This window comes from Panthera pardus, unplaced genomic scaffold, assembly GCF_024362965.1.
Source record: "Panthera pardus isolate Hobbes unplaced genomic scaffold, ASM2436296v1 HiC_scaffold_20, whole genome shotgun sequence".
NCBI lineage: Eukaryota > Metazoa > Chordata > Mammalia > Carnivora > Felidae > Panthera > Panthera pardus.
Genome location: NW_026526766.1, coordinates 43,557,981 through 43,701,251, shown reverse-complemented (window position 1 = coordinate 43,701,251; position 143,271 = coordinate 43,557,981). Strand labels below are relative to the sequence as shown.

At 39.7% G+C, this 143,271-nt stretch overlaps 3 protein-coding genes, 2 long non-coding RNA genes, 1 other non-coding gene and 1 pseudogene across 7 annotated transcripts; 5 read left to right on the top strand and 2 right to left on the bottom strand.

The window, feature by feature from the left end:
* The first annotated feature begins 50,733 nt into the window (after window positions 1–50,733).
* Window positions 50,734–65,319, top strand: LOC128778684 (uncharacterized). Its single transcript, XR_008424420.1, has 2 exons — window positions 50,734–50,901; window positions 65,117–65,319. It is a non-coding gene; the product is annotated as an uncharacterized LOC128778684 (long non-coding RNA).
* Window positions 65,320–74,764: 9,445 nt separating this feature from the next.
* On the top strand, window positions 74,765–90,900 carry PLIN2 (perilipin 2). 2 transcript variants are annotated; one of them, XM_019415404.2, is made up of 9 exons: window positions 74,765–74,854; window positions 76,318–76,369; window positions 76,454–76,649; window positions 78,695–78,777; window positions 79,607–79,892; window positions 80,399–80,580; window positions 81,703–81,837; window positions 82,526–82,816; window positions 90,494–90,900. In XM_019415404.2, exons 2-9 carry the CDS (start codon window positions 76,340–76,342, stop codon window positions 90,632–90,634), a joined length of 1,344 nt encoding a protein of 447 aa, XP_019270949.1. In that variant the 5' UTR covers window positions 74,765–74,854; window positions 76,318–76,339; the 3' UTR covers window positions 90,635–90,900. The 2 variants fall into 2 exon arrangements, with proteins under 2 accessions (XP_019270949.1, XP_019270950.1); XM_019415405.2 differs by lacking the exon at window positions 90,494–90,900 and having other exon boundaries at window positions 74,766–74,854; window positions 82,526–82,944.
* Window positions 90,901–95,055: 4,155 nt separating this feature from the next.
* On the top strand, window positions 95,056–129,185 carry HAUS6 (HAUS augmin like complex subunit 6). Its single transcript, XM_053907975.1, has 16 exons — window positions 95,056–95,514; window positions 99,873–99,968; window positions 101,631–101,709; window positions 102,241–102,373; window positions 105,909–106,056; window positions 108,879–108,944; window positions 109,478–109,526; window positions 112,589–112,759; window positions 114,806–114,999; window positions 115,616–115,742; window positions 116,216–116,318; window positions 118,055–118,136; window positions 124,664–124,730; window positions 124,944–125,129; window positions 126,493–126,628; window positions 128,025–129,185. The coding sequence occupies exons 1-16, from the start codon at window positions 95,387–95,389 to the stop codon at window positions 129,083–129,085; spliced, it is 2,826 nt and encodes a 941-aa protein (XP_053763950.1). The 5' UTR covers window positions 95,056–95,386; the 3' UTR covers window positions 129,086–129,185.
* On the bottom strand, window positions 98,353–99,283 carry LOC109247111 (gamma-glutamylcyclotransferase-like; annotated as a pseudogene).
* LOC128778732 (small Cajal body-specific RNA 8) lies at window positions 124,452–124,582 on the top strand. Its single transcript, XR_008424458.1, has one exon. It is a non-coding gene; the product is annotated as a small Cajal body-specific RNA 8 (non-coding RNA).
* A 38-nt stretch (window positions 129,186–129,223) lies between the features above and the next one.
* On the top strand, window positions 129,224–133,883 carry LOC128778584 (uncharacterized). Its single transcript, XR_008424209.1, has 2 exons — window positions 129,224–131,929; window positions 132,153–133,883. It is a non-coding gene; the product is annotated as an uncharacterized LOC128778584 (long non-coding RNA).
* Window positions 133,884–135,541: 1,658 nt separating this feature from the next.
* Window positions 135,542–137,171, bottom strand: RRAGA (Ras related GTP binding A). The gene has a single exon (XM_019415406.2). It carries the CDS (start codon window positions 136,890–136,892, stop codon window positions 135,951–135,953), a length of 942 nt encoding a protein of 313 aa, XP_019270951.1. The 5' UTR covers window positions 136,893–137,171; the 3' UTR covers window positions 135,542–135,950.
* Window positions 137,172–143,271: the final 6,100 nt, after the last annotated feature.

Sequence of the window (143,271 nt, the reverse complement as noted above, 5' to 3'; positions counted from 1 at the left end):
GTTTACTTCTGAAGTTTATTGTATATACGAATGGTTTGAGTTTTGCAGCCAATAGCAGAAACTGTTTTTTTTTTTTTTTTTTTAATGTTTATTCTTGAGGGAGAAAGAGACTGTGAGTGGGGGAGGGGCAGAGAGAGAGAGACAGACAGACAGAATCCAAAGCAGGCTCCAGGCTCTGAGCTGTCAGCACAGAGCCCCACGCGGGGCTGGAACTCAGCATCCCTGAGATCATGACCTGAGTTGAAGTCAGAGGCTTAACCAACTGAGCCACCCAGGTGCTCCATTATATGATAGACTTTCAAAAAGTATTTGATGAATGACTGACATAAATCATGGTTCCCTCACTTTCTTCCACTTCTCTGGCAAGTTACTTAATTTTCCTTATGTGTAAAGTGGGTAAAATAATATTCACAAGAAGATCATTTATTAATTTACAATAAGCTATAATGTCAAACAGACCAGTCTAGTAATCAATACTTAGCGCATGTGATAGACAGCCTTTCATTGTACCTTACAATGATCTCTGCCTCCTGCGTTATGCCCTTGTGTAATCTCCTTACATTGGGTGTGGGGTGGGCTTATTGACTAGCTTCTAACACACAGAATACATCAGGAGTGATGAGATGTCTCTAACAACATGAGGCTATTAAAAAAACCTGTGGCTTCACTCTTGGATTCTTTCTGTCTTATCCTCCTGAATTGCTTACTCTAGGGGAAGCCAGCTACCATGTCATCAGGCAGCTCTGTGAAGGAGTTCAGAAGTGTATCCTTGCAAGTTGAGCCTTGAGAGGACTGTGGCCACAGCCAACACCTCTATTTTAGCCTCCTGACAGACCCCGAGCCAGAATCACCCAACTAAGCTGCTTCTGCTTTCTTTACTCACAGAAACTGTGAGATAAATATTTCTTGCGGGGTGTCTGGGTGGCTCAGTCGGTTGAGTATCCGACTCTTGATTTCGGCTCAGGTCATGATGTCACAGTTCGGTTTGTGAGTTCAAGCCTAGCATCAGACTCTGCACTGGCAAGATCAGCTTTGGTGATTTCATAATTGAGTATGGAGGAGAAACTCGTAAATTCTTAGCTCTTTATTTTCCCAGTCAAAATAAATTAACTCTCGATTCTCTAGGATAGCCTCCACAGCATGCAAATCTGATCCTGATCTCTACTTTCCGATGTATAATCCACATGTTCTACACTGGCGAGTTATTTGGGTCCAGCCCCTTACTCTTCATTTCATTTTTGAAAACATAGGATTTGAAGGCCTGTTGATTCATGCCCACAGGAACTCTGATATACTTCTGGAAAGGGTTTTAAGTAAGAATGATATCAACAAACACAAGATCTGCATTATTCATATGATATCTAAATGACCCAGTGTGTCCTACTCTCCACAGGGAGCATTAGCACACTCTCTTTGTGCCCCCCTCCAGTATCTTTATCTGGCTGTGGACTCTGTATCATCATTCACAGAATGGCCTCATCGAGAGTCTTTTGGAGTTACTCAGCATATTCTTCATCCAATTCTCTTTACTAGGCCTACGGGCCAAACATAGCTGGACTAGCAGTGTGAAGGACGGGCACAAGGCTCTTGGTCTTGAGTCAAAGAGGAGTAAACGATCCTGAGAACAATGTCCTAACATCATAAAGAAGAGTAGGGATTAACAAAGGGAGAAAAACAGAGAAAGAAATAATGGGTAGAGAGGTTGACAGGAAGACACCTTATATGAATATCTGAGACACAAGACCAGCTGTCCATGGCTGGATTTCATGGGCTCCCTACAGGATTTTAAGTCGAGAGCATAGTCCTCTACCCTCAGGCTTTCCCCACTCCTGGGGAACAGTGTCTGGGCTCACTTGAACACCACTCTAGCACCCAACACCTCCAAATATGGTTAGTCTCCCTAACTAACATATGTCTACATTCATCCATCCAGGTATATTCCTAGTTTCCCACTTTTACTGTTGCCTATCCTGACTAGAGTGCAACTCTAACCTGCTTACCTTTTTTTGAGCCTTAATTCTTTTATTCCTCACATCATAGCAAATCATCCTGACCATAGGTCAAGAAATATATGTATTCTGTATTTCAAAGATTAATTTTTAAAAAAAACTTTTATTAAGAAGAAAAACAGGGGTGCCTGCGTGGCTCAGTGAGTTAAGCATCTGACTTCGGTTCAGGTCATGATCTCATGGGTTCGAGCCCCACATTGGGCTCTGCACTGACAATGTGAAGCCTGCCTGAGATTCTGTCTCTCCCTCTCTGTCTGCCCCTCCCCCACCTATTCGCTCTCTCTGTCTCTCTGTCTCAAAATAAACTTTAAAACAAAAGAAAATTAAAAAAAAATAAATACAAACATAAACAAAACTAATAGTATGATGAACTCTTCTGTGTTTGTCACCCAGCTTCAACTCATAGTTAGTCTTGGTTTCATGTATCCCCTTCCTCACATCCCTCTCCTCACCAAGTATTTTGAAGCAAATACTTGACATTTCATTTCATCTGTAAATACTTCAGCAGGTAGCTCTAAAAAATAAGGACTTTTTTGGGGTGTCAGGGTGGCTCCATCAGTTAAGTGGCCGACTCTTGATTTCTGCTTAGGTCATGATCTCACAGTTGTGGGATTGAGCCCTTTATCAGGTTCTGTGCTGGGCGTGGGGCCTACTTGAGATTCTCTCTCCCCTCTTCCTCTACCCCTTCCCTATTTGCATGCACACAGACTCTCTCTCTAAAAAAAAAAATAAGAAAAAAAGATAAGGACTTTTTAAAAAACATAAGCACAAGGCCATTCTCATCACTAGAAATTATTTTAATTAATATTTTACTTTATTATGGGGCACCTGGGTGGCTCAGTCAGTTGAGCGTCGGACTCTTGATTTCCTCCCAGGTCATGATCCCATAGTCGTGGGATCAAGCCCCAGGCCAGGCTCTGCACTGAGCATGAAGCCTGCTTAAGATTCTCTCCCTCTGCCCCTACCCACCCCCCACCGTGCTCTCTCTCTCTCTCTCCCTCTAAAATAATATATATATATATTATATTATATTATATTATTAAATATTTGGGGGGTTTTTTTGAGAGAGAAAGAGAATGTGCATGTAAGTGGGGGAGGGGCAGAAAGTGGAAGAGCAAGTAGCCAAAGCAGACTCAGCACAGAACCCGAGTAGGGGCTTGAACTCACAAACCATGAGATCATGACACACGCCAAAGTCTGATGCTTAACTGACTGATCCACCCAGGGGCCCAAGGGTTGTTTTTTTTTTTTAATGACAAAAAAGCTGCAAAGTATTAATATTGCATACTCTCTTACCCCTTTCCACTCTTCATGGATGTATACAACTCCTCCCTGGAGGGTTTGAGTTTGCATTACACCTCTGATTGGTAAACTAGAATGTTGCTACCCAGATTCCTCCATGATTCAGATAATATAGGGTAGGGACTCTTTCCTTTGAAATTTGCCCACTTAAAGATGTTTCACTATTCAGGGGCACCTGGGTGGATCAGTCTGTTCAACATTTGACTCTTGATTTCCTCTCAGGTCATGATCTTGTGGTTTTGCGAGTTTGAGCCCTGCATTGGCTCTGTGCTGACAGTGCAGAGCCTGCTTGGGATTCTCTCTCTCTCTATCTCTCTGCCCCACCCCTGCTTGTTCTCTCTCTCAAAACAAACTTTAAAAAAAATTATTAAGGATGTTTCACTATTCAGATCAAAGACCCCATAATACATAACAATCAGAGACTGCCTAAAAAATCTCAAAATTAATAGCCAATTTCTAGCTTATATTTAATGTGAGTTTAATAAGCACAGTATTGTTTTACATGCCCTGGAAAAAAAATAATTGGGATCTGGTGCTGATACCCTTTACCTACTCAAATTTTCCCCTACTTTCATGGCTCCTTTCACACAGAAAAGGAGAAAATGACCTGAATACTAGAAGCTATCACTAAACCAGAATAACTTCAACCTCTTTTTGTTGTTCTCCCAACTCTAGTTCTCTAGCCCAATTTCTCTGAGCTATGTACTTAGCCATCAAACTACCTCCAGTGTCTAAATGATATCTAACATTTTACATGTTCAAAGCACAACTCTTATTTCCCTCCCTGCATGGCATCTCCCCCCAAATATTCCTTTTTAAGCTACCTCATTTCATTATATGGCACCACAATCTATCTATTTTGCCAAATGATGTCCTCTTCAACCCCCAGATCCAAAGATGGATCACTTGAACTAGGGGTTAGGGAAGATGTCATTTGGCAAAATAGAGAAGAAATGGAGCTGGCCTCAGCATTGGGAGAACTGTCCAGCACTCTCAGAGGCCAGTACTGGGGGAGCCACAAAAGGACCATTGCCTACAGACCATTGGTTGCCATTTAGTGGTACACAACAGGCAGTTATGTGACATCAAATGAAGCAGTCACCTCAGCTGTGTGTCTGACCATTGAGGCATGTGGTCTTTCCATTGGCATCAGCCTGCATATAGCCGTGACTTTTTTTTTTTTTTTTTTTTTTTTTTTAAGGGCTTGAACTCACAACCTTGAGATCTGGACCTGGGCTGAGATTAAGAGCCGGACATCTAACTGAACCACCCAAGCACCCCTGTGACTCTTGACTAAAAGAATATAAGCCTGTATCCTGAGATTTGAACACCTAACCACATTGTGCATGTAAACAACAGCTTTTTTTAGTTTTCCAGGATCAGGTCAGAGGGACTCGACACCCAGAAAGACAGTAATGGTATAGAAGGGGAAGCTTTGGGAGGGACTGGGCAGAGGTAAAACCATCACCTTACAGAGAAAATATGTGTTAGATAAGCTGTATTCAGTCATGACTTACAGTGCTTTTGACCACGAGTTCAATGTTAATAAATCAATGATATATATTAAATAAGGTTTCTTTAAACAGAAACACACATAAAATGAGGTTATATGTTGATTGGTTGAAGCAAATGTGAGCAAGGTCTCTCAGGGAAATATTTCTGGTAGGAACAATGGTTAGCATTTGCTAATTCAGTGTTCCCTGCCTACCCTATTTAAAACAACAGTCACATTATATCATCTTGCCCTGTTTTACGTTTTCCCCATACTCTGGTCACTGACATTTACTGGATATTTATGTGTTTACTATCATATCAGCATATAAGTTCCATAGGACAGGAACTTTATTTTATTCACTAATGTATCCCAGGCTAGAAAAGCAGTAATAATCCATAAATATTGTTGGTGAATCAATCAAATAATTTAACAGCCCTTAAGGCGTCTGTTCTCATCACCAATTTTCAGCCTTCATGTTTATGGTCATTGTTCCATTCGTGGTTTTACTGAAACCCTAGTCCAGGTAAACCCCATCTGGCTACCTCCATCTCTCTGATCCTGCATATGCCTCTGGGACTCTTATCCTATTTCTTCCCTGTGCAGTCTAAGTAAGAAAGTTCTTTGAGTGGGTCCAGAGCATTAAAAATAGTTGTGCATAACTCTATGGTAGCAGTAGTCATTAGCTGACAATGCCTAAAAAGAGAACAACAGCAAGTTAGCAGACCCTGTCTTAACAGATTGGAATGGCATGTTAATTCTCAACCTAATGATTTATTTACTGATGCCTGCTGCCTTCATTAAGAATTATTAGAGCATTTTCTTTTGAGCTTATCAAAGGGAAAATTGTATTTGTGTTTACTTTAGTCACTAAGGTTAATTGCCATTTTAATACTCTTTTGATGTGCTAATAGCTCTTAATGAGGATCATTAATTAGAAAACTAAAAGGAGAAGGCAGGTTTTTGCAGAAAATTTGAATCTATTCCCACTACTCCCCTAAACTCCATTTCTGGGACTTAACTACTCATTTCACCTAGATTTCTACAGTTAAATCAAATTGAGGCCAATTATAGTCATTGGGGAAGACTAGAGCAGACAGACTTTTGGATGCTTGCTTACTCCATGAGCAAGTTATTTAATGTCCCTGAGCCTCTTGCCTCATGCAGAGAATATTTATCTTGCAGAGTCATTTAAGATTAATTATTATCATATGCAGCAACCATTCATCAAGCACCTTCTTTATTTTTTTTTTTAATGTTTATTTATTTTTGAGACAGAGAGAGACAGAGCATGAGCAGGGGAGGGGCAGAGAGAGAGGGAGACACAGAATCCAAAGCAGGCTCCAGGCTCTGATCTGTCAGCACAGAGCCAGACCTGGGGTTGGAACTCACAGACTAGACCATGAGATCATGATCTGAGCCAAAGTCAGACGCTTAGCCGACTAAGCCACCCAAGCGCCCCTATCAATCCAGTCCCTAAGCTAGGTACTCAACCTTCATTGTCTACCACTCTGCCCCTATAGGGAAATTGTCATTATAGTTTCCCCTGAGATAATATATGTAAAGCCTCTGTCATAGTGAACAGCACATACTTGGACAGCAGTTAGCATACTACAGCCCCTCGGCCAAATCTACCCTGATGCCTGTTTTTGTAAATTAGGTTTTATTGGAACACAGCCATGCCCATTTGTTAACTGTTGTCTATGGCTACCTTTGCACTAAAATGGCAGAATTGAAGAGTTATGACAGAGACAATATGGCCCACAAAAACAAAAATATTTGCTCTTTGATCCTTTATAGAAAAAGTTTGCCAACTCATATGCTAGGAGACCAACAATAGTTAGTCTGATTTACTTATGCATCCAAACAGGAGGGCAAGAAAAAAAAAAAAGCAGATCTAGAGAGGGGGTCGCAAATGACTAGAGTCCCAAGGGATCAAAGATTCTTACCAAAAAAGGGGGGAAAATCGAAGTGAATAGAAATCCTAATTTGTGACTTCCAGATACATTGCCTACTGCAGAATGAGCAGCCTCCCAAAGCAAAGTGGGAAGCAATGTGCTCATGGAAGAGTTAGAATTCAGTTATGAGTGCTCAGGAGAGAGCCAGGTGAAAGTGCTCAGTGAATAGGTTAAGGATGTAGGGGAGAAATCTGTTTATCACGGAAAAGCTCAGGAAGCAGAGGGGAAAGGTTTGTAGAGGAAGAGTAAAAGCAGTGGTAGCTGCAGAATGTCTATAACAAAGGGACTTCGGAGTCTCGCTGGTTGAAAAAATGTCACTTATCCATTCCAAGAATGGATGAAGTGAGATCCATTGGGAGAAGGAGATCTTGGGAGATCTGCATCTGCTCTCTAATGCCCCATAGACACTTTCTATCAGTGGCAGGTAAAGAATGGGAAAAGGAAGAAAAAGCATAAGCAGCACAAAAAGGCATGACAAAAAGTGCTTATATTTTGAACAGTGACTAAAGACGATAACAAGCGTGATAAACATCGTGGAATATTCTGGCTTCACGATTTCCAAAGGATTCATATTATACACTTGCTTTACCTTGGGTGGAAGCCCAGGTCCTGGTAGAATCAGTGGCCTGTGGAAGTTGATGGTCTGACCTGTAAATTTTGTAGGCCAGAAGTGAACAGGTCTTAAACATCAGTGCTTTAATTGTAGGTATTCAGCAATTCTGTCAATGAAGTTGTTTCCATTCTTTAAACCTATTGGAATTATGGCAATCAATAGGCCATAACACAGAAAGGTATTTGGAAATAATGGCTAAAAAGAAAAAAAAAAAAAAGAAAAGAAAGTGAAACCATACTGTCAGAAGTTCTTAGTCATGTTTTTTGATATGCTTTTGCTTTCTTGGTTGTTTTGGGTTTTTTTTTTCCCCGAGATAGCAATTTCTTTTAAAATATTTTTGTAGTTGTAGGAAAGTCATATAAATGGACCATGATTTCTGGAAAGTTAAAAACAAACAAACGAAACAAGCAACCACCTCTAGTGTTGTTTCAGGGGAGTTCTGACTCTTTAGCGCATATTCTCCTTTTCACTTCTTTTTTTTGTCATTCATTGCTCACGAGCCTTTTTTACTGTGTACTTTGCAAGTCATGGCATCTCCAGAATTTTTAAGGAGAGTCCTAACTTGTTTAATATCCATAGAGTCAGTATCTCAGGATGACTTTTCTGAAGATTCCATCCTACTGGGGACAAAACTCAGAAGCATTTTTAAGTTTACCTGTTTGGATTCAGTCCAGTTTGCCTTGATCCTAATATTCTTCAGCTCTTTCATTTTTTAAATATATGAAAGTTATTTAAAAAAATTTTAATGTTTATTTATTATTGAAAGACAGAGAGAGTCAGAGCATGAGCAGGGGAGGAGCAGAGGGAGAGGGAGACACAGAATCTGAAGCAGGCTCCAGGCTCTGACCTGTCAGCATAGAGCCTGACACGGGGCTTGAACTCACAAACTGCAAGATCGTGACCTGAGCCGAAGTCAGACACTTAACCGACTGAGCCACCCAGGTGCCCCTGTGAAAGTTATTTTAGAGCTGGACTTATAAACTAGTTTTCTCAGAAGGCAGCTAAAATCAAAGTGCTATTAGTGATGTTGTCCTGATGTGCTGAAAATAAGTTTTTTTAAGTTTACTTATTTTGAGAAGGGGAGGAGCAGAGAGGGGGACAGATAAAATCCCAACCAGATTCCGTGCCCAGCACATGGCTTGATCCCACAACCATGGAATCATGACCTGAGCTGAAATCAAGAGTCAGATGCTTAACCGACTGAGCCACCTGGGCACCCCTGGAAATAATATTTTGAGCTGATATGTTATAAAGCATTTTAGTTTCAGAGAAAGGCCACAACTATTTATATAATTCAGCCAGAAAACATGCCTAAATTACAATTCATATTAAGTAAAGGAAAGACAAAGGACCGATAATTTTTCACTCATTCAGTAAGTATTTATTGAATATCTACTAGGTGTCTACACTGTTCTCAGCCATCTAGGGTTGGAGCAAGAACAAAACAGATGAAAACTCCTGCCTTTGGGAAGCTTATATTCTAGTGAGGGAAAACAGACAATAAAAAAGATAAATAGGAAAAATATATAATATGGTAAAAAGTTGTAAATATAAGACAAAAATTGTACTGGTAAGGGGAGAGGGGGCTTTTGCCAATGAGCTATTTGTAATTCTTAGTAGGGACTCCAGTCAGCTTTGAATGCTCTTGATTTTTTCAAAATGCTTTGGAGTGTAGGGGCGCCTGGGTGACTCAGTGAGTTGAGCGTCCAACTTCTGCTCAGGTCATGATCTCACGTTCCTGAATTTGAGCCCTGCGTTGGGCTCTCGGCTGTCAGTGTGGAGCCCGCTCAGGATCCTCTGTCCCCCTCTCTCTCTGGCCTTCCACCTTTAGTACTCTCTCTCAACAATAAATAAACCTTAAAAAAATGCTTTGAAGCTTACAAGATACTTAACTAGAAGCTTGACGAGGCTTCCAAGAGACAGGAGTTGGGACTGGTGGTAGCTTGCCCAGTTATCTGATTACTTAAGACCTTATGCATAGACAGAACATTATTCCATACCCAGCCTTCCCTATCTCCACCACCCTTTGGCCCTATCAGTTGCTTTTTATCTACTCAATTAAAGTAAAAAGGGCGGGGAGAGCACTAAAAGTATTTTTGCTTGTATTTTGAGTCTGATGCATTTTCGGGGCTTTTTAATTAATGAAATATATTGAAATTATAAATTTTTTTATCTATCTATCTATCTATCTATCTATCTATCTATTTATTTTTACCAAACAAGGTGATTTTATCAAACCACAGGGATAGGACCTATGGACAGAAAGAACTGCCATAAATGTTTTTAAATTAACATACACTGTTATAATAGTTTCAGGTGTACAACATAGTGATCCAATGATTCTATGCATTACTCAGTGCTCATCAAGACAAGTGTACTCTTCAGGGCACTTGGGTGATGCGGTTGGTTAAGCGTCTGACTCTTGATCTTGGCTTAGGTCGTGATCTCACAGTTTGTGAGTTTGAGCCCTGTATCAGGCTCTGTCCGGACAGCACAGTGCCTGCTTGGGATTCTGTCTCTCCTTCTCTCTGCCCCCTCCCCAGCTTGTTCTCTCTGTGTCACTCTCCAAATAAATAAATAAACTTCAAAAAAAAATTAAAAAAAAAAAGATAAGTGTACTTTTCACCTATTTCACCCATCCTTCCACCCCCCCCCCCCCCCGGCATCACTTTGTTCTCTACAGTTAAGAGTATGTTGTTTGGGGGGGTGCCCGGGTGGCTCAGTCGGTTAAATGTCCAGCTCTTGATTTCAACTCAAGTCATGGTCTCAGGGTTCATGGGTTTGAGCCCCTAATGAGATTTTGTACTGACAGTGGGGATCCTGCTTGGAATTCTCTCTCTCCCTCTCTCTCTGCCACTCCCCTGCTTGCGCTCTCTCTCTCTTTCTCTCTCTCTCTCAAAATAAATAAAATATCAAAACAAAAAATATTCTCTCTCTCTCTTTCTGCCCCTCCCCCACACATGCATATACTCACACACACTCTCTCTCTCAAAAAGACAAAAAAGAGGAGAGTCTGGTTTTTTTGTTTCTTTTTTTCTTTGTTTGCTTGGTTTCTTAAATTCTACATATGAGTGAAATCATTTGGTATTTGCCTTTCTCTGATTTATTTCACTTAGCATTGTACCCTCTAGATCCAATAATGTTGTGGCAAATGACAAGATTTTATTACTTTTTTATGGCTGAGTAATATCCCAGTGTGTGTGTGTGTGTGTACACATCTTTTTTTTTTTTTTTAGATTTATCTATTTATTTTGAGAGAGAGAGAGTGAGCATGCCTGATGCAGGCCTCCAACTCACGAACCACGAGATCATGACCTGAGCCAAAATCAAGAGTTGGAAGTGTAACCGGCTGAGCCACTCAGGCACCCCAATATATCATATCTTCTTTATCCATTCATCTATTGATGGACACTAAGGCAACTTCCATAATTTGGCTATTATAAATAATGCTGCAATAAACATAGGGGTGCATATATCTTTTTGAATAAATGTTTTAATATTCTTTAAGTAAATACCCAGTAGTAGAATTACTAGATCATATGGTAATTCCATTTTTAATTATTTGAGGAACCTCCATACTGTTCTCCAGAGTGGCTGTACCAGTTTGCATTTCCACCAACAGTGCACGAGGGTTCCTTTTTCTCTTCATCATCACCAGCATTGTTTATTCTTGTGTTGCTGATTTTACCCATTCTGACAGATATCTCATGGGTGATATCTCACGGTTTTGACATCACCCAGATATCAAGGTGATATCTCATGCTTTTGATTTGCATTTCCCTGATGATGAGTGACATTGAACATCTTTTCATGTGTCTATTGGCTGTGTGTCTCCTTTGGAGAAATATGTCTTCTAACCATTTTAAAATTGGATTGTTTGTTTTCATGCTGTTGATTTATAGAAGTTCTTTGTATATTTTGGATACTAACCCTTTATTGTAGATATCATTTGCAAATATCTTCTCCCATTCAGTAGGTTGTCTTTTAGTTTTGTTGGTGGTTTCCTTTGCTGTGCCAAAGCTTTTTATTTTGATGCAGTCCTAATAGTTTATTTTTGCTTTTGTTTCCCTTACCTCAGGAAACATATCTAGAAAAATGTTGCCACAGCCAATGTCAGAGGAATTACTGCCTGTGCTCTCTTCTAGGATTTTTATGGCTTCAGATCTCATATTTAACTCTTTAATCCATTTTGAGTTTACTGCTGTGTATGGTATAAGAAAGTGGTCCAGTTTCATTCTTTTGCATGTAGTTGTCCAAGTCGGATGCATTTTTTAATGTTTATTTATTTGTTTTTGAAAGAGAGAGAGTTCAATAGGGAAGGGGCAGAGAGAGAGGGAGACAGAGAGTCTGAAGCAGGCTCCACACTGTCAGAACAGAGCTCAATTTGGGGTTCGAACTCACAAACCACAAGATTATGACCTGAGCCAAAATTGGACACTTAACCAACTGAGCCACCCAGGTGCCCCACATTTTTTTAAAAAATGTAAATTCTAAAAAAAATTAAAACTCGGAGCACCTGGATGGCTCAGTCAGTTAAGCATCTGACTTCGGCTCAGGTCATGATCTCATACAGTTCACGGGTTCGAGTCCCATGTCAGGCTCTGTGCTGACAGCTCAGAGCCTGGAGCCTGCTTGGGATTCTGTGTCTCCTTCTCTCTCTGTTCCTCCCCTGCTCACACTCTGTCTCTCTTTCTCTCTCCCAAAACTAAATAAAGATTAAAAAAATTATTTTAATAATAAAATAAAATGAAATAAATTAAAACTAAACAACTTTTTAAAATGTAAATTCTAATGAGTTCTGGAAATGGAATCCACGTGAAAGCAAATTCCCATAGTTTTTGCTATTGCAGACAAACTGATGATTGAATCTGCCTTAGAATTTCTTTCCATTTGAGATTAGCACAGTATCCTGGAAAGAACTGAGTAAGAATTTTGGGTTTGGAGAACTACACAAGCCACTGCCTACCTATGCAATCTGAATCGGTCATTTAGCTTTCTTGGCTTCCTATTATCATCTGGAAAACTCAGAAATGCTGTGATTCTTCTTTGTAATCAGTTCAAGTCATTAATTACATAAGCCTATGTGAAATGAAGCTTCCCCTTTTTTTCAGGAAGTAAATATATGTGGCAAGATTATTAGCTGGGTTTTGTGTATAACTTAAGCAAAATATGGGTCTTATGACTGATTTACATGACTCTTTGATCCCCGTGAATGTTTGTTATTAGGAATATGTATCAAATTCTTTGCATATATTTATATTTTACATCCAAGCAGATTTTAAAATACAGAAAAGATCAAAGTAATTTGCATAAGTGAATGTCAACTTTGATTAAAATTTGAATGGCTTTAAAAAACTAGATTATATTAAGATCAATTAGAGCAACTATTTTTGGAACATGGCATTGTGTTGCTTTATATGTGAATAAAAACTTGATAAATAATAATTTATAATAGCTGCCAGAAGGTTTGATAAGGGCATTTTATATATTAACTCAGTTGAGAGTTATAAGAACCCCCATAGGTAGATACTATTATCTCCCCCCTTTGACAGATAAATGATCTGGAATTCAGAGATTCAATACTTGGCTTTAAGTCCACAGAGAACTTGAACCTAAATTTGAGCCCGGGTCTATCTGATTCAGGAGGCTTGGTTCGTTATCAGTGTTGCTCTCTTAAGGAAGAACATTTTCATATGAAATGACTAAAGACTGGTGGAAGATAGTGCCAAGAGAAGATTAGGGTAGAGTTTAGTGCATTTTTGTGTGAAAGCCGATATTTTGAGCAGATGACTTCCAGTGACCCTCATTTACCCAAAGTTTGCACACCTAGAGTTGCCGTTCCCTACCTGAATTAAAAATATTTATTGTAATTTCTCTAACAAATGAATGTTCATTAATCCTGACAAATATGTTTTTACACACAAGAGAATTCTTAATATGTCATTCTGATCACAGAAAATATTTGGTCATAAGCCTATTCAAATAGAACATGCAGAGTGCTATCAAAAAAACCTAAAACTTAACCACATTTAACAGAGATCTTTGCCTTTACAATATTATCCAAGAGTGTTATACCTAAATCACCTTTGATATCACTATTCTAATCTATTTCATTTTGAGTTGTGTATCACTCAGTGTTTTGGTATATAAAGATATTTATCTTTTCTCTTGTAGGTCATTATTAAACAGCAGTTTGTAGGGCACCTGGCTGGCTCAATCAGTGGAGCATGCAACTCTTGATCTCGGGGTTGCGAGTTTGAGGCCCATGTTGGGTGTAGAGATTACTTAAAAATCAAATCTTAGGGGTAAGCCTGGGTGGCACAGTTGGTTAGGTGTCTGACTCTTGATCTCAGCTCAGGTCATGATCTTGCGGCCCATGAGTTTGAGACCCACAGCAGTCTCTGCAATGATGGTGTGGAGCCTGTTTATGAATCTTTCTCCCCTTCTCTCTGCCCCTCCCCTGCTGGTTCTCTCTCTCTCTCTCTCAAATAAATAAACATAAAAAAAATTTTTTTTAATCAAATCTTAAAAGAGTGCTTGGATGGCTCAGTCAGGTGAGTTTCTGATTCTTGATTTTGGCTCAGGTAGTGATCCCAGAGTCATGGGATCAAGCCCCATGTCAGGCTCCAAGCGTGGAACCTGCTTAAGATTTTCTCTCTCTCTCTCTCTCTCTCTCTTTCTCTCTCTTTCTCCCCCTTTTCTCCTCTCCCTTGTTCGTGCTCTCTCTCTCGCAAATAAATAAGTAAACAAAAATAGAAATAAATCAAATCTTTAAAAATAGCAGTTTATTAGCTCCATTATTGAATATAGACAAACATTATAACAATTAATGAATTATTCTATAATTAATTTTTTAACTAAATTGGTTTCAGTTAGCCTAAGAAGTTTTCCCTCCCTCCCCCCTCATGAATTTCAAGTAATACACTGAATAAATTTCATTTAATAGTAACTTGGAATTCAAAATTATAGTATGTTGGCTAATATTAATTGATATGCCCTTAACTTGGACCTTTAGGTAAGGAAATATTATTTGGACATAGATCACAATATATGAAAGGAAATTGTCAATAAATATACCTGCTTTCTTGATGTCAGTAGATCACATTAGTGTAATTTAGCCATAGAAATGAAGCTGTTATAAAAATGTTACAGTAAAATAAAGCAGCTCTATCATGAAACCAGGCCATAATCAGCCTTTTCTCTAGACTTCCAAAACAGGTAAGCCACAGTGAGAAATTATTTCTGCATACAAGAGAATTCTCACAAAAATTTGTCATGAAAAAAGAGCTGTGTCCTAAGTTAAAGTGCCCAAGATTTAAGAATTCTACAGAAAAGTAACTCAAAACAGGGATGGAAGGGCTACCTATTTCTCACCAGAGAGTAATTCATGTCCAAATCATCATCACAAACCATTAACCCTAGACACAGTTCTTGACCCATATTTAAGCAAATCACCTAAATTGGCACAGTTGGACTGAAGGCAAGGGTTTGGGGGGAGAGGTTTGGGAGGAAACAATCTCTACTGGCTGCTGGAAGCCATCCTGCCATTCATTTGTCTGAAGACAAAGCCAATTCACATGGGAGAAGAGTGGAGAAAATCACAGGGAATGAATCCAGAATATAGCTGAACTGAACCTAAAGCCCCACTCATCTCTGGACTTCCATATGTCTGAGCCAGTAAAATGCCTTTTTTCTTAATGTTTATTTATTTTTGAGAGAGAGAGAGAGAGAGTGCATGCAAGGGGGAGAGGGGCAGAGAGAAAGCGACAGAGGATCCAAAGCTGGCTCTGCGGTGACAGCAGCAAGCCTGATGGGGGCTTAAACCCATGAACTGCAAGATCATGACCTGAGCCAAAGTCAGACACTCAACCAACTGAGCCACCCAGATGCCCCTAAAATGCCTTATTTATAAAGCTGTTTTAGGCAAGTTTCTGGTACTTGCTACTAAAAGCATCTTAAAGGAATTCTTTTTTTTTTTTTTTTTTTTTTTTTTTTTTTAGTGTTTTGGGTGTTTTGCTTTGTTTTTGAGAGGGAGAGGGAGAGAGAGAGAGAGAGAGAGAGAGAGAGAGACAGAGCGCGAGCAGGGGAGGGACAGAGAGAGAGGGAAACACAGAATCTGAAGCTGGCTCCAGGGTCTGAGCTGTCAGCACAGAGCCCAACACTGGACTTGAATCCATGAACTGGGAGATCGTGACCTGAGCCAAAGTCAGACCCTTAACTAACTGAGCCACCCAGGTGCTCCAAAGGAATTCTTGACATACTAGAGATCTTTACTACTTTTCCATTATACATTTTGCAAATATTTTCCCTTCAGATCACCTATTGTCTTTAGTTTCTCTATCAGATATTAACCTGCATTTTAAGTTATAAAGATCAAAACAGGTGTGGTATCAGTGTACAACTGAAAAGATATATCAGTAGAACAGAATATTTAACTCAAAGATGGATTCAAGGAGACAAAATAATTTACAATAAGAATTGGGGAAAGATGGATTTCGATTAGTGTTGCTTTGTGACTCATACCACAGCAAAATAAATTATGATTGATTAAAGGTGCGAATGACAAAAAGTAAAGCTATAAAAATGTTACAGTAAAAATTTTTTCAATAATTATGTAATCTTTACACAAGAAGATTTTTCTAGACATGATGCCAAAGATAAAAACCAAACATACCTGAAAAGATATGGTTACACAAAAATTAAAATGTGTTCCATTTTTCTTGATTAGCATTTTTCTTTTCCTTTTTCTTTTTCTTTTTCTTTTTCTTTTTCTTTTTTTCTTTTTCTAAGTAAGCTCCATGCCCAACCTGAGGCTTAAACTCATGACCCCAAGAGGAGATTGAGAGTCAGATGCGGGGCACCTGGGTGACTTAGTCAGTCAAGCGTGAGATGTCAGCTCACGTCATGATCTCACAGTTTGAGTTTGAGTCCTCTATCTAGCTCTCGACTGTCAGTGGAGAGCCCACATGGGATCCTCTGTCTCCCTCTCTTTCTGCCCCTCCCCCGCGTGTGCTCTCTCTCTCAAAAATAAATAAACATTAAAAAAAAGAGAGAGAGAGATGCTTTCCTTGTCAGCACACATAGAGCTACTTTAACATCTGCCTTGTCTATTCTATTACATTAATGAATGTTAATGTATTGAATTAATCACTGATTAAAGTATATTCTGGATTTTTCCAGTTTGGGAGATTTTATTACAGAGAAAGTTGTAATAAATATATGAAGTTTTGCCATTATTAGTATATTATAATACAATATAATATATTAATATATTATAAATAGCTCTTTCAAGTCAATAGTAAAAACACAACAACCCATTTACATAAGAAATGACATAAAATAAGATACATGGGAAAAATGGACAAAAACAAGAAGGACAATTCAGATAAAATACAAATGGCAAACAAATATAAGTAAGTATCTGGCAAATAAATATTTGCATTTACTAGTCATAGGGAATAAAACAAATTACAACAGTGAGATACTGCCTTTCATCCAGCAGATGAGCAAGGAGAGGGGAAGAAAAAGAATGTAAAAAAGAGGAAGTGTTGGTGTTGGGGAAAAAACATTGTTATAAACTAAGATGTGTTCATTCATATGTACTTTTGCCAGGGTAGTTTGACTATGTTTATTTAATGGCTTAAAACTCTGTATAGTTTTTTATCCAGTGAGTCCATTTGCAGAAATTTTAACTAGAAAATAACTGAGGCTACATCTTAATTGAATTTTAGTTAAGGCCATTACAGAAATGTTTAAATCCTATAGTGAAACATAGTTTAAAATAGCAAATATTCAACAACTAAATTGTGGAATATCGATGAGATGGACTGTAATGCATCATATTAAGAATGATGTTTGGGGCGCCTGGGTGGCTCAGCCAGCTAAGCATCCAACTCTTGATTTCAGCTCAGGTCACGATATCACTGTTTGTGAGTTCGAGCCTCATGTTGGGCTCTGTGCTAACAGCACAGAGCCTGCTTGGGGTTCTCTCTCTCCCTTTCTCTCGGCCCCTCTCCCAAGCACACTCTCCCTCTCTCAAAATAAGTAAACATTAAAAAAAATAAGGTCAAAAATATATTTTTATATGGAAAAGTGCTGACTAAAAAACAATATGTACAGATGATTCCTTTGTAAATCACTGTGGATATCCACATGATAGAAGAAACACTACCGCTAAGAAAAACACTACCGCTAAGATTGGTGAGGCCGCAGAGAATTTGTTTCCTTCAATTTGCTGTGTTTCCAATCAACACATATTACAATCATTTAATAAAAACTATAAAATGTTTTAATGAAAATTGTGCTTTGGTATAAGTTAAAATATAAGACCTTCAATGAGAAGTCAACCATGAAGGAAACAAAAGCAAACCAAACAGCTGGATTGCTACTGGTTAAGGGAGGTTTGCTCCCGTTTTGAGAGAATAGCAAATGACTCCCTGCGGATTTGGAGTTTACTCTGTCAGTATAAGGATGTGTCTTTGTGACTATCATCTCTTTATTCTTAAGCCAAGCGGAAAGAGAACAAAGCAGTCAGAAGAAACTGACAAAGACCTTAAACAGATCTGGGGGTAGGGGCAACTAAGAAAACCAAACCTCAATTAACTCTTAAAGTAATTTTGTGTAGCAAGAAAATAGTCTGGACTCCATTAAGCTGGAGAAAAATCTCATTGAGCTCTTGTTACCAGAGGAATTTTGAGACTAGATTGGCATAAGGTGTGGGGACTATCTTGGTGGGAGACTTTTTAAAAGAGTTACAGTCAGGGTCAGTTAGACAGAAGCCTTCCTACTCCATCTGGGAATAAAATCAAAATGTGATATATTTTGAAAGATGGTGAAAGTATTATATTTAGCCTGTGTCTATGTTTTCAATAAAATCTTGCTTGATGGAGGTATCATCATCTAAATATAGTATTAAGCTATAGCCCTACAGGTATTTTGTATTAGACAGAAGAGGAACGTAGAAATGTGTATTAATCTACCTCTCAACCATTACTACTCCTTAAGTCCAGTTGCTTGGACAACAAAACATTAGTCAAGATAACACTAAGCATAATTTATAGCTATGAAACCCAAATGAACAAAAATGACAAGAACGCTGAATTTGAAACCTAAAGCCATAGTAGGAACAACAAACCCAGCAAAGCTATTAAGCACATGATTAACAGGCAAGTGGCTTTTATAAGACTGGGCTATTAGTTTTAGGTTTTTGGCAATAGCTTGCTAGGGCTTACAAATCTGCGAGTGATGACCTCTTTTAAGTGAGTCACACAATCTTTTCTATCTGCAAGTATCACAACCGAAAATTAGTTCTGAGGAACTTCTCAATATAACAGTTTAAACAAATGTGAGGGATACTAATTTATTTGCTTAATATTATTTGCTAAATACTTATGCCGTCTGATTTAATCCATAACGTGCCATATAATCAGGTATCAAGGTTGGCTGCTAGATACGAACTTCTGGCCTTACGATCTCATCTTCCTCCAAGCTCACCAGATCTGCTCATGTAGACAACTGTTTACATTTTTAGCCCTCTTTAGAAAAATGTACAGAGGCTTATTATTTGGCACCAGTCTTCCTCTACTTTCCTTGTCTTCTGAATTTTACTGTTGGCCTTTTCTACCTTGACGCTGTAATTTGTGAGTTTGGCTTTGGACTCCGATTTCCGTTTATTTGGTTTCTCATACTTTGGATCCTACCTTTGGCCTGTTTTTTTCACTTTTGTTGCATCCTGAGCTTGTATCTCAATTCAGATTCCTGAACCTGACACCCCCCAGCTCCACCTACACACATCTTAAACTGAGATCGTTTCCCTAAGTCCCAGAGACTAAAACTAACAGGGAAATATTAGCTCACCTAGAAAAGCATCTTTTTTAGTCTCTAGATAGGATCTCTTCTTAGGTGGAGGGTCCTCACATAAAAACCAAAATCTGTTAATCCAAAAAACCTTGTGCAAGAGTTACCTGTTTGCACAGGCTTTTACCCAAGGGGACAAGAAGAACCTGCTAGACTAGTTGCCATCACTCAGTTAGAAAAGACATTCATGTGATACACACTTGAAACTGTCTTTCATCTCCTCATTTAAACCCCAGATGCAGACACACTTGCCTGCCCAGTTTGGTCTGGTTCATGGATAGTTTACTAGGAGGAACTAAGGTTTCCTGGCACCTTAGTTCTGTTCTGTTATCATTTCACTGTTAAAACTCTTCTGATTCTGCCTCCACCCGTCAGTCTGGGTAAATTTATATCTGTGAACATGTGAATGCATGAGGCATCAGGCATATACTTCCTTTGCATGAATTTAGCTTAATACTCTTATCTTATTGTGAGTACATGAACGTGATGCCCGTTTGTTTCAATTACTAACGCCCATCTCATGCACCTAGAGCTGTTCGGGTTACCTAATAACTGTGTATCTGAGGAGTATCACCGTAATGCTATCTTTTTGTAAATGCAAATGTTTTATTCGGTATAATTGGAGAAAACCTTAATCCCAGATAAGTTTCCCACCAGCCTGTCACAATGCCTGAAATTCCGCTGTTAGAGACTCATATCATTATGTCTTGAAAGGAACACAAGACACCTAATAGTGTATTCTTATGTGAGTGTGTGTCTATGTGTGTGCCCACATATTTCAAAATGCTAACAATTATCCGGAGATAGTGGGATTATTATTTTAATTTTCTTCACACGTTTCTCTATTTTCAAAGATTTCTACAATGAATACATACACTTTTATTATGAGAAAAAAATGCTATAAAATTTTTATACACAAGAATGGTAAAAATCTAAAGCAATTCTTAGCAAGTACTACCTTATTGAATATATATTTCTGAGACTTTTTACTTTAATGCCACATAGCTAGAAGCCAGAATCCTTCCAAAATAGATATAAGATCCCCAAAGGAAGTATATCCTATGTTGATAATGTTCTTGTTCTTAAGCAAAACACATATTCACAAATTTATTAACACATATTCTTTTGTACATATTAATTATTACACTAAATTTTTTTAATGTTTTATTTATTTTGAGAGAGAGAGAGAAGGAGGGACAGACAGGGAGAAAGAATACCAAGCAGGCTCTGCACTCTCAGTGCAGAGCCCCATGGGAGGCTCGATCTCACAAACCACAAGATCATGAACTGAGCTGAAACCATGAGTCCAACGTTTAACCAACTGAGCCACCCAGGTGCTCCTAAAATGTTTTTTTAGTGTAAAAAAGAAAATGCTGAAAGGGCCAAAGATAAAATTCTATTTTCCCAGTATTTACTAGGCCCTGCCACGGTGAGATTCATGCAGGGAAACTTCTTTTATAGATAATGCTGCTATATAAGTAGCGTTTCTAAAAATATTTTAGAAAACTAGAATGTGTAAGAAAGACTCGTATTACCCATATTAGGCTTAGACCCATAATAGATTAAAGTTTATCCCCATTTTATGGTAAAGTTTGTTGATTAAAAAAATTTTTTTTTCTCTGCCTGCCCCTGGTGAAGTTTAAACCATTGAAATTCTACTGAAAATAATTAAATTATGATGGTATGCATCATGTGATATCTACTCACATAGTATTCATTCTCCTTTTCAAGGTCAGGTAAATTTGGTTTTGATTTCATGGGAATCCCTGGACTAAAGAAAGGTAGATTCTCCAACAGTAGCTAATTTTCTATTTCATTATCAGAGATGTTCATGGAGAATTGACCGGTCTTCCATTCACTTATTCATCTATTCCTTTACTCAAATATTTCTTCAGCAATGTGGTAGGGGTATGCTAAATCTGTGCCAGGGATGTTGTGGTTAACAGACCAGACATGCACCCTGCCCTCATAGAGCTTAGAGTCTGGTATGTTCCTGGCATGCCACCCTTACCAATTATCTCTTGTTTTTTTGTTTTGTTTCATTTTCGAGATACAATTCACCTACCATGATAGTTACCCTTTAAAGTACCAATGGTATCTTCATTTATTTTTGCAAATACGTGTTGAGTGTTGGTTATTTGTAAGGCAATGTGTTAGGTAAATGAAATACATATAGATCCAACCCAAATCTTATAGGAGATTTACTAGACAGTAAAAATACTACAATTCAGCTTCTTTATTTCCATTGATTAATTTTTCCCCAGTTTTATTAAGAAATAATTGACATACATTAGTATATAAATTTAAGGTGTACAGCAGAATGGTTCAACTTACATATCTTGTGAAATGATTATCGAAATAAATTCTATCATCTCATACAGATACAATGAAAAGAGGAGGCAAAAGAAGAAAAAAAGAATTTTTTTCTGGTGATGAGAATTCTTAGGATTGTTTAATCTTAGATCATCTTTACTTATCACATTCAGGATTAATTAGAGTTAATCTGGGGCGCCTGGGCGGCTCAGTTGGTTATGCGACCGACTTCCACTCGGGCCATGATCTTGCAGTTTGTGAGTTCGAGCCCCGTGTCAGGCTCTGTGCTGACAGCTCAGAGCCTGGAGCCTACTTCAGATTCTGTGTCTCCCCCTTTCTCTACTCCTCCCCTGCTCACGCTCTGTGTCTCTCTGTCTCTCAATAATAAATAAACGTTAAAAATTTTTTTTAATTAATTAGAATTAATCTATGCTTATAATGACTTTCCCCAAGACTGAAGGATGATTTTAATCATTTTTAGCAAAAAGTTTTTGTTTGTTTTTTTAAGTAGGCTCCATGCCCAGAGTGGAGTCCAACCCGGGGCTTGAACTTGAGATGCTGAGATCAAATCAAGAGTCGCCACACAAGGCGCCCCAGCACGAAGTTTTTATTTTTAATTTTTAGCTTTTTCTTTATTAAGGTTGATGGAATTCAGATACAATAGTTTGAGTGCTTGAGAGTTTTCCCTATCACTAGGTATAGCAAGCATGGTTGGCTGACGTCTTTGTGAAGCTAGTATACTAGCTACACCCAAACTTTATCTTTTATTTATTTAGTTACTCATTCATTTTTTTCTGAGAGAGAGAGAGAGAGAGAGAGAGAGAGAGCATGCGCACAGGCAACTGAGTGGGGGAGGAGCAGAGAGAGAGGGAGACAGAAAATCTTCAGCGGACGAAAGCCACAATGTGGGCTCCATCTCACGAATCCTGAGATCATGACCTGAGCTGAAATCAAGAGTTGGAAGCTCAACCAACCGAACCACCCAGGCACACCAGCTACTCCCAAACTTGAATTCGTGATCACCAGGAGTCTTGTTAAGATGTGGATTGTGATTTAATAGGTGTGGGTTGGACCAGAGAGTCTGCGTTTCTAATAAACTCACTAGTGTTGCCCATGCTGCTGGTGCACAAACCCTAACTGAAGAGTCGGGACCATTTTTCCAGGAGAAGATCCATTGAGGCTCTTCTATGTGAAAGCTGCCATGTCCTGTCTTCAACGCGGCCTCTGCCTGTCTTGGCCACACGTCAGCCAGCACAAATTTCTGCTCCGCTCACCCCCGCTTCTTTTCAACTAGTTTCTTTTTCTTAAAACTTCAAGTGTTTGCCTGCCCCCAGCCCTCTGACCAGTGGCCAGTTTCCCATCTCAGTAAAGGCCCTTTGCTCTACTTCTCCTTGAAATGTGGCCACCCTCCCTTTGTATTTATGGGCCATTAACTACCTTTATCTAAGAGATAATAAAGATTAATGGAAAACAGCTGCCCTTTGTTCAGACTATTTCATTGACTTTGATATAAACCTTTCCCTGACTTTCTATTCTCATCTAAAGTTTACTGGTTTTAGTATTTTATAGGTTTGGAAAAGGTGGTTATTGTTTTGATCTCTGTTCAAATCCCTTAAGCTCTGGGGTGACTGGTAAAAATTTTGGAAGCCAATAGATACTAGCCTTTGTGTTAGCTGTTATTTAGGGCTACATAATTATAGACTTTGAGAGCAGGAAGAGGCTTTTTAAGAGGTTTTAGTTCAACCCCTTCATCTGACAGATAGGAAACAGAAGCCCATGGGGTGTCTGTCCCTTGCCAAAGACTGGTAGGCTGAGTCCCCACATTGTTTAAACTGTGTTGCATGGAACAGTAAGAAGCTGCTTAGACTTGGCTGTGCTGAGTTGTTTTTGTTTGGAGGACTGGATATGGAGGCAAAGGCTTCCTTCTCCTCAGACCTCAACCAAAGGAGCTCCAGTTATATTTTCATCTGTTCCACATGCTAGACTTCCAACTTAGATCTTATTTGAAGAATGAGTTATATATCTACAAAAAAATTTTTTTTCTTAAGATTTTATTTTGTGTATTTATTTTTATTTCTAGAATATCAAAGCTTACCCAGTACAGATGTTCAGGCCAAGAGTAGAAATATAGAACAAAGCTCAGAAGAAAGACCTGAGTTACATTTGGACATCTTTAGTATTCGAATATAGTTGAAGTTATCAAAACTAATAAGATGGGCCAGGCAGGATGTATAGGATGAGAAAAAGGTTGGGGATAGACCTTTTGGAAAACATCAATCTTCAAAGGACAGAGAGACTAAGAGGAACACTCAGAGCAGTAATTTTTTTAGCTTGGCCATGCTGAATTACCTAGGGAACTTTATAAAAATACAAATTCCCAAGTGCTAGCTCAAGTAATTCTAATGAGGAGGCTTTGGCCTTAGTTCCAACCAGTAATTGGGTTCTCTAGCCCCTTTGATCTGTATCTTTGTTTTCAGTACCCGTTTTGCTTTGAACACCCATTTGTCTTTATCGAGAAGGCAAAAGGCTGACTCTGGAAGAATTACTGAGTTGCGGGTGAAGCATCAACCAGTCAGCCAAGCTACAGACATTTTGGAGGGTGGCCTAATATCTATGTCATCTAATTGGTTACCCGGTCTTGTGAGCCACACTAGGAATATCTCTCAGCCCTGCCTCCTTCTATTTCTCCCACTTCTTTAGTGTTCAACCTCTTGCACCTGGTCTGTAGCATTTGCCTATTTGGTTTCTTTCTTTCCTCTGTAACTGCCTCCTTGCTGCCACCAAAATTATCTTTTATCTGGCACATTCTATTTTTGTTGAAAAACCTTTAAATGCTGCTCCCAGTTTGGCGCAAAAGTTCTTCACTACCTTACGCTAGCACACCTTCCCTGCATCAGCCCCTGCCACCTTTCTCCTTGTTCCCCACAATCTAAATGCATTGCACTTCCAATGCCTTCCTCATTCTTTGCACAATAATCTTTGACATCCTTCAAGATCCAGCTTAGATGTCCTCTTCTATGATGCTGCCTGATGGTCCCCCACTGACTTAATAATTGTTTTTCTGTAGCTATAGCAATGCCAGGGGAATGACCCATGTGATCCTTAATAGATACAGAAGAAAAAAATCAGAACTTTTTTTTCTTGCTCTTCTAAATGTACTATCTCTGTGTGTGTGTCTGTGTGTGTGTGTGTAAGTTTTTTCATCCAAAGGCAGAACACTGGAGTGGATTCTGAAGCTACACTGCCTGGGCTCTCTGCCACTTTCTCTCTCGTTTTGGTTTGGTCAAGTTCCTTAACCATTCAGTGTCTCAGTTTTCTCACCTGTAAAGTAGATATTGTTGCAAATGGACCTAAGACTTGGAGCCTTGATACTTCATTATCTTCCAAAGTTTGGGGGGATAACTGAACTCTGGGTGGTTCTCATTTGGGATCTCTCATAGGGTTGCAGTCATATGTTGACTGGGGCTGGAATTCTCTGTAGGTTTCTTCACTCACGTACCTCATACCTGAGTTAGGAGGGCCTTAACAGCTGGGGCCTTTCGAGTATTTCTCCGGTGTCCAACTTGCTTCTTTGCATGACATCAGACGTCCCCAGAACAAGGCATTTAATAACATAACTTCAGAGGTCCCCAAATGTCACTCTTGCTGCATTCTATTAGCCAAGAAAATCACGGAGTTCACGTCAGCTTCAACAGATGAGGAATTAGACCTCTTGGTGAAAGGCATATCAAAGAATTTGCAACCACTTTTATTTTATTTTATTTTATTTTATTTTATTTTATTTTATTTTATTTTATTTTTAAGTTTATTTATTTTGAGAGAGAGAGAATGAGCAGGGGAGGGCAGAAAGAGAGAGAGAGAGACAGAGGATCTGAAGTGGGCTCTGTGTTGACAGTAGAGAGCCCAATGTGGGGCTCCAACTCATGAACCATGAGATCATGACCTGAGCTGAAGTCAGACGCTTAACCGACTAAGCCACTAAGGCACCCCTGCAGCTATTTTTAAAACACCCTCTATATGGGGCACCTGGGTGGCTCCGTTGGTTAGGCTTTTGACTCTTGATTTCAGCTCAGGTCACGATCTCACAGTTGTGAGATTGAGCCCCACGTTGGACTCTGCATGAAACCTGCTTAAGATCGTCCTCTTCCTCTCTCTCTCTGCACCATGGATATAATAATAGTACTTACTTTGGGTTGTTGTGAGGATTAACTGAGTTACGATTTGTAAAGTGTTTAGAACAATGCTTGGCACTTAGTAGTGCCATATAGTTTTATTATTACTCATTAGCTCTTATTAGGAACATGAGTATAATTTATAGATACAATACATTTGGGTGAATGCTCAATGCTTTTATGATGGCGACACAATTTTAAAGAATTCTCTGCAGTGTCATTTACCAAGTTGTTGTTGTTGTTGTTCAGTGTTAACGTCCTTCTGAAACCACTCCTCTGTGAGTTCCTCAAGGTCAGGGACTTTGTCAGAGTTTTTCTTTATTCTCCAGTGTTTAGTACAGTGCCTGACACATGGTAACTGCTCGGTGATTTTCCTTTTTTTTTTTTTAATGGGTGGAAAGATTGATGGAATAAGGTGGCATTGCCTGGAACCAATGGGGTTCCCAGGACACAAAATTTCAGTGCTAAAACCAAGAAAGTCTCAGGCAAACCAGAGTAAATTGGACACTTTAAGAATAAATGAATGCATGCATTTCCCAAAAGAGACCAAAGTTGAAACATAATGGTGAGGTGAGGTTCCTAAGCCACCCCACTCAATCTTGGTAAACTCATAAACTCATAAATCATAGTAAGACTTTTTTTTTCTAAGGCTCGGAGTCTTGTTTTTATTTTTGTTTCTTCTTCTGTTGCTTCTTCAAATTAAACCTTACTCAAGCACAGTACACTTAAAATTTTTTAAATGTTTATTTATTTTTGAGACAGAGAGAGAGAGAGAGAGGGAGACACAGTGTGAGTGAGGGAGGGGTAGAGACAGAGAGGGAGACACAGAATCTGAAGCAGGCTCCAGGCTCTGAGCTGTCAGCACACAGCCCGATGTGGACTTGAACCCACGGGCCGGGAGATCATGACCTGAGCCCAAGTCAGCTGCTCAACTGACTGAGCCACCCAGGTGCCCCTAGAGATTTTTTTTTTTTTAATTTTTTTTAACGTTTATTTATTTTTTTGAGACAGAGAGAGACAGAGCATGAACAGGGGAGGAGCAGAGAGAGAGGGAGACACAGAATCCGAAACAGGCTCCAGGCTCTGAGCTGTCAGCACAGAGCCCGACGCGGGGCTCGAACTCACGGACCGCGAGATCATGATCTGAGCCGAAGTCAGACTCTCAACCGACCAAGCCGCCCAGGTGCCCCGAGATTTTTTTTTTAATGTTTATTTATTTTTGAGAGAAAGAGAGCATGAGGCGGGACCTGAGGGGAAGTCGGACGCTCAACCAACTGAGCCACCCAGGCTCCTAACACAGTACATTTAAAGAGGCAAACTGGACACTGATCGATGTGAAGGAGGAGGCACCTAGAGCTTTGGCTTTGGCCTTCTCTCTCCTTGTGTTTCTCACTTTAAAAAACTTTTTACTGTTTTATTTATTTTGAGAGAAAGAGACAGAGACAGAGTGCAAGCTGGGGAGGGGCACAGAGAGGGAGACACAATCTGAAGCAGGCTCCAGGCTCTGAGCTGTCAGCACAGAGCCCGACACAGGGCTCGAACTCACGAACCATGAGATCATGACCTGAGCAGAAGTCAGACGCTTAAACGACTGAGCCACCCAGGCACCCCATGTTTCTGCCTTTACAGGCCCATAAAACACCACTGAAAAATCCCAGGGTGTTACCCTTGAAAGCCACTGATATAGTAAATCATAGCCCCAGGGCCTCTTCAAGTCCCTGAAGGTTGACCATTTGGCTCTTCGTAATGTTATATTCTACATCCTGGAGCCTCTGTCTGGCTGGGTGGTAGGAGGTGGGTAGGAGAGGCGGACAGCTCCAGGGCAATAGAGGGATAGAGGGGGAGGTTTCTAACCCAAGAAAGGGAGCTGGGCCAGATCTTTACAGGCTCCCCCAGAAAAAGAAACAGGAACATTTAGGAAAAGGAAGTCTTATCGGCACAAGGAGAGCTCAGGGGCAAGAGGACTGAATCGGAAGCGGCCCCTGGTTTGTCCTTTGCAAGTGAGGAACTGATTGACTTTATAAACATTTTACTGTTCCTACTTTAAGAGAACAAGCTCTTCTGTGTTCTAAGACCCTTATGCATGTCAATAATCTTAGTCACTATAAACCTTCCTCTACGGATGCCTGGGTCAATTGAGCGTCCAACTCTTGATTTCGGCTCAGGTCGTGATCTCACCATCATGGGATTGAGCCTCATGCGGGGCTCCATGCTTGGGATTCTCTCCCTCTCTCTCTCTCTGCCCCTCCTCCTCTCTCTCTCTCTCTCTCTCTCTCTCTCTCTCTCTCTCAAAAATAAATAAACATTAAAAAAATAAATCCACTTCTAATAATTTTCACTAAAGGCATACTCAGAAATATGTGCAAAGATATATACGAGGATATTCACGGCAGTTTTTTAATAGTAAAAATCCCCAGGAAGGCATGACAATTGAGCTGAATGGAAGACAGTGAATAGGAATTAATTAGGCCTATTGGGAATAGAAAGAGGAGAAGCTGTTCCAATTGGTGGGGAGGGAACAGCATGTCCTAAGGTGACAGACTCCAGTGTATTGGGAAACTATAAGAAATTGGGAATTACTAGAGGAGAGGAGACACTGAAGCGGGGAGGGGATGAGGCTAGAAGGGAGGAAAAGGTCAGAGGCAGAGCAAAAGCATAATTCTTTTTGTAAAAATCACAGTGATTCTACTTTTTGAGTGAAAAAAACACATTCTTCAGGTTGGCACGTACACACAGAGATAAGAATTCTAACCCTGTGTGCAGGAAATTCAAACCAAAGGAAGTAGTGAACTATCCTTGAATTTAAATACTATTTGAAACAATAAAATACGGAAGGTTAATGATTATGCTACTTTGATGTTGTACGTAATCCTCTTTATATGTAACACATTGGTCAAAGTTCAAGAACTGGTTATGTTTATAAAAACGTTGCTCTCCTCTTTGCAAGGTCATCACAGCAGTTGAAGAATTACTTGGGTAATAAGTTTTGTTTCTGATGCAAAAAGTTACGACCTCAGCCAACTTGATTATAAAACAAAATTCTCTGTATCCTTAGTGGATTTATGTTCATTTGCGTAATAAAAAATTGCTCCAAATTTGCAGTGAGCACATTACCTGTTGTTGCCCTCACTTGCCTGTTCCGAAACTCCTCTTACAGGGTCCTGTTTATCCACCACGGTCTGCATCTTTTTGCTGCTTCCACTGCTAAAGAATCATTTCAGAGGAAGCTTTTTGTCCTGCCTCTTCCTACTTCATTGTTCTCTGACCACAAAGACCAAGACCAAAGCAGTATATCAACCACCATACCATCTACTGCGTTAATAAACACCGGGTCAATGGCAGTACTTGCTCACAGGTGAAAGGTTGTCAGACTCAACTAATTGATAAATTGAAACAATTGCATCTTAACATGCTCCTCTGTAGGGGCACCTGGGTGGCTCAGTTGGTTAGGCGTTCGACTTGGGCTCAGGTCATCATCTCATAGTTCGTGAGTTCAAGCCCCACATTGGGCTGTGTGCTGACAGCTCAGAGCCTGGATCCTGCTTCAGACTCTGTGTCTCCCTCTCTCCCCAGCCCCCGCCCCCCAACTTGCACACACACACTCTCTTTCTCTCTCTCAAAAATAGATAAACGTTTAAAAAGTTAAAAAAAAAAATAAAATGCCTGTCTGTAGACCTCAAATATTTAAGAGTCTCAGAGGAATGTAATTGGTTCTAAAGGAACAATTCATGGTGGAAGTCTCACAACTTGAAATCATAAGGTGATAAAGCTTTAGAACTGCATATTAGGGTGCATTTCAGAAATTGTCTTATCCAGCTCCTTCCAGATGAAACAACTGAAGCCTAGGAAGACACCATGGTGACTGTGTGACTTTGGGCAATTTGTTTATTTTCCCTCTGCCTTATTTTTCTTCACGATGACATTGATCTTAGCATTACCCATACCTCAGAGGGTTATTGTAAGGAATAAAGGAGATAATGGAAGTAAGGAATGTAGAGTAGTGCCTAGCCCAAATATGTCATTCAATAAATGTTTGTTGCTATGACAGTGGGTACAACAATGGAACCAGGTGTCCTGAATCTGTTATTAATCTGCAGTGAATTCCAAACGTTCCTCTATTCTACCAATCTGTGAAATAGTTCGCAATGGGTTGTGCTGTGGAACGTAGGGCTCCCCTGAAGGACAGCAAGGAGGGTATGGGGAGGCCAGTAGCCAGGCGCTGAGTCGCCACTGTCTGTCAACCAAAGCTATTTAGCTTGCCTCATACTCCTTATATTTTTGTTTGAGTAAGAACTCGGCTAAAAAATAAATAACTGTAATGAGATAGTCTTTAGGGTTCTTTCAGCTCAAGCTTCTGTGGTTTTGCAACAATCACACTGTGCTCCTCTGTTATTCTGGTTTCAAAATAAAGACAAGGGTTTTAAAGTTTTAAAGATAAGATCAGCTTATGACTACAGGCACAGAGCCAGGACCGAACTCTAGGTCTCCTGACATTAAGGAAGAAACATGATAATCTTTTGAGGTTAATGGGGAGGAGATTCTCAAATGATTAGTGCTCCGTAATGGTTATATATATATATATATATATATATATATATATATATATATTTTAGAGAGAGAGAGGGAGAGTGGCAGAGGGAGAGAGAAAATCTTAAGCAGGCTCCACACTCAGCACAGAGCCTAACTCGGGGTTCGATCCCAAGACCCTGGGATCATGATCTGAGCTGAACTCGAGTTGGACACGTAACCAACTGAGCCGCCCAGGAACCCCTGGTGATGGACATTCTTATGTCTTGCTTATAGGAAACAAATCCTGCATTTTTGCTTCTTAGTTTCCCCTTGAATTGTTCAAGGAGTGCATATTCTTTTGGACAGTGGTGATGACTATCTACTCTTTGATTACATTTATTACCTAATCTTTTCCGGGTAAACTGAAAATTCAAGTTTGCTGAATTATGGTTTATTGAGAAAGAGGACCTTACGGGGAGATTTCACCATCACTTCTACTCAGATTATTTTTTAGAAGGTTATAGGGTAGTTATTGTCATACTACTGAAATATCCACGGGAGGATTTGTATATTTCAGATGCAATTCTCTGACACAGTTCTACTTTTCAGTGAACCCGCTTCAGTGTCAAAGCGCTAATCAAAAAAGAGATTTTAGTTGTGTCAAAATATTAAGTGATTGACGTTTGTTGGCACACAATAAGCTCATGGCATATTTTCTACCGGGTTATTACATGTAGTCTTGTTATCCTGCCTTTCAGACTTTTCCAGGATAAAAAATGATTAAGTTTATAAGTACTATATCAGATTCCAGTATATTAATTCCAAGCTGTTCTTCCTGTCTTGCCTTTTCAAGTGTCTCTGAACTAATGGTTCCATTGTATGAAGTAGTTTAAGGGCATTGGCTTTCATCAGATAACAAATGTAACCGCACAAAGTATGCTGTTTTCTACTATTTATTTATTTATTTATTTATTTATTTATTTTAAGATTTTATTTCTAAGTAATCTCTACACCTAATGCAGGGCCCGATTCCACCACCCCAAGATCAAGAGTCACATGCTCTACTGAGCCAGCCAAGTGCCTCTCTACTGTATAATTTTAGTTCTCATGTGGAACACATTTAGTTCAGATTCTGTTGCAAGGCGTTTCAGTCAATATAACAGATCTGATTGTAAATGAAATAACATGCTTCTGCATTTTCATGAAGATTTTATTGAAGCCTAAATTTCATACTAATGATTCTTACACATGCATTTTTTCCCATAAAGTAGAAAGTACTGTACATACAGTTAAAAGAAAATGTTTTGCCTATCCAAGACCCCTATCTCTTAGTTTCTCTACCCAGAGATTAGCACTAGTCCCATTTTCTTATCTATCCTTTCAGATATGTTTTTTTAATGTTTACTTATTTTTGAGAGAGAGACAGACCGTGAGCAGGGGAGGGGCAGAGGGAGAGGGAGACACAGAATCCGAAGCAGGCTCCAGGCTCCGAGCTGTCAGCACACAGCCTGACACGGGGCTTGAACCCACGGGCTGTGAGGTCATGACCTGAGCCCAAGTCAGCAGCTCAACTGACTGAGCTACCCAGGTGCACCCAGAGATTTTTTTTTTTTAATGTTTATTTATTTTTGAGAGAAAGAGAGCATGAGTGGGGGAGGGACAGAGAGAGAGGGGGACAGAGGATCTGAAGTGGGCTCTGTGCTGACAACAGAGAGCTGATGTGGGGCTCAAACTCATGAATCAAACCATGAGATCATGACCTGAGCCAATATTGGACACTTAACTGACTGAGCCACCCAGGCACCCCTATCCTTTCAGAGATCTTTAATGCATTTTTCTTACATAAGAAAGCAATATTTCAAGGGCACCTTTTGGGATGAGCACTGGGTGTTGTATGGAAACCAATTTGACAATAAATTTCATGAAAAAAAAAAAGAAAGCAATATTTCAATATACCTTACTTTTTTAATATGTATTTATTTATTTTTGAGAGAGAGAGAGAGAGAGAGAGAGAGAGAGAGAGAGTATGAGCAGGGGAGTGGCAGAGAGAGAGAGAGGGAAAGAGAGAATGTCAAGCAGGCTCCATGCTGACAGCATAGAGCCTGATGCGAGGCTTGATCTCACAAACTGTGAGATCACGACCTGAGCTGAAATCAAGAGTCGGAGACTTAACTGACTAAACCACCCAAGTGCCCTTCAATATACCTTATTTTATTTGATCCCCCCAAAATCCTGTAAGGTAGGCAGCAGACATTTCCTCCTTGATCACAGAAGCAAAAATGGAGTCTCAGAGAAGCAAATCAATCCTTATAACTGTTCTACAATTATTAAGTTGATCACACAGTTAGGTCTTTATTAAGCACCTCTTACATGTAAGCACTGGGCTGAGGGGCAGAGATAGGACTCTAAGTCCAAATGCTTTATACCTCAAGGCTCTTCTATCACTTGGAGTGGTTCTTAAATGCTTCAGTTTAAAAGACTGAACATTAAAAAAAATTTTTTTTTTTACAGTGTAAACATGTTTTGTAGAGAATCTTAATCCACAGGGTATAGTGTACCCAATGCCATTCTGTGACAGGGCAGGGCAGTAGAAAGAGAAAAGTAAAAGTTGGCTTTTCTAACTATAGTATTTGCCTGCCTACACATCTAGGTTTTCATTTTAAGGATTTCTTAGGAAACCCCAATGTTACGAGGAAGTGTTTTCGGTTTAATGTTTATCCTGCTGGTGCACTCCACCCTTAAATGATCTTAGTGAATAATAAGACTGACACCATTTCTCGCTTACCAGATGTGAAGTCTACTTACCTGCTTGTTTTGGGGACCTTCTGCTAATGTGCAGTTGTAGACAAATCCAGACTAAAGAACTTCTTAAAATAAATGAGCCTAGGTAACAACACGCTTGCTCTTTCATTTTCCCAAAGGCCTGGAACAATGGCCTCACCTAAAAGTTATATGGTCAAGGAGTTGGTTTTGCGCCCCCTGACAGTTAGAGGGCCCTCCCCCCGCGGCCACAGTGACTCAGAAGCCAGCCGCAGGGAACAGGAAGGCATGAGATTCATGTGACAAGCCACCAGCCTTCACCAGAGCAAACCAAGCAGGTGGGATATCTCACTGGTGCCTTCGAGCTTTCTGGTGCATTTTGGAGATTTCTTTTTTCCTTCTTAAATTGCTTTGCATTTTCTCTTTGACCTAATTTCATCTACAGAAAAATGCTGCCCGGAAGGGCCTGCTGAGATTTTGTCCGGGCCTGCCTCACTGAAGAAGGCCAGCAGTCTGTTTGAACACCAAGAATGGAAAAAATGTTTTCTGTGCTTCAGAGATTAGTGAACACACTCCTCCCAAAATGAATCCATTCCTTCCAGCAGGGATAATTTTCACTAGGTGGGAAAACGAAGCTGTCAATAGTCAGTAGTCTATTGTAGACTATTGAAGCTGTCAATAGTCAGGTTTAAGTCATTGTTTCGCAAAGTGTGGCCTAAGGGCCACGTACAATAGAACCATCAAGATTTAGGAATCGTTATTTCTAGAAAAGGACCCAGTAATCTGTGATTTTAACAAGTACCACAACTCATTTTCATGCACAAAGTTAACTCAGCGAAACCAGAGTTCACAAGGCTTCATTGGGAACGCCAAAGGAGGCAGTCCTGGGGAAGAGGGGTGTTGCTAATGTCACCCTGTCCTCACTTCCCATATTTCCCTTGTCCTCCTCAAAATGCCGTTTCTGATAGTGTAGTGGGTCACTGTAGAAAGAAATAAGGAAAGAGTAGGAGCTAAGGAAACTGCAACATTCTCCCTTGATTGTACCTGTGCTGTGGGTGGGGGAAGGGGGCAATGAGAGGTCAGACTCCCAAGGTGGCCAAGCAGAAGACAGGCTGAACCAGTGGGCAAAGCAGGAACACTGGTGCTTGCTTCCTCAATGTTGGGCCCACTTTTGGCAAGAAGAGCTCTGAAGCCAACTTTTAAGTCCTTTGTAATTCTGGCTTTCTCTAATAAAGCCACTTAGACCAGTCAGAAGAAAAGGAAAGGAAAGGAAGGGAAAGGAAAGGAAAGGAAAGGAAAGGAAAGGAAAGGAAAGACAAAAGATTTCACAAATGCCTTAAAAATAGGCATTTCTGGAAGGACTGGTTTTGGAAAGCAAGGGACCAAAATGCTTAAGAATCACTCAGGAAGGGGCACCTGGGTGGCTCAGTCGGTTGAGCGTCCGACTTCAGATCAGGTCATGATCTCACAGTTCAAGATTTTGAGCCCACTTCAGATTCTCTGTCTCTTTCTCTCTCTGCCCCTCCCCCACTTGCACGCGAGGTCGTGCTCTCTCTCTCTCTCTCTCAAAAATAAGTAAACATTTTAAAAAATAAATAAAAGAGGGGTGCCTGGGTGGCTCAGTCAGTGAAGCGTCTGACTTCAGCTCAGGTCATGATTTCACAATTCATGAGTTGGAGCCTCGCATCAGACTCCTCACTGACAGTGTGGAGACTGCTTGGAATTCTCTCTCTCTTCCCCTCTGTCTCTGCCCCTTCCCCATTTGTTAAAAAAAAAAAAGAAAAAAAGAATCACTCAGGAAGCTTGTTAAAAATGCAAATCCCCCTTCTCCCCCTTCTAATTAAGTAAGTATGGTATGGAATCTGGGACAGGCATTTGCTAAAGCTCCTGAAATGATTCTTTTTTTTTTAATTTTTTTTTTTAATGTTTATTTATTTTTGAGACAGAGAGAGACAGAGCATGAATGGGGGAGGGTCAGAGAGAGAGGGAGACACAGAATCTGAAGCAGGCTCCAGGCTCCGAGCTGTCAGCACAGAGCCCGAAGCGGGGCTCGAACTCACGGACCATGAGATCATGACCTGAGCCGAAGTCAGACGCTCAACCAGACGCTCAACCGACTGAGCCACCCAGGCACCCCGTGAAGTGATTCTATACAAGTGGATCTGGGGACACGTCAGGTGATTGGTCACCTGTTCATTGCGCTGGACTCTGGAGCAAATGATAGACTGGCAAGATAATTTGCAACATCTACAACGAATAGGAGATTTAATAGCTAAAACAGTTTTCAAAGTATAGTCTCTGGATGAATGGGGTCTCTGAGAATTTTCAGGGGGTCTGCAAAATCAAAACTAGTTTCTTAATGACATAAAGATTTCACATGCCCATTTTGTGTGTCGACTTTCACACTCATTCATTGTCCAAAATCAATGATGGTCTGGGTAACTTAGCAGATAGCGGTGTGTAAACTGAGATAAGAAAACAGAAAGAATAGCCTGAGGGGAAGGGAAGACTTTGATTTTGGATGTGTTGATTTTGAAGTGCCTATGGGACATCCAGATGGAGTTGATAGGAAGGCATTTATGGATCTGCAGCTCAGTAGAGTTTTGAACTGGATGTGTGTGCAATCAACCTTAACTAGGCAAGATGGGGAGGGATTCTGCTTCTTCTTACATACAACCAAGTTCTCCTGCCTGCCTTAAATCTTCCTGACATTCTTTTTTTTGCCCAAGGATACACAACCAAGGATATGCTTACCCATCTGCGTAACCTTGGGCAAGTTAAAAAAAAAAAAAAAAAAAGCCATTCTCTGTTTGTCGATTTTCTCATCTGTAACATGAGGATAAAGAACTTTTATTATAGGATTGCTGTGAGGATTAAGGGACTTTATGCATATTAAATGCTAAGAATAGTGCATGGGACACAGCAAGCACTCAATAAATATTAGCTATCTTTTATAATTATGGCACCTGTACTTTTCTTTGAAGTACTTATCACAATTGTTAGCACATAAAGTTACAAGGTTATTATCTCCATGAAAGTTTGGGTCTGGATCAGTGCAGTATCCCTAGCACTAGGACATAGTGGATGCTCAGTAAATATTTATTTGATGAATTAATAAATATATTTTTCAGAGTTGTGGTTGCACTGTTTAAATTCCTTTCGATCTTTGTTTTCCATTTTGCCTTCATTTCATTTTAATTTTTAAATTTTATTTAAATCCAAGTTAGTTAACATATAATGTAGTAATGATTTCAGGAGTAGAATTTAGTGATTAGCCCATCCTCCTACCCACCTCCTCTCCAGAACTCTCAGTTTGTTCTCCATATTTAGGAGTCTCTTATGGTTCGCCTCTCTATTTATCTTATTTTTCCTTCCCTTCCTCTATGTTCATCTGTTTTGTTTCTTAAATTCTATATATGAGTGAAATTGTATGATATTTATTTCTCTGACTGACTTACTTCACTTAGCATAGTACACTTGAGTTCCATCCACATTGTTGCAAATGGCAAGATTTCATTCCATTGTATATATATTCCACATCTTCTTTTCCATTCATCAGTCAATAAACATGTGGGCTCCTTCCAAAATATGGCTATTGTTGATAGTGCTGCCATAAACACTGGGGTGCATGTGCCCCTTCAAATCAACATTTTTGTATCCTTTGGATAAATACCTAGTGGTGCAACTGCTGGGTCGTAGAGTAGTTCTATACCCTTTCCATCTTCAAGCTGTCCTTGACTTAAGTCATATCAACAGGTTGGAAAATTTCACTGTGATTTGTTCTGTGCTCTGCACAGTGTTGTTGCCTCCAAGATCCCTGTGATGGTGCAAATACACAAGGGGTCAATAAGTGTTTTGGGGTTGGTTTATTGAATGATGTGGATTGATCCTCATCTCTTGCCCCAACTTTGCCTGTTGTCACATACAAGGCAAAGAGAAAAATTAGAGAAGAAACTCTTAGGTTACAGAGGTCAAATCTTCACTTGGACTTTTTGCAATATAGTCTGACATCCATTGGAACTTGCCCGCTTTTGTCCACTACTTGTCTGAAAACAAGTATCCCAAGGCAAGAGCCTAGTGGCCAGTAACTGACTACTTCACCCATATTGTGAATTAACAGGTGTTAATGTAATCAAAAGCATCTGTTTCATCTTCTGTTTTGCAAATGGATGGGTAAACATTACTATTCTTTGTTGTACCAAAATCATCGTAACTATACCAGAGCTCCAATAATTCACTAGCTACATGGGCATATTATTTCTCTCTGAAAGTAAATTTTCTCATTGATAAAATGAAGAGCTTAGATTCTGGTTTAAGGTTTTTTTCAATTTTAACACCTTCCCCCCCTTCTATATCCTTCAATGCATTGGACCCCCCAAATCAATTTTTGTTCAGCTTTCATGTCTGTTCACCGGGGAAAAAATAAGTTTCCGTCTTTCCATAAATCTGAGGGTAAACTTATTTTTATTGTGCTTTTGTTACAATGGACTTTTCCTTGAAAATAAAATAATGAAAATATAGACTTTTTTATATTTGGCCATTAGGTGTCGCTCAACATCCAGGAAGTGCAAGAAACCAGCCTTGTATTCTAAAACCCCTGTTAGGTCCCCCAGGGCCCACACCTTTCCAGGGTCTGAATCTGTGGTTTGCCTAGTCATGGACTCATACTTGTGCATCCGTGCCTTGCTGTATGAAGCCCCAAATCCCCTCAGCCATCCAGAAAATATCTTTTCCAAATGTCTTAATTTTGCTGTTTCAGTCAACACAGAGTTAGTGAGCATTTCCTCCTACGTGCCCCGATCAAGGCACTCCATGGCAGAATTCTTCCTTGTCCTTCAAGGCCACTCCCTCTGTGGAGCCTCATCTGACCCTCTTTCCTAACCCAGAGCACTGCAGGAAAATCTTTGTCACAGTACTTTTAAGTTGTGTTTCTCTACAAATCTCTGAACAGATTCTGAATCTCCTTCACAAGAAAAATATATTAGTAAGTAAGTAAGTAAGTAAATAAATAAATAAATAAAACTACAAAGAGAAGCCATTTTCACTTCAGAGATTGGCAAATATCCAGTTTTGATACTATATTTGGTTTAGAATAACAGGCATTCTCATACATTCTTAATGAAAGTGTATACTGTTTTATGCTTTCTAGAAGACAATTTGGCAATGTCTGTCAAAAATTTTGAAATCACAGCAATTCTTCTAGATATTTTTCCTCGTGATATATGATACTTGCACACATGTGCAAATATCCGTATAAGAAGATATTTACTGCAAAGTTCTTTGTGGTAGCAAAAGACTAGAAATGACCTAAATGTCCATTAACAGGGGAGGGGTAGAGAAAGAAAGAGACACAGAATTGGAAGCAGGATCCAGGCTCTGAGTTGTCAGCACAGAGCCCGACGAAGGGCTCGAACCCACGAACCGTGAGGTCATGACCTGAGCTGAAATCGGACACCCAACTGACTGAACCACCCAAGTGCCCCTAAATTGTACATCTTACAGTGAATTACCATGCAGCTACTAAAAGAAAGAAGTATATTTTTAGGTGTCAACATAAAATTATCTGCAAATATATTATTAGAAAATGGCTAGATGCAGAAAAATGGGAGAAGTTGTAGTAGTCAACATTTATCAAGTACTTTATTTTTTTAATTAATAATTTATTTACTTTTTAATTTACATCAAGTTAGTTAGCATATGGTGCAACAATGATTTCAGGAATAGATTCCTTAATTCCCTTTACCTACTTAGCCCATCCCCCCCTCCCACAACCCCTCCAGCAACCCTCTGTTTGTTCACTAAGAGTCTCTTATGTTTTGTCCCCCTCCCTGTTTTTATATTACTTTTGTTTCCCTTCCCTTATGCTCATCTGCTTTGTATCTTAAAGTCCTTATATGTGTGAAGTCATATGATATTTGTCTTTCTCTAACTAATTTTGCTTAGCATAATACCCTCTAGTTCCATCCATGTAGTTGCAAATGGCAAGATTTCATTCTTTTTGATTGCCAAGTAATACTCCATTGTGTGTGCGTATACATATATATGTATATATGTATAGGTGTATATATGTGTATATATACATATGTGTATATGTGTATATATACATATGTGTATATACATATACATATATACATATATGTGTATATATACATATGTTCATATGTATATATACACATATATACACCTATACATATATATGTATGTGTATATGTACACATGTACATATGTACATATGTATATGTATACATATATGTGTATATATACACATATACATATATACATATATATGTGTGTATATATACATACATCTTCTTTACCCACATCTTTTTTATCCACATCTTTATCCATTCATCTGTCAATGGACATTTGGGCTCTTTCCAGACTTTGGCTATTGTTGATAGTGCTGCTATAAACATAGGGGTGCATGTGACCCTTCGAAACAGCACACCTGTATCCTTTGGATAGATATCTAGTAGTGCAATGGCTGGTCGTAGGGTAGTTCTATTTTTAGTTTTTTGAGGAACCCCCATACTGTTTTCCAAAGTGGCTGCACCAGCTTGCATTCCCACCAACAATGCAAAAGAGATCCTCTTTCTCTGTACCCTCACTAACATCTGTTGTTGCCTGAGTTGTTCATGTTTGCCATTCTGACAGGTGTGAGGTAGTATCTCATTATGGCTTTGGTTTGTATTTCCCTGATGATGAGTGATGTTGAGCATTTTTTCATATGTTGGTTGGCCATCTGGATGTCTTCTTTGGAGAAGTGTCTATTCATGTCTTTTGCCCATTTCTTCACTGGATCATTTGTTTTTTGGGTGTTGAGTTTGATAAGTTTTCTATACATTTTGGATACTAACCCTTTATCTGATATGTTATTTGCAAATATTTTCTCCCATTCTGTCAGTTGCCTTTTAGTTTTGCTGATTGTTTCCTTTGCTGTGCAGAAGCTTTTTATTTTGATGAGGTCCCAATAGTTCATTTTTTTAAACTATGAATTTTTTTAACGTTTTATTTATTTTATTTTTAAGATAGAGCGAGCAGGGGAGAGGCAGAAAGAGAGGAGGACAGGACCCGAAGCAGTCTCCGTGCTCACAGCACAGAGCCCGATGCAGGGCTCGAACTCAGGAACCTAACCGTGACATCATGACCTGAGCTCAAGTTGGACGCTTACCTGACTGAGCCACCCAGGCACCCCCGATAGTTCATTTTTGCTTTGGTTTCCCTTGCCTCTGGAGACGTGTTGAGTAAGAAGTTGCTGCCGCCAAGGTCAAAGAAGTTTTTGCCTGCTTTCTCCTCTAGGATTTTGATGGTTTCCTGTCTTACATTTAGGTCTTTCATCCATTTTGAGTTTATTTTTGTGTACGGTGTAAGAAAAGTGGTCCAGGTTCATTTTTCTACGTGTCACTGTCCAGTTTTCCCAACACCATTTGCTGAAGACACTGTCTTTATTCCATTGGATACTCTTTCCTGCTTTGCCAAAGATTATTTGGCCACACATTTGTGGGTCCATTTCTGGGTTCTCTATTCTGTTCCATTGATCCGAGTGTCTGTTTTTGTGCCATATTGTGTACTTTAAAGTGGAGTTTCTCATTTAATCTTCATAAAACGCCTAGGAAGTAGGCATTTATTATCAACACATTACAGATACAACTGAGGCAGAGAGAAGTTAAATAATTTGTCCAAATGCTAGCTAGCAATTACAAGAACTGATATTTAAACCCAGTAGTCTTGATTTCAGGAGACAGGCTTTTAATCATTATACTCCAAGTATGTGTAGCAGTGTAGGAGATACAGAGCTCTATAAAAACCTGGGAATGCTGGCTGCATCCAGCAGGAGAATTGAGGGCTAAATATCAAGGATAGAAGAGGAATTTTCTTTCCATTCTGCACCAGTGGTTCTCATCCTTGGTTGCATATTAAAATCACCTGGAGAGCTTTTAAAACTACTGTTGCCCAGGGGCACCTGGGTGGCTCAGTTGGTTAAACGTCCAACTTTGGCTCAGGTCATGATCTCTCGGTTTGTGAGTAGGAGCCCCGCATCTGTGATGACAGCTTCGAGCCTGCTTCAGATTCGGCATCTCCCTCTCTCTCTGCCTCTCTCCTGCTTGCTCTCTCTCTCTCTCTCTCTCTCTCAAAAATAAATAAACATAAAAACAAAACAAAAACTACTGTTGCCTGGGCCCATTTCAGGTGAATTAGATGAGAAGGCCCCAGGCACTGGTATTTTATTCAAGGCTTCTCAGGGTATTCAAATGTGAAGTTAGCATAGTGAAGAAATGGTCAAAAGACATGAATAGGCACTTCTCCAAAGAAGACATCCAGATGGCCATTGACACATGAAAAAATGCTCAACATCACTCATCATCAGGGAAATACAAATCAAAACCACAATGAGATACCACCTTACACCTGTCAGAATGGCTAACATCAACAACTCAGGCAACAACAGATGTTGGCAAGGATGTGGAGAAAGAGGATCTCTTTTGCATTATTGGTGGGAATGCAAGCTGGTGCAGCCACTTTGGAAAACAGTATGGGGGTTCCTCAAAAAACTAAAAATAGAACTACCCTACGACCAGCCATTGCACTACTAGATATCTATCCAAAGGATACAGGTGTGCTGTTTCGAAGGGTCACATGCACCCCTATGTTTATAGCAGCACTATCAACAATAGCCAAAGTCTGGAAAGAGCCCAAATGTCCATCGATGGATGAATGGATAAAGAAGATGTAGTATATATATATATATATATATATATAATGGAGTATTACTCAGCAATCAAAAAGAATGAAATCTTGCCATTTGCAACTACGTGGTTGGAACTGGAGGGTGTTATGCTAAGTGAAATTAGTCAGAGAAAGACAAAAATCATATGACTTCACCCATATGAGGACTTTAAGAGACAAAACAGATGAACATAAGGGAAGAGAAACAAAAATAATATAAAAACAGGGAGGGGGACAAAACAGAAGAGACTCATAAACATGGAGAATAAACAAAGGGTTACTGGAGGGGGTGGGAGGGGACAACCTAAATGAGTAAAGGGCACTAAAGAACCTACTCCTGAAATCACTGTGGCAGTATATGCTAACTAAGCTGGTTGTAAACTATAAAAAATAAAAAATATAATTAAAAAATAAAAATAAAAAGTACTCCAGAAAATTCAACTTTTAGAAGAGTACTAGAAGAGCACTAAATACTAACTTGGAAATTTCATGGTAGTAAAAGATGATTCAATATTTTGCACTCAGCAATTTGAAGTGTGCTTCAGTTTTTATTTTCATTTTTCTTGTGAATCTTTCATCAATAGAATTCTCAAAATAACTTCCTATGGGAACTTAACTGTTCATCAGTGAAAAGAGACAAAACACTTAAGGGAAAATTGGTCACATTACACAACTTACATGGCAGATCAGCGCCTATGACGGTGGACTTTGCATACAGCTGAGGGATTCTGAATACCAGCAGTGGCACAGTTGTGGCATGTTTGTGTGAGTGTCCGTGGGGGGTGCCGTGGGCCTAAATGTACACGTGTGTTTGTAAACCTCAGTCAAAGCAGCCGTGGGAGCTCTGTTTCTGAATCTTGCTTGGCCTATCACATGTTGCATGTAGATGAACATGAGTAAAAGGATGAATATGACTGAAAAAAAAAAAATAGAACTACTCTACGACCAGCAATTGCACTACTAGGTATTTATCCAAGGGATACAGATGTTCTGTTTCAAAGGGGCACATGCACCCCAATATTTATAGCAGCGCTATCAACAATAGCCAAAGTATGGAAAGAGTCCAAATGTCCATTGATGGGTGAATGGATAAAGAAGATGTGGCATATATACACAATGGAGTATTACTCTGCAATCAAAAAGAGTGAAATCTTGCCATTTACAACTACGTGGATGGAACTAGAGGGTATTATGCTAAGCAAAATTAGTCAGAGAAAGACAAATGTCATAAGACTTCACTCATGTGTAATTTAAGATACAACACAGATGAACGTAAGGGAAGGGAAGCAAAAATAATACAAAAACAGGGAGGGGGACAAAACATAAGAGACTCTTAAATACAGAGAACAAACTGAGGGTTGCTGGAGGGGCTGTGGGTGGGGGGATGGGCTAAATGGGCAAGGGGCATTAAGGAGGACACATGCTGGGATGAGCACTGGGTGTTATATGTTGGGGATAAATCACTGGATTCTACTCCTGAAATCATTATTGCACTATATGCTAACTAACTTGGATGAAAATTTTATTTTAATTTTTTTTAAATTTTTTTTAACGTTTTATTTATTTTTGAGACAGAGAGAGAGACAGAGCATGAACGGGGGAGGGGCAGAGAGAGAGGGAGACACAGAATCGGAAGCAGGCTCCAGGCTCTGAGCCATCAGCCCAGAGCCCGACGCGGGGCTCGAACTCGTGGACCTCGAGATCGTGACCTGAGCTGAAGTCGGATGCTTAACCGACTGAGCCACCCAGGCGCCCCTTATTTTAATTTTTAAAAAAAGAATCACTTCTTATACTCTTTTGTATCATTTGAATTAATTTTTTTTCTTTTTAAGTAGACTCCATGCCCAGAGTGGGCCTTGATCATGATCCCGAGATGGAAAATCCCACCCTCTACCAACTGAGCCAGTCAGATGCCCCTTAAATTTTTTTATAAGTAAATGCTATGCCCAACCTGGGTCTTAAACTCACAACCCTGAGATCAAGATTTGCATGCTCTACTGGCTGAGCACTCCAGATACCCCTTCATTTTTTTTTTAAACAATAGTTTAAAAAGAATCTCACGAGGAAGCATTGTGTCTTACAACACAAATCTCTGGAGAACATAGTTTCCTGGTTGACACATTTCTTGATTGCACTGAAAATGGTCTCTCTGAAAGTTGATGTATTAGATGGGTTAATTTAACAAAAAGAAAACATTTAGGTTTTTGGCAAAAATTCTTACTATACATACTTCAGTTGTCAAATTACCCATGACGTGGTATGACTGAGTTTATTCTATTTCCTTATAATAATATAAAAAGCCTCGGGCTTGATGTGTCCTTCAAATAATATAGAATTGTCAGCTATATCTGTTTCTTGTGAAAATAGTGACCAACAAAAATTATTTAAGTATATTTTATTTTTATGTTCCTGGCATGTTCATTCCTCTTTCTCTCATCATATCGTTCTGCACAGAAGCATCTTTGTGATCTTATGTGCAAAAGAGCTGAGGTTGCATAAGTCAAAAAGACGCTGGCAATTTATAGATAAAACACTTCCAGAAATGATTTAAGTTCTTCAGTCACAATTCTGTTTTTTTTAAGTTTATTTACCTATTTTGAGAGAGAGAGAGAGAGAGGAGGAGGTGCAGAGAGAGGAAGGGAGAGAATTCCAAGGAGGCTCCATGCTGTCAATGCAGAGCCTCACGAGGGCCTCAAACTCACAAACCTGAGCTGAAACCAAGAGCCGAATGCTTAACCAACTGAGCCACCCCGGCACCCTAATTCTGTTCTATTGCCATATGACAGCCAAAAATGGGCTTTCCAGAAAATTCCAGTGAAGTCTTTACTAAGGCTGACATAGGACATGCACTTTGCAACCCAAGGGGTAAAAAAGTTCATGCCAAGTCAATGATTAACAGGTCCAAGGCTAGTAAACTGTAAAGATTGGGGTTGAGGAAGAATAACAGAAAGCTTGAGTGCGTTTTCAGCAGACTTGAGTTGGGGAAGGGGAATGTTGGCCTGAGAAAAGATGGGTGGTGCTAAGAATGGCAACTGGCAGGTGGGTGACCAAAGGCCCACTTATACCCCAAGACAAGTGGGTAATTCCCTACCACCTAACAGTAGGTGGCTTTTTGATCGTCAACTTGGCATCTTCTGACATATTTCTCTTGGGAAAAAATCTAGTAGTCACCACCTCCACCCCCTTTCATTCTTCAGAATGCTGCTTTTTATGTCTGAGCAGTGCTGTAAAATCATTTTTAATTGGTTGTGCATTTTACAACTTGCACAGGGAAACTGAGGCACGGACTTTCCCATGAAGTGAAATGCTCCAGTCTAATCTAACACCACATTTCAGTACGGAACCTCGAGTGTAATCGTGATAATGGTGAACTTCGGTTTCATTAGATAAAGACTGAATTTCAGCCCTGCAATTTTTATGTAGCCAATTAAGTACATGGATTCCTTGATTGCTCTCTGTCTCTCTCTGTCTCTCTCTCTTTAAGGAAACTCTACACCCAACTTGGGGCTTGAACTCACAACTCCGAGATCAAGAGTTATGAGCTCCACTGACTGAGCCAGCCAGGCATCCCTTAATTGTTCTCGTTTTTAAGATTTAAAAACCCCTTCAGCAAAAGGCTCTCACTTGCCTCTCATGGGGTTGTTACCAGAAAAAGAGAAACCCAGTTACATCCTAAATATCTCCTGCTACCTCAACGATAGATCTGAAACAATGGTGGGCTACAATAGGAATAGAATCATGGAAAAAATGGCAAAGCTAACTTAGCACAGAACACTTACAATCAATTCATTTTATATGTCACCAGAACAACTAGACATTTATTTAATAAACTGTTATCAAATACTTGGCCTTTTAATTTTCCAGCTGATTTATAGTTAATAAATATATTTGGATACTATGTATCCTTTGTGTCAGTCAATATCCTGCGCCCTTTATGTATCACCTTGTTTAAGCTTTCTTCCGGCTTTCCCCTTGGATTCCCCTCTTCCAACCTGCCTTTTCCCATCTTACCCCTCATATTTTGCCTCTGACTCCTATACCTTTCCCCTGCTATTTACTCTGCTCCCTTTATTTATTTTTCTCTCTGTATCACCACTTTGTCCTTGGAAAACTTTTTCTATTTTTCCTCTTTGCCTGCTTTCTGTGTTTACTGATCAATGGGAAGAAAATTCAGAGGAAAGTTACAAATAGGTTTTCTTAAAATATTTTTAATACCTTTTTTTTTTTTTTTAGAGAAAGAGTGTGAGTGTGCTAGTCGGGGAGAGGGGCAGAGAGAGAGAGAATCCTAAGCAGGCTCCATGCTCCGCCCAGAGCCAGATGAGGGGTTTGATCCCACAACCCTGGGATCATGACCTGAGCAGAAATCGAGAGTCTGCTGCTTAACCGACTGAGCCACCAAGGCACCCTTTAAAATACCTTAAGTCTACTTTATTCATTTTTCTTTTGTGGTCATTGCTTTCTGTGTCCTAAGAAACCTCTGCCTAATCTCAAGTCATGCTTATGTTTCCCTCTAAGAGCTTTATGGGTTTAGTTATTACATTTAGGTTTGTGATCAGAATCTTTTTTGTGTAGGGGCCCCTGGGTGGTTCAGTCAGGTAAGTGTCCGACTTCGGCTTAGGTCATGAATTCGTGGTTCATGAGTTTGAACCCTGCATCCGGTTCTGTGTTGACAGTTTGGAGCCCGCTTCTGATTCTGTGCCTCCCTTTCTCTCCCTGCCCCTCCCCCTGCTTGTAGTCTCTCTCAAAAATAAATGTTAAAAAAATGTTTTAAAAAAGAACATTTTTGTGTGTGTGTTGTGAACTAAGGGTTGGGATTCATTTTTCCACGTGAAGATTTAGTTATTTCAGCATAATTTGTTGAAATTACGATGAGTGAAAGGAAATTGGTGCCTTTTTTGAAAATCAGAAAGCCATACAAGGATCGGTGGTTTGCATTTTAAAATTATCTTTTTGTTATTAATTTTTCAGTTTATTGTCTTGTGATCTGAGGATCTAGGATCTTTTATTTTTGGATACCTTCTTTTTGGGTTACTACATTGTCAGTTTTATTAAATGATCCTGTGTGTTTTTCAAAGCATGCTTTCTCTCTAATTGTTTGTTTCATAGCTCTCTCTCTCAGTCCTTTGAGAAAGTGTTTTTGTGTTGTACAAGTTTCATACTCTTTAAAAATGTTTTTTTTTTTTTGGTCTGAGGTCTCATTTTTTGAAATATGTTATAATTTCCTAGCTTGTCATGCTTGTGGGATGACAAGGAGGCCAGTGTGTGACTCAAACACAATAAGGGGAAGACGAGTAGGAGTTGAGATCAAAGGTAGCCAGATGATGTCTCAAAGGCTTTGGATTTTACTATGAGTGAGTTGAACCATCTTTAAGGGCTGTGGGCAGAGGATTACACTGATGCTGTGCTGGGAATAGAATAGGATGTGAGGGGTGGGATTCTGTAAGAGACCATTGTAGAAGGTCGGGCCATATATATATAACCTGTGCCAGACATAGTACCATTAACATAAATGTAAATTTAATCTTTTAATGTACATTTACATTTGATCATCTAATCTCTACACAAACCTAGGTGATAGGTCCTATTGTTATCTCCAGGTGTAGCCCCTTACTTCTTCTTTAAAAACTGTTGTTTTGGGGCGCCTGGGTGGCTCAGTCAGTTAAGTGGCTGACTTCAGCTCAGGTCATGATCTCGCGGTCCGTGAGTTCAAGCCCCACGTCGGGCTCTGTGCTGACAGCTCAGATCCTGGAGCCTGTTTCAGATTCTGTGTCTCCCTCTCGCTGACCCTCCCCTGTACATGCTCTGTCTCTCTCTGTCTCAAAAATAAATAAAAACATTAAAAAAAAATTAAAAATAAAATAAAATAAAATAAAAACTGTTGTTTTATGGGGGCCTGGATGGCTCAGTCGGTTAAGCATCCCACTCTTGATTTTGGCTCCGGTCATGATCTCAGGGTTCGTGAGTTCAAGCCTCATGTCAGGCTCTGCTCAGGCTCTGAGCTGACAATGCGGAGCCTGCTAGGAATTCTCTCTCTCTGCCCCTTCTGCATTCTCTCTCTCTCCCTCTCTCTCTCTCAAAATAAATAAATAAACTTAAAAAATAGTTTACTTTCAATCTTTTTTTCTCAGCTACCCACTTCCCCTCCCATTGGCAATCAGTCTTATTAGTTTCTTGAGTATTCTTTCAGAGATATTCTATTTCTTAAATAAACAGGTATAAAATGGAGAATGCTTTCCTCCTTTTTGTGTTTTTCACAAAGGGTAACATGCTTGACACACTACTTTGTAACTTGTTTTTCCACTTGGATAACTTTCTCTGGGGTCATACCATAATTTATTTAATTGATCCCCCATTGGTAGGCACTTCGTATATTTCCAGTCACCTGTTATTATCAACCGTTCTGCAGTGAATCACCTTGCATATACAGTATACCATTTGCAAAGGTGACAGCCAATAGTAAAACCTACATGGATGCGACCTTAAAGCTACTTACCTTCCACACCGCACTGCCTCCCCGTATGTTGTTGACTGCTTCATGAGGGTGATTCTTCTGAACTCCTCTCAATTTTATGAGAATAGTTTGTCTTTACCCTGTGACCCTTGGCTCCCGGCTCCAGGTGTAATCACTTCTGAACACCTCTTAAGTTCATAAACACTCAATCCCTCAGGGGATCTGGGACCCTCATCCACACTCCTATGACCCTGATGACAGAGTCTAGAAAAGGGAAATCATAAACTCAGAGCACTTGGGAAAGATTTTCTTTGCCTATTGGTTTAAGGCAAATGTACTTCGGGAGATAACCCGGGGGATGAAAGTGTCCAGGGGAAGTGGAAAACTTTTTTCAAGTGAGACGATGATGTGATTCCTGACAAGATAGATTGCACACCAGTGTCTTGAGCAATATATCACCACATCATCGTGACATTTAACATTCATCCTTTTTCTCTTGCACAACTTTTGATCGTGCGCGGGACTAACTTTGTTTTAGATCTGAGTCACGTCCTGTTAAGTTTGACATCCACCTTGTGGTGCTAAAAGGTTAACGGGTCAGGTAACTTAGCAACTCTATCTAGCTCTGAACTTTGGTCTAGTTTGTGTTGCAATGACACGTACTCCTTTCTGAACTTTCATCTAGATACCTGTTTCCCTGAAATTACTGAGAGTACTGTACCTGGGCCTAATAATTCTTTTTAATACTGTATATTGATACTTGAGACATCTAGACATTTCATAAATGTTATCAGCACATGCATTTGAAGTTAAAACCAGTCTTCCAATCTCAGCCAGAGAAAACAGCACTTGCAAAAAAAAAAAAAAAAAAAAGTCAGCACTTGCTTATCTTTTTCATTCTGCGGTGATAGTGATAAATAATATTTATTGAGCCCTCACTATATGCTAGGTATTGTTGGAAGCCCTTTAGGTAGTACTCACAAGAGGTGGGTTCTATTAGATTCTCTTCCTGTTCTAAGCAAGGAAACTGAAACACACAGAGGTTAAGTATTCCCTGCAGGCTACACCAGATGGCTATCGGCAGGGAAACATTTGGAAGCCTTGCAGTCCAGCTTTGGAGCCCATACTGTTAACCACTCGGACATGGACTTGTTAGGACCCAAAGCCCCCTATCTGCCTTACTGCTACTGCCATTTCTTATCTGTTCTTCCTGTTTTTCTCTCCTACCCGTCACCACCTCTGCTCTCTACCGTCTTAGCCAAATGGTGACGAAGCGGAGTTGAGCAACCGGGAACCCAATCTAGTGATGGGCCAGAAAGTCACGATTCTCTGACTGGGAAATGGTTCTATTACCAATGGCTCTGCGCTAGTTGAGAACGCTCCAGTGGGCGCCATAGTCCTGTGTAGAGGCCAAAAACACTGGTAAGGGAAGTCAAACTATGTTGTGGGACAAGTTTGTATTCTAGGAAGGATCTCAGAATTACCCATGACATTCAGCGTGAGGAAGGTATAGACAAGTTTTAGACTGAGGAACACTTGCTTTCCCACCTCTGGCTTCCTAGGGATTTCAAACTTCTTCAAGGTTTCCATGAAAGCAGACAAAACTAGCTCTTCTTTCAAAATAGCTGTCCTTCCTGAATTTTTTTTTTTTTTTGAGAGAGAGAGCGGGCACAAGTGAGTGAGGGGCAGAGAGAGAGAAAGAGAGAGAGAGAGAGAGAGAAATAATCCCAGGAGGGGCAGAGAGAGAGAAAGGGAGAGAGAGAGAGAGAAGCAGGGCTCACCCCAAGCAGGGCTCGAGTTCACCCAGTGTGGGGCTCGGGGTCTCCCGATGCTGGGCATGATCTCACCTGATGTAGGGCTCGTGTTCACCTGAAGCAGGGCTCGCGCTCACCCGATGTGGGATTCGAACTCACAAACCGTGAGATCGTGACCTAAGCCAAAGTCAGGCGCTTAACGACTGAGTCATCCAGACACCCCTTTCTAAATATTTCTTGAATCCTCTGGTGATCTTGCTGCAATCTATCCTTCACACTGCTCCCAGAAACCATATAATCTCCTTCAAGGACTCCCCAGCATCACTGTACGAATAAAGGTTAAACTATTGAGCTCATTGCACCAAGCCTTGATCTGCTTCCGGCCTCTTTGTCTGCCACCGCCTCCACCAAATACCCTTCATTTCACTCCCTTCCACAAGTGCAGTGGCTCACCTCTGTTCTAGATCAGCCCCTTAGTATGCTTTCCAAGGATCTCACAGACCTACCTTTCTGCCCTCATCTCCTTCCATCCTCCAGTGTACCCTCTGTCCCAGCCTCACTACACTAAGCTTTCCCCACATATATCCTGCGTTTTGCCAATATGGTTCCCTTCCTTGTTCTTCACTCATTCTTGAAGACCCTGCTTCAACACCACCTCTTTCTGAGAGCTTCCTGGTGCCTAGTGGCACCACACCCCCAGTTTGAATGAGCTTCAGCTTCAGCTCTGTTCTCAGGGCATGATTCTCTATTTAGATTACCTTGTATCTTCAATGTAGTGGATTTAATTGTTAACAATCTTTTCTCCTCCAATAGATTCCAGGCTCCTTGAGAATGGTGAAGGACACCATTTCATTTCTGCATCCTTCTGCGGGTTCTACTAAATTAGCTGGTACATCGATCATGTTCATTGGAAATTACCTGAAGAGTCTATTTCTTACAAGTAAAAGAAATGCCAGGCAACATTTGCTAAGTCATTTGTTTTGAGGTAAGTCAAAGTAACAGATGATACAACTCCCTTAACTTTCATAATGAAGGTGTATCTTTCAGGTGTGGCTGAAAGATTCTAGAGTGGCACCATCCGGTATGGTGGCTATTCAAGTTTAAATTATTTAAAAATAAATAAAATGTGGAGTGCCTGGTTGGCTCAGTTGGTTAAGCATCCGACTTTGACTCAGGTCGTGATCTTGCAGGTTCGTGGGTTCGAGCCCCGCACCTGGCTCTGTGCTGACAGCTCAGAGCCTGGAGCCTGCTTTGGATTTTGTGTCTCCCTCTCCCTCTCTGCCCCTCCCCCACTCACACTCTACCTCTGTCTCCAAAATAAATAAACATTAAAAAAATTAAAAATAAATAAGATGTAAACTTCCCTTCCTTAGTCATATTATTCACATTTTAAGTGCTCAATAGACTCATGTGGTTAGTGGCTAGTATATGGTTAGCACAGGTATAGAATATTTCCATCCATTGCTTGCAGGAAACTCTGTTAGATAGCATTGATCTAGAAAGATAATTGGTACAGATCAGTGGAGTTCAAATAAAGTACATATACCATTAAAAAATTATTCTTACAAGGACTTTAGGATTAACACCGATACTACCATCTTGGAAAATATTTGTTAACTCTTTCCCTTTGGAATATTCGACACTTGGTCAGTGACTCAGGGTTACAGAAGAGAAATAAGGAGAAAAATAGAAGCCATTGGTAAAACATATGTGTTAGAAAATTGCTTTGATAATAGGACTTATTGTGATAGCCATTTTTTAATTAAAAAAAAAAAAAAGAAAATTGCTTTGAGGAAAATCTCAGCAATCAGAATCTTCTGCCTTAAAAGCAACTAACAATCGTTAAAGGCAGATCTCCGTGGGCCTTTTCCAAGATATATAGAGTTTTTATAAAAAGGTATACAGAGTAAACTAAATATCTACTTTCATCTTAAAAATCTGGTCCCAGCAAAAGGCCAACAAGCTTCAGTTCATCATCCTGACTCTTCAAAAAAGAAATCTTTCAATCAAGAGATAATGAAAGTTGGTAAAAGCAATTTCAGAGACATGCTCAGGTAAATTTTTTTCTTATAAACCAGTAATACCGGAAACTCTGGACTTCCCATTTGCTCTGAGCTCCTTCTATCTGTCATGTACAGTCCCTGAAGGAGAAAAGAAAGAGGTTGGGGGCGTCTGGGTGGCTCAGTTAGTTAAGTGTCTGACTTCGGCTCAGGTCATGATCTCACTGTTCGAGCCCTGGGTTGGGCTCTGTGCTGACAGCTCAGGACTTGGAATGCTTCAGATTCTGTGTCTCCCTCTCTCTGCACCTCCCCCACTCACCCTCTGTCTCTCTCTCAAAAATAAATAAACACTTAAAAAAATTAACAATAAAAGAAAGTAAGAGGTTGTCTGCAGACAAGGCGCGTAAAGACTGGGATTGTAAAAATGTGTCATGCATTTGAATTGTCTGGTAATCTTCCTGATGTGTATGTCAAAATAAAAAGTAGCATATGCCTTTAAATGAGGCAAGGAATGGACCATATTCTACAGATGTCTGATAAACACAGCATTATGTACATTTCATCTTAGAGAGGAATTTACATTTGAAGACTAAATATTAATCCCCTCAAAACACTGCCATGAAGAAGGTACAGAGAGAGGTGTATAGAGGCATTTTATACAATGGGAAACAAGAGTATATATATCCTGTGTCATTTGTCCTCGATTCTTAAAATGCACACTTTTCAAGGCATTTGGAAGAGAGAGGAAGAGTTCCGATTTTTCATCAAAAACGTTAGAAAGGTCAATGGGTCAAGATTTACTGGTGCCAGTGAGAGCTGGCACTTTCCCCAGTGATTTCTTCTGACTCTTTTGGCCAGTTCCCTAAAACTGGGTGTTCTTTAAGGTTTTCTCCTTAAAACCCTCCTTTCTTTTCTCTCTGGACTCTTTCTTGACCCTTCACCAAATTGCACAACTCCTAACTCCAATTACTTCCTCCAAGGTAATGACTCCTAAATCAACCTTCCCTACCCCGAGCTCTCTGTGCATGTAGGGACAATGAGTGCAGGCTGACATAGCTGGTTTGGGGACCAAATTTTGAGTAACAAGTCTCTAGATAAGGGCTTGACAAACCTTTTCTGTACATGGCCAAATAGCCTCTGTCTCCATTACTCAATTCTGTCATTATAGCATGAAAGCAGCTGTAGACAATATATAATCAAATGGGCATAGTTGTCTTCCAATAGAGTTTTATTTTCAAAAACAAGAGGCAGGCAGGATTTGGTTATAGTTTGCTGATTTCTGTTGATCACTGATTTTCAAAAAAGAAGCCCCTGCAGAATCTGCTCAGAGAGAAAGAATGACAGGGAATGAACAATTTAACTTTAATCCATTTTGTTGACACAGCTGAGCAAGATCTCATTTGCAGAAAGGGTTTCATGGCCAAAAGTTTGAAAGCCACTTATCTACATGTTCTCGGAGGTTCATTCTAGGTATATATCGGTCACCTCCCTCAGCTGGTCACTGTCTGCTTCTGCTTTGATCCATTTTCTGTGCCAACATGGTAACATAATTGTCCACTTCTGACCATATCACTTCTCAAACTTCAGTGATTCCCATGAGCCATTCCCAACCTACCTCCTTAATCTCCTTCTACTGGCCTCTAACATACTTTATGGTTCAGCCACACAGGACTCTAGCCTGCCACTCTGCAAAGACGTTTTCTCTTCTCTCTTTCTGCATGTTCTCCCCTTTCCTGTCACCCCTTTTCCCTCCCAACCTGCCTTTCCACTTGGCGATCCTCAAATGCTACTTGCTCTGTGGAGTCTTCTAGAATTTCACCCACCAGAAACAGTCTCCTCTATGCTTCTAGGTGCTTCCCTCAGTGGGCTTTTATGTATCCAGGTCCCAGCTCCCCTACTGGATTAATGTTCCTTAAGGGCAGGGATCACATTTTATGGGATCTTTCTACCCAGCATGGGTACCATATACCTAGCAGTCACTGGAGTTCCTTATCTGGATTGAAACAGGGCATGCCCTGGCACACTGCATCCCACCTGCCCTAGGACTTCTTCACCTGCCTGTCATGTTCTCACTTCTCCCTCCTCTGCCGCCCATAGAGGACCACAGTTACAAGGCACAGGTGTTTCCCGCTATTCCCAGATAATAAGAATAGCTTCTTGATGCTTAGGAGCTGAGAGAACAAGTTCCAGGTAAGCTAGCAGTGAAAGAGACATGAGAAAGGGGTGGAGAGGGAGAGACAAATCCAGAAACCTTGGGTGACAGGCAAACACAAGGCCTCTGGCCCAGATGGGCAAGGTCTAGGAAGGGGCAATTGCCAGGGCTTTGAGAGCCAGAGTCATGCAGGGGAAAGAGAGCAGCAGGGCTCTGAAAGGGACACTTCTATGCTGCACATTTACAGCTGTTTAACTTTGTATTTCTAACCCTCTGAGCCTTATGTGCACATGAAGAATAAAAATATCTTTTTAAGGGGCACATGGGTGGCTCAGTCGGTTAAGCATCCGACTTCGGCTTGGGTCATGATCTCGCGGTTCGTGGGTTCGAGCCCCGTGTTGGGCTTCGTGCTGACAGCTCCGAGCCTGGAGCCTGCTTCAGATTCTGTGTCTCCCTCTCCCTCTGCCCCTCCCCTGCTCACGCTCTGACTCTCTTTATCTTTCAATAATAAATAAATGTTAAAAAAATTTTTTTTTAATATCTTTTTAAATGTTCTGAGGATTAGGAAAATAATGTGTCTGTTACAGAATAGGGGCTCAATAAGTGGTACTGGAGATTGTGAAGAAGGGGAGTGAAGAGGCAAAGGAGATTTTTAAAAAGGAAATGGGGGGCGGCTTAGGTGGCACAGTTGGTTGAGCGTCTGGCTTTATTTTGGCTCAGGTCATGATTTCACTATTGGTGAGACTGAGCCCTCGCTGAGCTTCTCAAGCTAAGTGTAGAAGCTCCGTGGGATTCTCTTTCCCCCTCTCTCTTTGTCCCTCCCCAGCTCGTGTACACACACACTTGCACACGCCAGCTCTCTCTTTCCCAAAATAAATAAAAGAGGAAATGTATTTCTCTTTTTTTTAATGTTTATTTATTTTTTGAGAGAGACAAAGACAGAGCAGGAGTGGGGGAGGGTCACAGAGAGGGGTAGACACAGAATCCGAAGCAGGCTCCAGGCTCCCAGCTGTCAGCACAGAGCCCCACGTGGGGCTCAAACTCACAAACCGTGAGATCATGACCTGAGCCGAGGTGAGACACCCAACCCACTGAGCCACCCAGGCGCCCCGAGGAAATGTATTTCTTAAGATAAATTCTATTAATTGATTTTCATCTTCACCTGGGATTTATCTAGCAAATTACTTTGGTCTCCTTTCTAACTCTGGTTGAAGGGAGAAGGTAGGGGTCTAGCATATGGATAGGAATCACCTGGGCACCATTAACATGCAGGTTTTCACCCACTGGGTCTGGATGGGTCTGAGATTGGACTTTAATGATGTAATACAGCTGATCCATGCATGAACCACAGTCTAAGTAGCAAGGTGGTGGTCCACGTAAGCTGTTGACGTAAAGGAAGATGGATGGGCATGCTGGCCTGTCTGGTTTCCTTTTCTCGCATGTCGAAAAGCTCCTGTTCTTCATTCTTCAAAAGAATGGAGCCTTGAACCAAGGGAGGTTAAAGTCGGGAAGCATAGCACCACGTGCTACCAAAGGGCAGGGAAATTACAAGGGAAAAAGAGAACTTTTGTTCTCTGGGGCTTATCTGCAGACCACATTCAGACACAAGGGAACTTAGATCTCTTTGGACTTTGCTTGAAATGCTGGACTAGAAAAGGAGTCAGTGAGAGGCAAGATGGCATCTGAGGGCTTTGCAACAAACCATTAATACCTTTCCCCCCTAGCAAAGTCGTGTGATGAGATGAAGAAAGTACTAACACACACTGTCAACAGACTTCTAGTAAATTACCTAGACCATCTGGATGGTTTCCCCACAACATACTGGAAACAATAACTAAAGCAAAGACAGCAAATTATTAAGCGGTGGGTGTGTACGTGTTCACTGAACAGTTCTTTCAGCTTCCCTGCATATTTGAAAGTATTTATAATAAAACCTTGAAAAAATTATGTTTCCTACCTCTCTCGTGGTTTCCATAAGGTAGAAATGAGATAAATACAGTAGATGTATCCAAATAATGTTAGCTTAGTCTGAACAGTGGGTGCCCTCTGAGGGACTTTCTCTTAGCCGTTTAAGAAATTATAAGCATAGGGGCACCTGGGTGGCTGATTTGGTCGAGCATTCGACCCTTGCTTTCAGCTCAGGTCACGATCTCACAGTTTGTGGGATCGAGCCTTGCATCGTGGTCCATGCTGACAGCATGGAGCCTGCTTGGGTTTCTCTCTCCCTCTCTCTCTGTCTCTCCCCTGCTTGAATGCATGTGTGCCTGCACTCTCTCTCAAAAGAAATAAATAAATATACATAAAATGTATGAGGGGATACACAAGAAAATAGTAACATTAGTGGCCTCCAGGGAGGGGAAGTTTGTAACTAGAGGGCAAGAAGGGAAGGGAAACTTCTCACTGAATTTCCTTTTGCAAGTTTTGTACATCAGATTATATGTACATAGTACCTATTTGAAGATAAATAAAATAAAAATAGATGTAGACCTCTCACAGTCTAAGACTCTGCCTCTTTCAGTACAATAAGTGTTAAATTGCAGAACTTGCCGTGCCCAGAAGCAAAGAAGTCAACGTCCAGCTTCGTGAAGTGGGGCATCATGGGGCCGGACCAACCCAACAGCAACAAGCCGGCTCTGTCTATTTGAGGATGTTTTTGGCTATGAGCCAAAGGTCTACATTTTCCATTCCTGCTTCCGGACGGGGGTGGGCCAGGAAGTAACCAGGTTGGGTAGCCCAGAAGAATGAGGGGTTCAGAGTCAGACTGGTGGTAGAGCCCACGGCTTTAGGCTTGTATTGAAGGAGGCAGACAGGGATGTGGCATGGGAACCACACTCATGACTGGGGCGTTGTCCTGTGTGAATAGTTTACACATTACATATGTGACTGTTTACAAAGTGTTCATAACCACTGCTTCCTCTGAGTGACACAACTGCCCTAGGAGGTGAGTATGGATTTTGCCCTGTCTTACCGAAGAGGAAGCTAAGTGTGGTGGCCATGATAACCTTCCAGGGATATCTCAGATATCCTTCCAACCGCAGGGAGCAATTGACTGAGGGCCCCGCCAGTGTTCTGAAATCCACCCATGTGTTTGAGCTGCGGCCAGGCTAATGGCTGCCCATGCCGGTGATGGAGTACAGCAGAGATATGAGGGCAGGCTCCTTCTCTGGAGACGCAGGACTTCTCTGGTGGCCTGAGTGCTCCCTGACAGCCTTGCTGTAATTTCCTCAGAAAACATTGTAAACTGGGGCACCTGGGTGGCTCATTCAGTTAAGCATCCGACTTTGGCTCGGGTCATGATCTCATGGTTCATGAGTTTGAGCCCCATATCGGGCTCTCTGCCATCAGCATAGAAGCTACTTTGGATCCTCTGTCTCCCTCTCTCTGTGCCCCTCCCTCACTTGCACTCTCTCCCTCTCTCTCAAAAATAACATTAAAAAAAGAAAAAAAGAAAAGAAAACACTGAACTATTATGCTTCCACCCACCCCCCCTTCCTTCCTTCTCTTCTTCACTCCCAGGACTGCATTACAGTCTGATGGCTCTCTCAGCCTCTCCTGGTTCCCTCCTACTTTCTCTTAGAGGCATTTCCTGCAAGTTGAATACTGTTTTGGCATCTAACATAGATCTGGGTGATTCTAGTTATGCTACATCTTCTTTTTACTTTTATTTTGAGAGAGAGAGAAAGCACACATGCATGAGGTGGGGGACAGGGGCAGAGAGGGGGAGAGAAAGAGACAGAGGGAGAGAAAGAGAGAAATTTTTAAAAATGTTCTAATGTTTTTTATTTTTGGGAGAGAGAGAGCATGAGCAGGGGAGGGGCAGAGAGAGAGGGAGACACAGAATCTGAAGCAGGCTCCAAGCTGTCAGCACAGAGCCCGACGTGGGGCTAGAACTCACGAACCACAAGATCATGACCTGAGCTGAAGTCAGACACTTAACCAACGGAGCCACCCAGGTGCCTGGAGAGAGAGAGAGAATCCTAAGCAAACTCCATGCTCAGTCCAGAGCCTGAGATGGGGTTTGAACCCATAACCCTCGGATCATGACCTGAACTGAAATCAAGAGTCAGAAGCTTAACCAACTGAGCCACCTAGGAACCCCTAGGCTGTGCTTCTAATCAATGCACTATATTGTCTTTCTTTTCATGAAATTCATTTCACCTTGAGTCACTAGATGGACACATCCTTTTTGCCACCAGCTTGCTGCATTTTTAATACTTCATTATTTAAAATATTTATGTATATGTGATTATGTCTGGCATATTACATAGGCATATAAATTGAAATAATTCTATCTTGTTAAAGATGGAATTGTGCTTTATTAAATTATGATCAATCACTATTTTTTTTTGTTAAGTTGGCTCCACACCCATTTGAGGCTTGAACTCACAACCCTGAGATTGAGAGTCACATGCTCCACCGACTGAGCCAGGCTGGTGCCCCTATGCTCTATTAAATTACACATGTACACTTAACAAGATTCAGTTTCACGAAGCTTCTGTTTAGTTTAGATGCAGACTTTGAGGTTTCTTTTGTTGTTATTTTTTTTTTTAAGAGTTCACATATTCTTTTATTTTTGAGTAAACTCTACGCCCAACCCGGGGCTCAAACTTATGACCCCGAGATCAAGTGTTGCGTGGTCTTCTGACTGAGCCAGCCAGGTGCCACATGTTGCTGTTCTTTGTTAATTTGCCATCTACCATTCTCAATCTCCACTTTCCATTGTCTTTATCAATATTCTGGGGTTTGTAATTATGCTGGCCAACTTAGAGATTCTAGAAATGTACACAGGCCAGAAGAACTACCATTTGAGGTCTCCTTATGGTTTGGCAGAGAATGTCATAAATCCACAAATGCTAGTCTAAAGAGGAAGCTGTTTAAGTCTATCAAAATGGTGTCACTAGAAGAATGGGGACATTGTAAGCCGTGTGCATGACACCATATAATATGGGGTAGGGGAGGAGGTACAGGAGTCAGCAGGCTCTTACTTCTAGGCTCTTCCTGGAACTGGCTGGCAGCAATCTGGCAGGCCTTTGACATGAGTTCCAAGGACTCCATTGGGAGTTCCTTCTGAATGGACAGAATGTTTTGTCAGAACAATTAGGGCTTGCTTCCTAAGGTGCGCTTGGCCAGGAAAGAAAGCAAGAACCTTTAGGGGGGCCAATGTTCTGGGAGTAGTTGGCCCTGAAGGGATGCATAGAAGAAGGGGTACAATAAATAAACATTAAAAAAAATTTAAAAAGGCAGGGTGGGGGCGCCTGGGTGGTTGAGTCGGTTGAGCGTCTGACTTCAGCTCAGGTCATGATCTCACAGTTCGTGGGTTTGAGCCCCATGTCAGATCTGCACTGACAGCTCGGAGCCTGGAGCCTTCTTCAAATTCTGTGTCTCCCTCTCTCTCTGCCCCCTCCCCCACTCGGATTCTGTCTCTCAAAAATAAATAAACATTAAAAAAAATCAAAAACAAAAAAGAAGAAGGGCTGCATTGTAAGGATGGTAGAGGGGATTTTGAGCAACTTCGATAAGCAGTCTTGTGGAAGCAACCTTCATAGGCAGCCGACCTGAGCATTATAATGCTTACCTCCTGCTCTTATACCCCTAGAGATAGGAAGTGTGGCTGGAGAACAGGAGAGTGCCAAAGCTAGAAAGGCCAGGGGCAAGTGAGAGCTTGAGCATCAGGACTTGATTTGGTGAAGAAATCACAAGGAACCACAGGAACAATAATACCTCGCCTCTTTACAACAGTCAGAATCTTCAGACATTAACTGTATTTGGGACTCTTCAAGCGTAGGGGTCGTGAATTCCCCATTTATTGCACTGGTTGCAAGTTGGGGCCTCCTTGAATACAATGTATTGTTCTTTTGGGCATCATGGAAGACTGTGATCTTGGCCCCCCTGGGCAATATGCACCGTGTTAAATGATTTGCATACCCAAGAGCACAGAAGTTCCTCACCTCATCTCCAACATGCTCCGTCCACACGTTTTGAGAACTCTATGTAACAGTTTAGTTTTAACACACATCTTTGACTAAGCATGAGGCCTGTGGTTGCCAACAGGCAATACTAGATTAGACTCCTATGGCCATTAGCCATTTTATGAGAGGCCTGGGAAATCAATTACAAACAAGAAGTGGAGGATGAGGGCTATGGGTGATGGTGGTGGTGGTTGCTGGGGGGGTATGGGCAAGGACCCGAAAGGAAACTGTTCATTATGATGTGGGGGGGGGGGGGGGGAGTGGTGGCAGGAGATAGTGCCTGCAGACCCAAGAGGAGTCACAGCAAAAGGAAGCCTGGGGGTTTCCACTTTTCCCAAGATTTATATGTCTAATTTCCTATGTATTCAGAGGATTGGTGAGGAGTTGCCAGGTCTTCTCAGGGACTCCACAGCTGCTTGACGATCGTATTACGGATTCTCAAAGGTGGGCCAGACTTCAAAAGAAAGTTTTTGTGACTCTAATGATGGAAATATGAGTTACCCATGCTGCTTTCTGTGTATTAATTAACCTCGTATTCTGCAATAATCATTGTTATGATCACTTATTCCAGGAATGCTTTTTTCAATTCTTTTGGCTTTTCTACATGGACTATCATGTCATCTGTGAACAAAAACCATTCATTCCTTCCTTTCCAAACTGTACCTTTTATTGCCTTTTCTTGTCTTACTGTATTAGTTAGGATTTTCAGTACAATGTTAAAAGGGAATGGTGAGAAGGGACATCCTTCCCCTGTACCCGATCATTATGGGAAAGCTTCAAGTCGCTCACGTTATGATGCTTTTTGTTTTTAAATTTTGTTATGCTTACAAAAGTAGAAATACAGGCTCATTAAACATTTTCATATGTTTCAAGAAATATGTAATATGAGAAGTGGGAGTGTTTTCAATCCCTAACCACTTACCCAAGTTATTTGGTATGTCTCTCAAGATGGCATACTTTGTGATTTTGAAGCAGATTGTGTATGTCTTAGCACACATCTGTGACCAAGAAAAAAAAAATGCGCCACAAACTGAGATTCCTTGGTAGTTTGGGGTATAGGTATCAAGCTGTGTATACATTTGAGTATAAAAGAGACAGAATAAATGTGATAAAATCGCCCCTACTCTTTTTCTGGGAAGTGCTCTCCAGTTCTTGATTTTTATCTTTCATGGGAAATGGTGCTAGAACTAGGTGGCTAGATCATTTATTTAACACGGATATGTTAAAATTGACTTCAGTTACAGAATGTCCTCGTGAGAATTACCTATAAATAAACAAAGTAACTGGTTATGAATTATGACCCACATATGCACTCACCTGTTGGACAGCTGTCCAGAACATGGTGGGCTAAGTATGGCTTCTGCCCAAGGATCCTTGAAGTTCTTATGAATACATGAAGGGAAGAAGCCATATCTTAGATGTCCCCTGGAGGGGGGACTTAAGGAAAATTCTTAAGGAAGTGTTTGGTTAGAAGACCCCATCCTGGAGGTGAAACCTTGTACCTTTGGGGATGTACCACCACCAATCAGTTCCAGACATTGGTGCCAGCTGGTTGGGGATGTGTGTTTCTTGGAGAAAGCAGGTGCAGAGGCCCAAAAGGGGTCTAGGAATGGGTCCTGTGCTACTGTTGCTGCCCCCGCTCAGTGTATGCTCCCACACCCAACTTTTTCAGAATGTTTGATAGAATATGTCTTGGTTCATGAAATAGATTTGCAATTTTGAGACTTCCTAAATGGCCATCTCTAAGCAGCTATAGGAATTCCTGGCTCCAGTAAATGTGTAAAGTTCAGTTGGGTTTTCTAGAACAGGTAAACTGTGTCCAGTTACTGGCTTTCTGTAATCAAGTTGCTAGATAGAATTTAGCAATCATCAAGGACTCCTGTGGCTAGTTGTTTAGCTTTTGAGCATTAAGTACGATCTAATACAAATCTTCATTAAGGGGCACCTGGGTGGCTCAGTTGTTAAATATCTGACTCTTGATTTCGGCTCAGGGCATGATCTCACCGTTCATGAGATGAAGCCCTGCCTTGGGCTCTGGGCTCACAGTGCAGGATCCTCTCTCATTCTCTCTCTCTCTCTTCCTCTTTCTGCATCCCCCCTCACTCTCTCTCTCTCAAAATAAATAAAATTTAAAAATCATCATTAAAAAAAGCCTTGGGGCACCTGGGTGGCTTAGTTGGTTAAGTGTCCGACTTCGGCTCAGGCCATGATCTCACATTTCATGAATTCAAGCCCCGCGTCGGGCTCTGTGTTGACAGCTCAGAGCCTGAAGCCTGCTTCAGATTCTATTTCCCTCTCTCTCTGCCCCTCTCCCACTCACTCTCTGTATCTTTCAAAAATAAAGAAACATTAAAAATTTTTTTTTAAAAACTTAAAAAAACAAAAAAAATTTATTCTATCACGTGTTATATTTTATTTATTGTGATATAGTTCATTTTAAAGAATAGAGATAAACAATATGAAGAAAAATGAACTGTAATCCTCCCACCCAATGATAACTATAATTAATATTTTTGTATATTTCCTTCTAAAATTCCCATACTTTGGGGCACCTGGGTGGCTCAGTCGCTTAAGTGTCTGACTCTTGATTTTGGTTTAGGTCATGACCTCATGGCTCATGGGGTTTGAGCTTCAGGGTGGGCTTTGAGCTCATAGCAGGGAGCCTGCTTGGGATTCTCCGTCTCCCTCTCTCTCTGCCCCTCCCCTGCTCATGCTCTCTCTCTCTGAAAATAAACATTAAAAGTAGATAAATAAAACTTAAAAAGATAAAATTCCCGTGCTTTAATAAGCTTTCAATAAATAGATATTTTATAGTTATATGAGACGTTTTCCTTCCTCCTTTTATTTCAACTTAGGGATAGCTATGATGTTTCTTTTTATTTTTCCCTCCAGAATTGCTATATTGTTTGTATTTTTCAAAAACAGTTGACCATGAATTATTTTTATTCATCCTAATGACAACCTTGGGGGTTTTAAATACCGTGTCTGTTTCCTTATCTTCTAGATAAAGACACAGGGAGCAATGATATTTCTTTATGAAAGTATGAAGGTCATTGTGTTAACTACAAGTTCACATGCAAATAAAAAATTGGTTTGCTTTGGTTATTTAAACACACATTCTGTTCAAATGGAATTCTTTTTTACATACATTTTTAGGAAGATAATGTTTAAAAAAGAGCTTTAGAACTATAGACTGAAGTCCTTGGGCCTTGGTTAGCACTGCTTTAGTTTGAACCTAAAAAAGGCTATAACATTTCTGTCCTCCAAATCCAAACTGGGTTTGGGGCACCTGAGTGGCTCAGTCGACTGAGCGTACAACTTTGGCTCAGGTCATGATCTCACCATTCCTGAGTTTGAGCCCCACGTCGGGCTCTGTGCTAACAGCTCAGAGCCTGGGGCCTGTTTCAGATTCTGCGTCTCCCTTTCTGTCTCTGCCCCTCCCTCGCTAGTGCTCTCTCTCTCTCAAAAATAAATAAACATTAAAAGAAATTTAAACAAATAAATAAATAAATTTAACCTGGGTTCTGTATTCTCTGCCTCAGTGTTTATAAGTCTTTTGTCTCCAAAGAGACTTATTCAACTAAAGAGTCACATTACTCAGACTGGAGTCATGTGGGCCACTGGGTAAACAGCCAACCTGGACACACAACTGTTGAATATTTAATGTTCAGGATATATTTAGTGAAAAAGCAAGCTACCAAATAGTAGTCATAACATAAACCTAGTTTTATGAAAGTATAAGATTAGATAGATACACTTACATAGAAAAAATATGGAAATGCTATAATCTAAAATATCAACAGTGTTTATCACTAGGTGATATAGAGTCATGGGTGATTATTATTATTTTATTCATGTTTACATTTAATTTTTTTCTTCAATAGGCATAGATTACATTTTCATATATTATTTTTATAATTAAACACAATTTTATTTTACAGTAAGATCATAGTGTTTATTGATCAAAAATAAAATGATATTTCAAAAAAGGAAATTGTTATTTCCAACACATTCTCCCTCCCAATAACTCTCCTTTAAAAAAAAGTTTATTTATTTATTTTGAGAGCAAGACAGAACAGGGTAGGGACAGAGAGAGGGGGAGAGAGAGAATCCCAAGCCAGTCCACGCTGTGAGCACAGAGGCTGACACAGGGCTTAATCTCACGAATGTGAGATCATGAAGAGCTGAAACTAAGAGTTGGACGCTTAACCGACTGAGCCATCCAGGCACCCCCCCCCCCATACCTCTCCTTCTTATCTAAAACTTTAATCTAAGTGCTATATGGTGTCCTCTCAACTCTGAGAGGATGGTTTAAGAAGCAGAAAATTTGCAAGAGTGGAGTGGGAAGGGGAATAAAACACCAGCATGTATTATATGTATGACATTCAATTTAATTCAGCTGTATATTACCTTGGTACATATGCATTTAATTATTTGCATTTTTAAATTTTTAAATTTTTTTTTTTCAACATTTATTTATTTTTGGGACAGAGAGAGACAGAGCATGAATGGGGGAGGGGCAGAGAGAGAGGGAGACACAGAATCGGAAACAGGCTCCAGGCTCTGAGCCATCAGCCCAGAGCCTGACCCGGGGCTCAAACTCACAGACCGCGAGATCGTGACCTGGCTGAAGTCGGACGCCCAACCGACTGCGCCACCCAGGCGCCCCTAATTATTTGCATTTTTAAGATTACATCTTTCAGTCTGTAAAACCAGCCCAAAGCCCCTTTGTGTGGAAAGGGGGAGGGGAGGAAGACGTGTCTTTGAGTCCATATTCCATTACTGTGCTGTTATATCTAATCAGAGTAAATGGTGGAGGGGAGGTATAGTGGCTAGCTGATCTATTTCTCAGTTTCAGAAGAATGATTTTCCCTTTCTTCTGGAACAGCAGACTAGAGTGGTTTTAGTTTGCTAAAGCCAAACTTGAAAATTTTTATAGCCTTGGAAGAGCGACATTGTTATCGTAGATGCCATTCTCACAAGCATAACTTTGTTCCGTGCCTATTTTTTTTCATTTCAGTATTCTAACATTTGAAGATTATCTAAGACAGATTGATTTTGCCTTGTTTGTTTTTACAGATCTGTTAAAATGACGTCAGGATTACTCAATCCCAGTATGGTCTTAAATTTTAGAAGATCAACTCTGAAATCTGGATGAATTTCACAGCATTTACAGCAGTGTGTTTCTGCATATCTGCTGAACTTTGGAGATCATGATATATCCCTTTGTCTTCACTTACTGAAGCCTTTTGGATTTTTCTGTAATAAAATACTAAATCGAATGCAGAACTTGAATTAATTGGCTGGGATGAAAGGAATGACTCATCCTGGGTTGATGCAAATTGAACCTGACCTTGGAGTTTTCGTTCTGTAGCTCAGAGAGCAGGGCAATTCCGGAAATGGCACTGGCAGTGGTTCGTAAAGTCATATTTCCCCTAACTTTCTCAGTTCTTTGTTGAGTCATTAAGGACCGTTAATTTTGGCTCTGTCAGAAGCCAGGAAAAAGCATGTTTGCCAAATCACGTTCCAGAGCTAGGATGTAGAATGACAGGGAACATAACAGCCAAGTCACTCCTGAAATGTTTGGTTCAGTCATCTTTCCAAAATTAACATAGTTAAACAAAACCCTGGAACAGATCACTCCTCTCCTGCCCCTACTTCCTCCTTGCTCTTGACCAATAGGAGGACCCCAGAAGTGGAAGGCTCAGGCATCTTCACAAAGATGAAGCCAGGCCACAATGACAGGTTCCCAAGGGTGGCTGACCACAGCTTTTGCCTCCGACACAATTGCTGAAGCAGCCACCTGAGGAGAAGGCACTTCGCTGAGGATCTGTGCCCGGGGCCCATTTTCATGCACACAGAAGCACAGAGAGACCCCCTGGTTAGATAATCAGTAGCGTTTCTTCCTGCCGCAAAATTCTGTGGTTGTCATTTGGGCTTTGTGGCCCCAAATTCAAATGACCTGATCATAATTCTTAATTCCTGAGAAAAAGCAAAAAAGAAATAAACATGGTTACCACAGGCCCAATGTCCTTTGGTAACTGATCAAGCCTGGGGACTGACACATAGGTAGTGTATGGGAGATGGCGTGTGTGTATGTGCATGTCTGTTTGGGGCAGACTTTCTTAACTTCGTGTAACTGAAAGGGCGGACCTACACCGGTCGACTCCATCTTGTTCTGTGTCCTCCACCTTGAGTGACTATGTCCCCGACATGCCCCCTTTCCAGGAAAATCGCAGGAACCTCAGACCATGCCTCGTCCCCTTGAGTAAACTCCCACTCACCCGTTCAAACTTCCCGATCAAAACACCCCGGCGACCTGCATAACAGGACTCCGACCCTTCCCCAGCCAATCGGCCAAGGCCACAGCCATTATCTCACCAACTGCCCCTAGACCCCAGTAAAACTTTTGTGCTTTTGAAACTCGCTCTCTCCCTCCGGCATCTCACCGCTGCGTCGGTGCAGGTAGGGGATTGAGCTCAAGCTAGCTCGAATAAAGGCTCTTTGCTTTTGCATCGGACTCGGCTCCCTGGTGGTCTTTGGGGATCATGAATTCTGGGCATAACATAACCTTCTTCCCTATCTACCAAGAACAGTTCCTTTCTGGTCTCCTAAGGAAATGGCCTTCACCTTTGTTTGTTTGTTTCTCTTAGTTACTTGTTCATTCCCTCTTGCTCTTTTATTTTTTTAATTTTTATTATTTTTTTATTTTTTAAAGAGAGAGTGTGGGGACGGGGCAGAGGGAGAGGGACAGAGAATCTTAAGCAGGCTCCACCCCCAGTGCAGAGCCCGATGTGGGGCTTGATCTCATGACTGTGAGATCATGACGTGAACTGCAGTCAAGAGGTGGACACTTGACTGACTGAGCCACCCAGATTCCCCATCTTGCTCTTTATTTTAATATTCATTCAACAGACATTTACTGGGACTTTCAGACATTTCTTCTTCAGAGACAGCATGACACAGCTGAAAGAAATTTGACTTTGAAGGTTGCAGACAGGATCTGAGACCCAAACTCCATCACTTCCACACCTGATAAGCTTGGACAAGTGACTTTGAGTCAGAACACAGAATGGGAATAGCATATCCTTCCTACTCCCGTGAGAATGTATTTTGCAAATTGTTTAAAAAGTAGAAAGATTTTTATTAATTTGTAGATGCCCCTAGGGATGGGGACCTAATAAACTTGTCTTTAGCATTTTGGTTTGAATTCACCTATAAAGTGCATTTGACTTTTTTGGTGAGAGTGCAGGCTTGTCAGGATTGGGGTGTGTTGGGAGAGGATACCTCAGTAGAGAGACTCAAAGCAGACAAAGAACATTAAACCACCTTGGGAAAGGGAGATTCTTTAAGGAGAGAAAATGGGCTGAATGAATAGGTGAGGGGCCCTCAGAAAGTACTTTGCCCACTTCAGTTTTCCTGTGGTCAAGCCCTGATTGCTATGACCTGGATACACAGTGGACTGTGACCTTCAGGTGGAGCTGCTTAGGTTACTCAGGACAAAGGCCACTCATTTTGCAAACTGCTATGCTCTAGGAACCCCCAAATCATAAGTTCTTAGGTTATTAGGCCTTGAGGTTAGGAATTGGTTCTCTTTCTAGCACTGGGGCTAGCCAGTAAGCTTGAATTCGAGTTTTTTGGGTTTCTTTTTAAGTTTAATTATTTATTTTGAGAGCGAGAGAGAAAGGGGGGGGGGGGGTAGAGAGAGAGCAAGAGTGAGGATCCCAAGTAGGTTCTGTGCTGTCCACACAGAGCCTGATGTGGGGCTCAAGCTCCCAAACCATGAGATCATGACCTGAACTGAAATCAAGAGTGGGATGCTTAACTAACTGAGCTACTGAGGCACCGCAAATTCAAGTTTAAATTAATAAAAACAGTTGACTCTTGAACAGCACAGAGGTTAGAGATGCCGACCTCCTGCATAGTCAAAAATCTGCATATAAATTTTGACTCCACCAAAAAACTATTAATAGCCTACTGTTGAGAAGCCTTACTGATAATATAAAGTCGATTAACATATATTTTGTGTTAAATGTATTATATACTGTATTCATACAATAAATAAGCCAGAGAAAAGAAAATGTTATTAAGGAAATTGTAAGTAAGAGAACATGTATTTATAGTACTGTACTGCACTTATTGAAAAAAATCTGTATATAAGTGGACTCATGCAGTTAAGCCCTTGTTGTTTAAGGGTCAACTGTATATACTAAAAAAGGGCAATTTTTTTAAAATTTTTTAAAAATGTTTATTCATTTTTGAGAGACAGAGAGAGAGTGAGTGGGGAAGGGGCAGAGAGAGAGGGAGACACAGAATCCAAAGCAGGCTCCAGGCACTGAGCTGTCAGCACAGAGCTTGACGCGGGGCTCGAACCCACGGACTGTGAGATCATGACCTGAGTTGAAGTCAGACGCTCAACCAACTGAGCCACCCAGGTGCCTAAATGTCAATTCTTTGTGTCAAAATGATTCCATGAAACAGACCTGCTGTTGTGTTATACTTTTGTACACATTGTGGGAAGGCCATGGAGTCAGGCATCTCGGGTTCTGGTTTCAACTCTGCCAGCTGCGGTGCCTTAGGCAAATCACTCACAAGAGTCTGGTTTGAATGCAGTATTTCTCAAAGTGTAGTTCTTGGATTACCTGCATCAGAATGACCTGGGCTCCTTAAACATTTCTGAACTATTTCTTAAATCTGGTGAAAAAGAATCTCTGGGGATGAGGTCCCAGAATCTGTATTTTTAACAAGTGCCCCAGGCCAGTTGTCATGCACACAGGGACTCACTGGCTAGGACCCTCACGAGGATCTCTTCCTACTCTAAAATTCTGTTCATTTTCATCACCTGGATTTTACTTAGCTCTATTTTCTGTGAACAACATGAAATTAAAAGGAGAAAGGCCATGACATTGGCTAAGAACCTATTTGCCTCGTGCTATTTGGGGCCTTATACCCATTGTCTTATTTTTCTGCACAATAATCCTTTGAGGTAGGTGTTACTGTTAGTAGCATAGTACGCATAGATTCCAAGTTGGAACTTTGTACAAACTTCTAGCTAAAAGAAGGATAAGTTCTGGGGATGTAATGTATAGCATGGTAACTATATTTACCAGTACTATTTTATAGATTTGCAAGTTGTCAGGGGGGTATATTTTAAAAGTTCTCATCCATACACATGCACAAATTATAACTACATGACATGATGGATGTAATAGCTAACCTCATTGTGGTAATCCTTCTCTCTCTCTCTCTCTCTCTATATATATACATATATATATATATGTATGTATGTATATACATATATACATATATGTACATATACATATATATATACATATATATACATACATATCTCTCTCTCTATATATATATATATAAACACACATATATATAATAACTACATTGTATACCTTAAACTTATACAATGTTACATGTCTATTGTATATCTCAATAAAGCTGGGGAAAAAAGTTGGGACTCTGGTTTCAAAGTCAATGTTTTTTTTGTTTGTTTTTGCCACAGTATCAGGCTATAGTAAGAAACTACAGAACTTAATATAATTGATAAGCTCTAGTGCTGGCACCTTTATCTTCATACAATAGATTGCTATTTTAAGAACTGTTTCTTCATCCTTTCTGAGGTTCTCCTATTGTGAACATTAATTACCTAATGTGATGATGACAATATAAAAACAGTAAGCAGGGGCACCTGGCTGGAGCAGTCAGTGGAACATGAGACTCATGATCTCAGGATTGTGAATTTGAGCCCCACAATGGGCACAGAGCCTACTGAAAAAATAAACAAACAAACAAACAGTAAGCTTCATTTTAATTACTCTTTACCTTATTTTTCTGACCTATTTAAAATATATTCTTATTTTATGCATTTTATAAGGCAATTTAAGTCCTTTCTGTGTGATAGGGAATAAACTGGATATAAATAACAAAAAGCTGTATTATGAACTCATTTAATAATTGCATTCATTAATTCAGAAAAGAAAATACGTGAAGTTGTGATAGTCCATGATAATTTCAGTTTATAAAATCTCAAACTTATAACTAGCTACAAGATGGAGGGAAATAGTAATGAATCAGACAAGAAATAGATTTGAAATTTGATGAGAGCTATCTTTTGTATGCTTCTACCCGAGGTTACCTACTTCAAACAAAGAAGAGAAGGGGTCCTGGCAGGCTGAAATATATAAAGTTCTTTAAAAAAAATTTTTTTAAATTTTACATTTATTCATTTTTGAGAGACAGAGTGAGACAGAGCGTGAGCGGGGAGGGGGAGAGAGAATGAGACACAGAATCTGAAGTGTTCAGCACAGACCCCGACGTGGGGCTTGAACCCATGAACCATGAGATCATGACCTGAGCCGAAGTCAAACACTCAACCAACTGGGCCACCCAGGCACGCCTATAGAGTTCTTTTAGAAGGAGAAGGAGGTTGATTTGTTTGGAAACTAAGTTAAAGTCCATGTGAAGGAGGACTTGCTGTTTTCTCTCCAAACTATTTGTAGGGGAATAAGAGAAGAATGCCAGAGGATCAGGTTTGGGCATGATTAGGAAAGTACATTAACTGGGTCATCCAAGAAATTTTTCCTGCTGGTGACCAGTTTGAACTGGTCAAAACAGAAATCATCTGGCCTCATTACTTATTTCTTGTGATCCATTATCTTTGTCTCTGGTCCATGAGAAAAGCAGTTTTATCTAATTTCAAGCTTAGATGAAAAGAAAAGATGAGCATAGTATTATTTTTCCTATGTTTGGACAGGTCTGTGTTATGATAAGGGTATAGGAAGAGGCCCCCATGTGGTTTGGAATAAGGTTTATAGAAAGAACATTATAAAGCCATAAAGAACGTAAGGTATTGTTATTTTTTGGATTAAGACAATACAGCTGGAAGGAACCCTAGATACCATCTAACTCCTTCATGTTACAGGAACTGAGGCCTATGAGAGTCAAGTTCACTCATTGCCTAAGAGCACATACCAAGTAGTGGTAAGCAGTGTAGATACTGGAGCCTGACGTACCTGTTTGAGGCTCAGTCTTGCCACGTACCAGTGTGTGACTTTGGGGTTGAGGAGAGCCTCACAGAGGTGAAGGGCTGTGTTGCACAGAGTGAATAGAGTTTGCCAGATGGGCAGGCATTCCAGACCAAGAGACTGAGGGTATGTCCAAAGAGCAAGGGGGGGGGGGAGGGGGAGAAGCCTGTAGGAGGAGCCTGTGTGGATGGATGTAGCTGGTGCACACAGTCCTTATGGGTCAGCAAAGAGAAATAGTGGGGGAGGAAACCTGTTGCCCTGGCCCTTCCAGAGGACACTTCATTGCCACATTTTTTTTTTTTTCTTGCTATTTCACTATTGCTTTGTATCAATAAGATACTCAAAGAAGGCTGAGTTGTTACAACTCTAGGACAGTTGTCTTCGGTCAACAGGGTCTCCCTTACTTTGCAGTCCAGGAAGGAAGGCTGGGCAGGAGTTGGGAATATCGCTGGTCCCTTGGGATCCCTTCTCTTTTCCTCTGTGAGCTGAGTTCTCTTCACCCAATGCCCAGCATGGTTTTCTTGGACAAAAAAATCTCTGGGTGTGGTTAGAAAACCTTAATAATAGCTACCATTCCTATGCACCTGACATTGTTCTGTTGAGTGTATTGATTTACTTAATCCTTGAAAAAACCTTATGAAGTAAGCACAACTATATTTTTTCCTTTTCTCAACTTTTCAAAACTTTTCTAGAGAAGTATAACAAATACAAAAATATATAGAAGTTTAATATATTTTATTATATATATTAATAAATATTATATAAGATTATACCAACATACATTTATGTACATTTTTAAAATGTTTACTTATTTTTGAGTGTGAGAGTGCAAATGGGGAGGGCCAGAGAGAGAGGGAGACACAAAATCTGAAGCAGTCTCCAGGCTCCGAGCTGTCAGCACAGAACCCAGCATGGGCTCAAACTCATGAACCGTGAGATCATGACCTGAGCTGAATTCGGACGCTTAACTGACTGAGCCACCCGGGGGCGGGGGGGGGGGGGGGGGGGGGGGAGGGCTAAATTTATTTTAGTTTAATACATTTTCCCAAAAAGAGCATAGTCACTAGCTCCCAGCACAAGAAACAAAATTAGCAGCACCCAAAGGGCCTTCGGTGGTCCCATCCAGTCACCAGTCCTCCTCAGCCCCCAAACCAACTACCATCCTTCCTTCCAACAGCAGAGCTCACTGAATTTGTTTTGTACAGTATTACTTGTCTGAAGCCTCTTGATTTACATTTGATTGCATGTAATGACAGGTCCGCTCATTTTCTCTCTGCTACATTATTTTCTCTACTGTGTATGTTGAAACATCTTAAGCTCCAGAAAAGTTGAAAAACTAGTACAGTGAACAGTTATCTAGCCTTTATTTAGAGCATGAAGGACTATTATTTTCACTCTATAGATGAGGGAACTGAGACAAAGAGAAATTAGGTAAGGAGTCCAGGTCATGCCCTTATGATCTAATCTTGCCTGGCTGGCTGCTAAGTCGTAAGACTGTGGGCAAATCCCATAACTTGTCTGAAGTTGTTCTTCATTTAGAAGACGGGGAGTTAACAATCCCCATTTCATTGAGTTTCCAGACTGTTGTGAGGCTCAAATGTGAGGAATATGTGAATGTGCTATGTCAAGAGTAAAGGGGTGATATTCAAAAGGGGTGTTGTTAAAAATGCAGGCTCCTGGGCCTCACTCCCTGGAGATCCTAATTCAGTAGGTCTGGGGAAGGAGGCTGAATGTGTAACAAGTACCCAGGCGATTCTAATGCACTAATTCCCTACCGCACTGCGCAAAAACAATTCTTTAAAAAGAATTTTTTTAAGTTTATTTATTTGGAGAGAGAGAGGAGAGAGAGAGCGCGAGTGCATGGGAGGGGTGGAGAAGAGAGTGAACTCACAAACTGTGAGATCAGGACCTGAGAAGAAATCAAGAGTCAGATGCTTAACCGATTTAAGATTAGTCCCTGGAGCCCTCACCTTTACAGAAATAAAAAAGCAAAAGGAAGCATGCTCAGCCTTAAGGAGGACAAGTGACTCAGGGGTTTAAAACAAAAGAGGACAAAATGGAGCCATTGTAGGTGAAAGGGCAAGAGTTCTCTGTTGCAAAATGAGAGGTCAGATTAGAGGGAAGTAAAAAAAGAAAAAAACCACTCAACTCTTTATTACTCAAAATTCAATACATTCCTGCCATCTGACATCACAGCAGGAGTTTGATTAACAACTGACACACCAAACCTCTGCTGATAGCCCTAACAAAGCTGGAACAACAAAAAGAAAAAAAAAAAAAAGGAGAGAGAGAGAAAGAATTTGCTTAAAGCATTGAAAATGTCAACATAGTGGGGGAAAACATAAACCAACCCAGTACCTTTTTGGACTTCCTAACATTTATCTCATGGTTTAGTATTGTGTTTCATTTTGAATCGCAGGGTGCGAAGGGAGGGAGAAATACTGTATTCTCTTGCGGAGGGCCTCTAGATGCACGGCTTCGGTCTTGTATAAGGGATGCTTTTTTTTTAAATGTTTACTTATTTTTGACAGAGAGCGCAAGAATGAGTGGGGGAGGGGCAGAGAGAGAGAGAGAGAGAGACAGACAGACAGACAGACAGACAGAATCTGAAACAGGCTCCAGGCTCTGGGCTGTCAGCACGGAGCCTTAGGCGGGACTGGAACTCAAGGACAGTGAGATCATGACCTGAACTGAAGTCGGACGCTCAACCGACTCAGCCACCCATTAAAAATGTACGGGATACATTTTTAATGGTCAGTTTGGAGCTGCAGATATGATACACAGTATCTATGTGCACGCACCATAAGTTAAGTAATGGAGCTTTTGAGGGCTTTCCACAGTTGAAACGCCGCTGCTTGACACAGCCAGTCGCCAGGCCCCGGGAGGCGGCCATGACCTGGCGGCCGTCCCGGGCGCTAGTTCCCCTTCCACCTGTCCCTTGTTTGCCTTCCCCGTGAGAGAGCGCGAGGGGGCAAAGGCTGGCGGCGACATCACGCGGGGATCCCCTGCCGCTGGTCTGTTCGGGGACACGTCCACGGAGCTCCTACCCTGCCCGGGGCCGTTGCAACTTGTTTGCTCAGATAATCTGGTTCAAGTCCCTGCCTTTTAAGACGAAAAAAACTGGGACGCAAATGTTGACGATGTAACTACCCTTTCTTTCTTTGAAAAAGCATAACAATTTTTTTACAGACCATCTTGCATAATAAGCACAGGCAGCTACCATCCTGGAGTGATTTGGAAATAACTGTTCCTGGGGGAAAAAAAGGAGACCAACTGACGGCATTCTAAAGCCCTTCTTGTGAATTAAATAAATGAGAAATACATTTGAAAAACCAACCTTAAAGACAAAAAAGCAATAAAACAATCTCTACAGGACCGTCATCAGGTTAAAATTTCACCAAACGTTAGAAGTCATTTACTCGCTAAAAATAATCCCAGAAGCCGTCGTTTCCGCTTTTAAAGGCAGCTCTGTTCTGCGGACTGACGGTAATCAACAGGTTACGGTTCGTTCGTAACGCGACTCCGCCGACTCCTTGTGCAAAACCCGCGAGGCCGCCGGCGCGTCGGCGACCTCCGCCACCCGCCGGGCAGGGCGCTCACGCCGGCGGCAGCGCGACCCTCGGGCGGGGCTGCGGCTGCTCCGCGCAGGGGCCGCGGGTCACGTGCTGCGGGGGCGCAGGGGGCGGGGCCGGAGGGGTATATAGCCGGGTGGCCAGAGCCTGGCTTTGAACGTCGCGTGGGACTCGTCGGACCCTGGTTTCAGCGCTAATATCGGTTGGTAGGTGCGCGCCCCCTCTGTGACCCGCGGCCTGGCCCAGGTCCCCCGCGGGGCTCCAGGCTAGGGGACTGGGCGGTGGTCCCGGAGCCTGCCCGCCTCGCGGCCTCGGGGCGGTTTCCGGGTCCGGGCTGGGAAGGGGCGGTCTCCTGGGCCTGCGCTTTCTAGTCTGGCTTTTTTTTTTTTTCTTTCTGGAATCTCTGCCAGCAGCTTCAGTGCGGGTGTAGCTTCTTGGCTTGGTTGCGCGGTAACAGTTTCCATTTGTCCCCGAAAGTACATTATCGGAAAGGAAATGTGCTAGCAAATCGTCTCCAGGCAGAACTCTGTGGGGTTCACGGCGACAGCAAGGCTGTGGGTGCTGGCGCCTGACTTGCCCCTTTGGGGTGGCTCTTACTCATTTCCTGTGTCACTGGGACCCTCGGCGACCGGAGGGTAGACTGACTAGCCCTGAAGTGGTGGACAGCGGGCCGTGCAGATAGATTCTTCCTTCCCAGGTCTGCTGCTTAGCAGTGAGGCAGTTTTATGTGGGTGTATAGTCGCTGGAGGAACTAAATGAACATTTAAAAGCCTCCTGGAATGTTTCTCAATTCCTGGGAGCCCGCCTTCCCTCTCGTGCTTTAGTCTCCCCTAGACTAGTTGCAGTCCCTTCAAAGGAAGGAATAAATTCCCCTAAAGTGCTCCATTTTATCAATGAGCTATTTATCGGAGCCTCATTTTATCACAGATGGCCCTGTCAAAGATGTCTTCTACTTGAAATCTTTTTAAAAAATATTTTACTTTTAGGGGCGCCTGGTTGGCTCAGTTGGTTAGGCGTCCAACTTTGGCTTAGGTCAGGGTCATGATCTCCCGGTTAGTGAATTCCAGCCCCTGGGGCTCTGTGCTGACAGCTCAGAGCCTGGGACCTGCTTCAGATTCTGTGCCTCCCTCTCTCTCTCTGCACCTCCTGCGCTGTTTCTCTCTCTCTCTTTCAAAAAAAAAAAAAAAAAAAGAAAAGAAAAACCATTAAATTTTAATAAAAAATATTTTAAGTAATCTCTACACCCAGCATGGGGCTTGAACTCACAACCCTGGATCAAGAATCGCATGCTGTACTGACTGACCCAGCCAAGCACCCCTCTCTATAGTTTTATCATGGATTTTAACTTGGTTCCACAGTTTTTGTGAACAGATGTTCCTCTTCAAAAGGCATTCCTAATATCCTGGTGGAGAACAAGACAAACATCCCAATAACTTTGCTGTTTCCTATAGACCCTGTTTTCTATTGGAATTTTACCCATAAATTCTGAAAGCCGGCCTCAGAAGGTGTTTGCCTAGGGGAGAGCTGCCAGCTTGAGGCCGGGGAGAAATGCAGAAGACCACACCTACTGTATCTTGCATGTTTCTCTTGAAATTAACATTTACCTGAGTGGGGACTGAGTCTGGGAGAGTCTTAGCCTGGTGTCCTGAAAGAAGTTTCTCTTCCACAGATTTCTTTCTTCAGGAGGAAAAATGGCATCGGTCGCAGTTAATCCACAACCGGTATGACCTTTAAATACAGTTTCTTGATTCCTTTCCCTCCCGTGTGTTTTGAGGAATTAACGATTTCCTCTGCCTTGGTTGCAGAGTGTGGTCACTAGGGTAGCTAACCTACCCTTGGTGAGCTCCACATACGACCTTGTCTCCTCGGCTTACATCAGTACAAAGGATCAGTATCCTTGCTTGAAGTCCGTGTGCGAGATGGCGGAGAAGGGTGTGAAGACCATCACTTCTGTGGCTGTGATGAGTGCTCTACCCATCATCCAGAAGCTGGAGCCACAAAGTGAGTAGTTCTGATTTCTTCCTCAAGATTCAGTCCAAGGGATTGGGCAGGGGTGAGCCAGGAACTGTCTAGAATATGTGAAAGCCAGCCTTAGACCCCTAGCACTTAGAGGCAGCCTCAGGGAACCCCCTCTGCCTTTCCTTAGGTACATACTGCCTTTACGTACAAACTGCTGGGTAGGGGCACTGGGGTGGCTCATTCGGTTGAGTGTCTGACTCTTGACTTTGGCTCCGGTCATGATCTCACGATTCGTGAGTTCGAGCCCCACATCAGGCTCTGTGCTGACAGTGCTGACTGTCTCCATCTCTGTCCCTCCCCGCTTGTTCTCTATCTGCTTGCTCTCCATTCTCTCTCAAAAATAAACTTTAAAAAAAAAAAGCCCTACCAGGTACCCTTATTGTTATGGAAAGTGCCTCATGACAATAGCAGATGTTCAAGAGAGTTAAACAGTCCTCCAGTGATGCCTCTGTCAGCAGAGGTCACAAGGGAGCTAGTGGGTGAAATGAATAACTGATTTCCTTGGGATCACACAGTATGCATGAACTATTGTCAAAAGTAACATTTTTTTGGTATACAATTAACACACCATAGAACTCACCCACTTAAAGTGTACAATTAAGTAGTTTTTAGTATATTCACAGAGTTGTGCAAGTATCTCTATAATCCATTTAGAACCTTTTCATCACCTCAGAAAGGGACCTCATACCAGTTTCTGTTTAGGATGTTGAAAAAGTTCTGAAAATAATGTGATAATTTCATACCATTGTGAATGAATTTAATGCCTCTGAATTATGCAGAAGTAAAACCATTTTTATTTTAAATAGTGAAAATGGTGAAGTGTATGTTTGTATTTTGCTACAATTAAAAAAAAAAAAAGGATGAAACCTTACACCCATTAGCAGTCTCTCCCCATCTCCTTCCAACCCCCTTAGGCAACTACTAATCTATTTTCAGTCTTTATAGACTTCTCTTTTCTGAACATTTAATATAAATGGAACCATGAAAAATGTTTTTCATGACTGGCTTCTTTCATTTAGCATAATGTCTTCGGGGTTTATCCATGTCATGTTGTATCAGTGCCTTATTTTATTGTGGAATCATTTTCCATTCTGTGGATAGATCGCATTTTACTTATTCATCAGTTGATGGACATTTGGGTTCCTTCTACTTTCGGTGATGCTAAATCTTGAATGTTACTGTGAACGTTCGTGTACAAGATTTTGTGTGGATATATGTTTTCAGGTGTCTTGGGTATATACCTAGGAGTGGGATTGCTGGGTCATATGTTAACTGCTTAAGTTTTTAAGGAACTGCCGGCTTGTTTTCCAAAGCAGCTGCACCGTTTTACATTCCCACTAGTAGCGTAGGAAGGGTTCCATTTTTTCATGTTATTAACTGCTTTTGAGTAAAGCTTTAGATACTTCCTCTAAATGGTTAAATCATGGCCTTCTGGGATTATAAGGAACCGTTAGGGACCAATTTTCCAACTCTGCTTCTTCCCAGATGGATTTGTTACTAGTGCTTGGCTTGGCCATCATTGGAAGGGAAGCTTGGACTAAAATCTGTGCTTTGTTGGTGACGTTCAGGGTGCTGTTAGCATGCTTTTTCCTGCTAATAACCCAAAATACAGTGCCACTTACTGAATTAAGTGTAGATAGGGATTAAACTGGACAGGAAGTGCTAATTTTTAGAATTTTCAGAAATCTCATTCCCTGAATGAGGGTTCAGTTGAAGCCTGGCTTCTCTTAGCATTCACCTTATATACCAGTTGATGAGGAAGAAGCTTCTTAGCCAGCTTCCTGCCTGGCATGGCGTTGCTACTGCCTGCTGCTCCCTTCCACTTCCTTATTTCCCTGTCTGTAGAAGACAATTGCCAGCAACCTGCTAAGCCTCTTCCATCTGAGCTAGAGAAACTAGGCAATGCGTTGTATTGTAAATGAAGATCGACATTCTTCCAATTTTTTATAAAAATGCCAAAGGTCCAAGGTATAATAGTATACGTTCTTATCTGCACTTAACATTGTCTTCATTTGTGATTCTTCTAGTTGCGGTTGCTAATACCTATGCTTGTAAGGGGCTCGACAGGATTGAGGAGAAACTGCCTATTCTGAATCAGCCAACAAACCAGGTGAGCTTGGTTGGGCAAGAGTGCCAAGGCTTGCTGCCTCACACATCTTCATGTTCTGTCTGGTTAGCCCAGGCTGTGCATGTCATGAACATGCCATAAACAGGAGAAATAAATTCTCCTCCTGAATGTATTTTTGAAACAGCGATGGCCACTCCCTTACTTGCTGAATTACTGTCAGGTTATCTCTAAGGAACAAGATGAATTCGCCCCCTTTGGTTGTCATGCTTTAGTATGATCTTTATTGATTTGTGGCTTTGCCTCTGTAGATGATATTGCTGTCACAAATAACTGAATCCATATGGTATTAGATAAATGAAGAGGTGGTATATAAACATTTTTCTCACGGTGTCTGAGAGCCCATCCTTTAGGATGGGGAACTGACGTCTCTGCCCAGGTGTTGACCTTCTGGGGCTGTGCTCCTAGGGCCAGGTGGGCATGGTACCACCTGTCTGTGCTCCTAGTTGTGCCTGGGCTGCTGCTCTCACTGTGAGCATGTCAACATGGAAAATGCCATTCTTCTTTAGAGGATCTTTTGTACCTTATTACATGTTTGTCCTAGTTAAAATGAAATACCTTGACACATTTTGTATCGTTTGACCTTATTGGCTCCTCCAGCAACGCTTGAGTGGTGGCAGATAGGGCAGATAGACCTGCTGAGGAAACTGATGCTTATTAACTCTTGGCGATTTGCCTAAGACCTAAAGCTAGAGAGTGAAAGGGCCAGATTCCTTGTTAAGCACTTCAAATGAGGCTGCCCTCGTTAAGACTATAATTCTATATTTACGCCTGTGTTTCTGATCAGCCAGGCAATCTGTTTTTTTACTTGTAGGTTGTTGCCAATGCCAGAGGTGCTATGACTGGGGCAAAAGATGCTGTGACAACTACTGTGACTGGAGCCAAGGATACCATGGCCAGCACCATCACTGGGGTGATGGACAAGACCAAAGGAGCAGTGACTGGCAGTGTGCAGAAGACCAAGTCTGTGGTCAATGGCGGCATTAACACAGTCTTGGGAAGTCGGATGATGCAGCTGGTTAGCAGTGGAGTAGAGAATGCACTCACCAAATCCGAGTTGCTGGTAGACCAGTACCTCCCTCTCACTGAGAAAGAACTAGGTAATTGGATATTTGTCTTGAACTCATAGTTTATATCTTAAATCTGTCTTTTAAAACTGCTTCATTGAGATCTACTTCATATACCAAAAGTCACCTGTTTGATTCTGAGTTGTTTCATATAGAGTTCTACATAGTAAGTTTGGAAACTTTGGGAGAAATTAACTTAGAGAAGTTTTCTATAAATGGGTTATTTTCAATGGGCTGCTTTACAGAATCATTAAACATTTAGTGCCTGCTATGTGCCAGATACTGTGTTGCCCAAGAAGCTCACTGATAGGGGTGGGGGAAGGGGTTGAGACACGTGTAGATAAAGATGTCAGATGCAGTGATATGTGTGTTTTGGGTGATCAAGCCCAGAGGCAGACAGGAGCTGTCCTGGGGGAGTGAGAGCATAATTGCTAGGTGGGTGGGTAGAATCAACAAGGTAAGATCCAGGTTAGAGGCCAGGCCTCCTCACTTCTAGGTGTGATCCCTTGGGATTTTTGTTCCTTTATTTCTAATTTCAGAAAAAGAAGCAAAAAAGGTTGAAGGGTTTGATACGGTTCAGAAGCCAAGTTATTACATTAGGCTGGGATCCCTGTCTACCAAGCTCCGCTCACGTGCCTACCAGCAGGCTCTCAGCAGGGTTAAAGAAGCCAAGCAAAAAAGCCAAGAGACCATTTCTCAGCTCCATTCCACTGTTAACCTGGTGAGTAGAACTTCATTTAAAGGTAGCTAAAGTGAGCCCATCCCTCTGGAGGGATGAGAGAAATGTAATCATGACATCCAGGAATTTTAATCTTGTGAACAACCCAGTAGAAAAATGGGCAAAGAGTTATACAGACAACTCACCGAAAAGGAACGATAAATGGCTGAAATACATGAAGCGATGTTAGTCTTCTTCTGAGGGGCCAAGTTCCAGATGCTTCCCCTGGCCTATCACAGTGGCAAAATTTGATGCTGTGGGCAGTGAGGTAGAGAAAGAGGTGTGCCTGTACTTGTGTTTTCCTGGGGGATACGAGGGATTGTTCTGGGCAAGTTACAAACACACCTATGCCTTAAGCAGTTTTACTTTTAGAAATGTTTCCTTGTAGGAGCTCTTGGGTGGCTACGTCAGTTAAACGTTCCACTTTGGTTCAGGTCATGATCTCAGCGTTTGTGGGTTTGAGCCCCGAGTCAGGCTCTGTGCTGACAGCTTGGAGCCTGGAGCCTGCTTCGGATTCTGCGTCTCCCTCTCTCTCTGCCCCTTCCCTGCTCATGCTCTGTCTCTGTCTATCAACAATAAGTAAACGTTTAAAAAAAATGTTTCTTTATAGATGCACAGATAAGTTTAGAGTTACAAAACACTATAAACGATGCCTGTCAACTAATTGGAAAGTAATTAAATTGATACATCATAAAAGACTTGTGTAGCCATTAAAGATTGCCAAGTTGCAAAACAGTCTGTATTGTAGTATCCTTAGAAGCTGGTTTCTTCTTGGAAGGGGAAAGAGGTAGCTGGCAACAGGGAAGAAGGGGTTTTAATTCCTTTTCCTTTTGTAATTTTATGTTTTATGTATATACATGTTAAATTTGAGTTACCTTACCTGTGCTAAAGTGGACGTAAATTTGGAGACAGTGGTTTAATAAATAGAGGCAGTAAAAAACTATGATTACTTGGTTGATTTACAAAAACTGGTAATAAATAACAATGATAGTGGGGACAACTCTCCTTAAACTCTCGTGGAAATTCTTGTTTTTTATATTATCTGATTTATATCCTCTGAGAACCGGCTAATATGAATGCATGTCTGACTGGTTTGTTCCTTTGTGTTATTTCAACATACTCTAGATTGAATTTGCCAGGCAGAATGTGCAGAGTGCCAACCAGAAAATTCAAGGTGCTCAGGATAAGTTCTATCTCTCCTGGGTGGAATGGAAGAGAAGCATCGGCCATGATGATACAGATGAATCCCACTGTGCTGAGGTGAGACACTGGGGAGAGTCATCCAGTGCAGTTTCTGAAGATGTTCTTAGTTTTCATTTCCATTTTCCCATTATTCCTCTTAGAATACTGTCTTCTATCACAAGTTTGAACAGTACTGGGTACATTGGTTGTTCAGTGACAGAAAAGCAAAATGTGCAGTAATTTAACCTACAGACCCACGTCTTGCCCATATCAGAATACAACTAAATGAGAAACTTAGGCCTTGCCCTCATAAGGGGCACAGACTCACAGGTGATATGGCATTTTTATTGCCACAGTGCTTTCTGCTAGCATCAACACAGGTGCTATGAGAATGTATAGGAAAGGAACCTAACTCAGCCTTGGAGAAAGGATGGGTGAGTCAGATGGCTTCCTGGAAGAGAGGAGTGCTAAGTTGAGTTCTAATGGGTGAATAAACTAGGTGAAAGGGCAATAAGGGCCCGGATGTTCCAGACAGAAGAAATGCCATGCTGTAGTCCTAGAAAGTGGTTCTTTGGTTTCCCAAAGCTCATATGCCTACTGAAAAGTGGACAGAACTGCTCTGGTATTCTGGGGTTCTTATGAGGATTTTGAAAAGTCAAAGAATCCACATACGTGGTAGACACATACCCAGTTTACTGTAATTGAACTGACTGCTAAATAGCCCTGTTGGATTCACTGCTAATTTTTAAACTTGCTTTATTTTTAGCACATTGAGTCACGTACTCTTGCTATTGCCCGCAACCTGACTCAGCAGCTCCAGACCACGTGCCACACCCTGCTGTCCAACATCCAGGGGTTACCACAGAACATCCAGGATCAGGCCAGTCACGTGGGGGTGATGGCTGGTGACATCTACTCAGTGTTCCGCAACGCTGCCTCCTTTAAGGAAGTGTCTGACGGCCTCCTCACTTCTAGCAAGGGGCAGCTACAGAAAATGAAGGAGTCTTTAGATGATGTGATGGATTATCTTGTTAACAACACACCTCTCAACTGGCTGGTAGGTCCCTTTTATCCTCAGCTGACCGAGTCTCAGAATGCTCAGGACCAAGGTGCAGAGAAGGACACAACCAGTCAGGCCCAGCAGCCTCAGCACAAAACACATTAAACCTGTCCTTGTCACCAGTAGATGGTTCAGCCAGCCAGATGATCCTTTCTGTTCTGTTGAAATTAACCTGCTAGACAACTCGGAATTGGGGAAGCAGCTAGCTAGGAAAAACGTCCCCAGTTGCAGTCTTTTCTAACTGGATTCAGAGCTTTAAAATTTCTGGCATCAGCAGACACGTTCTATTGTTTACCTGGCTGGTAAGAAAAGAATGCTAGATGATACATTGGTCGAACTCACAAAAAGTTTCAGTGCTTTATGGTCTCAGCGTGTTAGCCTTGTTGCTGTTTATTTGTATTGAATAAAAACACCTTCGTGTGGGCTGTGGTGTGAACTGGTATCTGCTCCGGTTTGGTCTGAGCAGGCTTTGTCACTGATTGGTCTCACCAAGCATGCCTGTACAACTTCAGTTTTTTATTTTTCATAAAGGAATGTCCCCTATGAAATCAATAAAATTCACTGCAGAATAGATCGATTTTATGCTGTGTGTTCCATGTGCTTCGTGTGTTGCTTTCATAGAGCTGCTTGGCCTGCATGATGAGGTTATTAACACACATCTGTGAATTCCAACTGGCCCAGTGGGGAACTTGGCAGGGTAATAACATTAGAAGGCTAGTGCTAAAAATGGAGGGTTTCACAACAGGTCTTAAACAAATTAAAAGCTAATGTGCATACCAGAATTTTTACAAGGTGACAGTTGTTGCCTTTATCTCCCCATTCACTCAACCTCTGAGAGAGGGTTTTTAGGCCAGTAGAAGGCTACTTATGGCCGAAAAGGAATCAAAACTGAAAGGAAGCAATTGGCATCAGTTTCCTGTAAAGGCAGTATGCCTTTCTTGGTAAAGGGCTGTTGAAAGCGAGAGCCCTGAACCGAGACTAGTCAGTGTCCAGTCTCAGCTCAGCTTGACTTGCCATGTTGTCACTTTGGGAGAAAGTCACTAACAATAGTTGGGGAGATACCTTTAGGAATAATTAGAAATAGAAAGACTTTTAGACTTTGGATCCTTCTGTAGGAAAGGATTCTTCTTACCTCCACCTGAGGGTGTTCAGACTTCTAGTCCCTCAGTGTTGGTCAACTAGGGAGGAAATCTCATGAATCTCCTTGTAACAAAGCTGCAGGATGCCAAACTGTTTAAAAAACAACTTGTCAAATAGAGCTACATACTTCTGCCTGTCCCTGCGAAAGGATAGCAAGGCTGCTCTTTAGAGCTGAAGTCTAAGGTTTGTCTCTTTATATTCTGGTTCCTCCCTCCCCTTTCTCCCCAAGAAAACAAGGAGGCTGTGCGTAACCGCATGTGCCCTTGATGTGAATGAGACCATCAAAGCTTACAAAGTGACAGAACTAAGTTTTGCCCCTTGAGGTAACTCCAGGAATCAGTACACAGGTGAGATGAATTGGAGGGGAGAGACTCACTGAGATACTTGAAGCCAAGAAGTATCTAGTTACTGGGAAGGTGGACTGCCACAATTCCATGGGCTTCCGGGATGGAAACCCATCCATTCACTTGCCTGCCTGGTCCCAAGAACTGGCATTTTCTAGAGCAACTGACTCTTAAATATTTTTTAACTTCTTTATCCTAATTGGACATGACCTTTCCCCTCCCCCTCAAAACTCCAAGGCTTCTATCTTGTGGTTTGTTCTAATTGGTTGGTAAATTACATACCATAACTATACACATACTTTCTTACCCTGAACATAAACTTGTTTTCCCATTATGAAAGTTACAGGGCCAACTGACTTGCTTATGGAAAGGAGACCATTCTCAAAGCTATTCATGAACAAGACTACTTAGCTTCCAGAAAAACAGCACTAGCCCTCATTTTTTTGCTATGAGCTGTGCTCACTTGTGGTTTTGTCTGGCTTTGTGTCTCAAGTTTGTGCCCATGTGCATTCCATTCTGTTGTCAACATGTCTCAAAGTCCATGGTCTTGCATCTTACAGCTTTATTGTTGCATAAACTGGCAGTTTGGTTTAACAGACTTTTCCCCAAGGAGGACAATTCTAGTGAGAAAAAAAGCCGATTAAGCACAATATCTAACTATGGACAGTTTTTAAACATTTGGCTGCATGAAGGCTGACGTGGCATGCTTGAGTGTTCAAAGGTTTTTTGTTTTTTGGTTTTTTTTTTTTTTTCCTTTGTAATAATAACATGGACTCTGGTTAGTTCTGGGTAGAAAAATCAAAAGAATATGGTGTGCTAGCCATTCATCTCTTAGCCTTAGTATTCTCACCCATAATGTAAAATTAGTGACGCTTCAACAGATGAAAGTGAAATGTTTGAGGATGGGGTGTCTTTCTGTTTTGCACTAGAGGCATAGGGGGACACCACTGTGGGGCAGTGACATACAGCATCTTTAAGTTGCCAGTCCAGGCGTAATATCAGGATGTGATTAGGAAAATCTATCCACTATCAAAGTGCAATGTAGGTATTGAAGAGCTAATGAACTGAGAAGGGAAAAACTGAAATTTGGTCTATCTGAAATCTCTCTTTTAGAATATCATTTAGCTCATAGAGGTGGCTGGTGAGGGAAGGAGGAATAAAGAGCAGGATAGATATTTGTGCACCAGTCTTTAAGGAAATGGAGTCTAAATGATGCCTGGGAGAGCAGATGTGGGGGTATGGAAAGGAGGGCCTTTTGCCGGTCTGATCTCCTTGATCTCCCTGTGCTCTCATGGACTTGGGACTGTCCCAGCTCCAAGAGTGACCTAGTACTGAGTCTGCATGGATGATGGTCTCGTGAGATGTAGGTGGCTATGTTATTCTATCTATGTAGCTGCGTTACAAAGTGATTTAATTTGGTATTTGAGTTCCTAGTAGTATAAGGCATGGATTCTGCCCTGATGAAAATGGTAAAACCAGAAACTTTGCTCAAGAGACTTTTATGGTCTTAGGGGAAGCTTGTTGATGAACATTCAAGTAATATCCTGGTATAGGACATTGTTTATCCCTCACTCTGTTCCAGGCTGCCAATTTAAAAATTCCCTACCTATATTATAAAGTTAACCTGCAAAATATTACACTTCAGCATAAGGCAGTATAGGAATGGCAGGGCAACAATTTGAGTTTTCAGTTTTATTGACCAAAGCAAAAGGGAATGCTAACTTAGGTGATATTTCCTGTGAGAGGGGGAAAAAAATGTTCTAATGTCTTCTAGAACTTAGGAAAGGAGTGCCTGGATGGTTCAGTCAGTTAAATAAGTGTCTGACTCTTGGTTTTGACTCTGGTCATGATTTCATGGTTCGTGAGTTCTTGGACGGTGTGCAGAGCCTTGGGATTCTCTCTTTCTCTCTGTGTCTCTGCCCCTCCCTTGCTCATGCTTGCTCTGTCTCAAAATAAATAAACTAAAAAAAAAAGGAAAGTGTTAACTACATCTTACAAAAGTAGTGAATAGATTAAATGGTACTTTTATGTAGGTAGTATTGGAGAACTAGTTACCACTTAAATTATGTCTTCATGTCTCTTGGGTATATGTGTGGGAATGGAATGGAGAGTAGGTCATAGACACCATGTGTTTACTTGTTTGAGAAACTGCCAAACTGTTTTCCAAAGTGGCTGTACTATTTTAAGTGCCCACCAGCAAGGTATGAGGATTCTGTTTTCTCCACATCTTCACCAACACTTGTATTTTGGCTTTTATTCCATCCATCCACTTATTTATTTATTTTTTTAAGGTTTTATAAAAAATGTTTATTTTTGAGAGAGAGACCAAGGAAGGGAGGGGCAGAGAGAGGGGGGGACAGAGGATTTGAAACGGGCTCCATGCTGACAGCAGAGTGACCGATGTGGGGCTGGAAAACCCCAAACTGCCAGATCCTGAGCTGAGCTGAACTGAGATGCTTAACTGACTGAGCCACCCAGGCGCCCCTATCCAACCATTTAAATTAAAGCTTAGCGTTAATAAGAGTAGATGTTGAACGGTGTGAATGAAGCACTTCAACTTTTGTTTTGTCTGCACAGGCTAGAGCACAGGAAAACTCAGCTAAGGAGGTAGTTAATGGATCAATCAGGCTGACTCCTGTGTATAAAATGAACTCTTGGCATGGTTAACAGCACACCAGGGAGTGTTCTGCCCTCTTTGTCTATGCCAGGGATTATCAACTGGAGAAATTGACAAAATGCAGATTCATGGGTTCCACCTCCAGAGAATCTGGTTACTAGTCCGGTGGTAGTACCAGACATCTGCAGTTTTTAAAAGCATCCCTTAAAAAAGAATCAAAGCATCCCTTAAGATAGAAAGCATCATCCCTAGTGATTCTATTGTAGGTGGCCCACTGAATACTGTTAGAGAAGCAAAGGAAACAGGACTAGTGTTACCTATAGTTCCTTCTCTCCAAACAAGACTCCCAGTGTGGGTTCCATAAAGTGTCCTAAGATCTACGCTTGATTTACCTGCTCAAACGAATGGAATACACAGGAGTTAACAGTGACTAGCTGAATGCTGTGCAATGGATACTTACCAAGGATCACTTTGTGATCGGTGTCAACCTGCTCCCTTTGCTAAGAGTTCTAATCACTTCCACAGACTCTTGTTGGCTGAGGACAAAGCATCAGGGTACAAGAGGGTGTTTCTACAGTAGGGAAGGTGATGTGCACCAGGGGATGGTACTCAGTATTCATGTAAAACAGAACAGTGTTCATGTAAAACAGTGTTCATGTAAAACAGAGTTCTGTAGCTCACAAGCACATAAACAAGCTGCGTATGCAATCTGTTCTGGGTGGTGAGACGTTTGTGCTAAATCGAACTCTCACCAGGGTTTATCTTAAGTATTTGGTGATAGAGCTAGTCACTACCTCTTGCATGATCCTTTCATAACCCTAGAAATCAAATTACTTTTATACAAACTTAAATTTCAGTTTCTTCTTGTCACTACATTAGTGCTTCTCTACTTACTCTATTTCAAAATAAACCAGTTTTCCTGATTCTGTGTCATATCAGCATTGCATATACACCTTTACTAGCAAGTTACCTTCCCACAGATGTTATTTTTATTTCTGTAATAGTCTCACCTTAGCCAGGGCACCAGGCCACCAAGCACTAGCCTACTGTTAGGCAAATTAGAAAATGGCACCTTATAGTGCCACCTTCTGGAAAGTTGTTATAATAAATATGTGAATCAATGAAGTCTATGTTATGAAAGGTCCCCCAGAGGTTGTATGAACAACAGGTTGCAGGAATCCTAGCATGGTCACTTGGTTTCCTGAAAAGCATGTGTTGATGGTTTCCTGTCCTTTCAGGGGGGGACTATGATTATCTCATTAATTCCATAGTAAGTACCGGATTCTTGAGTGTGGCCTCTATCCCTGAATGGGTTTTCTCTGAAAGAGACTCCTTACACTCCATCAATGGTCCAAACTACACTTGCTCATGTCAATGAAAAAGGATTTATTTTATAGATTTGCGAAATGATTTCTCTTGTGCCACATTTCTCATGAAGATGGTCAGGCACAATCACTACATTTTACATTAAACTCACCATGGAAACTTGATGGATTGTGACTACCTCTTAGTTGTCCTACCCTCTATTCACAGCCTCCAAGTAGGTTTTACTGGTAGCCAAGAATTTAATGGACATTATACACTCTGGATCATTCTGGATATATGGAAGGGGAATTATTCACATGACTCTTGTAAAGCATCTCAGGTACTAGAGATTTTTTTTTTTTTTTTTTTTGATAGTGGTGCTGAAAACTTTTCTCCAAAAATTCTGAGTTTGGGATCCCCAACGTTCTGCAAAGATAGGACAAGTTAGGTGACTTTGGAGGTAGTGTGTGTGTGTGTGTGTGTGTGTGTGTGTTGGTATTTAAGGAACATATGAAAATAAAAGCTACTCTTTACTGAGCACCTTTTACAAGTTAGGCTCATTCTACCTTCATTCTTCATCTGTAACCAAATCAGGTATCTTCCTCATGTGAGAGGTGAGGAGACAGGTTGAGAAGAGGTGGGTGGTAGGATGGGGTTTTAGTTTGCTGTCTTACTGTTGTCAAAGTGCATGCATTTTTTTTTTCTTTTCTTTCTTTCTTTTTCTTTCTTTTTTTTTTTTTCTGTTCTAGCACTCTAGCTCTCTGATAAGAGAAAACTGCAGCTCGCCTCTTTGGGGCCCAGAAAATCTCTCTGCCTATATCTTCTTGTGTTGTACCTTCCTGTTCTATTTTATATTTGTTAAAAACAAAGTCATATTGGATGTTAAAACATACTATTAACAGACATAGTTTAGAAGAGAGAGCTAAGTAAGGTGTATCTTTTAACCTACTAAAGCTCAAATTACAATAGTTGGCTTGTCCGACTGTTGCTCTGAATCAATTTGTATAAGCATTGCTGGCTTTGGTGGAGGTCAGGTTGGATGGAATCTTTGCAAGGCGAACATTGATAAATAGCTAGAATGTAGTTTGATCTAGCCAAACTGAGAGCCTCAAGAATAAATGGTAGAAGTTTGTACCTCAGGCCAGACAGTTCTCTGAGCACCTGAGTTCTTTGGGAAGATAAACAAGATTCCCTTTTCTTGTCTGTTTTTCCTCTTGTTTCATTTTTACTCTTTCTTAATTGTGAAATATACACAGCATCAAATTTACCATTTTAGCCATTTTTTTTTTTTTTTTAATGTTTATTCGTTTTTGAGAGACGGAGACACAGCATGAGTCGGGGAGGGGCAGAGAGAGGGAGACACAGAATCTGAAGCAGGCTTCTGGCTCTGAGCTGTCAGCACAGAGTTCAACGCAGGGCCCAAACTCATAAACCGTGAAATCATGACCAGAGCTGAAGTTGGATGCTTAACTGACTATGCCACCCAGGCGCCCCCATTTTAGCCATTCTTAAGCGTACAATTCAATGGCATTAGGTACATTCACCATGTTGTGCCATCATTATCACTTTCTATTTCTAGAACTTTATCATTATTCCAAGCATAAACTGTAACTATTAAACAGTAACTCCTCATTCTTCCCTCCTGTTGTCTGCATTTTGATGGATTTTTGTTGTTTTGCCTCTTAGATAATTAGCTAACTTTTTTTTCTCTGCTATCAAGATTCCAGCCTTTAGTAATTTATTATACCTTACTAATTTTCTGCTTTTAATCTGCTGTCGCCTAAGAAACATCGCATAGCTTATCAAAATTGTATGTAAAGTAAGAGCTAATAGAACTTCTTATCCCTAAAAGCCTTTCCTATGCAGAGAAGAATAGGATTTTGGGATGGCTGTTTCAACTATTAAAACACCTTTTCCTTCCTCAGTTCCTAGACGTTTCCCAAAAGGGTTATATTTGTAAGTCAGACTTCTGGAAAAGTGGAATATTACTACTGATTTTAAGAGAATAGATTAATAGATGAATAACTGGAAATGCCTTACATTTTGTATTTTCAAGAAAACTTTCATTTAGTAAGTTCCCCCCTAGTTAGTTTCATTTTAAAGAGAAGTTTTATAATATGAGTGAACTGTGGTAATATGACTAAACACCTTTCAGGAAGCATGGCTATGGAGAAAGGGAGGCTCATTCACATGCAGTAATCAGGGTCTCCATGAGGACAGTGCAGTTCACTAGTGTTTGTTTTAATATCCAAGATTCTTCTTTTACAGGTATTTGATTTCACTGCTATAGACTTGACATCTGAGACTGATGAAATTCCAGATATTATTGCTTTGGAAGAGGAGGATGGGTCAGATCATTCACATGCTAATGGCCCCGTGTCCTCTCAGGGCCAAATGTTGAATAACTAACAAGAAAATGCTCCTTTTGGCTGAATACACAATTTGTGTCACAGTAAACTTCAAGCTTGCTTGCGTGTTTATTCCTGAGGTTTTGGGGATTAATCTATTGTGGGTTAATCTATTCTTTTTTTTCTTTGGCTCCTTGGTCTTAATTGTAATGAAACTGATTGATCTAAACTTTTGTAAGAGAACCTCGTTCTGTATCATATATCATTTTATATGATTCTTCAAAATTTAATTATTGAAATGCCTATAATAAAAATGGTGCTGTATAATCTTGAGTTAGTGACTTTTTTTTTTTTAAATATACTAATGTAATGGACATTTGTTTTTGTTTTTATTTTTGGCCTCCCAGGATGGGGGTGTCTTAGTGGGTCTGTAGGTCAGGGTTTTTTTTTTGCCTTCTCCTAGCCTAGGGGTGGGCATCTGAAAACAGGTCAACTGGGAGGAAGTATATCAAGATGAGTAAAGATTGTGGATATTAATTTTGGCTCTGCCACTTACGAGTTGTGTGACTTTAAACAATTTACATAATTTCCCTGTACCTCAACTTCCTCATCTGTAAAATGGGGATTTAGTTTGATGATAATAATAGGTTTGCTATGAAGAATAAACAAATTAACATTTGTGAAAAGCTTAGAGCAATGCCTGGCACAGAGTAGCGTTAAATAAATTGTAGAAACTATGGTCAGGCCAGTAGCTATGAGCGTCCCTAGTGTCCAAATAGTAGTGTTTTTTTTTTTTTTTTTTAATGTTTATTGATTTTTTGAGAGAGAGTGTGAGTAGGGGAGGGACAGAGAGAAAGGGGGACGAAGGATCCGAGGCGGCTCGGTGCTGACAGCAGTGAGCCCAATGCAGGGCTCAAACTCACGAAATATGAGATCATGACCTGAGCCGAAGTCAGATGCTCAATTGACTGTGCCACCCAGGTGCCCCCAAAAAGTGGTTCTGAAATACTTTTTCCACTAAAAGAAATAGGGCTTCTTGGAGAAATGGCTGATTTCAGATTTGAAGCAGAAAATGTACAAGATGCTCCTTGAACTTCTTGCTATTCCAGATAGCAAGGAAGCCAATTTGAAGGGTTTCCCATTGGCTAGAGATAGGACGATTTGAACTTCAATGAGGATAATAATTGCAATCAAATATGAACTCCATTAAATATCTAAATATATCCCATTAAATATCTAAATATATTGTTATACATATAAACAATTTCATTGGTCACTTTCAGGGGATGATAGCAAACCAATTAACTGGTAAAATAAAGAGAAAGGATCAACAGTCTATCCTTCCTTGTATCTTTACCATGAGATAAACTAGACCATGAGGGAAAATTTCTATCATAAAAGTATTGCTACTAACAGAATAAAAAAATGGTATCTTGGTCAGTGTGGACTGCTATAATAAACTACCTTAGACCAAGTGGTTTAAAATGTTTATTTTTGAGAGGGAGCGAGAGAGAGAAAGAGTGAGAGTACAAACAGGGGAGGAGCAAAGAGACAGAGGGAGACAGAATCCGAAGCAGGCTCCAGGCTCTGAGCTGTCAGCACAGAGCCCGACATGGGGCTCGAACCCACAAACTGTGAGATCATGACCTGAGCCAAAGTCAGAAGCTTAACTGACTGAGTCAGATCATGACCTGAGCCAAAGTCAGCTTAACTGACTGAGTCACCCAGGTGCCTCTAGACTGAGCGGTTTAAAAAACAAACATTTATTTCTCACAGTTCTGAAGGCTGTAAGTTTGAGATGTTTCAGCACGATTGGGTTTTGGTGAAGACTCTTCCTGGTTGCAGAGTCCACTTCTTTTTGTATCCTCTGATGGCAGAAAGAGCAGAGAGAGAGAGAGAGAGAGAGAGAGAGAGAGTAAGCAGGCTCTCTCGTGACTCCTCTAAGGGTATTAATCCTATTCAGGAGGGTTCTACCCTGATGACTTCATTTAATGCTAATTACCTCCCAGAGACCCCGCTTTCTAATACCGTCACATTGAGGAATGGGATTACAATATAGGAATGGAGTGGGGGGAGAGGGAGGCACAAACATTCAGTTCATAACAAACAATAAATTAGAATTTTCATTTTGCAATCCCCAAGGAATTAATAGACCTAGGCATTTAGCATCAACGCCTGTCAATGGCATAAATGAAGCTATGTACTGCCTGAAACAACATACATCAACTATCATCTAGACTTGCCAAAGGGATCATACCTGAATGTCATCAATCCTCTGGATCCAGGTGTCATCTTGAAGGAAATACAGAAGATAGAGACAGAGAAGAACGTGTTGAACTGCAGCAAGGATGCAGTTGTAAGAAAACATTAGAAGAAAAAATTGTAAGGAAAAAAAGGAGTGGGGGAGGATGGAGGAAAGCCTGTATATTAAGTGATATTATTTAAAAAGAACCCAACCCTGTGAAAGACTGAAAAAAAAAAAGAAAAAGGTAAGGGAAATACAAATAGTGTCTAGAGAAGTACACTTAGGTGGTAAAACTGTAAGACAATGCAAAGAAGTGATTACTATAAAAGTGAGAATGGTGTTTATTTTTGGGGAAGTGAGGGGTTTCTGGGATGGCTGGAAAAGTTTTATTTCTTGTCCTTGGTGGTGGTCACAAGGGCTTCACCTACAATAATACATTAAGCTATTTTTTTAGAAAGTAAATTGGATTGCTGGCATGTAAATCTTGAGTGGATTGGCACATGAATTTGCTGTTTTCTGAACTTAATTCTCTGGCCTTTCCTTGCTTTATTTATGCTACCCAGTACCCATTGAATAAAACTCCTTCAGAAGCAGTTTCGATGCTTGCGAAAGAAGAATGCCAGTTGATATGAGTAGCTTTGGAAAGTTACTATTAGCAGTGAAGTGGGTATAGAAAACTTTGGGGAGGGGGTGCCTGGGTGGCTCAGTCGGTTAATCGCCCAACTTTGGCTAGGGTCATGATCTCACAGTTTGTGAGTTCAAGCCCTGTGTCTGGCTCTGTGCTAACAGTTTGGAGACTGCTTCGGATTCTGTGTCTACCCTTCTCTCTGCTCCTGTTCTGCTCATGCTCTGTTTCTCTCTCCTACAAAAATAAATAAACATTAAAAAAAAAGAAAAAGAAAATTTTTGGAGAAATTTTGTTGTAATAAGAAGTGGAGTAGTAGCTAGAAAGGCATTGGGGTCAATGGATTTTTTTTTTAAACAATGGAAGCACAGCATGTTTGTATACTTATGGGAAGAATTGGTAATGCAGGAGAGAATAAAGGACAGATGCTGGAGCAAACTCTTTGAGTAGGAGAAAATGAATATGACCTGTTGAATAAGTCAAAGGACTAATCTTAGGGAGGTGCACCTTGATTCATCCAGACTAATAAGATTAATATAGGCAAAGATACAGGCAGGTTGGTAAACTGTTGATTGAAGGTCTTTCCTGGAAGCATCTATTAACTAAGGACAAAAGACAACATCGAGAGGAGAAAGGAAGCATTGGACATTTAAGGGAAGAAGATATGTACAATTGTGTGGAGAGTGAGATTTAGGGTAAATAGGGTGGAGAGGGGCAGGCCTAAGAGCCCATTGGAGGTGTCATGAATTTTGAGTGACAGCAGGCATCATGGTTGTGTTTAGGGGCTAAGTTGCAGTTGTGGGATAGGCAGAAAACTGGATGCAGTAGGGACTTGGGTTCTGCCAGATAAACCTGGCAAAGAGAAAAAGGGGCCAGATTATTGAGAAGAGTTCAAGGAACTGAGAGGCCAGGACACTGTAAGGTCATCTAAGTGGATACTGAAATCAGCATAAATTATCCCAAGAGTAATGTGGGAGAGACAAGCAAGTCTAAATCTAAAAAATGAGGTCCAGCACCCAATCTTACACAAGACCTCTGGAAGCAAGAGTTGTGGGAGAAAGCATAAAATTCAAAGCAGCTGGTTTTAGTGAGGCAATAATTGCCAGAGGTGATAATAAGAAATAAGTATTATACCCCCCCCCCCCCATTTCCAGGCGCTGTTGTATATGGGGTGTGAGGGAGAAAACAGTCATCAGTAGAGAGGGTTGCAGGAGGAAGCTGTATACTTAGGGGAGAGCCAGATTTCTTACAGCAGGAAGAAGAAAGGAACATTTAGCATTTGAGGGCACACAAGATTTTACTAATAATACACCTGGGGCTTAGGGGTTAGATGTGTTTAGATCTCACAGCTAGTGAGGCAGGTGAAGACGGAACCCAATGCTTTTTCACTACACCGAGTCAGAGTCCTAAATCTACGGCTTTTAGCCAATGAAATAGACCTACATGAGCAAAAAGAATGAGAGATACTAAAAATCAGAAAGCGCGAAGCTGCACAACCCTGCAAGATACTTTTTGCAGTTACCCAAGAGCAATAGTCGCTGGCAGCGCAATGCAGTGTGGGTCTTGTAGTGTTTTGTCTGGGCCTGACGGAAAGGGAGGGAGAGAAGGGCGCTTTGCATGGCGGGAGATATAGTCGGCCGAGGAAGTCCCTCCTCCCCCGGAAGCCGGGCAGCGCCGGCGTTTACCGCCTTTCCGGAAGCGCGGGAGTCTTGGTCTCTATTACCTTAGCTTAGGCAGTTGTACCATAGTACCGTTAGGTTCTTCATTTCCCTGAGACTTTACGGCCGTTTGAGGTGAAATGGCTCCGGGCGAGAGAGGAACAAGCGGTGGCAATGGAGGGGCCGCCACTACCTCAGGCTGCCCGTAGGGAGGGAGCATGAGGGGCCTCTGAGTCGTTTGGGCCTGCCCTTAGTTCCTTTGCAGTAACACTGCCTACCGCGAAGATGAGCTCGGTCTGGGTCACCTCTTTCGAGAAGGAGCATCTTTGGATGTATCTGCAGGCGCTCGGCTTTGAGCCAGGCCCGGCCACCATTGCCTGCGGAAAGATCGTGTCTCACACGCACCTCGGAGTGTAAGGAGCCTCGGGCTGGCGGGGCGGGGGAGTCCGAGCCCAGACGCGTTGGTGTGACCCACCTTTTCGCGGACCTGGCAGGTTGATGAATCGAGCGGTCGAGCGGTTACTTTGTGCCAGCAGTGGCTACAAAGCCCTTGCTCCCAGTGGCTGCCAGCCTGGTGGCAGAAGCTAATAATTGTGGGACCGTGCCGGGAGCGCTTTGTCGGGGAGTAATGTCTGCAGTTGGGGCAGAACTGGAGGGACAGCTTAATTCTGCTTTAGTGTTGACGTTTGGTGGTCTGCGAAGTTGAGGGAGGGGTGGCAGTGGAAGGGTGTGGGAACAGTATGTTCAACGGCTTTAGGACTCAAGGGAGCCTTTTAATTTTAAGGTGGTTCTTTATAACTTTTACTTTTTGAATTAGCAAAAACTTTTTTCTGTAGTAAGCAAAAAAAAAAAAATGGTAGAAAAGTGTATTAAGTTGGATAGTAAAAGGACCTTCCCTACTTTGTCACTGGTATAATAGTTATCATAAATCTAAATACTTTATGTTTCTGTGTCTAAACTTACCAACTTTAGAGTATTATCTTACCCGCTGTAGGCCAAGAGAAATTTGAGATACATAGGCTATTTCCTGTCCTCAGTCTTTTGACTTTTCTGATTATTTGAGTTCTTAGAGTGGCAGTATTTATTTATTTATTTTTAATTTTTATTTTAGAGTGTGAGTGGGGGAGAGGGGCAGGGGGGGAGAGAGAGAGAGAGAGAGAGAGAGAGAGAGAGAGAGAGAGAAATAAAGAATTTCTTAAGCAGGCTGCATACTTAGTGCCCAGCTGGACTGCAGGGCTTGATCCCCTAACCGTGGGATTAAGACCTGAGCTGAGATCTAGAGTCAGACACTCAACGACTGAGCCACCCAGGTGCCCCATAGATGTCCTTTTTAAAATGCTTCAAGCATGAATGTACCATCAAATTTATTTCAAAATTTTCTTAAAGATTTTTTATTCATTTACATTTATATATCGTAAAATTCATTGTTTTTTTAGTGAAGTCATAGGATTTTCTAGTTTCTGTGCAGAAGTAGTTGTGTAACCACTTATAAAGTTAAACATATGCTTAACATATATGATCCAACAATTTCATTACTGAGTATTTGCCCAGAAGATTTGCACTTTGGAAAAATCATTCTGGTTGTATTACAGAGAATGAATTAGAGGGGGAATTAGAACTTTGCAGTTAGATAGGCCTAAACTAAGGCAGCAATGAGAATGGAAAGAAAGGGTGATTCATTCAGTTTATTTATTCAACAGGTATTAATCGAACCCAGTATTGGACCTAGATATACAGTGGTGAACAGAATAGACATAAATTTTTCCCTTAGAGAATGTCAGTCTAGTGGATGAACAAACCTTCATTCAACAAATGTCTTTTTTTTTTAATTTATTAGGCACATCGTTTAATGTCTCTAATTCTCTCTTCAAACAGTTTATCTAGTGAGTTATAACAGTTATCTCACAAAGAAGGCAAGATGATTAAATCATAAATAGGTACAAAAGGCCAAGAATAGTGCTTGGGAATATAAGTTCCCAATACATATTAGGACTTTTCTCTTTATTAGTCAACTTTGTAGATCTTTTTTTTTTTTTAATTTTTTTTTTTATTTTTTAAAATTTACATTCAAATGAGTTATCATATAGTGCAACAGTGATTTCAGGAGTAGATTCCTTCGTGCCCCTTACTCATTTAGCCCATCCCCTCTCCCACAACCCCTCCCATAACCCTCAGTTTGTTCTCCATATTCATGAGTCTCTTCTGTTTTGTCCTCCTCCGTTTTTATATTATTTTTGTTTCTCTTCCCTTATGTTCATCTGTTTTGTCTCTTAAAGTCCTCATATGAGTGAAGTCATGATTTTTGTCTTTCTCTGCCTAATATCACTTAGCATAATACCCTCTAGTTCCATCCACGTAGTTGCAAATGGCAAGATTTCATTCTTTTTGATTGCCAAGTAATACTCCATTGTATATCTATACCACCTCTTCTTTATCCATTTATCCACCGATGGACATTTGGGCTCTTTCCATACTTTGGCTATTGTTGATTGTGCTGCTATAAACATGGGGGTGCATGTGCCCCTTCAAAACAGCACACCTGTATCCCATGGATAAATGCCTAGTAGTACAATTGCTGGGTCGTAGGGTCTATTTTTAGTTTTTTGAGGAACCTCTATACCGTTTTCCAGAGTGGCTGCACCAGCTTGCATTCCCACATTCAACAAATGTCTTATTAAAAATTATAATAAGTGTCAAAGTGAAGACAACAGGGTACTATGTGAAAAAAATATCTGGTTTGAGAGATAAGGTAGGAGCTTCACTTGTGTTCGTTGAGGAATAGAAATATTTCAAGGACAAAAGTGTTGTTTGACATAGGAGTAAGCATGGGAATTTTAACTCTTTTTTTTTCAACGCCAGAACATAGCTTTATGTGTTCATAGAAGGAGCATTCATGTATTATTTGTCATGAATTCCAATGCCTCACAGCTCCTTTTGTAATTGCCTAACTTCTAAGCCAGTTTCTTTTTAGATTCTGAAAATAAGGAACCACCCAATTGAGATCCCTCAGATCATTGTTGAAAATGTATTATTGAACATGGAAATATCTCAGACCCCTGTTCTAAATGTTAAAAATATTTTATATTAAAATTTTTGTGGGACGCCTGGGTGCCTCAGTTGGTTGAGCCTCCGACTCTTGATTTCAGCTCAGGTCATGATCTCACAGTCTAGTGATTGAGCCCCAAGTTGGGCTCTGTGCTGAGCGTGGTGCCTGCTTGGTCTTCTTTCTCATCTCTCTCTCAAAAAAAAATTTATATTAGCACATAGACTATCCTTAGATATACTGTATTATGTTCTAGTGAGTTTCTGTTTTTCTCTTTTTTGATAATGTCTTCGGTTTCCTTTGAGACCTTTCCTTTATAGTTATTTGGTTCTTTGGCTTTTAACTTTTGTTGATACTCCAATGGCAAGCTGTTCTCTTTTGCACCCATGCAAATGACCTTTTTATGCTAGAGTAATGGGGGAGCACTCTCATAATTTCTTATCTGATAACTTTGGCAGGTTATTTCTTTTCCTTCTTGAGTGTAAACTTTATTGGGGGTGTGTTCCATTTCTATCTCCTTTTCATTTATTCAGAGAACTTAAATTGCTTTTTTCATTTTCCATTCTACTACTCTGCCTTCACTGCTAGGCCTTTGAAAAATGGTGGCTGTATCTCCATGCCAAGTTTTCCTTGTTTTGCCCTGGAAGTTGGCATAGTTAGCTTAAAATCCTACAGGTAGGCCATGGAGTGGAACACGGTGTCTGAGGTGGATCCTTTCATTCAGCAGGTTGTTGCTGTAGATGAAGTTCAGAAAACTCTCCTCCTCTTGGCTCTCACAGTTCCTGAAGCCTGAATTTTCTGTGTCTTACCAGACACCAAGGGTTGAGACAGGGGCGTGAGGAGTAGACATCCATTGTACAACAGTGGCTGATGACTCTGGCCCAGTGGCTGCCATAGTGCCCTTATGTTAACTCTTGATTCCTTACAGCATTTCTTACAAGGTTTAGTTTGTTGTTATTTTTAACATATTGTATTTTTTTTAGGCGTTGTCTTGATTAGCTAGGGAAGTCGGAAAAACCAAAACTTTAAAAGACTTGCCAGAATTACATTATATGATGATGGTTCTGGAGTTAAAATGTAATGGTAAAGACATTGGAATCGGGTCAGATAACATACTTCAAATCACTGCTCTTGCACATCCTGGTTATATGATTTTGGGTAATTTTAGCAAACCTCTAAATTAAAAAAATTTTCATCTATATAATGAGAGTAATCAAACTACATTCTAATGTCGTAGAATAATCCATGGTAAAGCAGCTAGCACAGTATTTCATGGTTGTTGTGAAGATTAGATGATTTATTGCCTGTAAAAGGCTTAAAATAATACCTGGGAAGTGATAAACTATTATTAGTTACTTTTATTATTATTCAGTAAATGTTGGTTTGTATCATCTTCACCATGTCATAGGCCATAGTTTTCTCTTTACCTAATTAGGCTTTCCTTTTTTTGTACGATATTCTCATTGCAGTAAAGGAAGTTCTACCAGTTTTCTTCTATTTGATCTGTACTTTCAGACTCAGAAAGTAAAAGTTTATTGTTTTTCTTATAAAAATGAACATGAATGAAAAATTAATTTGCCTTGACCTCTTGAAGAGAATTAAAAATATTAATTTGTGTTAAACTCTTACACAGCTTTTGATGATGTTTCCTTTTATTAACGATTTCTTCTCCCCCTCCCCCCCCCCCCCTTTTTTTTTTCCTGTTTCTATTTCTTTTTAAACTACTAGGAACATGTTTGACAAGTTGAATCGTGATGCCTTTCAAATCGTTTCTTATTTTTTGTTCCAAACGCTGGACCAGTCTCTCACCAAAGAAGTTTTCAAGTGAGTCAGGTTAATTTATTTTCTTTTTGTAGGTAGTCATTCTCTAATTTGAAAAGGGAGTATGCTTTGGTGTAAACCAGAATTTCAACTTTGGCCTTTCATTATTATTTTGAACGGATGTCACAAAAATCAGGTGTGAGTCTTAGAAATTTAGTGTTCAAGCTTTGTATATCTGAGTGATTTTTCTTTGGTACTTATCTTAAAATCATTGATTATTTCATGGATAAGATAGATTTTGTTTTAGAAAATTATTTCCTAACATTTTTCATAATTATAAGGCGAAACAGTTAATTGGTACCAATCTATCTATATGGCTCACTTTGTCCTTTCTTTGTTTTTTGCTGGATTACCCCCTGCCTTACTCCTTTTCCTGTAGGCAGTGTTACTTGTTTTATCTACTTTTACTTTTAGATTTCTGTAAATCCTTACTATTTTTGTCGGTGATATACAAAAGTGTCAAATGCTGTAGGTGAAAATCATTCCTATTAAACTTAGTCTCATGTTAGATACTGTTGAATATTAAATAGTTCAAGGAGGAGATAAAAATGTGAATACCCATTAACCTTGGTTCCAAGTTCTTTTGCATGTGATTTGGGTTTCCTTCGTCAGAAGAAGTGTTAAAATATGTTTTAATATTTATATTATGCCATTGTCCTCTTAAATAGAAAAGCAACAAGTAAATCATTTGTTTAGGCTTTGTTATTTTTGATAATTTATTCTTAATATTTTGTCTTCAGTTATGAGTGACCAGGAGAACAGGTATTTTTAAAACATTTTTTTGGAAATCTGTATCATTAAACTGTAGGGTTTTCTCTGCTAAATAAAAATAGATTTTCTGATTTTTTTTTTCCTGATGATAAACAAAATACAGCTCATTTTAAGCAATTCGAGAAATACAAAAAATGTAAGGAAGGAAGTAAAAATCATGCCTAAACTCACCAACCAGAAAATATCACTGTTGACATTCCAGCCTTTTAGTCTATTTATTCCGTGCATACTTAATTTTTTATATGACTATAGAATGTATTTTATGCTATAGATACATAAAAAAAAATTGCCTCAGGATACAAATTTATCAGGGGAAAGCAATAGGTAAATTTTAAAGTCTATTATTTTTGACTAAAACAAAGGCAAAACTTTTTAATAATTTTATATCTTGTTTAAACACAAAACAGTAGCACACACTGAGTATGATATGGATTATCTCTAGGAGTCAAAAGCTCTTATGTCATTCCTTCTGTACTCTTCTGTGTAACTATGTTTCTCTCTCTCTCTCTCTCTCTCTCTCTCTCTCTCTCTCTTTCTTTTTCCAGGCTTAACGTACTAATTTCTATATACCATCTTTATGCATTAGTGCAGTGAATCCATTGAGAGTGTGGTCTTTAGCTGATTCGTACTAATTTTAATGGTGATTCATTCCTTCACTTAACATACCTATTCACTGATGATTTACAGTAAACTGACCTTAGTCTTATAGTTATTTATAAAGAAAAAGACCCAATTTCTCACAAGTTGGTGTCTTTCTTTAGTTGAAATCTACAAATGTTAGTCTTGTTTCATTTAGCATTAATGTTTCTAGTGTAGGAAATAAGTTTCATGTTTAAAAATTTTGCTCAGTTTTTTTTTGTTGATATTTCTAATGCTTTTATATTTGTTTTTAAGGCTTTGTTGGCCTCCGTTTGACCAAAAAAGTGACACTGAATTCCGGAAACATTGCTGTGAATGGTTAAAAAAGATTTCTGTAAGTATTCTCTTTCTGGAAGATACAAACTTTAAGAAGTTAGAAACTACGTTAAATTTTTTGTTCTGGCTTTATTGAAGTGTAATTATACATTAAATTTTTGGAGGTGAAATCTTTTTATTTCTCTTACGTTCACAGTATAATAGCAAGGAAATATTTGTTAGAATAACACTTTTGGATGGTTTTGGTTAGTATTCTATTTCTAGGAAATCAGCTTTATTGGCTAGATGCATTGGAAATAGGCTTTTGAGTTCCTAGGATTTTATATCATAGTTATTGTTTAAAGAAAACTTTTTTTGACCGTAGATTATTTTAGCTGTGTCCCCACATAGTATCAATAATTGTGGCTTTATATTGTAATTATTTTTTGTGACCCAGTCCACCAAGAATTTAGAAAGATTCAAATAGTCAGCTTCTGGTTCAAGTGGACTAATCCTGTTCAGTCCTGTTATGCTACAAAAACAGGATGATATAAGTATAAAGGTTATTATTGATAAGGTCTTCAAATCATCTGATTTCTTTTTTCCATAGGCTGAATGTGGAAGTGGCTTTCCTCAAGTTGTTGGCTCACTATTTCTTTCTCCTGGTGGTCCTAAATTTATTCATCTGATGTATCATTTTGCAAGATTTGTTGCAATAAAATATATAAAAACCCATTCTAGAAGTAAGTTAAATTTTTAGTAGGATTTTTTTTGTTTTGAGTTTAAAATTTTTATTGTTCTTCATAATATATGAATCATAAAGAGATTTTAATACAACAAGGTAAGATAAAAACATTAATTTACCTCAAAAGATATATAGTTAATATTCTACCGGTACTGTAGTTTGAAAGTTTCTAATGAATATGAGTAACTATTCAGATTATTTTTGTATGTTCTAATACAGGGATTGGGAAACATTTTCTGTATAAGGCTAGATGGTAAATATTTTAGGCTTTGTGGATTACACAGGTCTCTTTCTCATGTACTTCTTTGTGTTTTTTTTTAAAAAAAATGCAACCCTTTGGGGTGCCCGGGTGGTTCAGTTGGTTAAGTGTCTGACTCTTGATTTCAGCTCAGGTCATGATCTCATGGTTTGAGTTCGAGCCCTGCAACAGGCTCTGTGCTAACAGTGCGGAGCCTGCTTGGGATTCATTCATATTCTCTCTTCTCTCTTCTCTCTCTCTCTCTCTCTCTCTCTCTCTCTCTCTCTCTCTCTCTGTTTTTCTCCCTTCCTCCCCCTCACCCACTCACGTCCCTCTCGCTCTCTCTCTCTCTGTCTCAAAATAAATAAACTTAAAAAAAGAATACAACCCTTTAAAAACATAGAAAGCATTCCTAGCTTGCTGACCTGACAAAACTAGCCAGAGGGCTAAATTAAACTTGCAGGTTATAGTTTGCCTCTACTACATTGTATTAAATGTTGTGTTGTGTGAGGTTTACTTTGGCTGCTATCAATGTATTTAATTTTTTTGTTAGAAATTGCTGTTGTAAAGGGATTTGATCTGTTTCCTCATTCATGGAAACAAAATATTTGATTTTTAAGCTAAGACCTAAAAAGCATTCTTAAAAGAATGCTATTTGTAGTTTACTTTTTATTTATTTATTTATTTATTTATTTATTTATTTATTTTTTTAACATTTATTTATTTTCGAGACAGAGAGAGACAGAGCATGAATGGGGGAGGGTCAGAGAGAGGGAGACACAGAATCTGAAACAGGCTCCAGGCTCTGAGCTTTCAGCACAGAGCCTGACGCGGGGCTCGAACCCACGGACTGTGAGATCATGACCTGAGCCGAAGTCGGCCGCTTAACCGACTGAGCCACCCAGGCGCCCCATTTGTAGTTTATTAAATATGCTTTTCTGTTTAATTGGTTTATGCTTATAAAACACGGGTAAGAAAGTACAGAAAAGTGGATGCGACAAAACCCCATCTGTCTTCCAATTTCTGCAGACAACCATTGCTGACATTTTATGTCATTTATTTTCTTTTAATATTAAAAAAAATTTTTATACATATTTATACATTTTAATTACTTTGAATAGGTAATATTTTTCATTATTCAAAATCAAAAGGTGAAAAAATTTATCTTTCACTTCTGTGCTCTACCTAGTTTGCCTTCATAGAAGCAAGCAGTGTAATCCACAATACAGGCAAATACATGTATAATATATATTTATATATTATACATATATTTATACATATATTCTTTTTTTTTAAATCCTAAATGGTGACATGCATTGGGTTTTGAATCTTGTGTTTTTCACACAACAGTATATATTGGAGATCATCTCATATTAGTTCATAGAGCTTTCTTCCTTATTCTCTTTTTAGAACAGCATATTTGAATGGATATACCATTATATATATATAGTATATGTATACATTATATGTATATATATATGTATTTTTTAATCTAAAAAATTTTTTACATTATATATATTTAATTTTTTTAATGCTTATTTATTTTTGAGAGAGTTACAGAGTACGAGTGAGGAGGGTCAGAGAGAGAGGGAGACACAGAATCAGAGGTAGTCTCCAGGCTCCTGTCTGTGCTGTCGCCACAGAGCCTGATACAGGACTTGAACTCACAAACCATGAGATCATGACCTGAGCTGAAGTCAGATGCTTAACCGACTGAGCCACCCAGGCACCCCACAGTGTATTTTCTAACTAGTCTTCTGTTGACAGACATTTGGCTTCCACCTTACCCCCCCTTTTTTTGTTTTGTTTTTGCTACAAAAACAATGCTACATTGACAAGCTTTATCCGTATATGACTTTGTGTGTATCTGTGTATATGCACGTACATACCCACATATACATGTATGGTGTGTGTGTGTATATATGTATACGTAATTCCTGAAGACTGCTTCCAGGGTCAAATTTCCAGATTTCTAATTTGCTGGTTATTATCAGATTGTTTTCTGTAGGGATTGGATGATTTATGCTTCTATCACCAGTGTACAGTGAATGTCTGTTTTTTCCAAAGGCTCAACAACATTGTGTGTGGTCACACATTTTATCTTTTCAGCCTGATAGATTAAAATGGAATCTCAGGGTAGTTTTAATTTGTATCTCTCTTATTATTTAGTTAGATTGAAAGTTGTTTCATATATTTAAGAGCAATTCATATTCTTTTTGCATTCTATAATTGTCCATTTTTCTCTTAGGTTACTGCTCTTTTTTATCATAGGAGCTCTTAATGTCCTTTCTCTGTGATGTGATATGTGAACCTTCTTTTTCGGTTTATATTCTTTGCTTGATTTTTGAAAACTTATACATGTGATCTTGCTGTATAAATATATGCATATTTAAAATTTAATGCAACATAAGCATTGCTACCAGTTTTTCTTTTAGTAGATGGTCTATTCCAGTTACATGTAGCCCAAACTATTTTATATGAAATACATGTGGTTGGATTTAGCAAGAGTTTACTGTGCATAAGACTTCTAAGCATGAGTTGTCCTGTTTCTGATTGGAAGTAATTCCAGTCAACATGTTCAGTCTCTGTCTACATTCAGTAAACGAATCCCTAGTTAAATATTTAGAAATTGTGGTTTCTTTGGAGTTAACACTAGGACCTGGATTAGTAGTGCTAAGTGCAATGAGGTGATCCCTGTTTTCCAGAATATGTATTGTTATTGTATTGAATCATCTTAGAGCAGGATGTGGACTCCGAAATGTTTGGACGGATTGTTCTCAGGATCTGCTTTGATCATTAGTAACATAGCTAAGAATTATTTGAGAAGTAGAGACTGGTTTTAGTTGGTTGTCCTATTAGTCTTACTAGGTAGAAAAATAAACTGATGGCAGCAAAGGTGGTGGTGTGATCTTACCTCATCTCTTTTAATTGATTTTCTTCCTTTGTTGTGAAAAGATTCTGTTAAGAGTAAGAAGTTCATGTATAAGAAAGTATTTGTTCAAGGCTATATCAAGCTGTGATAATAAGACTTATTTGGGACAGATGGACTCTCAAAGTTTTTAATTATGTAAAAGAACTTAACTTCAGATACCATTTTTAGTTGCCTACCTAAAAATAGGTTTCCTTGTTTTTGTTAAAATTAATTGTATCTTTCTTGTGTATGTGGCATACCTGCTTTTAAGGAGTTGTTAGTTGTATGAGTTGTTAATCTCTTAAAATGAGTAAATTTCAACCTTTTTGATATCCATTAGCTTTAAGTCAAAGTTTTCTGTGATCTTATTTGTGTTCCATGTAGATTCATCTATACATTTTACAGAGACATTTAATGTAAAGCCACAAGATATGCATAAATGCATTGCCAGATGCCATATAGCACGCAATAGATTTTTACATATTTTGCAAAGAGAAGATTGTGTTATCCGAGAGTATCAGGAAAATGCACAGTAAGTAATACTTTGATAGTTAGAAAATGAAATTTCCTTTCTTTTTGAGCAAATGTCATCAATATACTTTGAGTGGCAATAATCCATGCCTACCTCAGAATCTTTTCATTTTATTTTATTTTATTTTATTTTATTTTATTTTTTTAACGTTTATTTATTTTTGAGACAGAGAGAGACAGAGCATGAATGGGGGAGGGTCAGAGAGAGGGAGACACAGAATCTGAAACAGGCTCCAGGCTCTGAGCTGTCAGCACAGAGCCCGACGCGGGGCTCGAACTCACGGACTGCGAGATCATGACCTGAGCTAAAGTCGGCCGCTTAACCGACTGAGCCACCCAGGCGCCCCAGAATCTTTCCATTTTAAAGCCAGATAACTACTTCTTTTTAAAAAATGTTTTATTTATTTATTTATTTTTGAGAGAGAGAGAGAGAGAAGGAGCAGGAGCGAGTGAGCATGTGCGCATAAGCAGGGAAGGGACAGAGAAAGAGGGAGACAGAATCCCAAGTAGGCTCCAAGTTGTTAGTGCAGAGCCTGATGTAGGGCTCGAACTCATGAACTGTGAGATCATGACCTGAACGAAAACCAAGAGTCAGATGCTTTAACTACCTGAGCCGCCCAGGCACCCCAAAGCCAGATAACTTCTTCTTTTCTTTTTTTTTTTAAATTTTTTCTTAACGTTTATTTATTTTTGAGACAGAGAGAGACAGAGCATGAACGGGGGAGGGTCAGAGAGAGAGGGAGACACAGAATCTGAAACAGGCTCCAGGCTCTGAGCTGTCAGCACAGAGCCCGACGCGGGGCTCGAACTCACGGACTGCGAGATCATGACCTGAGCTAAAGTCGGCCGCTTAACCGACTGAGCCACCCAGGCGCCCCAGAATCTTTCCATTTTAAAGCCAGATAACTACTTCTTTTTAAAAAATGTTTTATTTATTTATTTATTTTTGAGAGAGAGAGAGAGAGAAGGAGCAGGAGCGAGTGAGCATGTGCGCATAAGCAGGGAAGGGACAGAGAAAGAGGGAGACAGAATCCCAAGTAGGCTCCAAGTTGTTAGTGCAGAGCCTGATGTAGGGCTCGAACTCATGAACTGTGAGATCATGACCTGAACGAAAACCAAGAGTCAGATGCTTTAACTACCTGAGCCGCCCAGGCACCCCAAAGCCAGATAACTTCTTCTTTTCTTTTTTTTTTTAAATTTTTTCTTAACGTTTATTTATTTTTGAGACAGAGAGAGACAGAGCATGAACGGGGGAGGGTCAGAGAGAGAGGGAGACACAGAATCTGAAACAGGCTCCAGGCTCTGAGCTGTCAGCACAGAGCCCAACGCGGGGCTCGAACTCATGGACCGCGAGATCATGACCTGAGCCGAAGTGGGACGCTCAACCGACTGAGCCACCCAGGCGCCCCCCAGATGACTTCTGAATAAAGTTTGTTTTTTGTTTTTTGGGTTTTGGTTTTGTTTTGTTTTGTTTTTGTTTGTTTGTTTGTTTGTTTTTAAAGGAGGCTGCACACTCAGTGTGGAGCCTAGTGCAGGGCTTGAACTCATGACCCTGAGATCAAGACCTGAGCTGAGACCAAGAGGCAGATGTTTAACTGGCTGAACCACCCAGGTGACCCCTTGAATAAGATATTTTAAATTACGAATACTGTAAATTAAAGTTTAGAGAAAGGGAAAATATTACCTTAGTTTAAGAATTTAGGGGCGCCTGGGTGGCTCAGTTGGTTGAGCGTCCGACTTTGGCTCAGGTCATGAAATCACGGTTCATGGGTTCAAGCCCTGCATCAGGCTCTGTGCTGACAGCTCAGAGCCTGGAGCCTATTTCAGATTCTGTGTCTCCCTCTCTCTCTGCCCCTCCCTCACTCACGCTCTTTCTCCCTGTGTCTCAAAAATAAATAAACATTAAAAAAAAATTTAAACAAACAAAAAAAAGAATTTAGTATCTTAAGTGTTTTTTCTTTTTATAACATGGATTTACATTTTTAAGCTGTAATTATAGTGCTCATTATATTTTGTATCCTTTTTCTCTTCATATTTCCTTTTGTAAATTTTTCCATATTGCCATAGTATATTGCTCATTTACTTATTTACTAAAATTAAAAAAAATGTTTTTAAAAATTAAAACAATTTTATTTTTTAATTTTTAAAGTGTATTGCTTTTAATATATAATGGTTTATTGAATATCTGTTAAGTAGATACTCCTTTAAGTAGGTATTCCATAGTTTCTTTAACCATTTCATACTATTTTATATTTAAGTTCATTCTGTCAACAAATTTTTATTTGAGTTACTTCGGTCTGCTGGGTATTGTTTAGCACTGGTCCTACAGCATTAATTAAGACAGGCAAAGTTCCTACTCTCAAGAAATAGAGTATGTTTAATTTTTTATGATTATAAACAACTCTAATAAGGTAACTTTTTAAATGCTGTGTTATTTGTTGTGAAAGCTAGAAAATCCTTTGAAATCACCTTGAAACTACAATGTCGTCTGTCTTAGGTAACATTTAACTTTAAGAAGTTAACATTAACTTCTATGTGATAGAAGCATTAGAGAGCAGGATGGTCTTACCTCCAACATTTTTACTTGAAGTCAGAGTGTCTATGAGCCAAGAAGTCCTGGTCCATCTCAACAGCAGCCTCTATGTTAGATCACTCTATAACTCTTAAAGGACTCTAGAGTCCTTTAGCTGGCTGCTGGGTGTATTTGGAAGATTAGTCTTCAGAAGTCTTGAGCAAAGATAAGAAATGGGGGAAAATATCAAAGTAGGCTATACCAGTTAATTATAATGGAATTATAGTCGTCATTTATATGTTTTCTTACAGATTGTCAGTTAAACAAGTACGAAATTTGAGATCAGAGTGTATGGGACAGGAAAACCAAATAAAAAAGTAAGTGACTTTTAGATTATGGCTGAAAGTTGCCTTAGTTTAGCTCCTGGATTTTACTAGTAAGGAAACTGAGGGTCTCAGAAATATCAGTTAAAATAGTGTTATCAATAGCTACATGATAGGATTAGAACATAATTCGATTCCTAGTCCAGTTCTTCTAATAAATTTATTGCTTTGAGCTAGAATTTTATTTTTGTTTTTATTGTTTATTTTTATTTATATATTTATTTGAGAGAGAGAGAGAACATGCGCGTGTGTACACAGGTAGGGGAGGGGCAGAGAGAGAGAGAGGGAGAAAGAGAATTCCAAGCAGGCTTTACACTGTCAGCGCAGAACCCAACCTCACGAGCTGTGAGGTCATAACCTGAGCTGAAGTCAGATGCTTAACTGACTGAGCCACCTGGTGCCTGATTTTTGTTTTTAATTAGAATGGTTTTTAGTGAGTGGGTTTGTAGATCTGTTTGCTTTTTGAGTGGTAAATTACCATGTGATTTTTAAAGAATGGCTAATGAAATAATTTAATTTTTAACCAGAATGGAACCCTGTGATGACCAAAGTAATATACAAGAGAAAATCCAAAAGGTGAGGCAACTTTTTAAGGGACAGATTTAATCTCTTACTTTTGTCATATGCGATCTTTACTCATTTGGACTCTTTATTTTGTCTTTATCATTTCTTTTTGTAAGACTGTTACTATTTTTTAAAACTCATAAGTGATATATTACAGTGTCAACAGGATGCTTCTAAAAAGCATGAATATAATTGAAAACTAGCTTATAATTTGTAAGACTAAATATATACAAAGGCAGTGTTAAATATTGTTAATTTAAAATCTTTCATGTCAGCAAGAAAAGTTGAGCCTGATTGATTGTAACTTAATCAGTAGTATTAATTTATCTAAATCAAATATGTTATCTGAAGGGAGATGGTAAGTATGGAAGAAGAATGAGAAGTCACATTGAGGCTGGCTTGGCAGTAGGGAGGAATCTGCTAGATAGACATAAATGATATGAGGTTTTCAGAGGTTGGCTTTGATGTGAGATTGGAGTGTTTTCTTAGGCCTTTGTGTGTAGATGAAATCTCTGTCCAGCTCTTTGTTCTGATTTTATGATCACCAGGCTGCTTTGGGTGTTAATTTGGCTTTCCAGGCATTTTGTCACTGGAAAAGGTGAGTGCCCTCCTCAGGAAATAATTATTCATCCATTCAGTGAATTTTTTTTTTTTTAATGTTTATTTACTTGAGAGAGGGAGAAAGAGAGAGCGAGAGAGAGGGAGAAGGAACATGAGTGGTGGAGGGGCAGAGGGAGAAGGAGAGAGAATCCTAAGCAGGCTCAGTGCCGTCAGCGCAGAGCCCGACATGGGGCTCAATCTCATGAACTGTGAGGATCATGACCTGAGCTGGAATCAGGAATTGGACACTTAGCTGACTGAGCCACCCAGGCGCCCCCCAATTCATTGAATTTTTATTGATCACTGCTATGTGCCAGGCATTCTTCTACATATTATACCTACAGTAGTGAAGGAAAGAGGCAAAGTCACTCTATTGTGGAACTTCCAACTAGTGAATATGAATATTCCTATTACTGAACATTATATCTTTGATTGTAAATTTAATAGGTTGAGGTGAAACATGTTAAAGTTTTCACATTGATCTCTCCTGAGTTTGTTTAATGTTCACTTTGCCCAAGTCCAGTCAGTTTTTAGCCATTGACAAGATAAAAGTAAAAATTTGATAATCAGATCCTGGATCTTTGTTCACCAAAGAAATGTCATCTTGTGAGACCTCTAGACCATGGGAAGACAAACACAAACATGGGTGTAATTATTCTGTTTCCCTACCTACCTCCCACTTTTATAAATTCTTTTGAGGCATTATATACAAACAAAAAAGTGCAAAAATCTTAAGTGTATATCTTGAAAAAATTTCACAAAATGATACACCCATGTAACCAGCATATAGTTTAACAGAACATTACCCCAGAAGCCTCAAGCCCCTTTTCATTCACAACCATTTCCTCCCCCCAAAACTAAATACTTTTCTCCCTTCTTAAAGATTTGTTTGCCTTTTTTTGAACTCTATATAAAAGGGAGTATATAGAATATATTTTTTTGTATTTGTCTTTTTTGACTCATGCTGTTTTATCCATGCTGTTGTGTATGTAGGTCATAGTATGTTCATTCCCAATACTATGTAGTATTCTATTTTATGAATATAGCACAACATACTTGTTTTTTTTTACTCTAGGTAAACTTTTGGGTTAATTGCAATTTTTGATTTTTATAAATAGAAATGAACATTCTTAAAAAATTTTTTTTTGTTATTTCAATTGAAGTATAGTTGACACATAATGTTAGAGTAGTTTCAGGTGTATAGCATAGTGATTGGACAACTGTGTTATGCTGTGTTCACCATAAGTATAGCTACTGGGACGCCTGGGTGGCTCAATTATTTGAGCGTCTGACTCTTGGTCTTGGCTCAGGTCATGATCCCAGAGTCATGGGATTGAGCTCCACATAGGGCTCTGTGCTAAGTGTGGAACCTGCTTAAGATTCTCTCTGTCTCTTGTTCTCTCTCTCTCCCTCTTCCTCTCTCCCCCTCTCTCCCTATCTTCCTCCCTCTCTCCCTCTGTCCCCTGCTGTAGTGTGTGTGTGCGCTTGCTTTCTCTCTGAAATAAACAAGTGTAGCTATCATCTCTAAACATACTTATATATGAATTTTAATGAACATAGACATGTTAATATATGCCTAAGATTCTTTTCTTTTCTTTTCTTTTTTTTTTTTTTGAGAGAGAGCACACAGGTGCAGGCACACATGAGCAGGGGAGGGACAGAGATAGGGAGAGAAAGAATCCCAAGCAGGCCCCATGCTGTCAGTGCACGGTTCATGAGCTCAGTCCCATAAACTGTGAGATCATGACCTGAGCCAAAATCATGTGTTGGAGCCTCAACCAACTGAGCCACCTAAGATTCTTAGCTTTTAAAGGAGAGTGGTTTTTTTGGGGTGCCTGGGTGGCTCAGTCTGTTAAGTGTTCGACTTCAGCCCAGGTCATGACCTTGTGGTCTGTAGGGTCGAGCCCCCGAGTCAGGCTTTGTGTGACAGCTTAGAGCATGGAGCCTGCTTTGAATTCTGTCTCCCCCTCTCTCTGCCCCTCCCCCGCTCACACCTCTGTCTCTTTCTCTTAAAAGTAAATAAACATTAAAAAAATAATGAACATGGTTTTTCACATTTTTACCTTTTGAAACTTGAATAACACTTAAAATTGATGTGTAGTATTTTTTTTTTCCCTCCTGAAAATCTTTATTATTTCTCCCTGAAAAGTGTCTGTTAGATTGGTGGCATATCAAAACACAGGAAATGCTAATTGCATCTTGGTACCATGCGATTTTTTAGATTTTTTTGAAAACCATGGTTGGCTAAAATCTTCTGAGAAATTCTTTAGTTTTAAAGCCCCTTTGGAAGTAGTATCAGTGCTTTTAGATGGTTAATTAATTAATTAATTAATTTTAGTGCTTTTAGATCGTTAATTTTCTCGCCAGAAATCATTCCAGGAATACTTTATTCCCGGGAGTGAGTATATATTTGTGTTTTGCATTACTTTGATGTATGTACAGATTATGTATAGACCTTCTCTCTGTTTTCAAAGGTGCGGTCATTGTGGGCTTCAGTGAATGAAACACTCACGTTTTTGGAAAAAGAAAGAGAAGTTGTTAATGCAGTCCTTAGTCTTGTTAACCAGTATACTTTAGATGGAACTAATGTCACTATCGATATTCCAAGGCTCTTACTTGACAAAATTGAGAAACAAATGGGTCAGGTAAGCATTTGATATAAAAGAAGTTTTTGGAAGAACTCTCTTCATGAAATTATTTTACATATATATATTTTACATATATATATATTTATACACACACACACTAAAATATATGTATTTAATATATAGTATGTATTACATATAGCAAATACATAATGAATATTGTATATTTTTCTTAAAATTTTTTTGTCTTCAGAATTTATTTTTGTGAATATATTTAGTAAAACTTTCATAAAGGGCTGTTGGTGTGTGTGTATACACACACACACACAAGCTTTTATTAATTTGTTCATTTCTTTTATGGTGCTACATCATACAGTGTAGAGAGGAGAAGGAGGTTACTTAGTAGGAAGATGATCTGGTATAGTTCTTTAAAGTTTATTTATTTATTTTTGAGAGAGCACAAGCAGGGAAGGGGCAGAAAGGGAGAGAGGGAGACACAGTATACTAAGCAGGCTGTCAGTCCAGAGCCCGATGCGGGGCTCTATCCCATGAACTGTGAGATCATGACCTGAGCTGAATTTGGGTGCTTAACCGACTGAGCCATCCAGACGCCCTTGGTACTAGTTCTTTATAAATTCTCAAAGGGGAGCATTAATGATCTCCTAATTGCTGAATTTCTTTTTAAAATGTCTTTTGGGGTGCCTGGCTGGCTCAGTCGGTAGAGCATGCAACTCTTGATTTCAGGGTTGTGAGTTTGAGCCCCATGTTGGGTGTAGAGGTTACTTGAAAATAATAAAAACCTTTTTTAAAAAAAGTCTCTATCTTCTGGTTTCTCTTTCATCTTGATGCTAAGTATTGTAAAATTTTGCTTCCTTTAGCTTTTGTGACCTCAGTGCCTTTGTTCTTGTGTTTTTTCATACTGCTGTTCTCAGTTTTCTACCGCTTCCTTTTTCTCTGACTTTCAAATGAAAGTGTTTTCCATTGTTCCATCAATGCCTGCTTTTTCCCACATTATATTCATCTGTTTTTTCTTACTCAGTTCTATGTTTTCATCAGTATCCTGTACAATAATATTCCCAAATTGGTATTTCAAGTTTCTTGCCTTCAACCCAAACTCCATGAAATTATTTCCACTTGCTTATGGGACATTTCCATCTGTCTACGTACATTTGTTTTCTTAGTAAACTCACACTCTATTAAGTATCTAATATGTCAAATATTAATGATAACAGGGGATAGAAAGGTAAAATATTGTTGTGACCCTGAAGAGCTTTCACTTTAATAGGTAACATGCCAGGCACTTCAAATTCAGAGTACATAAAAGTCTGCAAATTCAGATTCCTGTATACAGGGAGTAGGTAGATAATATATGCTCTTTGGAGCATATATATTTGTCTTTGGAACATATATATTTCTTTTTGGAAAAATAGTGGTATTTATGTGAAATTTTAAGATTTTTAGTTGATTGGCAGCTAATTCAAATGATTTTAAAATATTGGAGTTGTGCAGGCCAAATAAACATGTCTAAGTTTGGATTCAGCCATTAAGGGACATCAATTTGCAGCTTCTGTTAAAACATGAATTTATGAGGGTGCCTGGGTGGCTCAGTCGGTTGAGGGTCCGACTTCAGCTCAGGTCATGATCTCACAGTTTCTGGGTTCGAGCCCCGCATCCAGGTCTGTGCTGACAGTTTGGAGCCTGGAGGCTGCTTTGAATTCTGTGTCTCCCTCTCTGCTTTTCTCTCTCTCTCTCTCAAATAAATAACATCAAAAAATTAAAAAAAATTTTAAAAACAAAACAAAACATGAATTTATGATCCTTCACCAAACCTTTTTCTTCTCAGTCTTCATTTTGCTTTGTTTGTTTGCATTTCTTTTTTTCTAGTTTGCAACTTTTTTTGCATAATATAACAATATAGCACTGCATGTTAATTCTTTCACAGTAGTTTTCTTTGGACCAAAATTATTTACTTGGTTTCAGTTTTGGGTAGACATTTGACTTTTTTCATTCTTAAGGTAAGCTTTTTATATAATAAGAAACATAAATATATTTATGTAACAGTTCATAATCTTAAGAACCACTTTTTCCCCCCCTCTGAATCCTTAGTTGCACATAGGAAATGTTTATGAGGCTGGAAAATTGAACCTGTTAACAGTTATTCAGTTATTAAATGAAGTTTTGAAAGTAGTGAAATATGAACGTTATCAGGCTGACCCAGCAAGACTGACAATAGACCTTCAATTCCTTGAAAAAGAGACCAAACTTCAGAGAGAAAGATTATCAGATCTGAAGCGTATGAGGTATCCCAGAAATATCTTTTGTTATGGTACTGGGGGAGGAATAGGGTGGTTTTGATAATTTCTCAGCACAACGTGTGTAGTTGACATCTCTTCAGCTTTGGCAAACGAATGTGAGCATTTTATTAGAACTTAAAAACCTTGTCATTGACTCCTGGGGAGACACATAAAGTAGAAAGGAAAATTAATGTTTTCTTTCTAGAATAAATTATTTGCCCTAAGGGATTATTCTTTATGAAATAATTTCAACTTTTCTCAAGCTTTTCTTTTGTATAATAAAACTAATAAACTAAGCCTTAGAAAAATTTGTTATTTGAGTGGAGGAGCTGGGAGGGACAGAGTAAGAGTAGAGTTTGGACTTGAGTTTAGAACTAGGAAAAAACAATATTTTAAAGGGATAAATGGAATAATTGATGTATGATTGCTTTCTGGTCTTAAAAGGAAAAGTATTTTCGGAACTGAATGTTCACTGTGAGAGTTTATTCAGTTCATACATGCTGTATTGGTTGAACTTCCAGTTATATTTTCTTCCCTTTCTCTACAAACTGTTGTCTTAAATTTTATTCAATACTTGTTTTATATATTCATGTTTTGAAGGAAATTCTTTTTTTAATCATAGGTGTAAAGTAAAAGAAGATCTCACAACTATAAAACATTCTGTTGCTGAACGGCAAGGAGAATGGCATAAAAAGTGGAAAGAATTTCTTGGTCTGTCTCCTTTCAGTCTAGTTAAAGGTTCGACTCCAGTAAGTAATGTTGGCTTGCCTTTTGGAGAGTAGTTTAGTGTAAGGCAGTCTTTTGATTTATCATGTTACAAATGATCTAGGAATGCTTTGCGTGGTTGTCATCTTGGCATCTGAGCCTAAAGTTTAAATGTTTTGGTTTCTCTAATTTTCTAAATACATATTCAAGTATTTATCAGGTTGCCTTCTGATTTATAGTTAATATTTTTAGACTCAGAGGATTATATTAAAAAGAAAATGAGACTTTTCTCTTGCTGTTAGGTAGTATTACATTTGAGGCACAGTTGGAGGACAGAGTAGTCCCCTTGTTCTAATATTGTACTCCTTTGTTTAAAAATAGTTATGAGATAATTGCCATGCTTGGTAATTCCATCTTTGCTAGGGCGAAAATCATCCATTCATAGATTAATTTAGCACTGTTACTATGGTAACGAGTAAATGTGTTTATTTCAAAATGACGATTTCTGTGTTTTAAGGCTGTGGATCTTTTACCACCAATGTCTCCCCTTTCATTTGATCCTGCCTCGGAAGAAGTGTATGCTAGGAGTATTCTTTTGCGGTATCCTGCTTCACTTCCAGGTTGGTTATTTGTTTTTGTCTCTCTTAAACCTTTCTCTGATCAGTTATTTTTCACTATGATAGCAGTTTCTTTACATTCTTGTTTTTTTTCCCCCCAATTATTTTTTATTGTGGTGAAATGCACATATTATTTCAGTCATTGCAGTGTTCCAAGTCAGTGGCATTTAGTAAATTCACAGAGTTGTGCAACCATCACCACTTTTTTTTTTTTTTTTTAATTTAATGTTTGTTTATTTTTGAGAGAGAGAACGTGAAGGAGGAGCAGAGAGAGAGGGAGACACAGAATCTGAATCAGTCTCCAGGCTCTGAGCTGTCAGCACAGAGCCCGATGCGGGGCTCGAACTCCTGACTGTGAGATCATGACCTGAGCCAAAGTCAGACGCCCAACCGACTGAGCCACCCAGGCATCCCCCCATCACCATTTTTTAGCTCCAGAATATTTTTATTATCTCAAAAGGAAATCCTGTACACATTAAGCAGTGATTCCCCATTTTCCCCTTTCCTGATCCCTGGCAACCGCTAATGTACTTCTTATCGCTATGGATTTGTCTATGCTGGATATTTCATATAAAAGGAGTCCTATAATAGGAGGCTTTTTTTTCTTTTCAGATTTTTATTTAAATTCTGGTTAGTTAATATACAGTGCAATATTGGTTTCAGGAGTAGAATTCAGTGATTCATCACTTAAATACAACACCCAGTACTCAATATGAGGCTTTTTGTGTCTGGCTTCTTTCATTTGCAGAATTTTTCACTTTGCACAATGTTTTCAGGGTTTATCCAAGTTGTAGCATGTATTAGTACTTCATTACTTTTTATGAATACATTCTTTTGAATGACTAAACCATATTTTGTTTATTCATACATTCATCCATTGATGGATATTTGGGTTGTTTGGACTATTTCAGTATTATGAGTAATGGTGGTATAAACATTTGTTTACAAGGTTTTGTATAGACACCCACAACTGTTTAACATGAAAGAATAGTATAATTATCCAAATACTACCTGTTTTAATAATCAACATCTGCCATATTGCTATATATATATATATATATATATTTGTATTTTTGCTAAACCAAGTAAGTTCTAGACATTGTAACACTTCACTGAAAGTGTTTCAGCATGCATTCCCATAAAAATATGAAGACTTTTCCTATGTAACTACTATAGTAATGTCATATCTAAAAAGCTAATAATAATCCTGTTGTATCTCATATTCAGCTTCGTCAACTATTGTGCCACTATCACACCTAAAAAATTCATTTCTCTACAATATCTAATATCCATTTTATATTCAGTTTCCCCAATTGCCCAGTACTCGTGTGCAAGAAATTATTGAGTTCAGTAAATATTGGAAAGAAAGGAGGAGGAATAAATGCATAAAAAATGTATGAATTATGTAGTTAGGCTAGGGCAGGCAATAGATGTAGGCCATATTTGAGTTCATGCAGGCCAAAGTGATCAAGCCTCGCATTGGGCTCACTCGTGCGATTTCACTGCACTCTCTCTCGAAATAAATAAACATTAAAAAAAAAAAAAAGCTTATTACTAGATATTCTGTATCTGTCCTATCTGTATACTTTCACAATTGAATGATTTTTTTCCTATTAGCATTCATATTGTGATTTTCTGTTTTTTTTTTGTTTAGAAGTTTTTCTAGAATTTCAAGAGATCCCTGAATATTAGGATATACAAACATAATTCAAGAGTAATTAATTTTTATGTTCCTTTAGATATACCTAAGCAACATAACCAAGAAAACGATTGCAGGAGAGCCAGTGATATACCGGCAACTGTGCATGATCTAACCAACAGGTAGAACAAATTTGATTTTCATATTGCTTTTTTTCCCCCCTTCATTAATTTAGTTTCATCTTCTTCACCTAATTTCCAAGCTTCTGTACTATGGGATCACCTATAATTTTCTTCTCTTAATTAGAGAATATTTTTCCATGTGGATCCATATTTTCAGGAAAGATTGAAACATTTCTGACACAGAGGCATTTTTATTTTTCCTTCTTTTGTTTATCTAAATTTTGGGATTCATAGGGGATTATCTAATTTTTGAAGAAAAACATGTATGGAAATTATCTAGTGCAAGTTTGGGAATTTTTGCCTTTTTGTGTCTGTGAGCTTCTTTGAAACCACTTGTGACCAATTGACTAAATCCAAATCCAGGAGTTTAAGGGCTTCTGAGATGATCTTGTCTCCTAGTTTTTAGACTGTGTTCTGCAGTGCCCTCTGGTGATGTGGATGAAACTAATTTAACCTGTCACTGGTCTAACCTTTTTCCACTTCAACCTGAGCAAATAGTTTTTTATGTGTATTATATATTGAGGGTTTTATATGCCATTTGATAAACAGAGTTCCATGCTTTAAAAAAAAAGGAAGGGGCACCTGGGTGGCTCAGTCAGTTGAGCATCCAATCTTGATTTCAGCTCAGGTCATGATCCTTAGGGTGGTGGGATTGAGCCCTGTGTTGGGCTCCCTGCTGAGCATGGAACCCGCTTAAGATTCTCTCTCTCCTGGAGAGCCTGGGTAGCTCAGTCGATTGAATGTCCAACTTTGGCTGAAGTCATGATCTCAAGGTTCATGAATCAAGTGCTGTGTTGGGCTCTGTGCTAACAACTCAGAGCCTGGAGCCTGCTTTGGGTTCTGTGTCTCCCTCTATCTCTCTCTGCCCTTCCCCTCTTGTGCTCTGTCTCTCTCAAAAACAAATAAACATTAAAAAAAAAAAAGAAAGAAAGAAAAAAGATTCTCTCTCCCTTTGTCCCTCTCCCTTGCTTTTTGTCTCTCAAAACAAAAAAAAAAAAGGGAAGACTTCTGATTCACTCTAATCCCAAAATTTAACATGTGAAGAAAACTAAACTTTTGTTTATTAGAACATCCTTCAGGAGTATTCTTAATTTTTTTTATTGCCTGTTTTCTTTATTATCTCATTTTGGCTCTTAAAACAGATGCCAAATTATATAAGCAAAAATTTCTAAATGTATGTAGTCTACCTGGGGAATATATTTAATCTTTATTGACACTAAGCATTAAGTGGCAATCAAACACAGGCATACTCAACTGGTTTGTTATATTAAAGTTTTTTGTTTTCTGACTACCCTTTGATCTAAATAGGGGTCTTTCAGTCCAGTTTCCCCATATAATTGAGGCACAGTTATGGAAACAAATTACTTAGGATAATTCTAAAAGAAAATTCTAAATTTTAAATGAATTGAAGCTCTCTTCATTCTGTATACTCTAAGTAGGTTAATAGTTGAAACACCATAACAAGAGTCAAAACTTATATGTTAATTGAAGTCTTCTTCATTCTGTATACTTTTAATAAGTTAATAAACCGAAACACCGTAACAAGAGTCAGATTATATGTGAAATAGAGCTATTGGCAGTTTGCTTGGCAGTAATTTCCCGATTCACAGAAGGTCAGGATTTCTTGTGGAAGATTTATTTTTTTATTCTTAGATCTGGATATGATGTTGATTCTTGGAGTACCTTAAGAAAAATAGTGCAATCTATTGTGGAGATTTGACATTGAAGAGATAGTGATGTTATTGGGCTTCTCTATTTTACTCCCTAAGCATGCTAGAGGGGAATAGTTGATGCTTCCCAATCTCAATTATGTTTTTGGTTTCTCTTTCCTTGAGAGAGCAAATGAAATATTTGATTAAGGTCACTTGCTGGGACCTTAAGGGGCTAAATAAAGATTGATGGAGTTAGTAGATTGATTCATAGATAGGATTTTATTTATGAACTCCATTGAATTCATTGAACTTCAAGATTCTTTTTTTTTGGAGAGAGAGCGCACGTGCACTTCATGAGCAGTGGAGGGGCAGAAGGAGAGAGTGGGAATCTTTTTTCTTTTTTAATGTTTTTATTTTTGAGAGAGAGAGAGAGAGAGAGAGCATGTGTGCACGAGCTGGGGAGAGGCAGAGAGAGAGAGAGAGAGAGAGAGAGAGAGAGAGACAGAGGATCTGAAGCAGGCTCTATGCTATCAGTGCAGAGGTCAATGTAGGGCTTGAACCCACAAGCTGTGAGATCATGACCTGAGCTGAAGTCAGATGCTTAATTGGCTGAACCACCGAGGTGCTCTGAGAGAGAATCCTAAACATATTCCAGCGGGGCTTGATCCCATGGCCATGAGATCATGACCTGAGCCAAAAGCAAGAGTTGGATACACAACCGATTGAACCATGTATGCATCCCTCAAGATTCTTTCTTGAAGTAGAATTTTGTACTAAGATACACTATCAGAATTCTACAAGAGCCAGACACTTAGCTCCTAAGAATTTAGTTTAGATGGAAATCACTTAGAATAGGAAAAGAGATTGTATTAAATACACTTAAAAAAAAAATGTTTATTTTGAGAGAGAGAGCACGCGAGCAGTGGAATGGCAGAGAGGGAGAGAGAGAGAATCCCCAGTGCAGAGCCTGATGTAGTGCTTGAACCCACGAAACTGTGAGATCATGACCTGAGCCGAGATCAGGAGTTGGATGCTTAACCAGCTGAGCCACCCAGGAACCCCTAAATACACTTTGATTTCCAGATTTATCCTCTTCCATGCTCATCTTTTTAAATTTTATTTATTTTATTTCAATTTTTTTTAGAGAGAGTAAGCGGGGGAGAGGGGCAGAGGAAGAGAGAATCTTAAGCATGCTCCACGCTCAGCATGGAGTCTAACGTGGAGGTTATGACCTGAGCTGAAATCCAGAACTTGATGCTCAAGCAGCTGAGCCACCAAGGCTCCCCAAGCTCATCTTTGATACTTAATTTTTTTTTAATGTTTATTTTTGAGAGAGACAGACAGAGCATGAGCAGGGGAGAAGCAGAGAGAGAGAGGGAGACACAGAATCTGAAGCAGGCTCCAGGCTCTGAGCTGTCAGCACAGAGCCCGATGCAGGGCTCAAACTCATGAACCCCGAGTTCATGACCTGAGCCGAGGTCAGATGCTTAACTGATTGAGCCACCCAGGTGCTCCTTTAATTTTTTTTAAAAACTGTTATATTTATTTTAGAGAGAGAGTGTGAGTCCGGGAGGGGTAGAGAGAGAGGGAGACACAGAATCTGAAAGAGTTTCTAGGCTCTGAGCTGTCAACACAGAGCCCCATGTGGGGCTTGAACCATGAACTGTGAGATTGTGACCTGACTTGAAGTTGGTCATTTGACTGAGCCACCCAGGTGCCCCTTGGGATACTTAATTGTAATAGAAGGTTTGGGATATTGAAGGGAAGTGTAAGGGGAGGCTTTTGGTGGTGAGGGATAAATGCTTAATAGTATATGAATGATTATTACTGCCTGATAGCAGAACAGAAGAAAGGAGAAGAGTTGAGTCATGTGTAAATAAGCTTATTGCTTAGAATTCTTTACTGTAAAGGTGTTTTGTAATAAAATGTTTCATTAGTAATGTGTAATGTAGGTGGACTGTACTTAAAATAATACCCCCTGTTTTTTACGATTTTATTTTATTTTTCTAAGTAATATCCACACCCCACATGGGTCTTGAACTCACAACCCTGAGAGCAAGAGCTGCACACTCCACAGACTGAGCCAGCCAGTCACCCCTAATAATACCCTTTTCTTACGTGAAGTTCAGCTGTTGTTTGTAGTGGTATCTTAGGTCAGTATCAAAGTAGTTAATTGGAAATTCATATGTGGATATGAACAATACAACTATTCCATTAAAAAGTGTGGAAAGAATGTAGTTTTTAGCATAAGTTATTAGCCCCTTCACATGTGATTGTCACCCACAGGTACCAAAATATCAGTAATGTTCTCCATAAGTCTCATGGTTGTTTTTGATCAGAGTGAGCTGATGGAGGCTTCACTATACTTAAACCCAGAATCCATTGATTGATGATACCTTCGCTGTAATTGTGGACACTACCTTTCTTTGCAGTGGTTTCTGGAAGGGAGGGTTCCATGATATTTCTAGTGTGGTGATGCACTTTTAGACCTAGACCTTTAACCTCTTCAGTTTCTCCTTTATTGCATTTCAGAGATGGGGCAGTACGATCTTGCCTGAATGCCAACTAAATATCTTTAGTCTTAGAAACCGAATTCTAATTTCCTTTCTCTTTTTATAATTTCTGTTTGTTATTTCTTTAATTGTAGATATATCATAACAACAAAATAAAAATGAGAAATAATTAGCTGAAATTTCTTTTTTAAAAAAATGTTTGTTTTTGAGAGAGAGAGAGAGAGTGAGTGAGGGAGGGGCAGAGAGAGGGAGACAGAGGATCAGAAGCAGGCTCTGTGCTGACAGCAGCGAGCCCAGTGCTGGGCTCTAACTCAAGAACCGCACGATCATGACCTGAGCTGAAGTTGGATGCTTAACCGAGTCACCCAGGCGCTCCAATTAGCTAAAATTTCTAACAAATTACTTGTCAGACTTTCTTCCCAAGTTGTTTTTTGAGCTTTATTTACAAACATACATAAATTTAATTCTAATCAAAATTTTCTAAACACTAATATAAGTATAGTTTTTTAGTATATGTATATATGTTTTCTTTATATTACCATTTTTCACTTACAAAGGCTTTGTAACATTTCATGTATTTTTAAATTTTTTTTTTAATGTTTATTTTTGAAAGAGACAGTGCGAGCAGGGGAAGGGCAGAGAGAGAGAGAGAGAGAGAGAGAGAGAGAATCTGAAGCAGCCTCCAGGCTCTGGGCTGTCAGCACAAAGCCTGACACGGGGCTCAAACTCATGGACTGTGAGATCATGACCTGAGCTGAAGTCGGACACTTAACTGACTGAGCCACCCAGGCACCCCTCATTTATTTTTAGACTTTCAGATTTTCCTTAAATTTTTTTTTACTGTAAAAAGCATGTTGTTTCTTATTTTCTTTTGGAAGTACTCTTTCCTTAGGATAGAATCCCGCAGTGGGATCAACACCATCTCTCTTTATCTATTACAGGATTTTATGGGCCTCGGTTTTGGCATGGCAGGTGGATGGAGAGTAAGGATTGAGCCAGGGCTGCTTTCATGTTGGCTTGGATTGAGATGTTAGTAGGGCTGATTGCATGTTGCCAATTCAGAAATGAGAGAGAAGCTAGAGAATAGGTGTCCATTTTGTTTTTTAATGAGGCTGTGTAAGAATGATCCAAATAAAATTTGGTGGCGTAAATCTATAGAGCCTCTTGCTCAGGTGACATTTATTCATTGATTCAGTCAATCCATCAATTAGTTACAAACATGTATTGTACTGCCAAGTACCAGTTTGTGGGAATAACCTTTGGAAAGACATAGTCTTTGTCCTCCAGGAGCTCACAATCTCGTGGTGGCGTCTTAGTGGCATCTTAGATCGCTGGTCCTGCCTCAGAGGGCTTTTTGATCATTTTAATGTTAAAGTTTTAGGAAAATTTAGATAAAATCATCGTAGATGATTAATTTTTCCTTTGACATCTAGATTATATCCTGTTGAGGCAAAATTGAGCCTTAAACAGTTTCAGTGATCTTGAATTATGTTTGGAAGGTAGATAACAATTCTAAGAAGCACATAGTTGAAAAAGTTTGAAAAAGCAAATTTGCTGTTACATAAAATGTTTTAAAGCTGTTAATTTTGTACTAGCCGTGAAAAGAAAGCAAAGAACCGACATGCTTGAGGTTGAAAGTGGTCTCTCAGGTCATCTTGCCTTTTGTATTACTTAGAGTAGAAAAGCTTTGACCAGTGAGCATACCCATGATTGACTTTGAAAGTTCTTTCAAGATCAAGTTATAATTGCTTTGAAGGCTTTAAAAACTTAATAACTTGTTTTGTAATTGATGTGTGAGGTTTTATTTTGTCCAAAGGGGCAAGAGAATCTAAGATAGTAAGGAATGCTATGTGTAGAATCCAGCAAACAAACGGATTAACCTTATGACTTTACTATAACTAACATACATGCTATAGAGCAAGAGTCAGCATAAGAGGAATTGATTTTGGACACAAAGTATCAAAATCACAAAGTCTCTGGTACAATGAAATTCTGTGATCTGAAGCCTAAAGGTAATGTAATGATGCAGTTCTAGTTAGTTGAATTTGTTTATACCGTGTACTCAAGTTTTTGAGTGTTCATCAAGTCATTCAACCTTGTAAAAAATGTTGATTTAAAATACGTAGTGGTTAAGGAAGATGTTCACCATTTGGGAGGCTGATACACAAATGGGGCTGAAGTACTGCTCTGATTGTCACTGTACCTCCCTAGAATAAACTGCCTTTTGATGACCGGGACGAATTGAGGGAAATCGTAACGGACAGATACGGGGCAGACAATTTCTGTAGATTATTCAGATATAGCAAGTGAATGGAATTCTTTCCTGTGTATAACTTGGATTTGATATCCTTTTTTCCTTTAGACCTGCTTCTTTCCTGTTGCAGCCAGTTTCATCACCGGGTAGAAACAGTGTTAGATTGCTTGAAAAGGTATATTTTAAAACAATTTTTAAGTAATTTTGGCTGTACTAACTTATGATAAAATATTATTTTTGTTGATATCCCAATTTGTATTTACGCATTTCCTATTGCCTCTAAGTGGGAATATTGAAATTTTTTAATTGTGCCACTGACCATGATAACTCAAGAACCTCTAATGAAGATCAGCCATAATTATTATTATTCCATGTCTGTTTTCTTCAGGACGTGAAGATAAGAACTCCTAGAGAAGGAAATGAAACACCTTCTAAGGAAACACCAAAATTTGAAATGGAAGGCTCTTCATTATCAAATACTGCAAGAAATACAGAGAATACTGCATTTGCAGGGTCTCTGCCAGCTAAAAATAGTGATCCGTTCCAAAAAGAGCAGGATCATATGGTAGAAGAGGTTAGAAAAAGATTGTAATGAGTGTACTGAAATATCTATTATTTTCTCATTGGCGTTGAGATTGTAAAAGAAGTTATAATTATTGATTAACTGGGGTTAATTTGGGAAAGGAGGGCACAGATAATGAAAATCATGTTTAAAGCAAATTGGTCCTCCCAAAAAGTAGACGTAGATATAAACTTAGTAGGATTATATCCGTGGTTGAGAACCCATGTCCCAGTCTATAAATATCTCTAAAAGTAGAAAAATAATACATGTGTGATGTTTTTGGAATCAATCATTACGTAAATTGTTAGATAAATACACCCAATGATTATGTTCTATTAAGATAATCTAAATGTCTGTTGCTTAGCCAAGCTTCCTCTTTTTTTTAATATTAGAACAAAGACTATGCAGTATCATTATCTCTAAGCATAGTTTTTGTCTTTCTACTTTCTAGATATTTAAAAAGTAATTAAATGCATCAAGATTGAGATAAAGGATGGAACTCCAATACCTGAATCAATATGCACCAAACCAAATTTTTCTCACAGTCTCCAGAAATATAAAGTAGCTGATTATTTTCTGGCTGCTTAATCAAATTCAAACAGTGCTTAGCGATGTTGTGGGAAACGTAATAAAAATAACATTAGAGAATGACTTGAGCATTTGCATAAACTTTCTGCAGTAAATAGTACAGTATTACTACTGAGCATTGCCAGTGAAAAGTCTGTTGTCAGGAAAAACCGACATCATGAGCAATGATGCATTTGATCACTTTTGAAATATATACAAAGTAGAAGGACGAAAACTATGCTTAGTAGTAAATCCCCTAGAGTTCTGTTTTCATACTGTATACTTTCTTTTCTCTATTTCAGAATGTATTTCTATGCCTTGTTTACTAGTTTATGTCTGGTAATGAGGTTTCTGGCAAAGAGGTATATTGTCCAGGAGTATTTTATTTGTTAGAAGTGTTATTGTGCAAACGGATTATAAATAAGAAAAATCTGCTTGCTTTAAACCTAGTAATTTTGGCAAATACAGAATTGTCAAGTTCAAAGATGTGGCAGATAGTAGCTTAGGTCACTGTGTAGTTAGAATTACCTCTAAGTCTTCTCAGGTATAAAGATTTTTGCTTTTTCTTTCCTTTATATGGGATATCCAGTTAAGGAGGGAGGAAACAGTTTTGTATTTGGTTTCACCTTATAGGGTCATGCCTAGCAGACTATATAGAGGATTTGGGAGCTACGTTTTTGAGTGGCTTTTCGTGCCAACTGCTCTTGGAGGGGTTGCTAACCATCAGGTGCTGATTTGTTCTCATCAGGGCTTTTGTTGCATTCTACCAGTGACTGTGGTAATTTTTGCTTTACCTTTTCTGTTTTAGGTTGCGAGGGCAGTTTTATCTGACTCACCACAGCCCTCTAAAGGAAAAGAACTAAAATTACAGGAACTAATTGATACTCTAGTTTCTAATCCATTCTTAACAAGGAACCAAATTCCCCGAACGCCAGAAAATTTGAGTAAGTTATAATGATTTCTGTCACTTATTTTCTTTCTCAGACATTACTGTTAGAACCAGATCTAACATATCATCTAGAAACTTACTTTAAATTTATTTTCTAGGGGGTAGGGAGAAACAAATAAAATTTTTCTGTATCTTTCAGTTTAGTGGCAATGGCTCTTAATTTGTTTTGATGTAAGGGACTTTTATTGAAGTATTAAGTGTGGGTGTTCTCACTGATACGGCAATTTGTAAGCAGTATTATGATGCCCTGATACTCTACAGTTTTGCTTTTGTTGTTTTACTTAGCTCTTTTCTGGAAAATACTTCAGTTGAGCATTTTTAAAACACCCTCTGCCTCCACATCTGACCTGCGATCAACATTTATAGAGTATATAGGCTAAGTCCTTCCAGTCAGCAGCATCAGCCAAAAATTGTGTGTATAGAAATCTTTTCTACCCCTTCCAAGCTAGCTAGACTGTCCAGTACTTTTTTCTTATAACCTATAATCTCTGTTGGCAAAATTCTGATATTGTCATCCATATGAAGGCACATCATCCTAGTTGAATTAAATAAAATTTCCATTTTGCTGCTAGAAATGACATATTCAAAGTTAACTTGATTCAGTTCAGGTTGAACCTGGCCACAGCCTAGATCAGTGGTCAGCAAACTACAGCCTGTGAACCAAATCTAGCTTGCCCTGTGTGTTTTGTAAATAAAGTTACATTGAACACAGCCTTGCGGATTTGTCACCATATTGTTTATGGTTACTTTCATGTTATAGTGGCAGAGTTGAGTAGTTGCCACAGACCGATGGCCTGCAAAGGCTAAAATATTACTATCTGCCCTTTTCATTTTTTTTTTCTCTATCTGCCCTTTTCAGAAAAAATTTGCTGAACCCTGGCCTAGATGGACAAGAAAATATCTTTTTATTTTTATTTATTTACAGTTTATTTATTTTGAGAGAGAGCGTGCACATGTGTGAGAGGGAGAGGGGCAGAGAGAAAGAGGGAGAGAGAATCCCAAGCAGGCTCCCCTCTGTCAGTGCAGAGCCCAACCTCCCGAGCTGTGAGATCATGACCTGGGCCGAAATGAGGAGTTGGACACTTAACTGACTGAGCCACCCAGGCATCCCAGAAAATCTTTTTAATGTATATAATTTCTATGTGCTGTGTGCAAATATATGCACATTTCAGGGACAGTTTTTGTTATTTATGTGTGATCAGTTGGATAAGGAATTCTTTGATGTTGTTGTTCTTTGGTTTGTTGTGGAGTCTTGTCATCCAGTGGGCATATCTGTGGAACATATAGTGTAGTCAGTAGGTTTATATTGACCACTAGAAATGAAATTTTTAATTGCATGCTCTGTTTGGGAATATTAGTAAATTGCGTTCTTTCCCCTTTCATTTAATTAGTAAGCGAAATTAGGAGCTCATGGAGAAAAGCTGTGGAAATGGAAGGTAACAGAAGTACAGAACTAATACAGATGGATACCGAAGATAGAGAAATATCACCAGAATCCTTACCTGTGTTGCATAATCAAAGAGAATTTAGCAGGACCAGTTTTCTCTCAGCAACCTCTGTATCTGATTCTAGCCATTTCCATTTGCCTGAAGAGAAAGTTGTTTCCGATTGCCTCAAGTGTGTGCCTCAGAAACATGCGGGGACCAGTCACATTGGTGGACTGTCAACACAGCATCAGTCAGATGTGTTAAACAAGAAAATAATGTACAAGCAAGGTTTGGAGTGTGCAGCGTTACAGAACAAGCTTTTAGAAACTAGCCAAACAGAGACATTCTCCCCTGCTGTAGGTAATAGGAGAGTTGTGATGGGCAGCAGTGAAGAGGAACATGTTAAAATAGCAGACCACTCAAAAGCTTCTTACAAAGAACCTTTCGTGCATAAAAGTCTGTTATGGGACTCTTTTCAAGTATCAAGTGGAATTAGTTCCACAAGTTTAAAGGATGTTGATTTTGGCATATTACATGAAACTCTTCCAGAAGAAGTTGGTCACTTAAGTCTTAATAGCTCCAGTAGTACAGAGGCCAATTTTAAACTGGAACCAGATAGTCCTGTGCACAGTGGCATTTTTCCCGAGGATGTTGTGGGAGAAAGACCGACTACTCCAGAATCAGACTTTAATTTACAGACTATTTGCCGTAGATATGAAGCTCTGAAAAAATCTCTGTCCAAGAAAAGAGAAGAAACTGACTTTTCCAATCCTGAAACACTTGAAAGACACAAACCAGAATTGAGCCCTACTCCCAGAAACCTGCAAACAGATGATATGCTTGACTTTTTGAACAGTCATGATTTGCACACTGACTATACAAAACCATCTTTACGCATGTCCCTTGGTGAAAGAAAACAGTCTCTTTCACCACTAATTAAGTTTTCTCCAGTGGAACAAAGATTGAGAACCACAGTACCATGTAGTTTTGGAGAACTTCTACCTAACTTAAAAGGTAAGATTTAACTAGACCTGTGCATATTGACTTCTTGACGTTTTCTCTCAACTTCTAACAGTAGTATGCAGTGAATGCTACAGGACCTTTATTGTGAATGTGACAAAATATGCTCTCTGTTCCTTCGACTTGGATGAGAGGAGACTTCATATTTTGGGGGGACACAGTTCAACCCATAACAGCATTAATAATAATTGAAGCTGGACTAATCATAATTCTCTTGACTTTTGTATATTTGAAAATTGTCATCATTGGGGCGCCTGGGTGGCTTAGTCGGTTAAATGTCCGACTCTTGATCTCAGCTCAGATCATGATCTCATGCTTTTTTGTTTGAGCCCTGCGCCGGGCTCTGCGCTGACAGTGCAGAGCCTGCTTGGATATTCTCTCTCTCCCTGTCTCTCTGCCCCTCTCCTTCCTGAGTGCTCTCTTGCTCTCTCTTTCCCAAAATAAATAAACTTAAAAAAAAATTGTCATCATAAAGATTTAAAAAGAAAAACAACCCTAATCTTAAAGCATGTTAGAGCAAATGTAGATCTGGTGATATAGAGTCATTATACATCACTGTGTTTGCCAATGATAATTAAACACTCATATATTGAAAAGTATTCTTAGAGGGATATATTGATACTCTGTGAGGAAAGGTATCGCAGTGAGAATGTTAATTTCCATCATAGGTAAGTATTGCATGTGAACTTTTTATTTAAGAAGACTGAAATTTGCCATTACTTAGAATCTGTCCTATTTAATTTTTTCTTTGTAATGAATGTTTACTTACCATTTTCTGTTTTTAAAATCAATTTTGCAGAAGAAGTCTTGAATAAGAGCCTTGATGAAACAAATCTCCATCAGACTTGAAAAGATGAAAGCAGAAGCCCAGTTAATTCAACTATGACGTACTTACATTTCAAGCAGTGTCACAGGATCAAAACTGGTTTATAATTTAAATACACGTTGGAAGTGTAACTCTTCTTTCAAGGCCTGAAAATCCTAAATAATGCCTTTTAGCAAACATTAGTTTTTAGGTAAAGAGATCTTTGGATTTTCTCTTTGTATGGATATGGGGTTTAAATGTGAAGTATTTGTGAAGGGAAGCAGACCTCAAGTTATATGAAACCATTTTGATTCCTTGAATAATTTGTAAGCGTTAAGTAAATAGCAAATAGTAGTTTAATTTATTATGCTATAATTTCAGTTGATTAACATAAACATGAGTGGTTTTTGATATACTTGTATTAAGTGGTTAACATAATAGCCATTGAATATACTGACCTTTCATTTTAGGGAAATAGAGAGCTTTTATTGTTTCTTTATGGAACATTATAGTACTAACCAAAAAAAGTGAGAAAAGTAGTGCCTTGGGATGTGTAGTCAAGGTGAGGAAAATTTAAGTTTGGAAAAGCTCTAAGCAGGCTTAGTGATTATTTAAGTAGGTTGGTCCTGGAAAATGTTTGATGGAATAAAATGTATGTGATGATAAGTGAAGACTGGGGCAGAATGAATTTAGATAAATGGAAAATGATGGAAGACGACTAGACACTTTTAAGGAACACTGTCACACTATAAATCCATTCAATGGGTTTGCAGCAGATTTATATTTAGTCTAATTTAGACTTTGAGAATTTAACCCCTAGTTTTATATTTTAACAAAAGATGTAAATTAAAAAATTTATTAGTCTCTGTTTATTGTTGGTTTATTTGTGGGGGGCATGGTTTTTAGGGAAAGGAGCTAATTTTGATTGTGTTACTTCTCAAAAACCATCATTTTCCCACTGCCTATGAATAACCTCAAAATAACTTGAGAAAACTGAATTTGGGGTGCTTGCTTAGTTACACAGTTAAGTTGGTGGTGAAGCTAGGATTTGACCCTATTTTCTTTCCTTAATATACTACAAGACCTTCTGGAAATAACTAAAAGGCCAGGATAAACAATATGGCAACAGGGGTTGGCCTGTTGATCTTCTGGACTGAGTGGGGAATCAGATGTGTGGCCACTGGTTCAGTAACCTCCCTCAACTCTGTCATGCCCTCCGGCTGGGAAAATGGCTTATCTCTACCATCCAAGTGTATGTATGCCATTGGCCTCTGTGAACCAGGAGGAATGAGCACGCACTGGAAAGGTGATAGCACTTATGGTACCCTGTCTAGCCCCAACTCTTAAGCATTAAAAACCTTGTTCATTTGTCAAGAAACTGTAGAGGAGAGGAGATTAAGTTGAAGGGGGGAGTTCTGGAAGTAGATGGGCTTAATTGTTCATCTTTCTTCACTCACTTTGGCCTTTTCTGAGTTGTTTGATCCCAATTTGAAGGCCAGTCTTTTTGTGAGAAAAGACAGAAGAAAAGCATATATAACTGCCTTATTTGCTGTGGAAAAGAAAGAGGAAGGACAGCTTCTAAGGTGCTATATTCTTTTATTAATACAACAATCAGTGACTGTAGGTCTGCTGGGAAACTCTTCTATAGTGTGCCCTAAGAAAATGCACTAACCTGTAAATCCAAAATTAACATGGTAGGTTGGAGGTAGGCCTATCATATTAGCATCTACAAGGTGCCAGGGCCATTCCTAGACATAATACATATTGTTTCATTTAATTGTCATAACTCTTAACTGTAAGATAGAGATTATTATACCTATTTTACAAAGATACTGAAGGTAGGGAGCTTAAATGACTTGTCTAAGATGGACTCAAGGAATCATCTGAGAACCTAAAAACTGGAGGGTCTGTAGGTCTTAAATGGGGATTAAGAATCTACATTTTGAATATGCTTCCCTGGTAATTCTTAGGCTCAATAAAAAGATTGAGAACCACTGCTAGGGGGTAGAGTCACATTTAGCCTTGGGGTACTTTAAAAAAGCAGGTATGTTGGGGCGCCTGGGTGGCGCAGTCGGTTAAGCGTCCGACTTCAGCCAGGTCACGATCTCGTGGTCTGTGAGTTCGAGCCCCGCGTCAGGCTCTGGGCTGATGGCTCGGAGCCTGGAGCCTGTTTCCGATTCTGTGTCTCCCTCTCTCTCTGCCCCTCCCCCGTTCATGCTCTGTCTCTCTCTGTCCCAAAAATAAATAAAAAACGTTGAAAAAAGCAGGTATGTTATTACATATGTACTGCTTTAGAGGTTAACTAATAAGGAAACTCAAATTCACCATTAAGGGTCAGAGGTCCTTAATTACTGAGAATCAAAAGAACAAAATATCTCTGGAACAGTATGGGTTTACAAAAACCACATTAAGTCAGACCTGTGATAGGTTGGGAGTTTTGGCATTCTTTTCTGTCCTTTCTTTATATGCCAGTAGTATAAAAAATATCTCAGATCTATCTTTTCTGCTAAACCATTGTGGTTATGACTTCAGCTTCTTTATCCAGTATTGCCTGCATAGCTACCTTTTGACCTTAAGGGACTGTTTTGATCACTTAGTTTAAAATTTCATTCATGGTTTATTGTCAATTCCAGGATAGAGTTCAATTTTACAGGCATATAAGGTTCTCTATGTAGGTTCCTCTACTCCCCCTTCCACTATCGTTTCCTATTTTTTTACTTCTGAAATGAGTTGGTGAGCATGGGCCTTTAGAAATCTTAATTCACAATTACAGCTGTCTTTTAGGGCTCAGAACAAATCTTACTTTCACCTTTAAGTCTAATCTATCCCTTCCATATTCATGGGCTTACCCCTTCTCTGCAGTCTATGGTTTATCTTTTATTCATTTAGTATTTTTCACAATGCTTTTATCATATTTTATGGTTGTATGTGATCTTCTCAGTCATAACAGATTATATACATATAGACATATATACCTATGTAGATGTAGGAGTTGTGTGTCCACACATACATATCCTCAAGGGCCATGGATCATCTTTCGCAAATACTGAAGTATTGGAATTGTTTTCTTTGCCTATGTAAATTAAATTAAAATGGTAAAGACTTTATTGCTGTAAATGTACCTTTTCTCATTACATTCATAGGTTATACAGAACGTACCTTGTTTTATTCGCTATTAATTTGTAAGATAAAGGTGTGTAAATTGACTTCTATGTCAACTTGAAACTTTAGTAATGAATGACAATACGTCTTAATATTTTGTCCTAGTTGTTTTAAATGTTTAAAGAGGACAAGCATGTAATGTTTAACATGAAAAATGTTATCAAATGGAATAAGTATTTGAGACTAAAAAAGACATTTTGGGGGAATTTAATGAAAAAAAAATACAAGTATTTTGAAATGATCCCTTACCATCATCTATTAAGTCAGTTTTATCTAAAGGAAAAAAAAAAAACCACAGGAATTCTTGAGACTTTTATAAAGGAAACCTTTTTTTTTTCCCCCTACTCTTAGTATACTAAACTAAATAAATATTTAAGGACATTTTCTTTAATGCAAAAGTACTTGCAAAGGTAAAATTCTCTTTCACATTATGTTGCAGATAAATAGTTCCTCTTTCTCCTTATGCACCGTGAAAGTCAAGTCCACATGCTAAATTTAAAATATTTGTGAGTCCTCTATGGGACTATTTGTAACTATGTTCTTACTATAGTCTTGAATAAACACTCAATATTATACCACCTGGCTCTGGAATTTCCTATATAATATCAAAGAACCATGCCCCGCAAATCCTAAGATGATCACATATAAATCAGAAGGGTGCCTGGGTGGCTCAGTTGGTTAAGGGTCTGACTTCAGCTCAGGTCATGATTTTATGGTTCTGGAGTTTGAGCCCGCTTTGGGCTCTGTGCTGACAGCTCAGAGCCTGGATCCTCTTTCAGATTGTGTCTCCCTCTCTCTCTCTGCACCTCCCCCCTCTTGCATTGTGTCTCTCTCTCTCTCTCTCTCAAAAATAAACTAAAAATTTTTAAATAAAGGTGTATCAGTAACTTGATCAACAAAAGAAACGAGATCAGTGATTCAGGTAAAAGTTTTTTTTTTTTTGCTGCCATTTTAATTAGATTTACTAAGTGTATTTTAAAATGATTTTAAAAAGGAAATCTATCCTTAAGAGTTTTTAAAATCTGGAGTCTTTATACTAACTTACTGCCAAAGGCCCCAATTAGAATAGTTTAATAACTTATATCTGAATAGTTTCTTTCTCTTCATGGGTAGGGACTTTGTCATCCACAGCTGCTGCTATAAAGGGTTAAAATAAGTTTATAAAGCCTTGGAAATCCTAAAGCTCTATTACTTACATTTAATGTCTGTATACAAAGGTAATGCTTCCTTTTTTTTTTTTTTTTTTTTTAATTTTTTTTTAACGTTTATTTATGAGACAGAGAGACAGAGCATAAACGGTGGAGGGTCAGAGAGAGGGAGACACAGAATCCGAAACAGGCTCCAGGCTCTGAGCTGTCAGCACAGAGCCTGACGCGGGGCTCAAACTCATGGACCGCGAGATCATGACCTGAGCCGAAGTCGGCCGCTTAACCAACTGAGCCACCCAGGTGCCCCGGTAATGCTTCATTTCTAAAATGAGGGGTGAGAGGAGTTGATCGGAGGTGTCTTGGCTCTAAAACACTCAGACTTCATTAAAAGGCAGTTGGAATAGGATGTTTTAAGTGTTTTCTGATTTCACTATGCTGCATTGCCAGTCCAAATTAGGAACCTTGGAATCCTTTCCTAAAAACTGGTAATCTAAGAATCTGATTCAATATTACCCAATTTCCACATAAAGATGGGGAAGTGATTTTGCCTGTAGTGAATGAAACACTATTGAGAAGTCCCTTAACTCACTGGGCTGCGGCGTACTTCATCTGTAAAATTGGGATTATATGGAAGATACAATTGTACAATTGAAAATCTAGGATTTTTATGATTAACTTTTCTGTTAATGGATGAAGTAGTGGGGAGTAATGGTTAGGACAGGGATAGGTCTGCAATACCGCTTGGGTTCAGCTGTATGACCTTAATAAGGTCATGTCCATTTTCTTGCCTATTAAGAGATTAAAAGTAATTTGCCCCAGGTTGTGTGGATTAAAGAAGAAAATACGCATCAAATATTTTAAGAATATCTGGCATTTAGTAAGGGCTATTTAGCCAGGCTTCAGTCTAGTAATTTGGGAGTAGGTGATCGGGGCCGGTTAGAGAGAGAATGGCTCAGGTGGTAGTAGTCACAGCTGACACAACATAGTGTCAGGCACCATTCTAAAAGCTTTCCAGGTTAAGTTTCTTTTTTTTTTTTTTTTTTTTTTAAAGAATGCTATAAATAGTGCTAGCCTTACCCACATTTTACAAATGAGACAATAAACTCAACTTAGGTGGTGTAGCCTCAGAGCCCCTACTCTTTAATTGCTGTGCTTACAGCTGGTGCGAAATATCGCTAAAGTGACAGGAGCTCAATCACAAAATTAAATTCACCAGTTAAGCGACACTTGTGGGCAATCAGAACCTTTAGGTTTACATTACATTTTAACCACCTTCAAATTATTTCAAATAAGACCGTATTTTAAATTGCTAACAGCGAATGTTTATTCATGATCGAAGCCAAGAAGAATTTATAAATGCATTTTAATACCTTGCTGATAAAATAGTAACATTCCATCTTTGCAATCTTGAAAGGAATACAGGAAGATACTGTAAAGGCTTTAATGTGTATATCTATTATAACCAGGTAATCAGAACACGCACACGCACACACACCACCTACTTTAGTGTTACACCATACCAACTTTTCAGAAAGGCCATCTTGAAGGTCTACTGGATAGCTGAGTAAATAGCGTTCAAGGTTTAAAGACGGGGCGGGGGGGGGGGTGTAGAGAAGAAAGAGATGGAAGTAGTAAGCAGCACACATTTCAAAGCCCACTTTTAAGCACACGACAATTATGAATATTACAAAAAAAAAAAGATGCGGGGGCGGGGGAAGGCAATTCAGCATTTTCTGAAAGAGCATTTGGCAACATTCAACGCATAAGGAGGCTGTGCTTGGGCCCATCCACTCTCTCAAGCTTCTCAAAGTGTTTCCTGGCATTGCGAATGTTGATCAGGGTAGCCGCAGAAGGGATCGACGGATCCGACATAACAACCATCACGTACGTGTTCGATGTGAAGATGTCGATAAAAGCGGCGAAGTTAGAATTCCGAACTTCCATGCTCTGGAAGGAAGCGGCCAATTTACTGCAGCTCAGCTTGAACTGCTTAATGATGTTGCTGATCTTCTCAAACCGGTGGACGTCACGCTGCTCTTTGCACTGGTAATGGGAAATAACCAAGAACGTAGCTCTCTCGAACAGCAGGACTTCGTCCGCCTCGATAATTTGGGCAAAATTCCTTAGGTTCATCTCCAGCTGCTGGACATTGGGAATCAGCTGGTAGACGATACTGGACCAGGCTTTGTAGAGCGTTTCGTCCCAGATGGAGGTTCGAAAACAAGCGCATTCCAGTGGGCGAGACAAACGCCTCAGGTCTTCCTCCCGCTCTTTAAAAATCAGGTCACGCTGATCCTCCTGAACCAGATCCATTTTGTGCACCAGGCAGAAGATTTTGGCATCCGGAGAGTTCTGGAGGATGGCCTCCAGACACGACTGGTAATAATGCATATCCTTTTCCAGTTCGCGGCTCTCCACGTCAAACACGTAAATCAAAACCTCGACATTACGGAAAATGTTGTCTCGCTGGCTGGTGAAGTAATTTTCCATGAAGGTGTCCTGACCGCCACAGTCCCACAGGTTGAGCACCAGGTTGCCTAGAAATCGGACGTGGGAGTGCTCCACATCAATGGTGGCACCTAGGCGCCGGGTGTCGCGAGCGATATAATTTGCAAAGATAATCGAGCGCATGCTGGTCTTCCCCGACCCGCTCTTCCCCATCAACAGCACCTTTTTCTTCATGGCTGTATTTGGCATCACCCGCCGGAGCCGCCGCGGACTGGGCCTCAGGGCGCGGCCTAACTGCAGCGCGGAGGGAGGGCGGGGTCGGGGCTTGCGGGGTCTCCGCAGGCCGGGCCGCGCAGCTGTGCAGTCGGGGAGGCAGAAAGCGAGCGATCTGGGCTGGAAAGGCCGCAGCGGGGCGAGCTCTTCCGCGGAGGTAAGCGCCCTGGGTGAGGCGGCTGCAAAGCTTCGCAGAAAAGCTCGCCTTCCGGAGAGCGGAGCCGCGGCGTCCCGGCTGCCACCCACTTCCGGCGGCGATCTCGCGAGAGCGCCCGCGCTCCGCAGTCACAGCCCCACGAGCTTTGAGAAGCTGCTCTTTTAATGAAACCAAGCAGGGCGCACCCCCGAAAGATAAAATGAAAGGGGAACCCAGCACTCCGGTGTCGCGTTTTCCTTTTTAAATAGGGTTTAGGGTTGCAAGGTGTACGCGTGCGGTCGGTTGGGAGGATGCTGCCATCTGGTGGCCGAAACACCCCAGCAGCCACAGCTCGCTTTCAGAGCGCGGTGTGCTTGGGGGCGTGGGTTAGGCCCCGCTGAAGACAGGTGAAGTGGACGAGGGCCGGACTCTCAGCCCAGTGAGGCCTCCGCAGGTTCCCTGGTTTACTGAGCACCCGGGCAAGGCGAATGAACACTACAGATGAGGAAAGTGAGACTTGGGGAAGTCAAGTGACTGCCCAGTGCCACACAGTGGGATGGTAGTAAATCCCTATTGAGAGATGTACTGATTCCCAGCTAGTGCCTTTTCCGCTTGGAAGCAAGTCCCTTTCTCACAACTGCTTTTCTGGTAACCTCCGACTTCAGAATTCCAAAACTCTAGGAAATTACTATGTAGAACCCGTGCAGTAGCTCAATCCTCACGATAACCCTATGAATAAACAACCCTGTTTCCAAGTGAGTAAACGGAAGCTCACCAACTTACACATCTATTGAATGATGCAATGCAATTTGTCTATTTTTTCGAAATATACATTGTACTTATTTTAAAATGTATTAAAAAAACATTTTAAGTTTATTTACTAGAGAGAGAGAAGGAGAGAGAGCGAGAATCCCAAGAAAGCTCCGCACTGCCAGCACAGAGTCCGATGGGGGGCTCGAACTCAACCAACCATGAGATCATGACTTGAGCCAATGAGAGGGACGCTTAATAGACTGAGCCACCCAGGCGCCCCTAAATTGTACATACTTAAGGTGTACAACATGATTTGATAGAATGAAATGCTTACCTTAGTCCAACTAACATATAATTGTTTCTATGTGGTGAGAGCACCTGATATCTCCTCTCAGCACATTTTCAGTGTTCCATAGAGTATTAACTGCTAACTATAATATTGTCATCATGTGGTAGGTTAGAGATCTACACTTACTCATCCTACAAAACTGCAACTTTGTACCCTTTGACCAATATCTCCCCATTTCCTCCACCTCCTTGTGCCTGCTATCCACCATTCTACTTTCCGCTACTAGGTATTTGTCTTTTTAAGATGCTACATAATCGAGATCGTGGCAGCTTTTTTTCTGCTTCTAGCTTATTTCACTCAGCATAATGTCATCCAGGTTTATCCTTGTTGTTGGAAATGACAGGATCTCCTTTTCAAAGGCTGAATGATATTTCATTCTATATACAAACCATTTCCTTTTTTTAAATTTAAAATTTAATTTTGATTTTATGTTTAAACTTAACACACTTTCAGTTTTATGAGACACCAAGAATGTTCTCTGACACCATATTCTACAAGCAGATAGTAACATAGATTTTAGCTAAAATATATCAATAATAGAATTCCTGCTGAATTCTTGGAGAAGCTGAACGTTTTTTATTTTTAGCATTCAATTTATTTAAATGGTTCTAGTATTTATGTTGGATTGTGGTGATGGTATTTTCCCCTAGTTTTACTGACATATACTTGACATATAACACTGTATTAGTTTTAGGCATACAACATAATGATTTGATATATGTATATATCACTGAATGATTACCACAATAAGTTTAGTTAACATTCATCACCTCATGGTGGGGTGCCTAGGTGGCCTAGTTAAGTGTCTGACTCTTAGGGTACCTGGGTGGCTCAGTCAGTTGAGCTTCTGACTTCCATTCATATCGTGATCTCTGGGTTCATGAGTTCGAGCCCTGCCTTGGGCTCTGTGCTGACAGCTCAGAGCCTGGAGCCTGCTTCCCATTCTGTGTCTCTCTCACTCTCTGCCCCTCCCCTGCTTGCTTGCTCTCTCTCTCTCAAAAATAAATAAAAACATTAAAAATAATTAAAAAAAGACAACAGAACAGATATCTATACAAAATATTAATGTCGGTTAAAACTAAATGGTGGGAGGGGTGCCTGGGTGGCTCAGTCGGTTAAGCGTCTGACTTTGGCTCAGGTCATGATCTCACGGTTTGTGGGTTCCAGCCATGCAGTGGGCTCTCTGCTCTATTACCTCAGAGCCTGGAGTCTGCTTTGGATTCTGTGTCTCCCTCTCACTGCCCCTCCCCTGCTCACGCTCTGTCTTTCTCTCTCTCTCTCTCCCAAAAATAAATAAACATTAAAAAAAATTGTCTGACTCTTAATCTCAGGGTCTTGATCTCAGAGTCATGAGTTCAAGTCCTGTGTTGGGCTCTGTGCTAGGTGTGATGCCAACTTGAAAAAAAATGTGTAACTCATTTTGTATATTGATTTTGTATTCTGCAATTTCAGTAAATTTATTAGTTCTAATGTGTTGTGTGTGTGTGTGTGTGTGTGAAGTCTTTAGAGTTTTCTATATAGAGGATCATGTCATCTGCAAACAGTGATAATTTTATTTCTTTATTTCTGCTTTGGATACCTTTTATTCCATACCCCCCACCTTTTTTGTTGCTGTTGTTCTGATTGCTTTTGCTAGTACAGGCTGTATTTTGTTGAATAGAAGGAGCAAGAGTGGGCATCCTTGCCTTCTACCAGATCTTAGAGGAAAAGCTTTCAATTTTTCCCTATTGCTTATGATGTTAGGTGTGACTTTTCACAAATGGCCTTTGTTGTGTTGAGGAAATTTCCTTTTGCACTTATTTTGTTCAGCGTTTTCATCACAAATGGATGTTGAACTTTGTCAAATGCTCTTTTGGCGCCTATTGAGAACATCATGTGGGTTTTATCTTTCATTCTGTTAATGTGGTATATCATATTGATTGATTTGCATATGTGAAGATAACTTTGCATCCCAGCAATAAATCACAGTTGGTCACGGTGTATAATCTTTTTGACGTGCTTATGAATTTGGTTTGCTAGCATTTTATTGAGGGGTTTTGCATCTGTGTTCATCAGAGCTACTGGCCTATAGTTTTGTTTTTGTTTTTTGTTTTTTTTTTTCTTTCCCCTAGTGGTGTCTTTATCTGGCTTTGGTATCAAGGTGATACTCATAAAATAAATTTGCAAGTATTTCCTTTCCTTTTATTTCTTGGAAAATTTTAAGAAATACTGGTATTAATTCTTATTGGAGTCTTTGGTAATATTCAGCAGTAAAACCATCTGGTCCTGGGTTTTTCTTTGTTGGGAGGTATTTGATTGCTACTTCAGCCTCCTTAATAATTTGTTACTGTCCTGTTCAGGCTTCCTATTTCTTCTTGATTCATCTTTGGTATGTTGTATGCTTCTAGGAATTTATCCACTTCTTTTAGGTCATCCAATTTGCATGAATATAATTGTTTATAATAGTCCCTAATGATCCTTTTTTGTTTCTGAGACAGGCATTGTAATGTCTCCTTTTTCATTTCTGATTTTGAGTCTTCTTTTATTCTTAGTCTAGCTAAGTGCCGGTTTTATTTTTTTTTAATTTTTTTAATTTTTTATTTTTGCCGGTTTTATTTTTTCAAAAAAACCCGACTTTTAGTTTTGTTGCTTTTTCTCCCCTATTCTCTATTTGTTTAACTTCTGCTCTGATCTTTATTCTTTCTTTCCTTCTGCTAACTTGGTTTAGTTTATTCTTTTTTCTAGTTCCTTGAGGTGTGACACTGTAGGTTGTTTATTTCAGATCTTTTTAAATATACGTGTTTATCACTATAAACGTCCCTCTTAGTATTGCTTTCACTACATAAGGTTTGGTAAGTTGTGTTTTGCTTTCATTTGTCTCAAGATAGTTTTTGAATTCCCTTTTGATTTCCCGTTTGACCCAGTGTTTATTCAAGAGTGTGTTATTCAGTTTCCGTGTACTTATGCATTTTCCATTGTCTTGCTGTTATTGACTCCTAGTTTCATTTCATTGTGATCAGAAGAGATACATGGTATGATTTTGATCTTAACTTTGTTAAGGCTTGTTTGTGACCTAACATGTGATCTACCCCAGTACACTTGAGAGGAATGTGTATTCTGCTGCTGGGTGAAGAATTTTGTAGATGTCTATTAGGTCCATAGTGTAGATGTCTGCTTGCTGCACACTGTTCTAGTCCACTTTTTACTGATTTTTCTATCTGGATGTTCTATTATTGCAAGCAGGGCATGAAGCCTACTATTATTGTATTGCTGTCAATTTCTCCTTTCAGGTTCGTTAATATTTGTTTTACATATTTAGGTGCTTCAATGTTGTATGTATATGTATTCATAATTTTTATGTCTTCCTTTCGAGTTGACCCTTGTAGCATTAGGTAGTGACCTTCTTTTTAAAAGTTTTATTTATTTTTTATTTACATCCAAGTTAGTTAGCATATAGTGCAACAATGATTTCGGGAGTAGATTCCTTAGTGCCCCCTACCCATTTAGCCCATCCCCCTAGTTAGTAACCTCCCATAACCCTCAGTTTGTTCTCCATATTTATGAGTCTCTTCTGTTTTGTCCCCCTCCTTGTTTTTATATTGTTTTTGTTTCCCTTCCCTTATGTTCATCTGTTTTGTCTCTTAAAATCCTTATATGAGTGAAGTCATAATGATTTTTGTCTTTCTCTGACTAATTTCACTTAGCATAATACCCTCCAGTTCCATCCGCATAGTTGCAAATGGCAAGATTTCATTCTTTTTGGTTGCCGAGTAATACTCCATTATATATATATATGTGTGTATATATATATACACACATATATATATACACACACATATATATATGTGTGTATGTATATATATATATACATACATACATATATATATATGTGTGTGTATATATATATGTACATATATATATATACCACATCTTCTTTATCCATTCATCCATCAATGGACATTTGGGCTCTTTCCAGACTTTGGCTATTGTTGATAGTGCTGCTATAAACATGGGGGTGCATGTGTCCCTTGAAACAGCACACCTGTATCCCTTGGATAGATGCCTAGTAGTGCAATTACTGGGTCGTAGGATAGTTCTATTTTTGGTTTTTTGAGAAACCTCCATACTGTTTTCCAGAGTGGCTGCACCAGCTTGCATTCCCACCAACAATGCAAAGGAGATCCTCTTTCTCCACATCCTCGCCAACATCTGTTGTTGCCTGAGTTGTTAATGTTAGCCATTCTGACAGGTGTGAGGTGGTATCTCATTGTGGTTTTGATTTGTGTTTCCCTGATGATGAGTGATGTTGAGCATTTTCTCATGTGTCGGTTGGCCATCTGGATGTCTTCCTTGGAGAAGTGTCTATTCATGTCTTTTGCCCATTTCTTCAGTGGATTATTTATTTTTTGGATGTTGAGTTTGATAATTTCTTTTTAGATTTTGGATACTAACCCTTTTTCTGATATGTCATTTGCAAATATCTTCTCCCATTCTGTCGGTTGCCTTTTAGTTTTGCTGATTTTTTCCTTTGCTGTGCACTAGCTTTTATTTTGATGAGGTCCCAGTAATTCATTTTTGCTTTTGTTTCCCTTGCCTTCAGAGACATGTTGAGTAAGAAGTTGCTGCGGCCAAGATTACAGAGGTTTTTGCCTGCTTTCTCCTCAAGGATTTTGATGTCTTCCTGTCTTACATTTAGGTCTTTCATCCATTTTGAGTTTATTTTTATGTATGGTGTAAGAAAGTGGTCCAGGTTCATTCTTCTGCATGTTGCTCTCCAGTTTTCCCAGCACCTGAGCCGAAGTCGGATGCTTAACTGAGCCACGCAGGTACCCCTTAAAATTTTATTTGAGAGAGAGAGAGAGAGAGAGAGAGCGAGCATGTGAGCAGGGCGGAGGGGCAGAAGGAGAGAGAGAATCTCAAGCAGGCTTACACTCAGTGAGGAGCCCAATGTGGGGCTTAGTCCCACGACTGTGAGAGCATGACCTGAGCCAAAATCAAGAGTCGGACGGTCAATCCATTGAGCCCCTCCATAGGCTATTTCTCATTATGATTGTTCCTTTAAAAATATAAAGTTATTTTCTTGGATTAAATATCTTTTATCTTCCTGAGAATATTTGTAATATTAAAAAAGTTTTCAT

Bases quoted from the DNA above. Each gene is read 5' to 3' on its own strand.
- HAUS6 (XM_053907975.1), top strand. From the start codon at position 95,387: ATGAGCTCGGTCTGGGTCACCTCTTTCGAGAAGGAGCATCTTTGGATG. The intron at 115,000-115,615 runs GTATCCCAGAAA...TTTTAATCATAG, and splicing joins TCAGATCTGAAGCGTATGAG to GTGTAAAGTAAAAGAAGATC. The intron at 126,629-128,024 runs GTAAGTTATAAT...TCATTTAATTAG, and splicing joins CCGAACGCCAGAAAATTTGA to TAAGCGAAATTAGGAGCTCA.
- RRAGA (XM_019415406.2), bottom strand. From the start codon at position 136,892: ATGCCAAATACAGCCATGAAGAAAAAGGTGCTGTTGATGGGGAAGAGC.
- PLIN2 (XM_019415404.2), top strand. From the start codon at position 76,340: ATGGCATCGGTCGCAGTTAATCCACAACCG. The intron at 76,370-76,453 runs GTATGACCTTTA...CCTTGGTTGCAG, and splicing joins TCGCAGTTAATCCACAACCG to AGTGTGGTCACTAGGGTAGC. The intron at 82,817-90,493 runs GTAGGTCCCTTT...CTTCTTTTACAG, and splicing joins ACACACCTCTCAACTGGCTG to GTATTTGATTTCACTGCTAT.